The sequence below is a fragment of the Bos indicus x Bos taurus genome, chromosome X (genome assembly GCF_003369695.1).
Source record: "Bos indicus x Bos taurus breed Angus x Brahman F1 hybrid chromosome X, Bos_hybrid_MaternalHap_v2.0, whole genome shotgun sequence".
NCBI classification, from domain to species: domain Eukaryota; kingdom Metazoa; phylum Chordata; class Mammalia; order Artiodactyla; family Bovidae; genus Bos; species Bos indicus x Bos taurus.
The window spans coordinates 141,830,629-141,974,010 of record NC_040105.1 but is presented as its reverse complement, the minus strand read 5'-3'; the positions used below and the strand labels follow the sequence as shown (position 1 = coordinate 141,974,010).

At 42.7% G+C, this 143,382-nt stretch overlaps 7 protein-coding genes and 2 pseudogenes across 11 annotated transcripts in view; 3 read left to right on the top strand and 6 right to left on the bottom strand.

Annotated features, from left to right (window-relative positions):
* RPL39 (ribosomal protein L39) overlaps positions 1–2,112 on the bottom strand; it is a 3,552-nt gene extending 1,440 nt beyond the window's left edge. Inside the window, exons 1-2 of the mRNA XM_027534320.1 lie at positions 1,911–2,112; positions 234–337 (exon numbers count right to left, since the gene is read on the bottom strand). Coding sequence (XP_027390121.1) covers positions 234–337; positions 1,911–1,913 — 107 coding nt within the window. The 5' untranslated portion in view covers positions 1,914–2,112. The remainder of the gene's footprint in view (positions 1–233; positions 338–1,910) is intronic.
* Positions 2,113–5,460: 3,348 nt separating this feature from the next.
* LOC113886982 lies at positions 5,461–7,150 on the bottom strand (annotated as a pseudogene).
* An 8,875-nt stretch (positions 7,151–16,025) lies between these two features.
* UPF3B (UPF3B, regulator of nonsense mediated mRNA decay) lies at positions 16,026–32,481 on the bottom strand. Of its 4 annotated transcripts, none has more exons than XM_027533448.1 (11): positions 32,334–32,481; positions 30,856–30,962; positions 30,586–30,692; positions 26,845–26,943; positions 25,261–25,371; positions 23,764–23,807; positions 23,103–23,285; positions 22,679–22,717; positions 20,698–20,858; positions 20,065–20,359; positions 16,026–17,133 (listed from the first exon to the last, which is right to left on the bottom strand). In XM_027533448.1, exons 1-11 carry the CDS (start codon positions 32,406–32,408, stop codon positions 16,984–16,986), a joined length of 1,371 nt encoding a protein of 456 aa, XP_027389249.1. In that variant the 5' UTR covers positions 32,409–32,481; the 3' UTR covers positions 16,026–16,983. The 4 variants fall into 4 exon arrangements, with proteins under 4 accessions (XP_027389249.1, XP_027389247.1, XP_027389250.1 ...); XM_027533446.1 differs by having other exon boundaries at positions 32,116–32,354; XM_027533449.1 differs by lacking the exon at positions 32,334–32,481 and adding an exon at positions 32,211–32,296.
* A 29,016-nt stretch (positions 32,482–61,497) lies between these two features.
* On the top strand, positions 61,498–64,308 carry LOC113887686 (annotated as a pseudogene).
* A 2,776-nt stretch (positions 64,309–67,084) lies between these two features.
* Positions 67,085–68,466, bottom strand: RNF113A (ring finger protein 113A). The gene has a single exon (XM_027534277.1). It carries the CDS (start codon positions 68,168–68,170, stop codon positions 67,139–67,141), a length of 1,032 nt encoding a protein of 343 aa, XP_027390078.1. The 5' UTR covers positions 68,171–68,466; the 3' UTR covers positions 67,085–67,138.
* NDUFA1 (NADH:ubiquinone oxidoreductase subunit A1) lies at positions 68,425–71,644 on the top strand. 2 transcript variants are annotated; one of them, XM_027534279.1, is made up of 3 exons: positions 68,425–68,623; positions 70,106–70,195; positions 71,493–71,644. In XM_027534279.1, the coding sequence occupies exons 1-3, from the start codon at positions 68,522–68,524 to the stop codon at positions 71,511–71,513; spliced, it is 213 nt and encodes a 70-aa protein (XP_027390080.1). In that variant the 5' UTR covers positions 68,425–68,521; the 3' UTR covers positions 71,514–71,644. The 2 variants fall into 2 exon arrangements, with proteins under 2 accessions (XP_027390080.1, XP_027390079.1); XM_027534278.1 differs by lacking the exon at positions 68,425–68,623 and adding an exon at positions 68,661–68,818.
* Positions 71,645–80,738: 9,094 nt separating this feature from the next.
* On the top strand, positions 80,739–93,208 carry AKAP14 (A-kinase anchoring protein 14). Its single transcript, XM_027533569.1, has 6 exons — positions 80,739–80,869; positions 83,927–84,093; positions 84,178–84,269; positions 89,544–89,723; positions 92,182–92,234; positions 93,001–93,208. The coding sequence occupies exons 2-6, from the start codon at positions 83,937–83,939 to the stop codon at positions 93,128–93,130; spliced, it is 612 nt and encodes a 203-aa protein (XP_027389370.1). The 5' UTR covers positions 80,739–80,869; positions 83,927–83,936; the 3' UTR covers positions 93,131–93,208.
* On the bottom strand, positions 93,045–112,389 carry LOC113886907 (NF-kappa-B-activating protein). Its single transcript, XM_027533568.1, has 9 exons — positions 111,583–112,389; positions 108,905–108,985; positions 106,855–106,925; positions 106,409–106,549; positions 104,577–104,640; positions 103,074–103,183; positions 102,902–102,977; positions 101,692–101,841; positions 93,045–96,690 (listed from the first exon to the last, which is right to left on the bottom strand). The coding sequence occupies exons 1-9, from the start codon at positions 111,966–111,968 to the stop codon at positions 96,516–96,518; spliced, it is 1,254 nt and encodes a 417-aa protein (XP_027389369.1). The 5' UTR covers positions 111,969–112,389; the 3' UTR covers positions 93,045–96,515.
* A 30,106-nt stretch (positions 112,390–142,495) lies between these two features.
* Positions 142,496–143,382, bottom strand: part of LOC113887215 (rhox homeobox family member 1-like) — a 1,831-nt gene continuing 944 nt past the window's right edge. The window contains exon 3 of the mRNA XM_027534225.1: positions 142,496–142,859. Within this exon, the coding sequence (XP_027390026.1) occupies positions 142,784–142,859 (76 nt within the window). The 3' untranslated portion in view covers positions 142,496–142,783. The remainder of the gene's footprint in view (positions 142,860–143,382) is intronic.

The window sequence follows — 143,382 nt, the reverse complement described above, 5'->3', positions numbered from 1 at the left end:
CTCTGGTTCAGAGGGAAAGGAACCAGGGAATTTACAAATATTGGAGGAGTGTCTGCCCCTAAGCCCAGCTGTGGACTGGCTGCTGTTCAGAAACCCAGAACCACATTAAAAAAAAAAAAAAAGAATTGCAGAATGGTGGCACAAGATTAATAAAACTGCATGTAACTTTCAACTGTGCACCCAAAGTAATCCTAAATTTAACAAAACACATGGGTGGGGGAGTGTGTCCTTACCTGATTTTATTGCCAGTTTTCATTCGAATCCATTGAGGAATGGGACGATTCTGCTTTTGTTTCTTGGCCAGGAATCGCTTGATCCTGAAAGTCTTGTGAGAAGACTGGGAAGGAAATGCAATTAATTTAACAGAAATACCAGAACTTATTCAAAAATTAGGAACTCTCTAAATCCAACAAATACTCAAATGCTTAACACATGCCCAAAACCCTCTCAATGCTAAACCCATCACTGCCCCTTGCTTTGTTCCTCACTTCTCCGGAGGCAGATACAAGGCCAGGGTGTGTTCCAGTCTTCCCTGCTGTCACCCTAGGACTGAGAGGACCACAATCACTGAAGACTGGGACTAGAGCACATGGTTTTCACGAACAACTTGCAAGTCAACCAGCTTTAGTGCACTGTTTTGTACACCGGGTACTGGGAATCCCCTGGCGGGCCAGTGGTTAGGGAATCTGTGCTTACACCGCAAGGGGCCAGCTTCGATCCCCGGTCGGGAACTAAGATTCACGCAAGCCATGCGGTGCATTCAAAAAGAGAAAAAAACACCTTACACAAAGTCCCTAACATTTGGCAGATCTGTTCCAGCTCACCGACCATCTTGGTATTAAATCTAACTCTACTTAAAATGTCACTTTCCCAAGTTCCCGCTGTTTTTTGGCTTTCATAAAGAACTTGGGTCATCTAGTTAGTCGCTCAGTCGTGTCCGACTCTTTGCGACCCCATGGACTGCAGCCCACCAGGCTCCTCTGTCCATGAGATTTTCCAGGCAAGGATACTGGAGTGGGTTGCCATTTCCTTCTCTATTGGTCATCTAATCCAAACACTTCCCTCCCCGGTGTGCAGTAGAGTCCAGAGAAATGTCCTGAGTGCTGTTTGTCTGCCCGATGTGGCCCAACACACCCTTGCATAACAGGCGTTATTACAAAGGAAAAGACTACACTCCTCTCTCCCAGCTCATAGCAGCAACTGTAAATTTCTGTTAATAAAACTGTATAACACCAGATACCGATCCTCTCCACACCTAAAAGCATATACAGTTAAAATTTTCCAGGGTACTATCACAGGAAAAACCCAGTTTTTCCCACAGGAAAAATCCGCACGCAGCTAGCATTTTACGAAGAACGCCCGAATGACACACAGATTCACGCCGCATCACCCCTTGTCCCATGAGTTTAAACGGGGGTAACGTTCAAATTCCCGAACAAAGGGCTAAAAAGTCCTATAATCTCATCAAGTCGAAGGATTCTGGCCCCCAAGTTAATAAGTCTTCGAAAACCAGCAGTCCACATTCCCTTTTCGATGACCGAAACATCCCGCGTGTCACTGACAACATCCCGAAGTCGGGCCAGTTTCTGGGATGCCCCTTCGACTTCTTGCCCCAGAAACACAGTTCGCTCTGGGAAAAACGGGAATCCCCGCCCGCCTGAGTAGCGGCCTGGAACAGAGAGGGCCCTCTCGGACCTTGCGGGGCCGGCACAGCCCGCCCTTCCCTAGGTGCTAGCTCGCTCGCTTCCCGCCAGGCCCTCAGGCTGGAGCCGAAGCCAAACTCCCTTCTCCCCTGGAAAAGGCCTTAAAAAGTGTCCCGCACCTCGACGCAGCCCGCGGCGCCGGGGAGCTAGCAGAGATCTCAGGTCTCGGAAAGCCACCCCAGAACCGATGGCAACGGATGGACTTACCATGGTGAGGAAAGAACTCAACCGCACATAGGATGGCGGAGAAGAGAAAAGAGGAGGAAGTGAGCGGAAGGACGTGTTTAGAAGGCGCCGCCGGGGGCGGGGCTTGGGTAGGTCACGCTGTGCGCCAACCAACGCCCTCTGGCGGTTCCTCTCTGCCCACGCTCCCGTTAGACCGTGGGAAACGCTTGTTCCCACGCGCTTGTTCGTGCGAAATGGAATTTGCTTTGCTTCAGTTCCGTAACTGGGTTCCTCAGGAGCCTGTTAGTGTGCCAGGGGCACCTTGTGTCATGGGTGAGGCAGACGGTCCACGATAAATGCCAAGGGAGAAACCCTTCCGAAGGCGGGAGGAGCAAGGGGGCGGGGCTGTCTCCAAAGAGGGCGGGGGAGACGTCATGTTCCAGCGCAAGGGACTTCGGTCCTCGGCTAGGGAGGGAGCACGCGAAGGGGCGGGGGCGGGGGCGGGGGCGGGGGCGGGGAACGCCCAACCAGGGAGGGCCAGTGGGATTTTCACCCACACCTGCTTCTCTGCGGGACTACCCTGGTGGTTAAGTGGCAGAGAACACGCCTGCCAATACAGGAGATGAGGGTTGGATCCCTGCGTGGGGAAGATCCCTTGGAGAAGGAAATGACAAACCACTCCAGTATTCTTGCCTGGAAAATCCCATGGACAGCGGAGCCTGGCAGACTGCAGTCCCTGGGGTCGCACGGAGTCGTGTTAGCGACTAAACAACAGTTGTTTCTTGGCAGTCGCTTCTTTTTCTTCTCCCCATTTAAAAACAAAGACCTCTATCTTTTCAATCACTTCAAGCATTTTTACAGTAATAGATTTAGGTAAGGATTTTTAACAGCAGAAGTTTAGTTACTTTAATCCCACTTAGTGTTTAGGTTCTGGAGAAGGCAATGGCACCCCACTCCAGTACTCTTGCCTGGAGAATCCCATGGATGGAGGAGCCTGGTGGGCTGCATGCAGTCCATGGGGTCGCGAAGAGTCGGACACGACTGAGTGACTTCACTTTCACTTTTCACTTTCATGCATTGGAGAAGGAAATGGCAACCCACTCCAGTGTTCTTGCCTGGAGAATCCCAGGGTCGGGTTGAGCTGCCGTCTCTGGGGTCGCACAGAGTCGGACACGACTGAAGCGACTTAGCAGCAGCAGCAGCAGCAGCAGTGTTTAGGTTCAGACCCTCATACAAATTTACATTTGATTCAAGTGAGACCTCAGGCTTCTCACCTTAGATTTTTATTATTTATTTAAGAGCCAGTATTTTATTTTTGGTGGCCAGAAGGAGCAACAGATAAGCCTTTAATACATGAATTTTCATTCATCATCATAGCTACCATTTCCTCAGGTTTAGAGTGTGACTGACACTGTGCTAAGAGCTTATATAAATCATTCTTTTAATTCTTACAGCTTCATAGGGCACTTGTTCTGCCTGGTTTTCCTTCTACCTTGGATGCCACTCTTTCTGAGTTTCTTTTGCTGATTCTTCCTTATCTCACTTCCTTATCTCTCTCTCTATCTCTTTTTTTTAAACATTGTAGAGCCCTGAGGTTCAGATTTGGACTTCTTCTCTTTTCTATATACACTCTCTCCTTTGGTGACCTCACCAAATATCATGGCTTTAAATACTCTCTTGGACTTCTTCCTTGGAAGTCCAGTGGTAAAGACTCTGCACTTCCAATGCAGGGGGCATGGGTTCCATCCCTGGTCGGGGAACTGGGATCTCCCATGCTGCACAGTGCAGCCAAAAAATAAAAAGGAGTTGGTGGTTTCTGGTAGATCGTGGAGAGGAAGGCAGGAAGGAGAGACATTAAAGATGCAGGGAAACCCAGGTTTAATAGTGTGGGGGTCTCAGCGGACACAGTGGGCAGGCTGGAGAGCATCAGGACAACAGTTGTTTCCCAAGTTAGGAGGGAAAAAAGATGGATGAAGAAAAAATTTGTTTTTGTAAATTTAATTTTGTTTTTTAATCATGTAAGTATTTTCCATGGTTCCACTTACATTCTATATGGCCCTACATTTCCTCTCCTAGATGTTTCTCCAGCAGAAAGGTGAACAAATATGCATCAAGAAGTATGTACTGGGACTTCCCTGGTGGTCCAGTGGTTAAGACTCTGTGCTGCATGCAGGGGGCACAGGTCAATCCCTGGTCAGGGAACTAAGGTTCCACATGTCATAGGGTATGGCTTTAAAAAGTAAATATATATATTTATTTTTTTTATTTGAAAAAAGGCATGTACTAAATTGTTTATAGCAAAATTATTTCTAACAACCCCAAACAGGAAACTATCTATCTTCAACTGAACATGTAAAGTGTGGTATATTTACCAAGGGCTGTTGTACAGCAGCAGTTTTCAAAGTGTGATCCAGGGAACTCTGGGAGATCCTTAAGACCCCTTTCAAAGGGCCTGCAGGGTCAAAGTATTTTTATAATAATACAAAGAAGTCATCTGCTTCTTTTACTCTTGTCCTCTCACGGGTGTTCTGTGGGGTTTCAGAGACTCGGTTCGGTTCGGTTCAGTTCAGTTCAGTCGATAGAAATAATCCACATGAAGGCCCTTTGTGAAAGTGTTAGTCGCTCAGTCATGTCTGATTCTTTGCAACCCCATGGACTCTAGCCTGCCAGGCTCCTCTGTACATGGAATTGTCCAGACAAGAATACTAGAGTGGGCTGTCATTTCCTTCTCCAGGGGATCTTCCCCATCCGGGGATCAAACCTGGGTCTCCTGCATTGGCAGGCGGATTCTTTACCATCTGAGTCACCAGGGAAGCCCTAAAGGCCCTTTGGAGTCCTTAATAATTTTTTCTGGTTTTATTACTGGTAGTTTATTGAACATGTTTTTCTGCATCAAAAACGTATCTGCTAAAAGGAGAAACAGGTGTGTCTGAATTCAGATTTTCCTCAGACCTCTAAATCCACTCATCTAATTTTAAAGTAAATATAGTTCTTACACAAGACAATCCAAACTGATGCAAAATATTTATTCCAAGTTATTTTATGCAGTAGTTTTCCCCCTCAACTGACTTGTGATAACCACATCTTTTAAATCTGTAAATAATGTTATCAAAATAATCTTAATCTTTGAAATCTCACAAAAATTTATATTTTACAATCCACCCTGAATATCAAGGCTGCAAGAACAACACAATATTTCCTATATCCAAATATTTCATAGCTGTACCCAGAAAGGGAAAAAACCACATATGCTTGGTTAAGGGCTAACATGACCTGAGCAGCCAGAAGTAAAATAAAATATCCAAATTATTAGCATTAGTTTAATACAATTATAACTTCAGTAGTCACTTTGTCATTGACAGTGATTGCTTGAGCACAGGGGTGAGTTCCCCAAGGGCTGGTAGTAGAAGCTGTTGCTGCAAACCAGTGTCTCCTCCTCACTCAGGACTGCCAGCTCCCACCTGTGCATTGCACCATATATACTTTGTGTATGTGTGTGTGTTTTAAAAATTCTTCCCACCACACAAAGTTCTCTCTATTAAGCAGATAACAGGGAAGAACAACGACAAAAGCTAAACAAGCCAATTGCTCACTCTCTCTTTGGGATATGATTATTTCCCTTGTGCATGAAGTATTCAACAATAACATAGGAAAAGGAAAAGAACGATTTCTTCTGTATAACCCCTAAACACACAAGCTGAGTTTACTGGGTCAGATTTAACTGTGAGCATTTATATGCCTACTTTCAGGCATTGTCATCAGATGTCTCACTGCTACTTGTCTCCATGGCCAAGTCCTCAAACTCTGCTCTGCAAGTGCTTCTCGTAGGAGAGAATAGGTTGGAACTTCGACTCTGCAAGAAGCCATTCTTTCCAAAGCCATTTCTTCTCAGCTGCTCTGTCTTCATGTGGAACTCTCTGAGCTCATCCTCTGTGAAGGGAAGGCAATTCTCATCATTTTCAGGATACTCCTGCCATCCCATTGCTTTCAGTAACCTGTGCTCTGCTTCCAAAGAGTGAAAGAGGACCTTCCCTTCCTCTTCTACAGGGAGAGCAAGACCATTCTGATGACAGTCTTCCTCTCCATTTTCCTTTGGTTCAGGTGTGCTGTTGTCCTCTGAATCTTCCAACTTCTCACACTGTCTGCTCTCTGAGAAGTCTCCATTCTGGTCATCCTTCAGAGTCTTTGGGAACTCGCTCTTCCTGTCAGTAGTTCTGTGGGTCAACTTGGTCAGACGAGAGGAGCTGATCTCAGGGGAGTGGTGCTGGCGGGGCTGTCTTTGGGAGAGGCTAAAACTACACCAGCAGCCAGTACTACTGGTTTGGTAACAGAGATTGGACTGGTAAAAACAGACTCTCAGCTAGAGGAAAGGGATCCTGATTTGCATTCCATTCCGTTAGCTTTCCATGCACTGGCCTTGGATGGAGGTGGTACAGGCTTAGGAACCAGGTTCTTATAGACACTTGGAACCATGGTTGACGATTTGTTTCCATTTGCATGGTGAGATCCTGGTGAGGTGAATGCAGCAGAGAAGGCAGCAGCAGGATCTTCTCTGGAAAGTTTTTTGATGACTAGCATTTTGGAGGGCTGCATGGCTCTAGGTGGATTTTCCCACACTCCAGAAGGGGTCCCAATAGGTCTGCATGGCTGATTCTGTTTGCCAGCTTCTGGATTCAAAGAAGCAAAGTCTTCCTCTTCAAACTGCAACTTTTCTACCTTCTTTATTCTCTTCCCTAATATCTGCAGGATGGCTTTTCCTGAAAGGCACAGCCTTTCTGGGAGTGGAAGCTGCCATTCCAGTGGTGATGGTTTCCTGTGCCACCCCTACTATGCTGGCTCATGCCATCATAACCTCGTGAAGAGCCATGCCAACCAGATAGGTTCCCTATGATTCCAGCATATGCTCCCTTAGAGGCACCAGAGTCTACAGAATCATGGCGGAACAGGGAGGGCTGGTGCCAAGAACCTCCTGTCATTCAAAGAGATCCATTGTTGAAAAAGCCATCAGAGGAATTATGTCTACAACGGCTTACTCCAAATCTACCATCTCCTTGGGGTAGGTGCTCTCCATGTTTTTCGAAATTCAATGTAGGTGACTTAGCTGACTGTGGTGTTGAGAAATTTAGCCAAGCAGGAACAAAGTCATGCTGCACCATTTAGGTCCAGTGTCTCTTTTCAACAAGGTGAGGCATCCAACCTCATGACCAGGATCCCAGAGTATAACCTCTGTGGTCCTGCTTCCTGAAGTTCTTGAGTTGCCAGCTGGATTTTCATGAGATTCTGTTGTTAAAAGGGTACTTAATTTAGGTTGGCCACCAGAATGCCTTATGATGAAGCACAAAGAAGCCAGGCTCTTTGTGGATCAATCTCTCAGTCCCCTCAATTGCTCATCTTAAACTATCTAGTTCCTGACACGTTTCCCAAAGGGGAGGGGGAAAGGGAAGGGGAACATAAAAAGTATTTGTTACATTTAAAAAATGGGGGGAAGGGGAAAGAGCTATATCAATGTTCACCTCATTCAACTTCCTTGAGTGATGGCACTATGATGTTGCTTAAATAGATAATGCACGGACATTTGCACAGTAAATACAGATACTGTTCACAACAAGGTCATAGCTTAGAAAGACAGAATGACTTCTGTTTGGTCAAATAATGTCATTGAAGTGATAGATCAAAAATAAAACATTGAAGAGCTATAAAAGATTTTTTGAGTAGTCAACTCTAGTAGCAAAACATCTGCATTACAAAGCCCTTAATTTACAAATCTCATTATTCTTACACAGCTGTAAAAGTAGTCTGCAGGTATGAGTTTATATGTCTTATCCTTCAAAATCTAAGCTGTAAAAGTAGTCTGCAGGTATGAGTTTATGTCTTATCCTTCAAAATCTAAGGACGTAAGAAACCTTGTTAAAAAGAAAAAAGATAGGAACTTGATATGCTTTTCCCTCCAAGAATAGCAGCTTTAAAGGCAAATTTCTTTGTATAAAGCTCCCAAATGTTTTTTCTGTTTCTTTGGTCTTCACTATTTATAAATTTACAGCAAAATTAAAACAAGTAGAAAGGCAGGGTTTAAGAATAGTCATGGAGAAAGTTCCAAAGTGAGGTTTTCTTCTCTTCAGTTTTCTGTACTTCACTCTTTCTGTCCGTTCCCAAAGAGTAAATTGAATTAATGGAAGGTAATAAGAATCTTCTGCTGCAGTAGAGAAGTCACTTTGGATCCACTTTTATTGTTATTCAATCATTTAAAAGGCCACAGGAATCTATCATGAGCAGTGGAGGGGCTACATTTAGGGACGAGTCACGGCATCTGAGGGCTCGTCCCCAGCTTCCGGTTCTGGCAGAGGTGGAGAGCCCACAACCATAACAAAAGTCTTCCCACTTAATAATTTTTAACTGTAAAGGGGTCCTAAAGACTAAAATGTTTGTGAACCGCTCCTATAGAGCAATGAGAATAAACAAACTACAGCTACCCACAATGGCATGGATGGATCTCACAAACATCCACTAATGTGGAACAAAGGAAGCCAGACACAGAAACATGCTTACTATATGATTCCATTTATGTCAAAAAACCAAAACTGGGCAAGACTAATCTGTGCCTTTAAGAGTCAGCATAGTGGTTGTCCTTGTTGGGAGAGGAGACGCTGGACACATTCTATTTCATGATTTGGGTGCTAGTTCTATGGGTGTGTTCCCTTTGTGAAAATTCATCTAGCTGAACACTTTGGGTTTGTGTGCTTTTCTGTATGGGTGTTATATTTCAACATAAAGATACTTTTACATGGATCCAAAGATAAAATTATAGATGAAATGTAACTCGGTCCCCTGCATTGGACTCAAGGAGTCTTTTTTTTTTTTTAATATTTATTATTTGGGACTTCCCTGGTGGTTAAGCAGTTAAGAATCCACCTTCCCATGCAGGGGATGTGGGTTCACTCACTGCTTGGGGAACTAGGATCCCATATGGTGCAGAGCAGCTAAGCCCCGCATGCCCACGTGCCACAACTAAGACCCAATGCAGCCAAATGAATATTTTTAATATTTATTATTTTTATTTATTCATTTGGATGCACTGGGTCTTAGTTGACTAAGCACATGGATTCTTTTAGTTGCAGCATGCGAGATCTTAATTGTGGCATGTGGGATCTAGTTCCCGGATCAGGGATCGAAACCGAGTGCCCTGCATTGGGAGCACAGAGTCTTAGCCACTGGACCACCAGGGAAGTCCTTTTTTTCTTTCTTTATTGCCTAACTCCCTCCCTAGAATGTAAATTTCATGAGGTCATAGATTATGTATTTTGTTCACTGCTGTCTTCCCCGAGCCTAGCATAGTGCCTCACACATGGTAGGTGCTCACTAAATATTTGATGAATGAATGAATGACCTTGGTTTGGTGGTTTAGTTGCTAAGTCGTGTCTGACTCTTGCGATCCCATGGACTGTAGCCTGCAAGGCTCCTCTGTCCATGGGATTCTCCAGGCAAGAATACTGGAGTGGGTTGCCATCTCCTTCTCCCAGGGGATCTTCCTGACCCTGGAATTGAACCCAGGTCTCCTGCATTGCAGGCAGATTCTTTACCAATTGAGCTACAAGGGAAGCTTAATGAATGACTGCTGCTACTGCTTAGTTGCTTCAGTTGTGTCCGACTCTGTGTGACCCCATGGACTGCAGCCTACCAGGTTCCTCCGTCCATGGGATTTTCCAGGCAAGAGTACTGGAGTGGGTTGCCATTGCCTTCTCCTAATGAATGACTAAGTGAACTCAAATACCTCAGACAGACAAAATAGAAGGACAGGCCCCTCAGGGCAGTGGACAGTTTCAGTGTTTGGCCTGGATACTTCTTGTTTGAGGAACCCCTAAAGCACTTCTGCCTAGCCAAGAGGGTTTCTCAGAGTAGAGCTTCAAAAGGAGTGGAAACAAGGAGACCCACAGGGGCCGCTGCTGCAAGTCCCAGCACAACCATGCGCTCTTTCATTGCAGTGTCCCCCAGCCTCTCCCACCCATTCCTTGCAGACTTAACTCCTGGCTCACTGCTGCTCTCTCCAGCACTGTTCCTGTCATGATTTCGGGTGAATTCAGCATCCACTTGTAGCCTCTTGTTCCTTTGCCCTGCCTTCAACCTTACAACGATCCCACTCTCTGCTCTCCTTGCAGCTAACTTCCTGTAGCATCCCAGTACTGACGATGCTCCCACCTCACCAGGACCACTCAGCCATTGAACCTACACCCTTTCCCTATTCCCTCCACTGCCCCGCCATGCCTCCTCTTCCCTCCTTATTTCACTTAAATTGTATCAGCCACTCAGTTGTCCACACCCTGCCCTTTTTTGTACTTGCTTGGAGAAACTGTAACCCTGGTAAATCCAGTTCTCCACCTCCTTGACAGCCTGTGCCTCTGGCAGCTGAATGAGGCTGAAGAAGACCGACAGGCCTCCCTTGAGGTTCACAACCACTGACTTCCAGTGGGCTCTCAGTGCTGCCCTGCAGCTCTGCACTCCCCCAGTGTAGCCACCCTCTGGCTCTCTGAGAGTAGTGCTCTTCAAGATTCAGTGTGCACACAAGTCACCTGGGAAATTTGTTGGACATGGACGACAGGTTCTCTTTTTTTTTCCTTTTGGTTAAGCTGGGTCTTCGTTTCTGCACTTGGGCTTTGTCTAGTTGCAGTGAGCGGGGGCTACTCTCTGGTTGCAGTGTGCAGGCTTTTCATCACATGTCTTCTCTTGTTGCGGAGCACAGGCTCTAGGCATGCAGGCTTTGGTAGTTGTGGCACACAGGCTTAGTTGCTCCATTGCATATGGAATCTTCCCGGATCAGGAATTGAACCCATGTCCCCTGCATTGGCAGGCAGATTCTTATACACTGTACCACCAGGGAAGGCCAAGATGAGAGGTTCTGAGTCTGCATTTCTGACAGCTTCCCAGGTGACCCCTGGTCCCAGAAAGGGCCTTGATCAGGGGGCTGGCACACTGTTTCTGATAGCAAATATTTTAGGCTTTGCAGGTGACATACGATGTTTATTACAGCTAGTCAACTCTGCTGCTGTAGCTACTGTACATAAACTAATGGGTGAGATCAGGTTCGAATAAAATTTTAGTTACAGAGACTAAAATTTTAATTTCATAGAATTCTTTTATATCACAAAATATTATTCTCTGTATTTTTTTCCATTAGTTATAAATACAAACCAGTCAATCCTAAAGGAAATCAGTCCTGAATATTCATTGGAAGGACTGAGGCTGAAGCTGAAGCTCCATCACTTTGGCCACCTGATGCGAAGAGCCGACTTCATTGGGAAAGACCCTGATGCTTGGAAAGATTGAAGGCAGGAGAAGGAGATGACAGAGGATGAGATGGTTGGATGGCATCACCGACTCAATGGACATGCCTCTGAGCAAGCTCTGGGAGATGGTGAATGACAGGGATGTCTGGCATCCTGCAGTCCATGGGGTCACAAAGAACTGGACACGACTGAGTGACTGAAAAATAACAACATAAATACAAAAGCCATTCTTAGCTTGCAGGCTGTATACAAATAGGCAGTGACCAGGCTTGGTCCCCAGTTTGTCCACTGTTGGCCTGGATGACTGTCTCAGCCCTGCTTCTTCCCTTCTCACTCTCAGCGACAGCCTTCCTTCCTAATCATTGAGAAAACTTCAGCAATCACAGGAGAACTCCACAACTCACCTACCATATGCCAGCTACCAGCACTGTACTCCAAACCTCTCTACCTTTGTCCTGTTCCTACAATGGATCCTAACCCCTGTTACCTATTCAGAAATCTGCCTCTGGCTGTTTCTCCCTTTCTGTCCCTGCTTTTCCCTGGATTGTTCCCATCAATGCACAGATAAATACATGTTTGTTTCTCCCATCTTAAAAATCCACTCAAGACAAAAACCTGGTCTTTACCACAACTCCCTAACTACTTCTGTTTTCCTTCCTTTACAACAAAACTGTGAGATTTGTCTATATGTACTTTTCAATTACTCTCCCCATCCTTTTTTTTTTTTTTGAGCTATAGTTCATATACCATAAACATCACCATTTTAAAGTGTATAATTCAGTGGGTTTTAGCACATGCACAAGGGAGTACAACCATCCCCAGTATTTAAGCCCAGAACATTTTGATTACCCCGAGAAGAAACCTGTGCCCATTAGCAGTCACTCTCCAGTCCCCTTCTCCTCCCAGGCCTGGACAACCACGTTCTATTTTTATGGATTTGCATATTCTGGACATTTCATATAAATGGAATCATACCTTATGTGACCATTTGTGTCTGGCTTCTTTTACATAATGTAACTTTTCAGGGTTCTTTCATATTGTGATATGTGTCAGTACTTCTTTCCTATTATGGCTAAATAATATTCCACTGTGCGGCCATATCATTTTGTTTATCCATTTATCAGTTGATGGATAGTAGGGTTGCTTCTGTGTTTGGGGCTATTATGAACAGTGCTATAACACTGGTGTGCAATTATGTTTGAGTTGTTTAGTTGCTAAGTTGTCTCCAACTGTTTTTGCTACCCCGTGGAGTGTAGTCCTCCAGGTTCCTCTGTCCGTGGGATTTCCCAGGCAGGAATACTGGAGTGGGTTGCTATATTCCCAACCCAGGGATCAAACCGCATCTCCTGCATTGGCCAGAGGATTCTTTACCGCTGAGCCACCGGGGAAGCCAGTATGTTTGAGTACCTGTTTTCAGTTATTTTAGATATATATCTAGGAGTGGAATTGCTGGGTCATATGGTAACTGTTTAACCTTTTGAGTAACTAGTGGGGTTTTCCACAATGGCCGTATCATTTTACATTCCCTGTAACACTGCATAATAGTTCAAATTTTTCTACAACCTCCCAAATGCTTGTTATTTTCTATTAAAAAAATTATAGCCATCCTAGAGGGTACCCATCCTCTCAGGAGCCCAGTCCAATTAGGTTTTCACCTAGCACTCAAGCTGAAATTGTCCTGAGATTATCAGTGACCCCTGTGTTGTGAAATCCTCATTTCTCTGATCTGATGTGACCTGTCAACATTTGTCTTAGCTGACCTCTCCTTAGAATGCTTTATTTACTTGACTTCCAGGACAGCACATTTGGCTTGGTTTTCTTCCTATCTTACTGACTGCTCCTTCAGAATCCTTTTTTCTGGTTTTTCTTTATCTCATTTCCTTCTCTTTATTCAAAAGTCATCTTCTCATGGAAGTCTTTCAGCCCCCATCCACGACCATACTCCTTTCCCCCCGATTTATTTTTCCCCCTAAGTGCCTGTCACTTTCTAACCATAAGTAGTTTGCTTCTTTTCTCTCTCCACTTTAATGTAAGCTCCATGAAGGCAGGAAGTTTGTCTGTTTTGTTCACTGATGTAATTCTACAGTCTAGAACATGAATGGCATATGGTGTGCGCTCAGAAAATGGTGAATGACTAAATGGCTGCGTGAATGATGGCAGCCTGAACCTGGGCTACAGAGGGCTGGAGAGGGCAGAATGACTGAGTGGCTGTGGGGAGTGAGGATGGAGTCAGACCTGATCCTCAGTGCTGAGTGAGTAGGTGGTTAACATCCTTTGCAAAACCGGATGGGAGGAACCTGAGTTTACTTTGTGGCCAGAGATACTTGGGGTCTTTGGATGACGTCCAGGGGATGGATTAGTCAGGGCTGGAGATGTGGAGGAGAGTCTTAAAGTCTGGAAATGTGGATAATACATCAGGTACCACAGTAGCAATGAACTGTTATGTATTTATCCATGTCTCCATAGCAGGAGCTGAATCAGTATTTGGTAGATGAATAAATGAACTCTGTGAGATTTTGAAGGATGGCCGATCCTATATATTGTCAGTATATGCTTTCTAAGAATTCACCAAATGTCAGCTTATCTGTTCCCTGCTTCCTTTGTAAGGATATAAATGGTCATAATACATTTTCATGGTGTAGAGGACAGTCCCAGAGATAGTAAATTCTGGACTGCCCCATAAAAACATGTTAACACTGAGCTTCTATATACCCAGAAAAGGCCACAAAACTCTAATTAATCTCCTATGGAACTAAAGATAAGGTCAAGTTAGATCTTAATTTATAATCAGTTAAATGACTGCCTCAGGACTACTTTGTATATGCCTGCTGGGCAAGGGGATATAGTTCCTGATTTTGAAGGCATGAAAGCCTCATGAATGTATAGGCCACTCCTTTTTCACTGCCCTGTAGGTACCTATTATCACTACCTTCGCTCCTTGAACTTTTCCTGCCTATTTTCCCTTAGCATCACTTCTCTCCACCAGAGCAGCAAATTCTTCAAGGCTGTCAGCATTAGGAGGGCAGGGACCTTATTCACAACTATGGCCTTAGTGCCAACATACAGGAGGTGCTAGATGAATATTCAGATATCCAGTGTCTGAACTGTCTCCATCCTGTCTTTATTTTTAAAGAAATCAAACCTGTATCTGAAGAAGGCAAAAATGCAATCAGTTGCTTCACAGGAGGGAGGGCCCTCCTGTAGTCTCAGCAGTTAGTCTGGTTTAGGGATTTTCTTCAGCAACACTTGGCAGCCTAAGGGCAGATCCCCACTCCAGGCTGTCACCACAGTCCTTCTCACATGGTGCACTGTGCTCTGGTTATTTCTGGTTGTCTCTTGACACCACTGGCCGGCCAATGGTTCCTCAAGGACAAAGGCTTGAGTCTTTGAATTCCAGGGCTTAGTACACAGTCAGAGACTAGTCAATGTTTGTTGAAGTGAGTACATCAATGGATGGAAATTTAACAGGGGATAGGTAAGTATGGTTTAATGAGTTGGACTGGCAGGGCCAGCAGAACAGAAGAGTGAGGTAGTGACACAAAAACAGCCATGAGGGCTGGAAACAGGCCCCAGGCTGGGTACAGAGGCAAGTGATACCAACTCATGACTGATAGTTTGGGGTGATACTCCTGCAAAGGCCAACTCCTCTACTGGCAACAACCTCGGCTGTCAAGAGGCTCCCTTTTCACCTGCCTTCTCTGGAAACCTAATTGGTTCTCTCTTCCCCTGGGTATTCATCTCTTCTCATATCTTTCCTTTGGGCTTCTAAAAATGCTTTAGTATTTGTCATATTTAAAAAAAAAATCCTTCCCCAATACCCTTTATCTATCACCATTTTTTTTAGATTTCTCTGAAGAGCTGTCTATGCTGTTTCCGTTCTCAGGGCAGTCTGGCTTTCATTCCTTATCTTTCCAGGTCATCAGTGATTTTTAAGTCACTGAATTCCATGGCCTCTCTTCAGGCATCATACTTGACCTTCCAGCAGCATCTAACCCTGATGGCCACTCCCCTTTCCTTGTTCATTCTTTTCTCTTGGGTTAGGTAATACTGGTCTTCTAGTTTTTCACCGACTTTCTGGCTACTCCTTTTCCGTCTTTACAGATCCACTCCTTTACCTGTGTAGCATCCTTAAGAGTTCTTTAAGGCTGGGCTCTAGGTCTATTTCTGTTTTTTCCCTACTCTTTCCAAGTGATTAAATCCAGGCCCATGGCTTCAATGATCACCTAAAAATAGATGAATTCCAAACTGGTATCTACAGTGCAAATCTCTCCTCTGAGCTCCAAGACCCGTATGTCCATCTGCCCCCATCTCCACTTCCCACCTGCCACTCACCCCTCACTGTAACTGGTGAGGTTTCTGCCTCACCAATTCACACATGCTTCAATACTGCCAAATCTAGTGAACACTGCATGTTTCTTGTCTTCCTTAATCTCCTCTCCCTGTGGCATGGGACACTGCCAGACATTCTTCTCCTTGAAAATTCCTCTTCCTTTGTGTCAGCTGAGGACCATTCTCTTTCAATCACCTTCAATGTCTCTTCCTCTTTATCTGCCTTTTGGGATTCTGGTTTCTAAAAGCTGAGTAAACATAAAGCAGTGACTTATTAAGTAAAGGCACACTGGTGCCATAGTAGGAGAAGCTGGCAAGATGGAAATGAAGCAGCAGCTCAAGGATGTCGTCCAGACAAATTCTGGTTCTTATGGAACAAGAGTGATGAACCACGATTTGGTCTTCTTTGTGGGCAAAATAAAAGCATGGTGCTGGTGAAGGCAGAAACAATATCATTCATCCACTTTCAAAATTCCCAAAAGATTAAGTATCAAAAGTTTAATTTCTCAAAAGTAATAGCTATTTAGTAAAGTTAATAAACACACTTAGCTTCATACTTGAGTGATGTTGATATTTATTGACATCAATGCAAAACAAGCTAAGTTGCTATTTAACAGGAACAAATATTGGTGCAGTTTCCTTCCTGGAGAGGGTAGGCACTCAGCTCATGAGACCTAAAGTCAAACAAAGACTGGATTGTCAAGAATCAACTAAGGGTTAAACTTTACAAATACAAAAATTGCTAAAGGCAAAAGGAGATGTTTAAAAAAAATTTTTACACTAATCTCACGTAAGCAAACAAAGAACTAAACTGAAAGTGAAAGTTGCTGAGTTGTGTCCAACTCTTTGCAACCCCATGGACTACATAGTCCATGGAATTCTCCAGGCCAGAATACTGGAGTGGATAGCTGTTCCCAAAGTAATCCTAAAATTTTAGGACATAAGATATCGACATGACAAGACTATTTAAATTTCTGCGTAAGTGAAAATGTGTTATATCCTTCACTGTACTTTTATTACAATTACATGCTTCTTGCTTCTACACTACACAAAGTCAACAGTTATCACCAACAATGACTATAACTAGATCTGAAAGAGACTTCACAGTGACTCTGCTCCATTGAAATTTTAAGAAAATTCAATCCAGGATTAACAAAACCTTTTGATTTTAAAGCCAGTTCTTCTATCTTCTTCTCGTGTCATACCTAAATAAGTCCTCTCATATTTCTTGCCTGCAAACTGCAACATGTGTCCTCTCCCCCTCAGCTTTGTCTGACACTTTAAAATTGTAGGAACTGCATAAAAAATGAAAATTGTACTTCCAATCTGAACCTGCAATCGGGTTCCTGCTTTAACGCAAAACATACTCCTCTGCAGTGTACCCCACCAGCACAGCGACCCCCTTTCTCTCTCTCTCTATTCCTTTGCCCTGAAGGCACTTCTGGATTGCTTAATTCGTGCTCTTTGGCTGCCTAGACAGTCAGGACACCTGAGGCCATTTGGACCTATCACTCCTCGCTTCCTTCTTTTCTATGGCTAATACCACTTTCCTGCTTTTTTTCTACGGCTGAATCTCCAGACTTGGTGCTGTCATCAGTGGGACAGAGTCGATTTCGGCTTCGAGCTCCTGGCTGGTAAAGCTGCATCGCCGGACGATCCTAAAGTAAAATGAAATGCTCATGTTACAAAACTGCTACTAAGCATGTCCAGGGGATAAAATATACCAGTGACAGCCCACATGAGATCAAAATTTGAGGGCACAGTACATAACAATAAGTGTCGATGGTTATTTGGCTTCAAACTGCCTGCTTCCTTTCCCCTACCTACAAAGAAAAACAACTATTTCACAACTATTTATTTTTATAAATAAAAAACAACTATTTATAAGCAATAGTTATCAAGTATTATTTTATATGCCCAGAGTAAATTTTGATAAGTTTACTGCCTAATTTTCTTTACTATCTCAAGATGAACTGAATCAGCTTGAATAGTTTTTACTTAGAAACCGTGGTTGTTGTCGCTCTCTCCTCCCCATCAGTAAATGGATTTTAAAATGCACCATCTAAGAAAATTTTAGGAGTGAAAATAATAAAGAACACCAATTCTTAATAATGCAAAGTCCCTGAAGTTATGAGCTCAAACACTAGTAACTTAGCACAAATATGACTCTCTCTTAATTCAGATTTGACAAGGTGACAACCCAGCTTGAGACTCTCTAGGTAACACTTTAGATCTCAGGTTCCTAAATAGGCCTCAATATCATCACCAGGTACCTCTCAGTTCAAGTACTGTGTTTGGTTTATCACAATATGACCCTGAAAAACTTAAATGTATAGGCCTTTTCTAATTCAACAAAAGACAACATGAGCCTTCCCTGTCCTTTCTCCCTGACATATGAAAGAGCCTTAAAGCATTATTCTTAAGTGAGTAATTCCAGCAAAACATTTCACTGTTTTAACAAGATGAAACATTAAAACAGATGCAACTGCCACATAGTATTTAGAGAAATGGATGATGGGGCTCCCAGTGTGCAAAGATGGGACAAGTTAAACGTCAACAAGGGCAATAACTGATAACAACAAGTTGGAGTTCACCAAGTATTTCTAAATCCACAAGTTATACAATGTCATTAGGAGAAAGGCTGATAAAAAATTTTATAATATATGGATCAGGCTTACAATACCTGAGCTAATTGATCAGCTATTTTTCCAACTTTTTATCTCAAAAAATTTTAAATCTATAGAAATGTTGCCAAACTTGTACAATGAATACCTAATACCCTTCTCCTAGATTCACGATGATTAACATTTTGTCATATATGCCTTTTCTGTCTCTAGTGTGTATGCGGGCACACATATATAGATACATTATTATTTTTGCAGAACCACTGGAGAATAAGTGCAGACATCAAGACCCTTCATCACTAAACATTTCAGCTTGTGTATCCTCAGAGCAAGGACACCCTATCACATAACCATAATACCATTATTATTGATCATATGATTCTTCATTGGTAATATTTCAGCTTGTGTATCCTAAGAGCAAGAACATCTTATCACATAACCATAGTACCATTACTATTGGTCCATCTTAACATCACAATAAACGGATACCAAGACATTGTATGCTTCCTGATAACAATGCAGTAGGAACTGCACACCACCACCTATCAAGTATTCTTGCCAACAATTGAGTCTGAATATATTAAGGCCTCTAAATGAGGGGGCCACCCCCATCTTTCTGTGAAAAGTTTGACTGGCTCTCAGCCATGCTTATTCTTTTACATGCTATCTATGCCTACTTTCCTACAAAGCTTACTGGTTTTGACAGAAACCACATGGCCCACAAATTATTTTTGGGCCTAAAATATTTACCATCTGGCCCTTGAACGAAAAAAATTTTCTGACCCTGCTCTAGATATGACTACTGGTTTTCAAGGAAACATAGAAGGTAGAGGAACATGTTCAATGTTACCACAGGGATGTAATTAGCCACTCTGGACTATTAGACGCTCTATAGGGCAAACTGGTTTCTGCAACAAAGAAATGGTAGAAAACGAAAGGACGAAGAATTATTTAGATTAAAAGAGACTTAAGGGAACATTTCAAACAAATACAATTTGTGGACCTTGTTTAGAGCCTATACAAAAGATGTTAATGAAAAGAAGTGTTAATGAGCAATTGGGAAAATCTGTACACTGGGTAGACAGGATGCTAAGGAGTTATTGTCAGAAATTCTTCTTCTGTCTGGTGTGAAAATGCTATTAGGGTTATTTTATTAAGAAAAAGAATACTAGGGTTATTTTATTAAGAAAAAACCCTGGCAATCCAATGGTTAAGACTCCACACTCCCACTGTAGAGGGCATGGGTTTCATCCCTGGTTGGGGAACTAAGATCCCGTATCCCATATGCCTCACAGTGTGACCAAATTTTTTTTTTTTTTAAAGTCTTTACTCTTAATACTGACATATTTAAAGAAGAAATTATCTGTCTAGGTTTTGTTTGAAAATCATCCCATAGGAGCAAGATGGGGTAGAGTAGAAAGAAGATTGGCCATAAGGTGATAACTGCCAAAGCTGGGTGATAAGTACATCCTACTACTCCTCTGTTCTCTCTACTTTTGTGTATGTTTGAAAAGTACTGCTGCTGCTGCTGCTGCTAAATTGCTTCAGTAGTGTCCGACTCTGTGTAACCCCATAGACGGCAGCCCACGAGGCTCCCCCGTGCCTGGGATTCTCCAGGCAAGAACACTGGAGTGGGTTGCCATTTCCTCCTCCAATGCATGAAAGTGAAAAGTGAAAGTGAAGTCGCTCAGTCATATCCGACTCATAGTGACCCCATGGACTGCAGCCTACCAGGTTCCTCCATCCATGGGATTTTCCAGGCAAGAGTACTGGAGTGGGTTGCCATTGGCTTCTCCGTTGAAAAGTACACACAAACTTTAATAAAAAGGACCCCAACAAGACTGAAAAAAGGTACAGATAAAGTTCCCCTAAAATTCTGTTAACAATGAGTTAGCCCTCTCCTTTATACTTGCAGGAAAAGACAAAGAAAATCCTCATGAAAAGAAGTTTAATGAAATGTAGCACCTTGTTTCTTATGCGATCTCTCTTAACCACTTCTTCTTTCTTTTCAGTTTTTTCTGAGCTGCCTACTGGCTCTGTACTTTCAGGCTTCTTTCCTTTATCCCGAAGTGTTTCTTTCTCCTTCTTCATTTCTTCTTCCTTTCTCTTGAAAGCCTTCTCTTTCTCATAGCGCTCCTTCTGCCTGCGGCGCTCTTCTTCCTGCCGCTTCAGCCTCTCTCTCTCCCGCAGGATGCGCTCTTGGTCTCGATCATAATCCCGCTCCCTCTCCCTGTATTCTCTGCCACTCTCATCTTCAGGTCTGCACGAAAAACAAATCTGAGAATGCACCCTTGAAGCTCTTCTAATCACAAAGGCAGGAATACTCTGATCCTGCCTTGGCCACTACAATGAGGTTGAACTTTCGGAGCAGCATTAAAAAAAAAATACTAGTATTTTGAAAAGCAATTTGGGAAAAAACACCCAAAAGTCATTCAACCAGATTAAGATACTAAAATACTTGAAACCTGTCCTCCTCATCCCCATACCCCTCATAAAACCCAGTATCTTGATTCACGTACAAGTCCAGAATGCAGCAGTAAAACTAGCAGCCAGAAACAGGTCGAAAACAAATGTACCCAAGAGCCCTCGACTACCGACCTCTTAGGTTTTTCATCTTTAAATTCACCCTCAGAACGCTTGGGCAATGTACAACTTTGCCCACTGGCTCTTTCATCACTCAGATTCTCTTTGTCCAATTTCTTGAGTTTTTCTCTTTTGTCCAATTCTTTTTCATCTCCTTTTTCTGGCTTCTTGAGCAGCTTTAAAGAGAACAAACTTAGGTTTATTTTGAATGATGGGATTGTCTTCTGATTCTCGCAAAGAAAACAATATAGTAAATATTTTCAATTCAGGCTATTGAAGGCCCCGTCTCTGCAGTACTCAAACTTTCAGGTGAACAAATAGTGCACAAAGAGCAGTAATTTGCTAAAAGGGTGCTATTAATGTGAAAGTGTTATGCACTCCAGTGAAGTGGTTTAATCACTTTGTGGCAATAGGATCAAGACTCCTTTGGCTTTAAATGGGTCAACCTTTGAGTAGACCAACGCTTACTTTCAAGTATGCCTTCTGTAGCAAGCCAGCATGTCAGTATAACTTGATAGGAAAGTACGGTACAAATTAAAAATGCTAGCCAGGTCATTATTGCTGGACTATTTTTACAAAGTTATTAGAATAACAAATACCTTGTCACCAAAGGAGAGATCCATTGCAGGAATAATTTTGCCTTGAGTCTGAGAGTAGCTACATACTTATGATGGTACAATCATATTATCATTAGAGATGAAAAGCAAGAATTATTTGGCATTTGATTTAAAAATCCAAATATCTCATACAACAGAACTGTGAAGTTCCATCTCTACTGAACAGGAACTCTGTTCAATGTCATATGTATATATGACAGAATGCAATTCTAAAAAAAGTGGTTTATAAAGTTCAAATTGCTGACAAAGTTTCTTTCTCATGCTGCTTCTACAAATCTCTCTAGAATACACCCCCAAGTGTTGGATATTCAGAGAGATTTTTAGGAATTTCCAGTCTCAGAGTGAAGGCATCATACAGAGTTTCATCTCATTGTGAAGGCATCATACAAGCCAGAAGCTAAAGGCAAAGCAGCACGCATGAGACTTAAGCGTGAAGTGTTTCAGCACACAGCCAGCCACTGGAAACAGGGAGTCCAGAGTGCACACCATGAAGGCGCCAGTGCAAAGTGAGGGGGACATGTGCAGGTTTCATTGCAAGTGCTCTGATTTCTCTAGTGAACATCTTCGTCAGGAGCCAAGATGTTCATTACTCTAATAAGACTATTAACGAATGTCTCTAGCATAGCCAGCTTGACCTTCTGCCTTGCTGACAGAAATAGCAAGTCAGGTTGCTTGAAGCAGGGCGGACACAGAGATCGATAGAAGGAATTAAGATGAGAACCTCCCCACCCTGCCACCGCCAAGCCCCTTATCACCAATGAGTCCTGGAGAGCCTCGGGGCGCCCTAGCGACTTGACCAGCTGAATTCTGAGGAGGTAAAAGGAGACTTGGCCATCATCTCTCTGAGATTTTCTCTGCCATACTATGTACAAGAACTTCCCTGGGCAGTTCACTGGAGCACAGGCTGCCCGAGCCAGGCCCCTGGAAGGGAAGCAGCTAGGCTGGGGTCTTTCCACAGGTTTTCCTCTTCCTACATGCAGTGTGTTAATCAGAACCTGCTGCTCACAGATTCCCAGGTAGACCCAAGAAGGTAACATGGGGAATCATGTGAGGGGAGAAGATGTATATTCCGAATACTCCCACAAGGCAGCCAGGTATGAGAGGTGTATAAAGGAAGAGGAGAGAAAGAGCTCTTAAGGCATGGCTGTCCTCTCACTGCACATTGTTGAAGCTTCTGGGTATACAGCAGAGCATCAGGAAATCATCTGGGTTTCTTTCTAAATCAGGAATTTAAAAGGGTTCAGCTTTTAGGACTCAAGTCAGCCTGAGGGCGTTTTCTACAGGTACCACTACCACCGCCACCAAAAGGACTTATTAACTAAGACCTGTGTGTGTGTGACATGATACTAGGTGCTCTGTATCATGTACTTGGTCCTTACATTTTTCTGATTCACAGCTTGTAACAGAAACCTGTGTACCTGAAGACAGTGGAAAACAAACAGATGAGGCAACTTCATGTATCAAATATGAAGGAAAAGCTGAATAAAACCCATAATTCATGCCAGCCAGCCCTAAGCCCTTATATATGAAGAAGTGAGAGAATAATAATCCAAAATTGAACATTTTCAATGATTATAAATAACACTGCACTGAAGAAATCCCATGTAAACTACTTAATCTTTTAAATTATCTTAAATTAAGAGTAATACATGAATATTATAGCAAAGATTCACTCCCTCCCAAAAAAGACAAAAACAAAACTAAACCAGTTTACACCAATACAAGATGCATGCATATTTGAAGAAGTAGATAGAGTACATGCAATTTTCAGTAACATGCAGTCAGTTTAACTTATGTTCATACCTTAATCTTTGGTTCATCCTTTAATTTGTCCCTTTCTGGAACTCTGTCTATCTTCTTTAGCTTTTCTATATCTTTCCGTTTTCGTTTCTCTTCTTCTTTCCACTTTCTCCTCTCTTCTTCTCTTTGTCTTTTTCTTTCTATTTCTCGCCGCCTCCTTTCTTCTCTCTTTTCTTCTCTCATCCTCTGCAAAGAAACATCAACAGAGCCTTCAGACAAGATAATTATCACCGAAAACATAGTTCAGAAAGTACGGAACATAGTTCAGAAAGTACGGTGGGCACCCACTTAACTGTATCATCTTTCCTTCCCACTTTCCACTTCCTTAACCCCCTCCCGAGTCCATTCAGAATATGAGAGAGAAAAAGACCACAGCCTGCTCGTATCAGTCTCCCACTGCTGCCTTGCTACAGTATCCAAAGGCTTTCAGGAAATCAAGAGTGCCTCTGGAATAAGCTAAGGAACCCCTAGTTCTGCAGAATCTATGGTCCAACAACCAGAGTGAAGGAGCAGGCCAGACAGTGAGGCCAATGAGCCAAATATTTAAAGAACAGTGGTAGAGAAAGCAGCTCTCCCTACTGTATGATCCCAATGCTCTTAAATTTACAGAATGCGAACCAATGAAACAGAAGTATTGTGAGAACCAGAAAAACAAAAGGTTTACCTGCTTGTTTTTCAGGAAGCTCAAAAGTGGAGTTGTCTTTTTAGCTACACAAATGTAAACAGATTATTAATAATACTTAATTGAACCCTAGAAAGGAGTCCATTTTCTGACATTCCCTGCCAACCACCCGAGGTGGGAAAACTATACCCCTCAAACAGTAAGTTCACAACTATCTTATTGGAAAGAAGTTTTACAATAGTCTACTTAAATTCTGAAGGTTTAAAATATTAAAAGTTAAGAAATTTAAATTAAAACAATAAAACAATTTTTAAAAAGAGCAATTCCTGGTGTCAATGAAAATAAAGTGCAAAGGACATTCTCTTGTTTTACAGATGGGAGTATAAATCTGTTCACCCAGGAAGAAACTGGGATAAGGGGCTAAAAATATCTAATACTTTTGACCCCATAATTCCACTTCTGGGAATTTATTCTATGGAAACTATCAGAGGTAGGCTTATACTATGAAAGTGAAAGTCGCTCAGTCGTGTCTGACTCTTTGCAACCCCATGGACTATATAGTCCATGGAATTCTCCAGGCCAGAATACTGGAGAGGGTAGCCTTTCCCTTCTCCAGGGGATCTTCCCAACCCAGGGATCAACCCCAGGTCTCCTGCATTGCAGGTGGATTCTTTACCAGCTGAGCCGCCAGGGAAGTATCCATTAAAAAAACGAAGTTTTAAAAGAATATTTAATTCATTTTTCAGTATTCTGAACAATGCTATCTAATCTTATAGCTAGCTTTTTGAAAAGCATACTTCCTTTGGAGAAATTCCTAGGAGTGGAAATCCTGGGCAGGTTGGAGGCTATGCTCATGTTTAGAGCTGATACAGTAGTGACAACTTAATACCAAAACCAACATCCAAGCTAGAATTTCTCAAGAGGTTTCCAATTCTGCAGTAACCAATTTCATTTTTTTAATATCTTCAAGTCAAATTTTCTTTTTTACGAATATGAACTTATTAGTAGAAAACACCAACTAATCTTCAAAGACTCATTAACATCTTAAGGTCCCATATAGCTCTTCAAATTTTTATACTAACATTTGTGTGGCACTAAATAAGTCAGAGGGGGCTTCCCAGGTGGCTCTACTGGTAAAGAACCCGCCTGCCAATGCAAGAGATGTAAGAGACCTGGGTTCTATCCCTGGGTGGGGAAGATCCCCTGGAAGGCATGACAACCCACTCCAATATTCTTGCCTGGAGAATCCCATGGACAGAGGAGCCTGGCAGGCTATAGTCCATGTGGTCGCAAAGAGCTGGACACGACTGAAGTGACTCAGCACGCATGCAAATAAGTCAGAGAATATTTCCCATCTTATAGATGGATTCTTATAATCCCGTGAGTCAGCTATTATCTGTACTTTATAGTAGAACGAACAGAGTCTCAGAGAAGTTAGTGCCTTTCCTATGGTCACATAACTAGCAAATGACGGAAGTGGGAGTCTGACAGGTCTTCTGATGAAAAAACCATAACACTTAATTCCTTTTGCCCACTTACCTATTAGTTCTCTATTTTTTGCTTCTATTTCCTCTAGCAGTGTCTCTGGAGTAGATGTCATTTTCTCATTATCTGCAGCATAGCTCTCCAAAAATTTTCTATATTCTGGATCTAAATAATTATTTAAATAAATAGAAAATATAGCAGACTTTAAATAAAATAAGAAATATTATCCAGGATAGTTACTTATCAAAGAAGATAATTTTCTGCTTCATGGAAGATTGAAAATAAACCCAACTATACCCATAAGATAGACTATTTGGGGGCTTTATTGGTCACTTACTCTGAGAACTCCTATTAGATATACCGACAGAGTCAGGCAAAGTGAGACACCATGCATTGTAACACAACTTCCAGGGATGTTAAGTAGTTTGGTTTTAAAAACCACCACTCCTATTAATCCAGAGTCATACTTATGGGAGAACTGCAAGCTATAGCTATGGGACCCTCAGAGAGTATCATGTTGAGCATGTAAGCAGTTCCTGCATGGGTACACCTCACTTTAATGAAACTCAGAATATGAAAATTGGGTGTTCCAAACAGATAAATGAGGGGGGATGTCCTAGATGTGGCACTAGAGGTGATGGTAACATCTGGAAAGGGAAGCACATCTGAGTCATTATATTGTATGTGGAGAATGCACTGTGGAGCATGTTACCTGATCTAGTCTTCAACATCTGAATCTATGATATAGTCAATAAGCAGCTGTGTGTTGAGTCTTGCCTGTGTTTTCTTTATAAAATACACATTATAGTAATAAATAATAATGGAAACCAAACTAGGTGATTCTGAAATACCAATCTGATATAAAATATTGTGGCTAAGTCCTTAACCAACACAACCACATTACAGAGATCTCAAAACCTGGATCCAGTTTACCATAAATGGCAATTATTTGTTTTTTAGTTCCAGTATTTCAGTTCAATGTAATTACCACGTGTGCAGTTAACTGCATATTCAAAGCCTAGAAACAGGATTAGCTACTTCTGTTACTTTATGTTGTTACTCAAGTACAGAAATTTTTCCATCACAGTTCTCAATGATAACTCTTCCTCTTTATATAAATGGAAACCAAAAGTCAAATAAATAATCATAAGAATGGTAAGGGGCGTTAAGGAGTTGTACTTTGAAACACCTGACTTTTTCCATTGTCTTCTAATGAATATACCTAAGGTGATTTACTACTCAACAGTCAACAATATATTGTTTAATGGTGAAGGAATGAAAAGCCATTAGCCAATAACTAGAGGAAACCCATCTCCATTCTAACAAGCAAAGCTTTCATCAGTGAATTACATTTCTCAAGAACTTTATTTCATATGTTTTCTTAATTTAAAAGATTGGAATCCACTCAATTCCCACAAAGCTAATATATTCTTTTAAAAATCTATGGTCCTACTATATAGCACAGGGAACTCTATTCAGTATTTGGTAATAATCCATACGGGAAAAGAATCTGAAAAAGAATGGATATATGTATAACTGAATCACTTTAACACAACATTGTAAATCAATTATTAATCGAAGATTAAATTAAAAAAACACATGGCATTAGCACATTAAGTAACTAGAGCTATACTATACCATCATCGATAGTTCCAACTTTAGTATCTCTTTTCTTAGTCTTCTTTTTTGCAGCTTTTTGAAAAGGTGCAAATTCTACGATGGCAGGATATTCCTGACCTGTTTAGAAAAAACAGCACACTTGCTAAAAGAAAGAAAATGTCAAAAATGGATACAAGAGACTCAACCTCCTGCTCTCTAGGCTTCCTTTGATGACAGTGATCTGAATAGGGTCTCCCAAAAGGCATAAATCTCATTGGCACAACTAAAATCAACATGATACCAAAGCAGTCCCCAATTCATACTGAAAAAACAACAAAAATATATGGGAGGGAATTAAAATATTCATTTAAATTCAACCTTTAAACTCTAATATTGTGATATGTGGGGGAAAAAATCTACAAACTAATTTTCATTTAAAAAATACATCAAAGGGAATCCTTGGTGGTCCAGGGGTTAATACTTGGCACTTTCACTTCAGGGGTCCAGACTGGATTCCTGGTGGGGGAACTAAGATCCTGCAAACTGCATGGCACAGCCAGAAAGCAAACAAACAAAAAACAAACCAAGATCATGATACTGACTATACAGGGGTATAAATATGTCAAAAGTCACCAAATGCACATGTAAAATGGATGTATTTTAAATGAAAATTATACCTTAATTGATTTTCTTTACAAAACCAGAAATCTCTATAATAAGTAAGGCTAGAGATAGAAGGTAGGTTAGTGCTTATCTAGAGATGGGGTGTAACAACTAATGGGTACGTGGGGTGACGAATGTGTTCTAAAATTAGATTGTAGTGATAGCTGCACAACTTTGTGAATATACTAAAAAACACTGAACTGTAATTCTTTAAAAGGGTGAATTTTATGGCATGTGTATTATATCTCAGTAAAGCTGTTATTAAAAAATACAGCAGGAGACGCCAAAAGCACAGGCAACAAAAGTGAAAACCAGATAAACTGTGCTGCATCAAGAACTTCTGTGCATCCAGGGACACAATCAACAGAGTGAAAAGGAAGCCTACAGAACCGGAGAAAACATTTTCAAATCATATATCTGATAAGGGGTCAATATACAGAATATGTAAAGAACTGTAACTCAACAACAACAAAACCCCAAATAATCTGATTTTAAAATGTTCAAAGGACTTGAATAGGCATTTCTCCAGAGATGATATATAAATGGCCAATAAGCAAATGAAAAGATGCTGTGTGCTTAAGAATGTGAAGATTAAAATATTACCTCACTAATCATTAGGGGAATGCAAATCAAAACCACAATGCAATATCACCTTATACCTGTCAGAATGATTACTATTAAAGGGGGAAAAAACCCCAGAAAATCACAAGTGTTGGCCAGGACATGGAGAAATTAGAACCCTCAGGCATTATTGGTGGGAATATAAAATGGTGCAGCCACTATGGCAAACAGTATGGTGGTTCCTCAAAGAATTAAAAATAGAATTACCACATGACCCAGCAATTCCACTTTGGGGTATATATTCCAAAGAAGTGAAAGCAGAAACTTGAACAGATGTTTGTACATTTCCAGCAGCAGCATTCACAATAGCCAAATTCTCTCAAAGGATGAATGGATAAAGAAAATGAAGTATATACATACAGTGGAAAAGGAAATTCTGACACATGCTACAACATGGATTAACCTTGAGGACATTATGCTAATTGAAATAAGCCAGTCACTAAAAGTCAAATACTATTATTCCATTTATATGAGACACCTAGAATGGTCAACTTAATAAGAATAGTGGTTCACAGAGGCAGAATGTATTAACAGCTGTCAGAGGCTGGGGGGAGGGAGAAATGGGGAGTTGTTTAATGGGCAGACTTTCAGTCTTACAAGATGAAGAAGTTCTAGAGATTAGTTGCAGAACAATGTGAATGTAGTCAGCACTACTGAACTGCACACTTAAAAATGGTTAAGATGATAAATTTTATTTATGTGTATTTTACCACAATTTTTAATGTCAAAAAACAAAAAAAAGCAATGAGACAATGATACATACTATAACATGGATGAACCTTGAAAACATACTAAGTAAAAGAGGTAGTTACAAAAGGCCATATATTATATGATTTAGCTCATATGAAATTTTCAGAATAAGGAAATCCATAGTTAGTAGATTAGCCGTTGCCAGGGGCTGGGGGAGAGGAGAATGGGAGATGACTGCTAATGAATACAGGATTCTTTTTGAAGTGATGAAAACATTCTGGAATTACCCAGTGGTGATAGTTATAAAACTTTGTGAATATACTAAAAACCACTGAATTTTATGGTATGAGTTATATCTCAATAATAATTTTTTTAAAAACCTAAGTGATTACTGGAAAAATACATCAAATCCTTGCTATAGAATAATGTCATACAAGGTATAAAATACCATCTTTACACCTTCGGTGTGTAAACATAAGCCAGGATAAATTACTAGAACTGACCATTAGATATCACAAAGCAGTCACAGAGGAAACAAGATTTTAGAAATCCTAGTCGAGTGCAGAATCATATTACCTTAATAACTGATATACCTGAAAAGGAATAGATAAACCAGACTGAAGCAAAAGGAAATTGTGGAATATAGGCAAAAAAAAAAAAAATTAGAAGTGAGGCCAAACAATGGGGGATGCTGTTTATCTGACTAAGGAATTTGGACTTTTTTCCCCACAACTGCTGTCTTAAGTCACTATCTTCAAAAAGATTATTTTCATGGCAAAGTAAGACTAAATTATACAGAAAATGGAAAATTCTATAAGTTTAGAGAGAGTGCTTGTCTAAGCATTAGGTGATGAGCACATGTGAAAGTATTACTAAGTCTAACGTCCTCAGTCTAGATGAACAAGATATTAAAAAGCAATAAATTGACAAAATCCATCACTTGTTTAAATGTAAGGGATAAAGAGAGGAAAAAGTTAAACACAACTCAGATTTTCAAGAAATCACTTGCTTTCTACTGGAATAAACTTGTGGAGCAGAAAAGTAGCTGGTTTGGGGGGATTAATAAAAACTGGACAAACAAAGAAGCAGTTCTTCAACTTTTACTGGCATATTCCCTGACAAAGATTTCATTTTTTACCAACTCTGAAGTAATACTGAAAAATATAATCTAACAAAAACACACATCATTCAATATTGCAAAGCCAAAAGAAAAGTAGCAAACAGCTTGGACATTCTCTGGCTAAATGTTGCAAGCAACAGATAATAAAATGAGGGTTAATGCAGAAGTTTTTCTTCCCTATAAACTCCTGGATAGGAGGTAGGAAATCATCAAGCTCAATGGTTTAATTACATACAATTTAGAATGTTAAACAGTACTCCAACTGGCAACTATTGACATAAAGGATCTGAATTAAATAAGTATTGGTCCTTGAAGCAAGATGAGAAGTAAATATTTAAAACTTGTCATACAAGTTTAAAGAGTCACTTGTCAGTATCACTTAAAACTAGTAAATACTCAAGACAACAGATCACCTAAAACAGGGCAAAAGAACTGTCACAGGAGGAGAAAACAGTGGCATTTTCCTTTGGTTGACAAACTACAGAAATAATAGGTTAATACAAATACTTGTAAAAAGTCATTATCTATTTATAAGGCTGCCATAAGCTTATCAAATGCGTAAAACTCTAAATGTTGCTCATCTTAGCACTCAGGATTTTAGAAACACTATGAAGGCATCAAGAGAACAGGGATACATTGTCTTAAACATACAAATGACAAACTCCCCTTCAGTTAAAAGGACTCACCTTTATTGTCAAGGAATACATAACCATCAAAACGATCCCTGAACAAAATAATGTCCTCTTGGTTTTTAAAGTTGATGTATGCTCTTGCATACATATGAGGATACAAACTGCAGGGAGGAAAGCAATTATGTGAATGTGCTTGCAGGTGTCTGGCTGAATTACAAGTATGCATATATTAAAAAGGCTCAAAAATCAAACAGAAATCATGAGTAGGATTAAAAAAAAGAACGGAAGAAACCTTTTTTCATTTACCCCTCCCTCTTATTTTACCTAGTATCATTAGAAAAAAACTCAAAATAATCATGCTCAGGCATAGGCTGAAGATGCTCCTGAAGCTGCTCCTTGGTCAAAGTGGGCGGTAATCTCCGAATTACCACCTTAAGAAATGAATAAGGAAAATAAAATTAGTACAAATCAATTTTCTGTCATACCTGAACCACTGTCCCTGAAGAAAGCTGGCCTTTAAAAGATGAGATCATTTCTAAAAACCCAAGAGAATGTTCAGATCGCTCAGAATGATTAGTCAAACGTAACAGTAACATGGCACCCCACTCCAGTACTCTTGCCTGGAAAATCCCATGGACGGAGGAGCCTGGTGGGCTTCTGTCCATGGGGTCGCTAAAAGTCGGACACGACTGGGCGACTTCACTTTCACTTTTCACTTTTCTGCATTGGAGAAGGAAATGGCAACCCACTCCAGTGTTCTTGCCTGGAGAATCCCAGGGACGGGGGAGCCTGGTGGGCTGCCGTCTATGGGGTCGCACAGAGTCGGACACGACTGATGTGACTTAGCAGCAGCAGCAGCAACAGTAACACAGTTTGGTCAAACAGTAACATAAGTTTAAAAAAAAAAAAAAAACTCTCGGAAACGAGAATTGCCTGGAGCAAGGAAATCTTAGGTTCTGTTAACCCGAAGCCCCAGTTTACTAGGTTTTCGCCTCATTTTCTGTCACCCATTTTTCAGTAGTGGTAAGAAATTTGTAAACCATCCCTGGTCTTTTGTGGGTGCCAGGAATTCTTGATTGATAAAGTCCTTATTCAGTCAGCATAAAGAATTCAAAATTCTAAGAAATATCCCCAATTCCCTCATTGCTCCCCGAACAGAATGTACCCGATTTGGCCCAAGACCATTAATAGTCGCCACCCACCCATTCCCTCAACTAACCTCTGTTAATATTCCTATCACGTACTACTCCCGCTGGTGATAGTACCTTCCTGTTTAATATTCCCCCTCAATTCCTCATCCTTTTCGCTATCGCCGCTCCCCCCGCCCATCATCATCTCACGGCTCTGATCTAAACCCTTCTAGTCAGGGATTCCCCCCGCCCTTCCTCACTCCCATCCCGGGGCTCTGCCGGGAAGGGGACCCCCATTTTGGGAGAGTGGATGAGACAGGTTGATGCGATTTTCACTCAAGTGAAGAAACAGAGGAAGAGACTGGGAGAGGAAGAGGGCAGCCCCATTCCCAACCATCTTTCTCGGATGGTGGAACCGTCCCGCCCTCTCCTGGGCCAACAGCCGGCCAGACACCTTGCTCAACGCCTCTTTCTTCTCCTTGTTCCGATCCTGCTTATCTTCCCCTTTGGTGCTGTCTCCCGAAGCCCCACCGCCGCTGCCTGTAGCACCTGGGGGAGTCAAGAGGGTTACTCGCTTCTCCTTAGGCCTATGCTCCTTCTCCTCCTTCATGGCCACAGCTTCGCTCCTCACCGCGGTAGCTCGGCCTAAACGCCGCTACGCCGGGCACCTACCCCTCCCGGCCCGCTCGGGGCAAAGCTCCGCCCCCAACAAGCTCTCCTAGAGATAAGCCGACCCCAACGCTCCATTGGGCCCCTCCAGGATCTCGCGAGACTTCAGGGCATCCGGCTTCCTTCGCTGGAAAGGTTGTAACACCTGGTCTTAGCTTCCCTCCCGCGGAATCCCCGCATCGCCCAATCCCCTCGCGGCCCAGACTCCCGCGGGGCAGTTCATTAGCATATCCGCCATCTTGGTTAGGACGAGTATTTCACGGACTACAAATCCCGGCATCCAAAGCGGTTACCCTTTTCTGGCTGAGTTCTGGAGTCGTCTTATTTCAGGTTCCCTGTTTGTAAGTAAATGGAATCTTTAATCTTGAAAGGTTAATGTTTTTCAGATCAAAAGATACATTCTGCGGGCTTCGTTTTCCAGAGATTAAAACCGATGTTATCCAAAGTTTACCTCACTGAGGGAACGACTTGTATTTTCTATTATTGGTTGTAAAGTGAGCTTTCAGAACCTTTAGAATTTCTTTTCCTTATATTTTTTTAGGATTCACAGACATTTAATGCACAAAACACTGACATTTAAAGGAGCATTATGACCAAAATGTGTGAGATTTGTTTTCACCACTCTTTTTAAAAGTAATAGGAATATATCATGATACTGATGCCCTGTAGGTAGGAGAAAATAAAATCCAACTCACTTTAGATAGGATTGACCTCCTTCCCGCTTTTAAAAAGGCTAGTTATGCATTATTTATAATATCTCCAAACTGGAACAACCCAAATGTCTGTCAACCCACTAATGCATAAACAAAATGTGGCAATCCATAGAATGAAATACTACTTAATTAAAAATGAACCCATACATCCATCCACATTAATGAATCTCAAAATGATCATGCTGAGTGAAAGAAACAGAACACAAAGAGTACATGCTGTATGATCTCATTGATACAAAATTCCAGACAAGGTAAAACTAGTGAGAGAAAATTCTTAAAGAGATGGGAATGCCAGACCACCTGACCTGCCTCCTGAGGAATCTGTATGCAGGTCAGGAAGCAATAGTTAGAACTGGACATGGAACAACAGACTGGTTCCAAATCGGGAAAGGAATAGTCAAGGCTGTATATTGTCACCCTGCTTATTTAACTTATATGAAGAGTACATCATGAGAAACACTGGGCTGGATGAAGCACAAGCTGGAACAAGATTGCTGGCAGAAATATCAATAACCTCAGATATGCAGATGACACAACCCTTATGCCAGAAAGCAAAGAAAGAGCCTCTTGATTGATGAAAGTGAAAGAGGAGAGTGAAAAAGTTGGCTTAAAGCTCAACATTTAGAAAACTAAGATCATGGCATCTGGTCCCATTACTTCATGGCAAATAGATGGGGAAGCAATGGAAACAGTGACAGACTTTATTTTTGGGTGCTCCAAAATCACTGCAGATGGTGACTACAGCCATGAAATTAAAAGACACTTGCTCCTTGGAAGAAAAGCTATGACCAACCTAGACAGCATATTAAAAAGCAGAGACATTACTTTGCCCACAAAGGTCCATCTAGTCAAGGCTATGGTTTTTCCAGTAGTCATGTGTGGATGTGAGAGTTGGACTATACAGAAAGCTGAGCTCCGAAGAATTGATGCTTTTCAACTGTGGTGTTGGAGAAGACTCTTGAGAGTCCCTTGGACTGCAAGGAGATCCAACCAGTCCATCCTAAAGGAAATCAGTCCTGAATACTCATTGGAAGGACTGATGCTGAAGCTGAAACTCCAATACTTTGGCCACCTGATGTGAAGAACTGACTCACTGGAAAAGACCCTGATGCTGGGAAAGATTGAAGGTGGGAAGAGACGAGGATGACAGAGGATGAGATGGTTGGATGGCATTACCGACTCAATGGACATGAGTTTGAGTAAACTCTGGGAGTTGGTGATGGACAGGGAGGCCTGGTGTGCTGCAGTTCATGAGGTCGCACAGAGTGGGACACGGCTGACCAACTGAACTGAACTGAGTGAGAGAAGGGCTTCCCAGGTGGCGCTAGTGGTAAAGAACCCGCCTGCCAATGCAGGAGATGCAAGAGATGGGCTTCAGTCCCTGGGTTGGGAAGATCTCCTGGAGGAGGACATGGCAACCCACTCTAGTATTCTTGCCTGGAGAATTCCTTGTACAGAGGAGCCTGGCAGGCTACAGTCCATGGGGTTGCAGAGTCCTGACTCGACTGAAGCCATTTTATCATGCACACAAGCAGATCAGTGATAGCCAGGGGCAGGGTTGGAGAGAAGGGATGGACTGAAGAGGGGCTTCAGGAAACATTCTGGAATAATAAAAAATATACTTTTTATCATGATTGTGGTGGTGGTTTCGTTTGTGTAAACTCATTGAATTGTACACAAAATTGGCAAATGGTATTTTATGTGAATTATTTTTCAAAGATCAGCCCCTGAAATGAAAAGAAATGCAAAATTTGAAAAATATTGCTCTGCAAAAGTCTCAGAAGGCTCCTTAGGAGAACGGAATGGAAGACCCATGTGTCTCCCTCTCCAAACCCAAGAAAAATAAATCTTTTTCCATGGAGGAGCTAGTTAGTAGTGATCTTGAAGAGACAGCTGGCAGTGGAAGTCTTTTAAAGAGGAAGAACTCTTTCCCCAAAGAGGAACCAGTTAGTGACCCTGAGGAGTCAGGAAACAAGAGGGTCCCCAAGAAAAAGAGGAAATTCTCTTTCAAGGAGGAGCCACTCAACCGTGGACCTGAAGAGGCTGCTGTCAGCAAGAGCAGCAGCTCTAAGAAAAAGCTCCAAAAAGCTATTCCAGGAAAATTATTAATAGAATGGACATTTCCCTGGTGAGGAATAATTTGCAGACCCCTATATCCCAATAAAAAGGAAAAAAAAGGAGAAGTATTGCTCTAAGTGGTAGAGCATTTGTATTTCATCAAAGCTAAGATACTGTTGAATCTAAAACCATTATTTTATATACAAAAAAAAAGAAAAAAATTCTGCCAATTGAAATATGGCATACCATTAATTTTAAGATGCATCTTGGTTTCAGAGGTGTTAAAATGTGAAAAAAAAAAAAAAAGTCTTACGGAGAATGAACTTGTGGTTGGGGCAGGGGAAGAGTTAGGGAGTTTGGGATGAACATGTACCCACTGCTGTATTTTAAATGGATGGCCAACAGGCACCTACTGTGTAGCACAGGGAACTTGCTCAATGTTACGTGGCAGCCTGGATAGGAGGGAAGTTTGGGGGAGAGTGAGTGCTCTGTTGCTTCAGTTGTATCCGACCCTTTGCGACCCTATGGACTGTAGCCCACCAGGCTCCTCTGTCCATGGAGTTCTTCGGGCAAGAATACTGGAGTGGGTTGCCATTTCCTTCTTCAGGGGATCTTCCCAACTCAGGGATTGAACCCGCATCTCCTGTATTGGCAGGCGGGCTCTTTACCACCAGCACCACCTGGAAAGCCCCTGGGGGAGAGTGAATACATGTGTACGTACGGCCGGAGAGCTCTGCTGTGAGCCTGAAACTATAACAGTATTGTTAATCGGCTATACTCCCAATATAAAATAAAAAAGTTTTAAAATGTGAAAAAAGTCTTAGTATGAATTGAACATATTATATCTGTATTATGTGCCATTAAGGTAAAAAGAGGTAAAATGGGAGAGGAGGGCAAATGATAAGCCAGAGTGAGATACAGACACCCACAGCAGGCAGGAATCAAATTAAGGATGTAATAGAAACACAAAACAGAAAGCTGGCTCAGGGCCAAGGTTCCATTTTTTGCAGACATCTGGAATTTATTACCCAGATTCTGTACTTAAATTTTCTTACCTCTGTTGCCAAGCATATGTTTGAGTTCATAATTCCTGTTGCCATGACTGTTTTCCTTTATTTGAGATCTGTCACTCACTCTTGCCTCCAGTATCTGCCCACTCTTACAAGCCTAGCCAAGTATCTATCTGCCTCTGACCTCCTACTTAGCCCTGCATTTATATCTTGGTATATGCCTGTTTTGGGGCACTTGCTAGATTTAAACAACTCTATTTCAGTTGTCAGAGTTGGGTATTCCAGGGCTCGGTTTTTAGACCTCTTTTCTATCTGTGCTCACTCCTTTGTTACTATCATCTGTTCTTTTGGCTTTTCTCTCTTCACTGACAACTCCAAAATTTACACACCAGCCCATAGTTCTCCTGTGAATTCCAGACTCATGTATCTAACTGCCTACTTTGACATCTCCACTTAGATATCAAACACATTGAGATTCTCTGAACATGTCTGAAACTGAACACCTGATCTCTCCTAACATGGCCTGTATTAGTTTCTTATTGCTGCTGAAACAAATTACCACACATTCAGTGGGTTAAAATAACACAGTTTTATCATCTTACAGTTCTATATGTTAAAAGTCCAACAGGGATGTCATTTGACTAAAACTGAAATGATAGCACGACTGAGTTTTTTCCTGGAGGCTGTAGGAAAGAATCTAGTTCCTTGTCTTTTTCAGATTCTTCGGTTCAGTTCAGTTCAGTCGCTCAGTCGTGTCCGACTCTTTGTGACCCCATGAATCGCAGCACGCCAGGCCTCCCTGTCCATCACCAACTCCCGGAGTTCACTCAGACTCACGTCCATCGAGTCGGTGGTGCCATCCAGCCATCTCATCCTCTGTCGTCCCCTTCTCCTCCTGCCCCCAATGCCTCTCAGCATCAGAGTCTTTTCCAATGAGTCAACTCTTCACATGAGGTGGCCAAGATACTGGAGTTTCAGCTTTAGCATCATTCCTTCCAAAGAACACCCAGGGCTGATATCCTTCAGAATGGACTGGTTGGATCTCCTTGCAGTCCAAGGGACTCTCAAGAGTCTTCTCCAACACCACAGTTCCAAAGCATCAGTTCTTTGGTGCTCAGCTTTCTTCACAGTCCAACTCTCACATCCATACATGACCCCAGGAAAAACCATAGCCTTGACTAGACGGACCTTTGTTGGCAAAGTAATTGCTTCTGCTTATATTCCGCAGCTTGTGGCCCTTTCCTCCATCTTCAAAGCCAATAACATGGCATCTCTCTCTAACCCTGCTTCATCTATGTCTCTTTCACTCTCTCTTCTTCCCACTTCCACTTTTTTTTGGTTGTGCTGGGTCTTCATTGCTGTGCAGGCTTTTTTCTAGTTGCAGCGAGCAGGGGCTACTCTCTAGTTGTGGTGCGTGGGCTTCTCATTGTGGGGAGGCTTCTACTGTTGCAGAGCACAGGCTCTAGGGTGTGTGGGCTTCAGCAGTTTTGGTGCATGGGCTCAGTAGTTGCAGTTCCTGGGCTCTAGAGCACAGGCTCAATAGATTTGGTGCACAGGCTTGGTTGCCCCGTGGCATGTGGGATCTTCCTGGATCAGGGATCGAACCCATTTCTCCCACACTGGCAGGCAGATTCTTTACCACTGAGCCACCAGGGAAGCCCCCTCCTTCCCCTTTTAAGGACTCCTGTGACTTCGTTGTGCCCACCTGGATAATATAGGATACTCTCCCTATGTTAAAGTCAGCTGATTAGTAACCTTAATTCCCTTTGCCACATAATTTAACGTAGTCACAAGTTCGGGGGATTAGGGTGTAGACAATTTGAAGGGAGCATTGTTTTGTCTACCACACACTGTAAAGTTTCTTTTTAATTAAAATTTGAAAGTGTAGCACATGCACAGATAAGTGCACAAAAAATAAACATATAGCTTGATGTATTTTCACAGAGTGAATACGCTCGTGTAATCAGCACTGAGATCAAGAAGCAGAACAATGCCAACATTCCAGATGCTCTTTGTGTTCCTTCCCAGTCACTTCCCCCACCAAGACCATGGGTTAGTTTTGCTTAAACTAGTTTGCTTAAACTTTAGGTAAACTGAATCCCATAGTATGTATTCTTTTATGTTGAGCTTCTTTCTCTCGATTTTTATCATTAATTAATTAATTACTTTTGGTTGCACCACGTAGCTTTCAGGATCTCAGTTCCCTGATCAGGGATTGAACCCAGGCCACAGCAGTGAAAGCCCAGAATCCTAACCACTAGGCCACCAGGGAACTCCCTTTTTCAATTTTTATGACTATGAGATTCATTTATGTTGTCCTGTGTAGCTTTGAATTGTTCACTCTCATTGCTGTGTAATATTCCATTGAATGAATCTACCACAATTTATCCATTCCAATATTTGAGGTGCAACTCTGAACATTGTAGTACATGTTATTTGGTGATCATAGGTATGCATTTACATATCTATGGATACATATCTAGGAGTGGAATTGCTGGATCATAGAGTAAGCATACACTTCACTCTATTAGATACTGCCAAATAGTTTTCCAAGAGATTGTACCAGTTTACACTCTCACAATAGTGTGTGAGAGTCCAAGTTGCTTCACATCGTTCCCAACACTTGGTAGTGTCTGGTGGATGCATAGTGGTAGCTCATTGTAGTTTGGGGCTTCCCTGGGGCTCAGATGGTAAAGAACTCCCCTGCAGTGTGGGGGACCTGGGTTTGATCCCTGGGTGGGGAAGATCCCCTGGAGAAGGGAACAGCTACCCACTCCAGTATTCTTGCCTGGAGAATTCCATGGACAGAGGAGCCTAGTGGGCTACAGTCCATGGGGTCACAAGGAGTCAGACACAACTGAGCGACTAAGCACACATTGTAGCTTTACTTTGCATTTCTCTGATGATTAATTCAGTTGAACACCTTTTCATATATTTTTTTACTGTATGCCTTTTTAACCTTTTGGTTATTGCACCATGTCAATATATTATTTATTCTAAAGCAAAAGAAAAGAACATAACCATGGTGAAGAGGTGTTATGGCTCCTTTTCACCAGTTAAGGGAGAGCAAAAGAGAGACAGAAAGAACTCTCCCCAAAGTTCCTTACATCACTGATTCTCAGCATTTGGTTGAACGTTGCAAGATCCTTCTTCCAGCTTTCCAAGCGGGCAATATCATGGTAGGGACCCTACTGTAGAAAAGCAGAAGGAAATTTGTCTGTCTACACATAGAAGAGAAAAAGTCTTACTTCAAAATTCTTCCCTGGCCTTCACTGAGCAGGCAGCTTTTTTCAGTTGTATTTTCCCTTTTCTATTAACTCCTTTCACAGACAGCATGAGGAGTGGCAGGGGGGAAGGACCATAAAACCCTGCTCCATTTCATAAGGACTTAAGGTCTCATAATATTTTACTAAAGAACTTGTCTTTACCCATCTTATTTTAGGCATGTATTAGCTCCAGTAGCTTGTAAAACATGTTTTGGAGAATTTGGTGATGTCATAAATATGTCTATTGTAGAAAATAGTTCTGGCTCACAAATTGTATGTTATAAATCACTCAAGTCATGGCAGAGTGATAAACCACAAATAAATAACAGCTTCCAACAGGATTTATTCACAATGCCACATCTTGTTCTTGCATATACTTCTCCTTACCCCATTTAGTTTTATGTTTTCATTTAATCCTAATTCAGTGTTAACAGTATTTGGTTTTTTGTTGAGTTGCTCAGTCCTGTTCAACTCTTTGTGACCCCATGGACTGTAGCCTGCCAGGCTCTTCTGTCCACAGGATTTCCCAGACAAAAATACTGGAGTGGGTTGCCATTTCCTTCTCCAGGGGATCTTCTCAACCTAGGGATCGAACCTGCGTCTCCTGCATTGCAGGCAGATTTTTTACCACTGAGCTACGAGGAAAGCCCTGTTAACATTGACTATGTAAATGTTGTTCCTAGCTGAGACATATAACATACTTTTATTATTCTTCCTTTAGTATATGACATTTCCCCCCTGGAGTTATTAATTACTTTGCTTATTTTATTTTTCTGGCTACACCCTGCAGCTTGTAGGATCCTAGTTCCCTGACAAGGGATCAAACACACGCCCTCAGCAGTGAAAGAGAGGAGTCCCAACCACTGGACTGCCAGGAAATTCTTACTTTGGTTATTTATTTAGTTTGACTGATTTGTCTCCTTGTACTACTTGTTACTAATTTTTCTGCCAAACCCATCCAGAGATGTAAATTCATATTCCATAAGGTCAAACAAATCAGGTCATTTACTAGTTTTTTTTTTTTTTTCTATTTGGAGACATATTTCTTCCTGCCATCTACCATTCTACTCCTGTAAGGATCGATTGATCTTTAGACCTGCTACATAAATGTTTTCCTGGGACTTCACTTTGCCTTTCTTGGATTCCCCTGTCTATTGGATGTCATTCTGTGTTTGACTATTTGGGTTGTTTTCAATTTTGGCCTATTATGTACATTTTTGTAATGCTGTGTGCAGGCTTCTCATTGTGGTGGCTTCTGTTGGGGAACACGGGCTCTATGCACTCAGGCTTCAGTAGTTTCGGCTTGTGGGCTCAGGAGTTGCAGTTCACTGGCTCTAGAGCGTTGATTCAGTAGTTGTGGCTCACTGTCTTAGTTTTCACACAGCATGTGGGATCTTCCCAGGGGAAGGATTAAACCTGTGTACCCTGCATTGGCAGTCAGATTCTTAACCACTGGACCACCAGGGAAGCCCCTCTTCAGCACTTTGAAGATATTATTTTATCATCTTATTATTCTATCATCTCTGTTATTTATTTACTTTTTTGAGAAGCCTGTTATTCTGTAGTTATTCTGCTATTGTTACTGTGTGGGTAATCTATCTCTCTTATCTTTTAAGATTTTTTTCTGTGTTTTTGATGCTCTGCAGTTTTACTACAACATGTCAGATGTGGATCTGTTATTATTTATCTTGCCAAGTACGTGAGGTTGCTCCTTTAGCTTGAAGATTTACTTTCTTTCTAAAAATTTACTTAAAAGTTTCTAAAAATTTACTTTATTTCTTAAAAATTTCTCAATTGTTATTTCTTCAAATATTGTCTGTCTCTCATTCTCTCCTTCTTGACTCCCTATTAGATGTGTGTTGGAATGTCTCATTCCCCCTACCATCTAACCAGGTTTTCTTTTTACTGTTTTACTGTGTTAGGTTCCAGGTCCTTTATTCTGATCTGTATCCCAATTCAGTGACTTTTTTCCTTGGCTGTGTCTAGTGTATCCATTTATAAACTTTGTTCAAAGTTTAATGATTATTTTTTAGTTGTTATCAGTGCTACTGGCATGTAGTGGGTAGTAGACAGAGATCCAATTTCCCTTTGGATATTTTTCAAATCCATCTTTTTTAGTGCTTTAACATTTTTTTGTATTATGGTTCTTCAGTTCAGTCGCTCAGTCATGTCCAACTCTTTGCGACCCCATGAATTGCAGCTCGCCAGGCCTCCCTGTCCGTCACCAACTCCCGGAGTTCACTCAGACTCACGTCCATCGAGTCGGTGGTGGCATCCAGCCATCTCTTCCTCTGTCGTCCCCTTCTCCTCCTGCCCCCAATCCCTCCCAGCATCAGGGTCTTTTCCAATGAGTCAACTCTTCGCATGAGGTGGCTAAGATACTGGAGTTTCAGCTTTAGCATCAGTCCTTCCAAAGAATACCCAGGGCTGATCTCCTTCAGAATGGACTGGTTGGATCTCCTTGCAGTCCAAGGGACTCTCAAGAGTCTTCTCCAACACCACAGTTCCAAAGCATAAATTCTTCGGCGCTCAGCCTTCTTCACAGTCCAACTCTCACATCCATACATGACCGCTGGAAAAACCATAGCCTTGATTAGACGGACCTTTGTTGGCAAAGTAATGTCTCTGCTTTTGAATATGCTATCTAGGTTGGTCATAACTTTCCTTCCAAGGAGTAAGTGTCTTTTAATTTCATGGCTGCAGTCACCATCTGCAGTGATTTTGGAGCCCCAAAAAATAAAGTCTGACACTGTTTCCCCATCTATTTGCCATGAAGTAATGGGACCAGATGCCATGATCTTAGTTTTCTGAATGTTGAGCTTTAAGCCAACTTTTTCACTCTCTTCTTTCACTTACATCAAGAGGCTTTTTAGTTCCTCTTCACTTTCTGCCATTCTTATCCCTTCCTTTTCCCAAAAGCTCTTTTAGACTGCTCTATTATCCCTAATTATATAAGCAGGGTGACAGTATACAGCCTTGACATACTCCTTTTCCTATTTAGAACCAGACTGTTGTTTCATGTCCAGTACTAACTGTTGCTTCTTGACCTGCATACAGATTTCTCAGGAGGCAGGTCAGGTGGTCTGGTATTCTCATTTCTTGAAGAATTTTCCACAGTTTGTTGTGATCCACACAGGCAAAGGCTTTGGCATAGTCAATAAAGCAGAATAGATGGTTTTCTGGAACTCTCTTGCTTTTTCAATGATCCAACAGATGTTGGCTATTGGATCTCTGGTTCCTCTGTCTTTTCTAAATCCAGCTTGAACATCTGGAAGTTCACAGTTCACATACTGTTGAAGCCTGCCTTGGAGAATTTTGAGCATTTCTTTGCTAGCATGTGAGATGTGTGCAATTGTGTGGTAGTTTGAGCATTCTTTGCCATTGCCTTAGTGATTGGAATGAAAACTGACCTTCTTCAGTCCTGTGGCCACTGCTGAGTTTTCCAAATTTGCTGGCATATTGAGTGCAGCACTTTCACAGCATCATCTTTTAGGCTTTGAAATAGCTCAACTGGAATTCCATCACCTCCACTAGCTTTGTTCATAGTGATACTTCCTAAGGCCCTCTTGACTTCACATTCCACGATGTCTGGCTCTATCTAGGTGAGTGATTACACCATCTTGATTATCTGGGTCATGAAGATCTTTTTTGTACAGTTCTTCTGTGTATTCTTGCCACCTCTTCTTAATCTCTTCTTCTTCTGTTAGGTCCATACCATTTCTGTCATTTATTGCCCCCATCTTTTCATGAAAAGTTCCCTTGGTATCTCTAATTTTCTTTAAGAGATCTCTAGTCTTTCTCATTCTGTTGTTTTCCTCTATTTCTTTGCATTGATCATTGAGGAAGGCTTTCTTATCTCTCTTTGGTGTTCTTTGGAACTCTGCATTCAGATGGGTATATCTTTCCTTTTCTCCTTTGCCTTTTGCTTCTCTTCTTTTCATAGCTATTTGTAAGGCCTCCTCAGACAACCATTTTGCCTTTTTGCATTTCTTTTTCTTGGGGATGGTCTTGATCACTGCCTCCATCCATAGTTCTTCAGGCACTCGATCAGATCTAATCCCTTGAATCTATTTGTCACTTCCACTGTATAATCATAAGGGATTTTATTTAGGTCATACCTGAATGGTCTAGTGGTTCCAATGGGGAACTGGTTCCAAATTGGGAAAGGAGTCCGTCAAGGCTGTATATTACCACAATGATTATTTAACTTATATGCTGAGTACATCATGAGAAATGCTAGACTGGATGAAGCACAAGCTGGAATCAAGATTGCCGGCAGAAATATCAGTAACCTCAGATATGCAGATGACACCACCCTTATGGCATAAAGTGAAGAAGAGCTAAAGAGCCTCTTGATGAAAGTGAAAGAGGAAAGTGAAAAAGTTGGCTTAAAACTCAACATTCAGAAAACTAAGATCATGGCATCCGGTCCCATCACTTCATGGAAAATAGATGGGGAAGCAATGGAAACAGTGACAGACTTTATTTTGGGGGGCTCCAAAATCACTGCAGATGGTGACTACAGCCATGAAATTAAAAGATACTTGCTCCTTGGAAGAAAAGCTATGACCAACCTAGACAGCATATTAAAAAGCAGAGACATTACTTTGCCCACAAAGGTCCATCTAGTCAAGGCTATGGTTTTTCCAGTAGTCATGTGTGGATGTGAGAGTTGGACCATACAGAAAACTGAGCACTAAAGAATTAATGCTTTTCAACTGTGGTGTTGGAGAAGACTCTTGAGAGTCCCTTGGACTGCAAGGAGATCTAACCAGTCCATCCTAAAGGAAATCAGTCCTGAATACTCATTGGAAGGACTGATGCTGAAGCTGAAACTCCAATACTTTGGCCACCTGATGTGAAGAACTGATTCACTGGAAAAGACCCTGATGCTGGGAAAGATTGAAGGCAGGGGGAGAAGGGGACGACAGAGGATGAGATGGTTGGATGGCATCACCGACTCAATGGACATGGGTTTGAGTAAACTCTGGGAGTTGGTGATGGACAGGGAGGCCTGGTGTGCTGCAGTCCATGGGGTTGCAAAGAGTCAGACACGACTGACCGACTGAACTGAACTGATTATCCCTAGTTCCTCAGATGTAAATTATCCCATTTGTTGCCTCTTCTGACTCCTCCCTCAAGCAGAGGGAAGATTTCCTTATGTGGTCTATAATCTTAGCTATAAGCCCATATTCACTGGGCTTGCTCTCTGTAGAAGTCTCACGTGTCTGGGTATAAGAGTTTCCTTACAGATAAATGTTATGTTTGCCTTTACTGGGTCCCTTGATTTCTGCCAGTTCAGATCTGTTTTCCTGTCATTTTTGTTGTTACTATTGTTTGTTTCTCAGCTTGAGGGACCCTGCACTTTGCAGGTGTGAAGAATTTAAACTGTACTCCCAAGCACCTCTGGGCCTGATGCATCCTTGATGTTGAACCCCTTTTGCAATTGTTTGCTGCTGCTGCTGCTGCTAAGTCGCTTAAGTCGTGTCCAACTCTGTGCGACCCCATAGACTGCAGCCCACCAGGCTCCCCCGTCCCTGGGATTCTCCAGGCAAGAACACTGGAGTGGGTTGCCATTTCCTTCTCCAATGCATGAACATGAAAAGTGAAAGTGAAGTCGCTCAGTCATGCCTGACTCTTAGCGACCCCATGGACTGCAGCCTACCAGGCTCCTCCATCCATGGGATTTTCCAGGCAAGAATACTGGAGTGGGGTGCCATTGCCTTCTCTGTTGCAATTGTTTACCCTATGCAAACTACCTCAGGCCTCCTGGGATTCTGTTTTGCTCTTCTGCTTCAATCCGATCTTGTCTGCTTTTGGTCTTCCCAACTCAATTACTTAAGATTAAATGTAATACTTTTTAAAACAAGATAAAAGTCTATTTGTTTCTCCTATAAATGAAGTCAGAAAGCATGAAGTCCAAGGTGGGAATAGTGGCTTCATGTTCATTAGGGACACAGGCTTGTTCTCTATTGTTGCTCTACCATCCTTAGCATGAGGCTTCTGTTTCATGTCCAAAATAACTGCTTGAAAACAAACAATAAGTCCCCAAATAGCTGCTTGAGCTCCAGCCATTTCATCTGCATTCTGCCAAAAGGAAGGAGGAAGGTAAGAAGAACATGCCCTCCTCTTTTAAAGAACACATACCACTTTCACTTATATCGCAAGACTAGGACTTAGTAAGGGAGGTTGAGAAATGTTTTTACTAGGCAGACATCAGGGCTTCTTTTATTCAAGACAAAAGGATAGAAAGGATAATGGAGGATAATTAACAGTTTCTGTCACACCCATTAAATTGTAAACCACCCTAGAATTAGGATCCTGCTTTATACCCTTTATGAAATTCAGTGCTCAAGGAGCTCAAGAAAAATCTTTTAATAATGATGATTAATCCTTTTAGCAAACATTTATTCAGCACCTATATTTTAATTTTACCTTTTCTTCATTCAGCACCTACTCTATGCCAGGGACTGTGTTAGGCACTGGAGCTTAAAAAAATGGAATTAAGGTGGTCCAGTGGTGACTCTGCACTTCTAATGCAGGGGTCACAGATACGATCCCTGATCAGGGAGTTAAGATCCCACATGCTGTGTGGCATGGCCAAGAAAAAAGAAAAGAAATTAACACAGGAAACAAAGACTTTACCCAAGAAAGGTGTTTTAAGCAGGTATTTGAACCATTAACAAATGTCAGGCAGAGGAGGAGGCGGGAAGATATCACAGATGAAGGAAATAGTTTATGCAAATTATCCAAGGTATGAAACAGCATGTCATGTTAGGGAATGCAGGCTGGCTGGTATACCTAGACCTGTGGTTTCAACCAGGGGCTGTTTTTCTAGAAACAGGTGCTAACCTCTCTGCCACAGTGACTTAGTTTCCACTACTCCAAAATTAGGACCCCTGATCTGACAAGTTTGATTTCGTTTTATTATCATGAGATAATATTTATTAAATGCTAGCCACGCGTGTCTCTATAAATAGTAGCAGTTGTATGCTGCAGAGAAATAAAATAAGGCAAATTCTAAAAACTGTAATTTGGAACTGGGTTATACTTTAGAAAAGTATAAACCTTTTGTTAAGGCTGGGTGACCTTAGCAAAAGTCATTACAGTGGAGTGCTGAATTTGGGGGGTTCAGATGCAAGTAATAAAGCAGAACTGAAAATACTGTGTAAAGATGCAGAGATCTATAAGAATACAAATGCAGGTTTGCTTGTCTTTGAAGTTCAAAGAGAGGAAAATAACCTAACAGCAATTATGAAGGGAGTGGGGTGGGTTAATAAGGAAGAGGGGAGGACAAAGGCCTTTTTAAGTTTTGGGATATTTGAACTGTGTGAATGTATTGTCTATTCAGACAAAATTAATAATCATTTAGCCCTACATCTGTTGAAATTAACCTCAATTCTTCATATACTGACCCCTCCCCAGCCCTCCTTTCCCCAGGCTCAGGACTAACCTGATTCCCCAACACTTGAGGCTCTATTTTGTTTACTTGACCTGCCTGCCCTTGTCCATGGGGAAATCCAAGGTTCCTGTTCTATGTCCATCCCCCGCATTGCTCCATCTGATGTTAATTTGGTATAAGTCTCGTGTTTCTGGCTGATTGATCCTAAAACTGTAGTCCACCTTTGCTCTGACTACACCACTAGGGTCCTGGGGATTCCTGGGGACCCTAAGGTACTATAGGATGTCTGTCCCGTCTGTGTACCCAGGACCAGCTTTTACGAACTCTGACCATGTGCCAGGCACTATTATCTAGGTGCCTGAGATGTGGAGTCACCAACTTGTCCCCATCTGCCTAAGACCTTCCTGGTTCAAAAACTAAGTATCACATTCCAGGAACCCCCTCAGTCTTCATGTCTGCTAGCCTGTGTCCTCTCAGCTTCACTCCCCTCCCCAACCTCGGTGCAGGTGCTATCATGATGCCCTTTATAGAGATGGGAAAACCAAGAACCAGGATGTGCATTCGACCTCAGGAAACTCAGTGCAGGAACCCAGGCTGCCAACTATACCCAGCCAGGCTCACCAGTCTTTCTGCCAAAGCATAACCTAGGAAGGCCTGGACCTGCTTCCACCCCTGACCTGACTGAGAGGCAGGAGCCCCCAAACCCAGGTCCCTAACTGGCATCCAGGCTGTGAAGTTGTAGGAGGGGAACTTGGGCCAGAGTGGGGATCTGCAGAGCCAGGAGGGAGGTGCCTCCCAGCCCCCATTCCAGTAGGCGTGTCTGAGCAGACCCCAGTCCCCGATGTCAGTATGGGACTGCTACCCCCAGCTTTCAGTTATTCAGCTCCCTCTCTTCTGAGCCTTGGTAACTGGCCTGAGGATTGCCCCTATCTAGAGCTTCCCAGGGACTGGAATGGGTTCTGAGGGTGGCCAGGGACAGTGTCTGAGCTTCATGTCCTCAGGGACCTTCAGACCATCCTGAGGTGGGGGATTTGTGTCTCTTCTACAAAAGGTAAAACAGGCTCAGAGAGGCTAAGTAACTTGCCTATGGTCACACAGCCAGGGAGACCTTGGGTTTCAAACCTAGTTGTCCGTGTTTAGTCACTAAATCATGTCTGACTCTTTGCAACCCCATGGACTATAGCTAACCAGGCTCCTCTGTCCTTGGGGTTTCCCAGGGAAGAATACTGGAGTGGGTTGCCATTTCCTTCTCCAGGTGAATTTTTTTAACTTCTTTATTTTTTGGCTGCACCACACAGATTGTGAGATCTCAGTTCCCCCAACTAGGGATCTAACCCAGGCCAAGGCAGTGAAAGTGCCAAGTCCTAACCACTGGACCACCAGGGAATTTCCTGGAATGCTGAATTTATCAAGACAGGGTAGACGATGTTGCAATACAGACAACACCAGAAATTTCAGTGGTGTGAGACAAGACTGTCCCTTTCCCTAAGTCTGCATCAGGTCCAGAAAACTCATCAAAACAGCTGTCCCCCCTGGGGTGACTAAAAATTGATTATGCTTTGATATGTTAACTTCACCATCTCAACAGGAGGCTTCCAGGTTCACTTGGGCAGGGGAAGGGAGAAACTGGAGACTCACATAGAGGCTTTGTGCAGATATTGCTTCTGTTCACATTTCCTTGGTCAGATCTAGCCATGTGGCATTGTGTAATTCAGGGTATTTAGAAGTGTAGTCTCCTGTGCCCCAGAAGGAAGGGAAACAAGATATTGGTCCTCACTAATAATGTCCCTGAGAAATGGTAAGGCCAAAAGAAGGCTTTTTGGTGAGCTAAAGAGGAAATGGGAGGAAAGACTGAATTCTTATAGATGGCATGAGGAGCTCCATGGACCCATTCCCCAGTGAAACTGGTGGAGATTATTTAAAAAAAAAAAAAAAAAAAACAACCATTTACAGTCTCTGGAAATAATCCTAAGAGTATACACCAAATGAAGAAAATACCTGTCCAAGAAAATCTACTGGGACTTCCCTGGCCGTTCAGTGGTTAAAACTCCATGGTTCCACTTCAGGGGGCTCAGGTTTGATCTCTGGTTGGGAAACTTAAGTTCCCATGTGATGCAGCAAAAAGAAAGAAGGAAGGAAAGAAAGAAAGATCTACTAAGATTCTATAAGAACAGCAAGAGCCTATGGTATTTGAACCAAGGCTGCTCTCTTCCTCCCACTTCCCAGCTCAGTGAGATGGAAGCTCCATTCCAGACTGGTGTAGCCAAGAATACAGGGCTCCCTCTCTTTGTAGCTCCCATAGAGGGCTATCTTCCTCGGAAGGGCAAGACATTGCCATTTCTCATCCTGCCTCTGGCTACCTGTTGCTATGGCTAAGTACTGGGGTAATGTGGCTGAAAGGTCGGGGTCCCTTCTTTCACCCAGCTCCCTCTGGTGGGACAGAGGCTCTATCTTGAGCATGGTGGGGCCGAAAATACTGGGGCCCTGATCACCACTGCCCTGGCTGATATGGTGGTTCCATACTGTTAGAGGCAAGCTGAGAAGACCTGAGTCTATTGCCGCACCTCTACCTAGCACTCAAGTCCTAAAGTGTGGCGGTTGCACAGAAAGAAACAACCTCAGCCCTCAACCCCAGAGTCTTGGCTTGGAGCTTTTTCTTTGGGGGAGGTCACAAAACAGTTGGTAATCTCATCCCAAAGGAACTGAATTCATTAGCAACACGGGATGAGGAAATTTGAGCTTTAAGGGTATTCTCAAACACAGTGGCTGCTGCTGATGCTGCTAAGTCACTTCAGTCGTGTCCGATTCTGTGCAACCCCATAGACGGCAGCCCACCAGGCTCCCCTGTCCCTGGGACTCTCCAGGCAAGAACACTGGAGTGGGTTGTCATTTCCTTCGCCAATGCATGAAAGTGAAGAGTGAAAATGAAGTTGCTCAGTCATGCCTGACTCCTAGCAACCCCATGGACTGCAGCCCACCAGGCTCCTCCATCCATGGGATTTTCCAGGCAAGAGTACTGGAGTGGGAAACACAGTGGAGGTCATGGTAAAAGGAGGAGTTTGCTCTTTGGGAGGATTTAAGATTATTAGATTCAGTGGAGATATAAACTAAACTGTAGGCCAGCTCCTCTAAGAAGAGAACTGTGTAAGGAGCCCTCCTAGGTGCAGAACAAAGCTCAAACACTGACCTCAGGAACTGGTCCTCCAAAGGAGCTCTCGTTTGATTGGGGTGGACAGTAGAGCAGTTTATGCCTCAGGGTGCTGTAGAAGACAGTAGAACAACAATCTTGCAAATAAAGGAGTCTAACAGCTGGGTACTGTCAGGAAAAGAGACAGAGAAACCTGTCAAAACCACTGTCATCTTGGGAGACTACGGGTTCACCAAGGCCATACTCCTTGAGGACCAACATGAGAGGTGTACGCTGGGAGGGTACAGTGGGGCATGGATAGCAAGGAGAGGCTTCATTAATGATCCAGCCTCTCAGTAAGCAAATAACAATAAGAAGCCCAGAGTGGTGGCTGGGGAGCCTACACCCAGAGTCAGTATATTACCTAAAACACCCAGATTCCAATGAAAATATTAGGAGATATACAAAGAAACAGAAAAGTATTACCCACACATTTGGGGAGCAACAGGTAACAAAAACTATCTGTGAGAGTAACCAGGTGTCAGATTTTAAAAAAATATTTATTTATTTGACTGTGCCAGGTCCTAGCTGTAGCATGTGGGATCCAGTTCCCTGACCAGAGACCAAACCCAGGCCCCCTTGCATTGGGACCACAAAGTCTCAGCCACTGAACCACCAGGGAAGAACCAGGTATCAGATGTAACAGACTTCAAAGTATCCATTACAAATACATTCAAAGAACTAAAGAAAACCATGCTTAAAGAAATAAAAGTATGAGACGATGTTGTATGAAATAGAGAACTCCACAAGAATAAGTTATATATAAAAAAAGAATTGGAAATGCTGGAATGAAAGGTACAGTAACTTACATGAAAGACTTACTAGAGGGTCCTATATGAATTACCTTTGGCAGGCAAGTTCTTTACCACTAGTGCCACCTGTTGTCATTGTTCAGTCTCTCAGTCATGTCCAATTCTTTGTGACCCCGTGAACTGCAGCATGCCAAGCTTCCCTGTCCATCACTATCTCCCCAAGTTTGCTCTAATTCATGTCTGCTGAGTTGATGATGCCATCCAGCTATCTCATCCTCTGTTGCTCGCTTCTCCTCTTGCCCTCAGTCTTTCCCAGCATCAGGGTCTTTCCCAATGAGTTGGCTTTTCACATTAGGTGGCCAAAGTGAAGTCACTCAGTCATGTCTGACTCTTTACAACCCTATGGACTGTAGCCCACCAGGCTCCTCTGTCCATGGGATTTTCCAGGTAAGAATACTGGAGTGGGTTGCCATTTCCTTCTCCAGGGGATCTTCCCAACCCAGGGATCGAACTCAGGTCTTCCACATTGCAGGCAGACTCTTTACCATCTGAGCAACCAGGGAATCCCATCAGGTGGCCAAAGTAAGCCCTATATTACCTTGCTAGGACCGCCATAACAAAATACCACACACTGGGCAGCTTAAACAGCAGATACTTACTTTCTCACAGTTCCGGAGGCTAGAACTCCAAGATCAAAGCATCAGCATGTTTTATTTCTGAGGACTCTCTCCTTGGCTTGCAGATGGCTATCTTTCACTATGTTCTCACATGGTCATTCCTCTATGTACATGCACCCCTGATGTTTCTTTTTTTTTGGCTCTGCTTGTGTCTTCCTTGCTGTGCACGGGCTTTCTCTGGTTGTGGTAAGCGGGGGCCACTCTCTATTTATAGTATGCAAGCTTCTCATTGCAGTGGCTTCTCTCGTTGTGGAGCTTTAGAGTGCAGGCAGTAGTTGTAGCACTCAGGCTTAGTTGCCCTGAGGCATGTGGAATCTTCCAGAAGCAGGGATCAAACCCATGTCACTTCCACTGGCGGGCAGATTCTTAACCACTGGACCACCAGGGAAGGCCCCTGATTTCTTGTTGTATCCACATTTCTTCTTCTCATAAGGATATTGCTCAGTGGTAAGTAGACTTATTATGGTGATCATTTTGAAATGTATATAGATATGGAATCACTATGCTGTATACTAGCAGCTAACCTAATATTGTAGGTCAGTTAAACTTCAAACAAATTCACAGAAAAAGATAACAGATTTGTGGTTACCAGAGGTGGAGGTGGGAGGAGGGGGAGTTGAACGAAAGTAATCAAAAGGTACTGGAAAAAACACAATGTAAAAACCGTGAGTTAAATCTATTCTGACTCTTGCTGAGGACTGTAGCCCAGGAGACAGCCTCTCAGAAAACTCTGAGAAATAGTTTCGAAAAGGTAGGGGAAGAGCTAGTACATATAGTGCAGTCAAGATCTTGGTGAAAGTTCACTGCTCATGAGGATCAAGTATCTCAGTTAATGATTTAGTATGGGAAGATGCAAGAATAATGGGGTCATTGAAATTCTTCCTTAGATATGCATTTTAACTATCTAGGGGCCCATATATCTAAAACACACAATGTTTCATCCTAAATTCTTTGAGGGTGCCTTGTAGGTCAGTGACTGCAGTGGCCAATGACTTGATCCTTGTAGAACTGGAATGGCACTCCACATTGTCTGTTTACAGTACAAACTTCAAGTTATAAGAAATATAAATATAATTAACACTGCTGTACATTATATATGAAAGTTGTTACGAGAGTGAATCTGGTGGGTGGATGCGGGATTTACTCAGCTTGCAGCTACTCAAGACAAGCCTCCTATGTAACTTCCCTTGCTTATTAAAACTGCAACCTGAAAATATGGAGTGGTCTGCCTCTTTTATTGGTCTCTCCTTATGCTCCATGTAAGGGGGTCAATTTCAGATTTCACTCAGGGAACTCCTGAGGTTACAAACCAATAGTAGTTGTATAATAATTTTTTTTTTGGTGGGGGGGGGGCCTCCAAAATCACTGCAGATGGTGACTGCAGCCATGAAATTAAAAGACGCTTGCTCCTTGATAGAAAAGCTATGACCAATTAGACAGCATATTGAAAAGCAGAGACATTACTTTGCCAACAAAGGTCTGTCTAGTCAAAGCTATGGTTTCTCCTATAGTCATGTATGCATGTGAGAGTTGGACCATAAAGAAAGCTGAGCACCGAAGAATTGATGCTTTTGAACTGTGGTGCTGGAGAAGACTCTTGAGAGTCCCATGGACTGCAAGATCAAACCAGTCAATCCTAAAGGAAATCAGTCCTGAATATTCATTGGAAGGACTGACACTGAAGCTGAAACTCCAATACTTTGGCCACCTGATGCAAAGAACTGACTCATTGGAAAAGACCCTGATGCTGGGAAAGATTGAGGGCAGGAGGAGAAGGGGATGACAGAGGATGAGATGGCTGGATGGCATCACCGACTCGATGGACATGAGTTTGAGCAAGCTCTGGGAGTTGGTGATGGACAGTGAAGCCTGGCGCACTGCAGTCCATGGGGTTGCAAAGAGTCAGACACGACTGAGCAACTGAACTGAACTGAATTATTAAAAAACAGTATAAATGTGCATTTCTTCTCCCTTCTTCTCTCAACCAATTTATATATTAACTGTATAAAATAATATATCTGTACTGTATTGTTGGGTCTACAACAGAAATGATAAAAAGAAGGTTAATATAACAGAAGGTATAAATATATAATCGTTTTCATTTCTTAGGTCCTATAAAAGTCATAAAAGTATACAAATAATATAATAACACAGCAGTCCCCAGGGACCAGTTTCATGGAAGACAATTTTTCCATGGACCGGGGTGGTGGTAGGGGTGGTTTCAGGATGACTCAGACGCATTACATCTATTGTGCTTCTCTGAGAATCTAACGCTGTTGCTGATTTGACAGGAGGGGGAACAGCTGTAAATCCAGATGAGGCTATGCTTGTTCACCCACCACTCACCTCCTGCTGTGTGGCCTGGTTCCTAACAAGCCACAGAGTGCTATCAGTCTGTGGCCTGGGGGTTGGGGACCTCTGTAATGATGTATTGTTAGTTTGTAACATTTATAGATGTACTATGTATCATGAAAAGGGACAAAAGAGAAGAGAAGTATATAGGAATGTTTTACGTCTCACTGGAATTAAATCACTATAAATCTGAAGCTGATTCTGATGCACTAAGACATGAATGGTGGGCTTCCCCAGTGGTCCAGTGGTTGAGAATCTACCTGCCAATGCCGGGGTTTGATCCCCTGGTCCAGGAAGATCTCACATGCCCCAGAGCAACTAAGCCTATGCGTCACAACTACTGAGCCCACGTGCTGCAACTACTGAAGGCCGTGTGCCCTAGAGCCCGTGCTCTGCAATAAGAGAAACCACCGCAGTGAGAAGCCCGCACACCACAACAGAGTAGCCCCCTCTCACTACAACTAGAGAAAGTCTGAGTGCAGCAACAAAGACCCAGAATATCCAAAAAAAAACAAAACAAAACCGCTGGAAAAGTGTATTTTCCAACTAGACCTAAAGCAAGCATTAGGAAGGCAATAATAAAGACTAGAAGGAAAGTAATGAGAGACTAGAAAAACAACAGAGAAAAATCAATGAAACCAGAAGTTGGTTCTTTGAAAAGATCAATAAAATTGGCAAACTTTTAGCTAGATTGACTCAAAAATAACAAAACAGAAGAGGATTCAAATGACTAGAATCAGAAATCAATACGAAATTTCCTGACAGTCCAGTGGTTAGAACTTAGCATTTCACTGCCCAGCCTGGGTTTAACTTATATCCACAAGACATGCAGCATGGCCAAAAAAGAAAAAAACAAAGGAAATGAGGAGGGCACATTACTGCTGATCCTATACAGATAAAAAGGATTAGAAATGAACACCTTGAATAATTGTAAAAGAAATTAAAGATTAAAATGAATGGAAAACCATCCTATGTTCACTGAGTTTGATTAGAAGATTACTATTAATTAATATTGTTTATTTATTTATTTTTGGCCTTGCCAGCTTTCAGCTTTCAGGATCTTAGTTCCTGACGAGGGGTCAAGCCCAGACCCCATGCAGTGAACGCATGTAGTCCTAACCACAGGACCACCAGGGAATTCCCTATATTAGCTAACATTATTTAGATGGAAATAATCCCTAAATTGATTTACCGATTCAGTGAAATCTCTATTAAAATCCCAGCTGATTTATTTGTAGAAGTTGATGAGCTGACTCAAACATTCATAAAGAATTTTGGAGATCCAGAACATCCAAAACGATAGGGAGGTTCACACTTCTGATTTTAAAACTGTCTAGAAAATGACAGTAATCAAGACCTTGTGGTACTGGCATAAGAATAGACATATAGGTGGATAGAGTAGAACTGAGAGTCCAGAAACAAGCCCACTTGGCTACAGTCAACTGATTCACGTTAAAAGAGTGCCTGGAACATTCAATGGTTTTTCAACAAATGGTGCTAGACCACTGGAGAGCCACAGGCCGAAGAACGAAATCAGACCCTTATCTCATGCCGTACGCAAAAATTAAAATGGATCAAAAACCTAAATGAAAGAGCTAAAACTGTAAAACTCTTGAAAACATAAGGGTAAATTTCTATGACTTCAGATTTATCAGTGTATTTTCAGATGTGACACCAGAAGCATGAATAACAAGAAAAGTGGTTAAATTGTACTCCATCAAAATTAAAAGCTTTTGTGGTTCAAAGACTACCAAGAAGAAAGTAAAAAGACAACTCAGATTGGGAGAAAAATTTTGTACATTATATATCTGATATGGGCCAGAATATATAAAGAACTCTTACAACTGAACAACCCAGAGTCAAAAAACCCAATTAAAAAATCTGTAAAGGACTTGAATAGACAGTTCTCCAAAGATGACATACAATGGCTAACATGCACATGTAAAGATGCTCAGTCATTAGTCATTCAGTTCAGTTCAGTCGCTCAGTCGTGTCCGACTCTTTGCGACCCTATGAATTGTAGCCAGGCCTCCCTGTCCATCACCAACTTCCGGAGTTCACTCAAACTCATGTCCATTGAGTCGGTGATGCCATCCAGCCATCTCATCCTCTGTTGTCCCCTTCTCCTCCTGCCCCTAATCCCTCCCAGCATCAGAGTCTTTTCCAATGAGTCCACTCTTCACATGAGGTGGCCAAAGTATTGGAGTTTCAGCTTTAGCATCAGTCCTTCCAAAGAACATCCAGGACTGATCTCCTTTAGAATGGACTGGTTGGATCTCCTTGCAGTCCATGGGACTTTCAAGAGTCTTCTCCAACACCACAGTTCAAAAGCATCAATTCTTTGGTGCTCAGCTTTCTTCACAGTCCAACTCTCATATCCATACATGACCACTGGAAAAACCATAGCCTTGACTAGACAGACCTTTGTTGACAAAGTAATGTCTCTGCTTTTCAATATGCTATCTAGGTTGGTCATAACTTTCCTTCCAAGGAGTAAGTGTCTTTTAATTTCATGGCTGCAGTCACCATCTGCAGTGATTTTGGAGCCCAAAAAAATAGTCTGACACTGTTTCCCCATCTATTTCTCATGAAGTGATGGGACCAGATGCCATGATCTTAGTTTTCTGAATGTTAAGCTTTAAGCCAACTTTTTCAGTCTCCTCTTTCACTTTCATCAAGAGGCTCTGTAGTTCCTCTTCACTTTCTGCCATAAGGGTGGTGTCATCTGCATATCTGAGGTTATTGATATTTCTCCTGGCAATCTTAATTCCAGCTTGTGCTTCTTCCTGCCTAGCGTTTCTCATGATGTACTCTGCATAGAAGTTAAATAAGCAGGGTGACAATGTACAGCCTTGACGTACTCCTTTTCCTATTTGGAACCAGTCTGTTGTACCATGTCCAGTTCTAACTGTTGCTTCCTGACCTGCATACAGGTTTCTCAAAAGGCAGGTCAGGTGGTCTGGTATTCCCATTTCTTTCAGAATTTTCCACAGTTTATTGTGATCCACACAGGCAAAGGCTTTGGCATAGTCAATAAAACAGAAGTAGATGTTCTTCTGGAACTCTCTTGCTTTTTCGATGATCCAGCAGATGTTGGCAATTTGATCTCTGGTTCCTCTGCCTTTTCTAAAACCAGCTTGAACATCTGGAAGGTCACGGTTCATGTATTGCTGAAGCCTGGCTTGGAGAATTTTGAGCATTACTTTACTAGCATGTGAGATGAGTGCAATTGTGCGGTAGTTTGAACATTCTTTGGCATTGCCTTTCTTAGGCATTGGAATGAAAATTGAGCTTTTCCAGTCCTGTGGCCACTGCTGAGTTTTCCAAATTTGCTGGCATATTGAGTGCAGCACTTTCACAGCATCATCTTTCAGGATTTGGAATAGCTCAAGTGGAATTCTATCACCTCCACTAGCTTTGTTCATAGTGATGCTTTCTAAAGTCCACTTGACTTCACATTCCAGGATGTCTGGCTCTAGGTGAGTGATCACACCATCATGATTATCTTGGTCATGAAGATCTTTTTTGTAGAATTCTTCTGTGTATTCTTGCCACCTCTTAATATCTTCTGCTCCTGTTAGGTCCATACCATTTCTGTCCTTTATTGAGCCCATCTTTGCATGAAATGTTCCCTTGGTATCTCTAATTTTCTTGAAGCGATCTCTAGTCTTTCCCATTCTGTTGATTTCCTCTATTTCTTTGCACTGATCACTGAGGAAGGCTTTCTTATCTCTCCTTGCTATTCTTTGGAACTCTGCATTCAGATGCTTATCTCTTTCCTTTTCTCCTTTGCTTTTTGTGTCTCTTCTTTTCACAGTTATTTGTAAGGGCTCCACAGACAGCCATTTTGCTTTTTTGCATTTCTTTTCCATGGGGGTGGTCTTGATCCCTGTCTCCTGTACAATGTCATGAACCTCCTTCCATAGTTCATCATAGGCACTCTATCTATCAGATCTAGTCCCTTAAATCTATTTCTCACTTCCACTGTATAATCATTAAGAAAGCGAAAGTGAAGTCACTCAGTCGTGTCCGACTCTTGGCGACCCCATGGACTGTAGCCCACCAGGCTCCTCCGTCCATGGATTCTCCAGGCAAGAATACTGGAGTGGGTTGCCATTTCCTTCTCATTAGGAAAGTACAAATCCAAGCCATGATGAGATACTGCTTCACATCTACTAGGATTGCTATTAAGAAAAAGGGAAATAACAAGTGCCGGTGATGTGGAGAAATTGGAGCCCTCTTACACTGCTGGTAGGAATATATTGGGTTGGCCAAAAATTTGTTCAGACGTAGAGGGGTGGGAGGGAAGTTCAAGAGGGAGGGGACATATGTATACCTATGGCTGATTCATGTTGACGTATGGAAGAAACCAACACAATACTGTAAAGCAATTATCCTTCAATTAAAAATACGTAAATCAAAAAAAAAGTTTGTTCGGGTTTCCTAAATAAAATGCCTTAGCTGCTAAAAGAAGACAGTTTGCCAGTGCTTCAAAAAGTTAAAGATAGCATTACCATATGACCCAGCAATTCTACTCCTAGGTGAATGCTCAAAAGAATTAAAAAACAGGTACTCAAAGATATATACACTCATTTTTCAGAGCAGCACTATTTACAATTGCCAAAAGGTGGAAAATACAAAATATCCATCAATAGAAAGATGGATAATAAATTGTGGTATATACATACAATGGAATATTATTCTGCTTCAAAAAGGAAGTGCTGATACATACACATACTACAATGTGAATGAACCTTGAAAACATTGTATTAAGTGAAAGCCAGACACAAGACTATATACTGTATGATTCCTTTTACATGAAGTATCTAGAATAGCTAAGTCCACGGAAACAATGAAGATTGGTGGTTGCCAGAAGATGCTGAGAGGAGAGACTCGGGAGCATTTATTTAATGGGTATGAGGTTTTCTTCTGGGATGATGAAAATGTCTTGGAATTATACAGAGCTAGTAGTTTCATAGGGCTTCCCAGGTGATGCTAGTGGTAAAAAAAAACCTGCCTGCCAATGCAGGGGACATAGAGATGCCTGGGTCAGGAAGATCCCCTGGAGGAGGGCATGGCAACCCACTCCAGTATTCGTGCCTGGAGAATCCAGTATTCTTGCCTGGACAGCAGAGCCTGGCGGGCTATAGTCCATGAGGTCACAAAGAGTTGGACATGACTGAAGCGACTGAGTGCACACGCACAGTAGTTTTACAACATTGTGAATGCCACCAAACTGTTCACTTTAAACTGGTTAATTTCATGTTATGTGAATTTCACTTCAGTTAAAAAACAGTTTTTAAAAGGTTAAGCAGTTAACCATATAACAGCATTTCCACTCCTATATATCTCCCCAAGAGAAATGAAGATACACCTAGACACAGAAGTATGTGTCCATGAATGTATCATTACTCATAATAGCCAAAATGTGGAAACAATCTAAAGTCCATCAATTGATAAATGGATAAACAAAAGGTAGTATCTCCGTAAAATGGAGTATTACTCAGCCACATCAAGGAATGTATTGATATACTCGACAACATGGATGAATCCTGAGAACATGCTAAATGAAAGCAGGCAGACACAAAAGGCCACACATTGTATTGGGTTGGCCCAAAAGTTCAGTCCAGGCTTTCCATAAAAAACCCAAATGAACTTTTGGGCCAACCCAATATGATTCCACTGATATGAAATGTCCAGGAAAGGCAAATATATAGAGACAGAAAGATTGCTGGATGACTGGGGAGATGGAGAATGACTGCTAATGGGTATGCTTTTCTTTTTTATTATTAGCAAATTTTTTTTAATTTTAATTTTATTGGAACATAGGTGATTTACACTATTGTGTTAGTTTCAGATATAGGGTATGCTTTTCTTTTTGAAGTATTGAGAAAATGTTCTGAAATTATAGTGGGGATGGTTGCACAACCTTGTGAATATACTTGTGAATAAAAGCCACTCAAGGGCATATTTTAAAACGGTGAATTATATGATATGTAAGTTGTATCTCAGTAAAGCTGTTATAAGAAAATGAAAGATACTAAGTATACATTATTCTTTGCTTGGCGAGAGGGAAGGAGAGAGAAATAGCTAAAGAGGAAGATCAATGGAAAACGAGCAAGGGAGTGATTACCATAAAAATCAGCAGAGTGGTTACCTGTGTGTGCCATCTGGAGAATCCGGATACTTGAGGGGCTCCTTGAGCATTGTTATTTTTGTATTTCTTGACCTGGGTGGTGGTTATGCCAATGCTTCCTATGTAGCTACTTGTTATACTGCAAAGTTGTGTTTTATGTACTTTTCTGTATGTGCCTCTCTTCATCTCACTAAATGGTACCACTTTCCACCCAGTTACTCAAGTCAAAAATCTTGGAGTCACCTTGACTCTTCTCTTTATCTTACACCTCATATCTAACCTGCCAAGACACCTTGTCAGTTTTACCTTCAGACTACATCTAGAATCTGACCCCTTCTCATCTCCACCTGGTTTGGGGCACTTACCATCTCTTACCTGGACAATAGCAGTAGCCTTCTGATCTCTCCGCTTCATCCCTTGACCTGCCTACCCTGGAGTATTTTCTACATAGCAACCAGTTTCTTTTTTCTCCTTTGACTTGAAGGTATTTCTTAATGAAATATTAATCACATACAATGAAATGCACATACATGTACATTCCAATGAGTTTGACAAATGTAGACACTAGTGTAACATACACCCCAGTTAAGATATAAAACATTTCCACTACTCCCCATAAGTTCCAGAAGGATCCTCTCTAAAGCCAGTGTCAGATCATGTGAGTCCTCTGCTTAAAACCTCCCAGTGACCCTCCTTGTCACTGACAATAAAACCTCAAGTTCTTGCAATGGCTCATAAAGCTGTACACAGTCTGCCCTCACCCCCCATTACTTCTCTTATCTCATCTTAGAGTTCTTTCCTCTTCCTTGAGTTCATTCTGTATGGGCTCCCCAAAACAGATCATTAAATTTCTTCCTCACTGTTCTCAGGACAAATTGGGCACTTTCCTGCCTCAGGGCTTTTGTACTGAGTGTCCTCTATCTGGAATGCTGTTCTCCCAGATTATCTGCTTCATTTAGGTCTCTGCTCAAATGTCACCTTATCAGAAAGAGATCCTCCCTGACCACCCTATATACAATAACATGCCCCCTCCCTGCTGCCCACTGCTCTCTCATCCCCTTACCTTGCTCCAGTGTTCTTTATAGCACTTAGCTCCATTTATTATATATTATGCACGTGCGATTCTGCTATGCTCTCTCATGTAAGTTCTAGAGTGTGGGGATTCGAGTGCCTTTGCTTTGGCTGTATCTGCAGTGCATACCACCTGACTTGGTGGCTCAGAGGGTAAAGCGTCTGCCTGCAATGCGGGAGACCTGGGTTGGGAAGATCCCCTGGGAGAAGGAAATGGCAACCCACTCCAGTACTCTTGCTTGGAAAATTCCGTGGATGGAGGAGCCTGGTAGGCTACAGTCCAGGGGTCGCAAAGAGTCGGACACGACTGAGCGACTTTCCTTTCCTTTCCAGCGCATAACTCAATGCCTGGCATATAGTGGGTGCTCAAAAGTATTTATTAGGCCAGCGGGAGCCCCGGAGGTCGGCGGTGCAGCCGAGGGGCCAGCGCAGACCGCGGGCGGCCAGGGCGTTGGTCCTGGGCCGCGCCTTTCTCCCTGCTCGACCTCTCCGGAGCCGGGGGCGGGCCGCGCGAAGGTGACTTAGGGACCTTGCGGTGTCACCCTGGATCGCGCCTCCCGGCTGGGCTGGCAAAAAGGCAGAAGGACAGACCGAGCGCATTCGTGCGGGAGCCTCTAGCAGCCCCGGTGGCGCGAGCCGCACCGGGCGGAGTGCGCCGCCAGGGAGAGCCCCGGCCCCAGCCCAGGGAAGGAATTTGAAATTGGAACAGGAACAAGAAAAAAACCAAAATTTTATCAGAAGCGCTGGCGACTCTAGCCACTGAACATCACGAATTAGAGCAGTCTCTGGTCAAAGGCTCCCCGCCTCTGAGAATCTCTAGAGAGGGCGAGTTCTGTCCCTGAGCAGACTGGAAGCAGTGACTGACCACGCACTCCTTGAAAGAGGAAGCAAAGCACCCGAGCAGTAGACAGCACAGAATGTCGGAAGGCAAGGACTCTGGTGGTGGAGACGCATTCTTCAAAGGCATCAAAAAACACAGAACAAGCCTGCCCTCCCCTATGTTTTCCAGAAATGACTTCAGTATCTGGAGCAGCCTCAGAAAATGTATCTGAACGGAACTCTCCAAGATCACCATGCCAGTTATATTTAATGAGGCTTTGAGCTTCCTCCAGCGACTCACTGAATTTATGGAGCATGAGTACCTCATCCACAAGGCCAGTTCGTTTGCAGATCCTGTGGAAAGGATGCAGTGGGGAGCTACCTTTGCTGTCTCTGCTGTTGCTTCTCAGTGGGAATGCACTGGAAAGCCTTTCAACCCACTTCTGGGAGAGACTTATGAATTAGTTCGAGATGACCTTGGTTTCAGACTCATCTCTGAGCAGGTCAGCCATCACCCACCCATTAGTGCATTTCATGCTGAAGGATTAAACAATGATTTCATCTTTCATGGCTCAATCTATCCCAAACTGAAGTTCTGGGGGAAAAGCATAGAAGCAAAACCCAAAGGAACCATAACACTGGAGCTTCTTGAACACAATGAAGCATATACGTGGACAAATCCTACCTGCTGTGTGCACTACATCATTGTGGGAAAGCTCTGGATCGAGCAGTATGGGAATGTGGAGATCACAAACCACAAGACTGCGGACAAATGCATGTTGAATTTTAAGCCATGTGGCCTTTTTGGTAAAGAATTACACATAGTTGAAGGCTACATTCAAGATAAAAGCAAAAAGAAGCTCTGTGCTCTCTACGGGAAGTGGACAGAATGTTTATACAGTGTTGACCTGGCCACATTTGATGCTTACCAAAAAAATGATAAGAAAAATACTGAAGAGAAGAACAGCAAACAGGTGAGTGCTTCTGAGGAGTCGTATGAAATGCCAGTGCCAGAATTCCAGAGCATGTTTGTCATCCTCAGGAGCGTTCTCCTGTGGCAAATAGCCCCGCAGCCTCCGAATTCGGCCCAGATGTATAATTTTACTAGCTTTGCAATGGTTTTGAATGAAGTAGACAAGGAGATGGAGAGCACGCTTCCTAAGACAGACTGCAGGCTGTGACCTGACGTCAGAGCCATGGAGAACGGGGAAATGGATCAAGCCAGTGAAGAAAAAAAGCGACTCGAGGAGAAACAAAGAGTGGCACGCAAGAACAGGTCCAAGTCAGAGGACTGGAAGACGAGGTGGTTCCATCAAGGCCCTAATCCCTACAGCGGAGCCCAGGACTGGCTTTATTCTGGCAGCTACTGGGACAGAAACTACTTCAATTTGCCTGACATTTACTAAAATGTAGACAAATTGGGGTGTTTTGGCTCATCCACAGATAAGTTTTAAATCTATATTTTCTTCCTTAGTTTCTCCTTATCTTTTTTCAAAGGGAAAAACCGTCTCATGATAACTTGCACTTCACCCAACAATAGTGGGGCATAGGGTGATACTGGTGATGGAAGTCTTAAGAAAAATGGGTAATTCTGCTATCCAGTCATGCTTCTTTGGAATACTATTTTATACAGAGGTATGGGAAACTGCTGGCAAATATGCTTTTGATGTTTGCTGTTGCCATATTTACTGAAAGTTTATACTTAAATGTAACTTTAGCTTTATGGAATTATATAGTAACCCAAATCAAGTTTTTTGAATATTTTTATGCTGTCATGCTTGAATGTTTTAGATTTAACTTTGTAATGGTTAGAATTCTCCTATATGAGGTTTATATGCTCAAATATAGAGAAGGTTTTATGTCATTTTTGTAAAGACTACATTGAAAAGATGGCTTTTCTTCACACTAATCCTATCAATTTTACTCCTTCCCATTCCTAAAAAGAAAAAAAAAATGCCTGAATGTTTGGAAGAGACAGTCCTGATTTGAAAATTCTAAACTGGAAAAAGTATTTCATTTGCTTATTTTAGTACTCTGAACTTACTTGTACAGTTTTCTATAATTAATGTCATTAGAATTAAAAAGTGAATAAAACCTAGCAATTCACAAAAATACCATAGAAATAGAGGTTTTAGGCACCATCATTACATAATGACAAACCTTTTTAAATGCTTCAACTTCCATTGACAAATGCCACCAGAGAAACTCAGTTGTATCCATGTATTATAAATATCAAACTATATACAAGGAGGTCTTGTGCATTTCAGGTTTGCAAGGCACCTGTGTACTTAAGATATGTATGGAGACCTACTGTACAGTAGCTTTGCTCCTTTAATTGGGGTACATTAATCTTTTGGTATTTATCTACCCAATCCCAGACTGAGATTTTGCTCCTATGGGCCTTAGGTAACCTCCAGCAAGTTATTTCAATGGCTGTCTTGAAGTTAAGAAGTTATAATGAAATAATCTACCTGATGCTAATAAAGGCTTTAGAAGGGTAAAAAAAAAATAAAAAATAAAAAACTATTAAATGAATGTCTGCAGTCCCCAGGCTAGTCCAGTCTGCCATGATATCATGTGGACTGGTGCACCAGCCTCCAGACTGATCTGTCTTGTGTCCAGATTCTACAGTCCATTCCCCACACTGAAGAATTATCTTTTTAAAATTCAAATCTGATCAGCTCACTTTCTTTCTTAAAACCTTTTGATGGCATCCCGTTGCCTTTCTGATAAAGTCCAGAGTCCTTAACATGACAGCAAGGTGGCTGTTCTTTGGCCCTGACTACCTGGCCACCTTTTTCCTCCAGCATCCTGGACTGCTTGGAGTTCTTAGCTGAAGCCAGTCTCTCACTTCAGGTCCTTGGTATATACTGACCCTCTGACTTGGATACTCTTCCTAATCCCCATTTACAGGTCTCCAGTTGAGGGTCATCTCCTAGGGGAGCCTCCTCTGAACTCTCAGACTAGGTTAGCGCCTTTAGGGTCCAGCTGCAACTCATCTCAGCTGGCATGCTCTTTATCTCCCCATATTTATTTATTTATTTTTGGCCATGCCACAAGGCTTGCGGGATCTCAGTTCCCTGACCATGAATTGAACCCAGGCCATGGCAGTGGAAGCCCAGAGTCCTAACCACTAGGCCACCAGGGAACCACCCCCGTATTTAATTTTTTTCTAATTTGTAAGAAGAACTATTTAGTTTTCACCTATGAAGTTGCACCATTTAATTAGAGTAATAAAAATAGTTCTTTTAAAAATTTTAATCATAAACTTTGTAAACATGAAAAATACCTTGAGCATACCACGATTTTTGCTACTCATTGTCCTGTTTCTTTCCATAACACTTGTTAGAACACTGTTTCCTTTGCCTTCCACCTCAGTGTGTGTGTTAAGACTCTCTGTGACCCTATGGACTCTAGCCCGCCAGGCTCCTCTTTCCAAGGGATTCTCCAGGCAAGAATACAGGAGTGGGTTGCCATGCCTCCTCCAGAGGATCTTCCTGACTCAGGGATGGAACCTACATCATTTTACATCTTCTGCATTGGCAGGCAGTTTCTTTACCACTATGCTATGCTAAGTCACTTCAGTCGTGTCCGACTCTGTGTGACCCTAAAGACAGCAGCCCACCAGGCTCCCCCGTCCCTGGGATTCTCCAGGCAAGAACACTGGAGTGGGTTGCCATTTCCTTCTCCAATGCATGAAAGTGAAAAGGGAAAGTGAAGTCGCTCAGTCATGTCCGACTCCTAGCGACCCCATGGACTGCAGCCTACCAGGCTCCTCCATCCATGGGATTTTCTAGGCAAGAGTACTGGAGTGGGTGCCATTGCCTTCTCCGTCTTTACCACTAGCGCCACCTAAGTTTCTCTTTCTTCAATTGTCTCTACAACTTTTTCTTTCCTGTTCTCCTGGTTTTTTTTTTTTTTGTCTCATCCCTTAAATGCTGTTTTCTGTGTCATACTTTCTTAAGCCTTCTTCCCGCTAGGCTTCTCATGTATCCCCACTGTACTTAATACATTCTGTTAAGAATATATGACATTGTATGAAATGACTTTGATTCTGAATTCTCTCAAGGGCTGGAATTGGCTTAATCCTGAGAGGTCAGCCCAGTGCACTTTGTTTTTGTACTCATCAAACCTGCACTGTGTGATGTCCAGCTCCATGAGGTCAGGGGCTATGTCTATCTTCTTTGCTAATATCCCGTATGCTAGGCACAGTGCCTGACAAGGGTGGCTCCTCAAAGAATATCTTTAAATAGATTAATGTATATGAATATAAAAACTCTAACCCACAATTTATTCTTACATCTTTCCCCTGGGGGTCAGCCCAAATTCTAGTCAGATCAATAAAAATTTACTAGTTATTTGTCCTAACTGGCCTCCCTGCCTTCCATCTTGCTGCAGTCTGATAGCCTGTAACCATAGTTACATTAAAAAAAAAAAAAGTTTGATTGTGTTCCCCTCCCCAAATCTCTTTACCTACAGAATATAGTCAAAGCTCCTCGGCTTGGGTTCAAGGCTTTGGCCCCAATCTCCTTTTTCAGACCTCTCTGAGTTTATTTATTAAGTGCTTATTATATGCCAAGCACTGGCCTGGTCACTGAAGAATTCACAGGCTAGTTGGGAAAACAGGTTCATAGATTAATAGGGCATGATCAGCTCTATGAAAACACAGTTTCAGACACCAGATTATAAAATATTAGGCTTTTGCCTTCTGCAGGTTCACAAGTTCAGTCCAGAACTGCATAGGGTCACTACCAGCTACATTTCAAATGTTCAACAGCCACATGAAGCTAGTGGCTATCATATTGGACCCTGGAGCACAGACCATTTCAATCATCCATGGAAGGAGTTACCTATGCTTCAAGGAGAGCAAGGAGCAGTGCCCATACACAGGTTGCAGGGCTAGCTAGCAGTCCCCAATCCTAATTCTCCCACTCTTACTGCTCCCCCAACCCCTAACACACACACCTTGGCTGGGGTGTATTTTGAAGTACTACAGGCTCCCAAAAGATCATGCGTGAAAATACTTTCGTAAATTATTAAGTGATGCATAATTGTGATATAATAAATAGGCTCAGTTCTTGTTTTTATCACAGCTTTGGTCACTTCAAGCAAATTCTAGCTCTTTTGTTGAATCCCCCAAATGTATGTAAAAGGGTTATGAAAAGTAACTGTTACACACAGGCAGCATTTATGCCAGGTAAAACTCCAGATTTTACCTACCTCGATGCTTTTGCAAGCCATCCATCCAGGACCCCACTTCACCACCCACCTTTTCTTCTCATTCACTTTCCCTAGAAAGGAAGGACGAGAGTTAAAATTTCCAAAACAAAACGTTTATTTTGAGATTTGAGAATAATGGGAAAATTTAAGTAATGGGAACTGGATCCTCATCGGGGTCTTCTGGGAAACCTGAAGCACCACCTCCTTCTGCAGCTCGGTGCTTCTCCAGTTTAGCAATCAATTCTTTCGCTGGATTGAAGACGCCATTGGTCTGCTGATCACAGACATAGCAGCGCGGGGTGGTGCGGAAATGCTGCAGCGCGCAGCTCTCGCAGAAATAATGCCTGCACTTGGTGACAACTGGGTTTTGGAAGGTCTGGCGACAGATGAAACACTTGAATGGTATTTCCTCCTCATCGCTTCCCACTTCATAGTTTTCGTCCTCATAGACACCATAGCGACCCTCATCAAGCTCGCGTTCGATCTGCCACCCGTGCTTGTAATCTGAACGGTCATGGAGGAATTTGCAGCTGTCTCCGAAGCCGCAAAAGCCAGTCTCCTTGTAGTCCTTACAAATGTCGGGCTGGTAATCCCAGCGCACGGTGGCACGCAGATGCTCGGGAGCTCGGATGGGGCCCTTCCTCACCATTCCGGAGGAAGCATTGCCCATAGAGGTATCCTTGGGTTTCATGAATTTTTGATAATTATTGATTCCCCGATAGATCTTGTCATCTTCCTTGCCCCTCAGCTCCTCCTGGATCTTCTGGCTGCGCTCAAAGATGGCTTGTGCGTCACGCTCCTTCTCTGTGTCTAGCTCGTAGACAGCAGTCGCCCCCATATCTTCTGGCCCCACGGGTTTCGCCGAGCGAGTGGACTTATAGACCACGCCGAGACTCTCGGATTTGTTCTCCTCCTCCTCCTCGCTACTCAGGTCGCCGTAAGCCACCTTCTGTTTACCACTGCCACGGGTCTTCTGTATCATCGGATTGTGGACCGCTCGCTTCTTTTCCGGGCGAACCACAGTGTTCCCTTCGTCACTGCTGCTGCTGCTGTCTCCGGACTCCTGGTTGCAGATCGGGCGCTTTCTGCGGCCTGCAGCCACCTTTCGCCCAGGCTTTTTGAAAAGAAAGGTGCACACCTGGTCTGTCGTCTTTCCTGGGGAAAGTTGCTCGGCCATTTTTAGAGTCTTGAGGTCCGAAACGGCGATGATCTGCTGGCTGGCGCGGGGCTGGCTGGCGTTACTGCACGTCGGGCGCACGACTGCAAGTTGATGCAAAATCTGCTGCAGAAAGAGGACTGCGGGAGCAGGGAGTGTGCGAGAGCGCAGAGGATTGCGGGAGCAAGGAATGTGCGAGAGCGCGGGCGCGCGCCCCTCTTGAGTCCTGCCGCGCCCCGTCGCTTCCTCTGGAGGCTTACGTGACTCCTACCCCGCTCGCGCGCAGCCGCGGAGCTTACCCGGAAGAGATCGAAGCCGGGTCACCTTTAAGGGACCTGGAAGGGAGTGTTTGGCCTCCGGAACGGCGTCGCGATGTGGTTCGAGGTTCTTCCCGGGATCGCCGTTATGGGCGTGTGCTTGTTCATCCCGGGAATGGCCACCGCGCGCATCCACAGGTTCAGTAACGGCGGCAAGGTAAGACGGCTTCTCCGGCCCGGCGGCTGATTCCATCGCTGTCGTTACGTAATGGATGGTGGCGTCGGGAGGCCCTTAGGACCCGGAGGCTCTCTCCGAGATGGTAATACTGAGATCCGTCCTTGCCAGTCTTTTTTATTGCCTAAAAGCGGAGAGTTGCGGAACGAAACCCGTCCGGAACCATATTCCACTTTAGTAAGGATTTAGTAAGGTTGCTGGGTGAAGCCAGGGCGGGAGGGTGGAGCAGAGACTGGGGGCTGGAAAGGTAGGAGATTAAAAGAGGTTAAGTCCGGACTCCTAGGCAGAGGAGAAAGAACATTGAAAGTATTAGTCGCTCAGTCGTACCCGACTCTGCAATCCCATGGACTGTAGCCCGCCAGGTTCCACTGTCCATAGAATTCTCCAGGCAAGAATACTGGAGTGGGTTATCATACCCTTCTCCAGGGGATCTTCCCGACCTAGGGATCGAACCGGGGTCTCCTACATTGCAGGCAGATTGTTTACCGTCTGAACCACCAGGAAAGCCCTACCTAGGCAGAGGAGAGAGGCGTCAATTAGTCTTGCCTCCACCCCAAGTCTCTTTTCTGGCTGGATTTTGATTTTAATTTTTCGCATCCATATCTCGGTAGCTTCTCGTTTTTCACTTTTTCCTAGCCTTGATTTAATTAGTTTGTTTTGTTTTGTTGGCCCTGACGCGCTGTTTGCAAAATCTCCTTTCCTCGATCAGGGATTGAACCCGGGCAACTGGCTGTGAAAGCGCCAGGTCCTAATCACTGGACGGCCAGGGAATTCCCCTTAATTAGGTTTTTACCTTGACTTTTTTTTTTTTACCCCCCACTTTCTCTTGCAAGTCTTTAGGAATTTAGCTCAAGCTCCTGTTTTTCACTTTAGGATTGTGATTTTCTTCTCTAACTAGTTCTTTAATCAAGTCAAGTGAAGTCGCTCAGTCGTGTCCGACTCTTTGCGACCCCATGGACTGTAGCCTGCCAGGCTCCTCTGTCCATGGGATTTCCAGGCAAGAATACTGGAGTGGGTTGCCATTTCCTTCTCCAGGGTATCTTCCCAACCCAGGGATCGAACCCGGGTCTCCTGTAGGCAGATGCTTTTACCGTCTGAGCCACCAGGGAAGTCATAAATTATTAATGTATTTGGTTTCTGGCTTTGTGATTGTCTTTCACTTGTGACCTACCGCTGTTCTTTCATCTCAGTGTCCCCAAAAGGAACAAGTAGTCATGACTTTAAAAAAAAAAGAGGAAAGAAAAAAATGATGCTGGTTAAAACAGAAAGTGTAAGAAATCATGGTTACCGTCTTAATTCTAAAGTTTAGTGGTCCGATTTTATTTAAGATTCTATCTTAATTTGGTTTTTATATGAGTGATGATTCCATTTTTCTGGAACGTCACTTATTAATTAAAGTTCTAATATCTCTCTATTGGCTCACTCACCTTCATAAACTGCAATAATGATTTCCTTTCATTGTAGGAAAAAAGGGTTGCCCATTATCCATATCAGTGGTATTTGATGGAAAGAGATAGGCGCGTCTCTGGAGTAAACCGTTCCTATGTGTCAAAGGTAAGATGGCTCTGATGCTAGCTCACCTGTCAGGGTTGAGGTGCATTCTGGTTAATGTTTTCCAAAGGGCTTACAGCAGACTGGGAAAATGCAAATTAAAGTAGCACAGTGCCTTTTACATACTTAATGATCATCTTATTCTCTGCATTGTCTGCCTATATCCTTTCTTGTTCTGTTGTCTTTTTTCTTTTTGATTTATAAAGGTTCTTATTATACATTACAGATGTTAATCTTTTGTCTCTTTTATATGTGGCAAATACTTTTCTGTCTGCTGTCTTTTTTACTTTATCCTGGCTTTCATCAGATATATTTTTAATCTGGATGTTTTGTTTATCATAGTTTACATTGATACAAAGGACTTTTGTATCCAAGATTCTAAAAAATATTTCTACAGTTTCTCCAAATACAATTAACAGTTCTTTCCCCTTTTTCACAGTTAGTACTCTGACCTGTCTACGGGTCATTTGGGGGTATAATGTGAAGCAAGGGTTTAACTTTAGTTCTTTTCCAAGAAACAGCCAGTTACAAGAATTATCTTATAGAACAGTCCATTTTTTTGTTTGTTTCAGATACCACTCTAGTAAACTAAATTTCCATATACACATGGGCCTGTTTCACTAATGTACTCTTCTGTACTCCATTGGTTTGCCAATTCATGCACCAGTATATTAAAGAATTACTATAATTTATATTTGAATCACGAAATGACTTTTTGTGGGTCAAAAATGGTCAGACAGTAGCATTTTCATATGGTTCGGCCTAATAGTATGTTCTTATATGTTGTAGAAGTTTGCCCTCATTCTTTAAAAAGATTATTCCTACAACAGAAACAGAATACGTGGACTGTGTTATTTTAACAACCTGGAAGAAATGTCATCACTGATGACACTTTTACTCTATAGTTTCTGAAGCATTTGGTTGTGAACTGAGTGTGATAGAATGGTCTTCTGAACAGTGTCATCCTTACAGGGCACAAGTTCTGCGAGGGGGCGGGGGAGGGTGGTCCCTGAACTTGAATTCTGACTCTACTACTTCCTGACTGACTTAAGCAAGGGATTAACCTGGCTGAGCCTCCGTTGTTTGTTTTTTTTTTTGTAACTTTTTTCATTTGTAAAAAAGTAGAATAAGGCTAATTATCTCTTCCTGATGTTGGCTGTTGTTTTATAAAACAGTTTTAAGTGATATGTTTGCTACTGTCAGAAAATGAAAACTAGGAATCATTACAGGTTCTAGGAGTCATTGCACATCTTTGAGAAGAACAGAATTCTCTCATTTTCCTTTTTAAACTGTTTTTCAGGGTTTGGAGAACATTGATTAAGGAAACGTTGTCCTGGTTGATGAAGAACAACCCAGTCATGCTCTTCTATCCCTGCTAGTAGATTATGCAGCATATTGTGTAGCATGCATTGTATTTTGTAGTGTGTAATAAAAATAAAAAATAAAATCAGAGGTTTTCTTTACTTTTTAAAATAGTACGACACAAGATCAGGACGTCTACCCGATGTAGCGTTATCACTTAAAAAAAAACTAGAAGGCAACTGAGGCTTGTAAAATTACAGCTGTAATGTACACCAAGCACCAATAACTGCCCAGCACACGATGTGTCACAAAGGTAGTTCCTACTCTTGTAGTAGATATTAAAATATTGGAAAACAGTGTTTCTTCAGAGATTGCTAGAAGGATACAGAAAAAGTAGTACTTTTTTTTCCTCGTTCCTTTTCTGAGTGAATCCCTATATGCTTAAAATTCCAGACTGCACCTTCATCGTCCGTGCATCCTGTATCCACATACAGTAGTCACTTAAGTGTTGATTCTTATTTTAGCTTATTATGTAGAGCAGCAACAATGATTATGTTTATTAAAATGAATGTATTTGAAATAAAGAATTGCATGTCCAGTGCTAAAGGTAACCAGATAATATTAAGATCTGAAAAGGTGTAACTACTGTGAAGAAGGTGATAATCCATGTGTATAGATCAACACCCCAGGTGACCACGGAACCTCTAGGTGAGAAAATTAAGTTACCTTTCTTCTCCATCTTTTATCCCGGCCTTCCCCAGATGGTAAAGAATCCACCTGCCAATGCAGGAGATGCAGGTTCGATCACTGGGTTGGGAAGATCCCATGGAGAAGGGAATGGCAACCCACCCCAATATTCTTGCCTAGGAAACCCCATGGACAGAGGGGCCTGGTGGGCTATAGTTTGTGGGGTCGCAAAGGAGTCAGACATGACTGAGCAACTAACAACAACAACAGGTTTTTTTTTTTTTATCCAGTTTAACATTTGATCTACTGATGGATTTAAACACACCTGCACCATATGGCTTCTGTTGACCTCATCTTACAGGATAGGCCTTACAGAGGACCGAGGTGGCAGTCACACCCAGAGGAATACTCTGTATCGTGCCACCTTAAAGGAAAGCTGTGGTCATGATTACAAATTTAATACAACCTCTGGTCTTTATGTAATGCTATTACACAGGGCTCATTTTATGATTGTTATGAGAACTATCTGGAAAGGAAGAGAGAGAGCAGGTAGTACAGAGAGGAATACAGGAGACTTAACAACATTACTAAATCTGTCACTAAATGTGTTGATTTTTAGGTCTGTTCTCTGTCCATGGGCCTCTAGGTGGGGCCCATCCAGTAGCAGATTCATCCTTAGATAACTGTCAGGGCTTGCAGCAAGGAGCTGCAAAGTGACAGAAATCAGTTGGTCAGGTTCAGCATTAGCATCTGAATTCTTCAACTCCCTTTTTGGTAGCACTTGCTATGAAACTTAGCTTTATTTTTATACTCTACTGCCAGGGAGTGAACCAGATTAAAACACTTTGAAGCCAGAAGACTATAGTGATGCTTTGCAGCCCATGTTTCTCTTGATTTTTTGAAAGTGCAGTTAGCCGGAAGGGTTTTCTTACAGCAGCTCTGACAGGTGTGGTCTGGCTACTGACCTCAGATTCACTACTCACCTGCTTTTAAGGCCAGTTGAAAGGACGCTTGAGAAATGATGCCATTCATTTGGTTTTATTACCTTTTTGATTGAAGTATAGTTGATGTACAATATATAAGTTTCATGTACACAACAAAGTCACAATTTTTAAAGGTTATACTCCATTTATAGTTATAAAATATGGGCTATGTTCCTTGTCCTGTACAAGGCATCCTTGTAGCTGATTTTATACATATGGTTTTATTCTTTAGTTTTTAAAATAGATACCATACATAGCTCAAAAATCCGACAATATAAGTTATTCAGTGAAAAGACTGTTCAAGTTCCCTGCCCATCACCTACCCCACTGTCACACTACCCTGATGGGTTTCTATGCATGGAGAAAAATAAACACATGTTCTTCTGTCTTCTGTGATGGTAACACTTGACACATATTTTACCTCTGTCACTTGTTTGGAAGAATGGTTCTTGTTTGAAATTATATTTACCAGGCTGCCATCATTATTTCTAGGGTCAAATGAAATCATCACTAGGAAAAGACTTTGAAAAATGTTAGAGGAAGCCATACACTTTCAGAAGGGAGAGGAAGAGGATGGCCCTACCCTTTGTTTGGGAAACACTTTTAAGTGAAATATTTATGGGAAAAAAAGACAGTCTAGAATCAGCAATTCTAACTTACAAGGACCCTTAGACATTTAGTCCAAATTCTGATTCTTCAGATGAGGAAACCGGTTCAAGGATGGGGAGCAGTCACCTGGCTAGCTAGTAGCAGACCTAGGGACTGGAATCCTGGTGTCTTGACTCCCAACCTCCTGTGCTTTTAGTCTTTGTGGCTCACTTCAGTAAACCCTTCCTTTTATCTGGGCTTCCCTGATAGCTCAGTTGGTAAAGAGTCCACCTGCAGTGCAGGAGGAGACCCGGGATTGATTCCTGGGTCGGGAAGATCCCCTGGAGACCGGAAAGGCTATCCACTCCAGTATTCTGGCCTGAAGAATTCCATGGACTATACAGTCCATGGGATCGCAAAGAGTCGGACTCGACTGAGCGACTTTCACTTTCTTTTCGCTAAACCCTGCTGAGTGAATGCCACACCAGGCACTATGCCCCAGATATGAACAAGACACAGCCCCGCCCTTCCGGAGCTCAGTCAGTGGGACTGCAAGGCCATTACAGGACGGGGTGCTGAGTACTGTGACAGGTCTGCAGAAGGTGCTGCGAGCGCAGAGTAGGGGCCTGACCCTGTCTTCGGATGGGGGGAAGGGAAACGGCTTCAGGTAAGTTCCAGGTGATGCCCACAGCAAGCCAAGCCTTGAAGGTTGGAGAGCATTTAGGAGATAAGCAACTGAGGTGAGAAAAGAAGCATGAGTGCGGGCACATCACACTAGCATGGCTGAGTGGGCAAGTGCCACAAGTCGTGCAGAACTAGAGCCCAGAGGGGCGTGGCAGGAAGGAGAGGAAAGAGAGACTGCAGAGGCTGATCTGTCTTCCGCGGGTGTTGGACTTCCTCCCGGGCAGCTGGGAGCTCTGCGGGCGGCAGGCAGGAGAGTGAGGTGAGGACCCGCCTCCGTCTGCGGGGCTGCTCTACGGAGCACCAACTGACTGCAAGCCGTGGTTCTCAGCCAGGGCGTTTTTGTTCCTAGGGACACGTGAGGTGCTACTGCCATCTAGTGGATAGAGGCCGGCAACGCTCCTCAATAGCCTCAGCGCAGGGGCTGCCCCTCCCGGGGTAATTTTAGGAAGTCCATGATGACATCAACACTGCTGAGATTGAGAAACCCTGAAAACAGCCAGGTCTCCATCAAGTAACATGGCTTCTTCCTCCTGTTCCTTGTCCTTTTTTCATTCAAGTTCAGATCCCAGATTCTCCCTTGTGTGTGCGTGCTAAGTTGCTCCAGTCGTGTCCCACTCTGTGCAACCCCATGGGCTGTAACCCGCCAGGCTCCTCTGTCCATGGGATTCTCCAGGCAAGAATACTGGAGTGGATTGCTATGCCATGCTCCAGGGGATCTTCCCCTCCCATGGATTGAACCTGAGTCTCTTTACGTCTCTTGCATTGGCAGGTGGGTTCTTTACCACTAGCGCCACTTGAGAAGCCCCGGTTCTCCCTTCGCTCATCTCTAAACCTGAACTTTATCCCATCCTCAGAGGCTTTTGTTTTCCCACAGGTGTATCCCAACTCGCCACATGTGACGCATCTGAGGTCGAGAAGGGCAAAGAACAAACCGTTTCTTTCCCGAAGGGCTGTGAAGACTGTGAACACTGAGGGTACCAGCACATCAGGAGGCTCTGCCCCCTATCAGCTGTGTGACCTCAGGCAAGTCACTTCACTACCCTGAGCCTCAGATCTCCCATCTTTTAAGGGAGGATAGTCGGCGCTCTGCACACATCCCTGGGTATCTCTGTCCTGACATCTGTCAGGACGTCGTGTCTGTGGAGTAGTTTGTAACTGGATGGCATTGTGCCTGTGGAAGCTGTCTAGTCTGCCCCCAGCTGCCCCAAAGGCACCCAAATGTGGTGTCGGGAGGACCCTGAGACCCAGGGCGTAACCAGGTGTAGGCAGTGCAGCAGTCTTGGCTTCTCTCTTGGAACCTGTGATTACAGCCTGGGGGTTCACAGAACATTGCAGCAAAGATGGCACTAACCTTGATAAGGACACGAATTGCTCTGAAGTTGTGTTCTGAAAGAGAGAAAGATGCAATTTGCTGCCACTGTGCGAACCCAGGTCCTGGTTTACCCCTCCAGGTAGACGCTGCCTGCTCTGTTCCAGGGGAAGGTGGTGACTGGATGGGACTGAGGCTTGTCGTCCTCAGCAGGAAACTTCAGGATGGGGGGGAGAGACTTAAACATCACTTGGTTTTCAAGATTTCACATCACCCTGATGCTTTTGTGACCCAGAACTCAAAATTATTCTATTACACTTTTGTACTTTCACACTTTTTTGACACACAAGACATGTGAAACGACTATAGAGGTTTTTCTTTTCCAAGTGTGTTGATGCAGATTTTGCGTGTCTAAAGACATTGACTTCCCTGGCGGCTCAGCTGGTAAAGCATTCGCTTGCAATGTGGGAGACCTAGGTTCAATCCCTGGGTTGAGAAGATCCCTTGGAGAAGGGAACAGCTACCCACTCCAGTATTCTGGTCTGGAGAATTCCATGGACTGTATAGTCCATGGGGCCGCAAAGAGTTGGTCATGATTGAGTGACTTTCACTTTCAAAGACACTAGCATTCAAGTTCTTGATTTGAGTCTCTGTGTGCTTGTATAATGCTGCCTTCCTCCCCCCACCACATCCACATACTCCTGACCAAACAGCTCACCTCTGAGGTTCGCATACTCGGGAATGCTCTTTTTGGGATATGCTCTTCTTATGCTTCCCAGATGAAGCTGGAGTAGAGTCTGAGCTGGGGAGGAGAATGTTCTTAGGACCTTCACAGTTTGATGCATGGTTGAGAAAAGACAAGATGAGGACATTTCTGGAAAGAATCAATCCAAGGCTATGTTTGCATAATCTTTCATCGTTAAAGGTTTCTTTGGTATATTTGCGTGTCCTCTGTGTCTGATGCTGTTGGCCACTCCCAAAGTCTCTTTGGCAATAAAGAGCCAAATCACCAGTTTGGGGATTTCCACAAATCTTCACTGAGGACTAAAGACCTAATTGTTCTTTTCAGGGCATCATTGAGAAAATGGCCTAGCAGATCTGACTTGTGTTAACCCATGTAAATGCTGCTTTATTTGTTTGCAGGCATTTTGTTTCATCTGTTGTTTTGTTTCGTAGCAGGTGTCTTCCTCAATTCCAGAAAACGTGGAGAAATCAATTATTAAATGGGCTAGAGGGTGGTTGAGAAATATAATTTACAAACAAGTATGCAATTTCTTTTTTAACTTTATTTTTGGCTGCAATGGGTCTTCGTTGTAGCAAGCGGGGACTACTCTCTAGCTGAAGTGCACAAGGTTTCATTGCAGCGGCTTCTCTTGTTGTAGAGCATAGGCTCTGGCGCACATGGGCTTCAGTAGTTGCAGCATGCAGACTCAATAGTTGTGGCTTGCAGGCTTAGTTGCTCCGTAGCCTGTGGAATCTTCCTGGACCAGGAATCAAACCCATGTCCCCTGCATCAGCAGGGGGATTCTTATCCATTGCACCACCAGGTAAATCCAACAAGTATGCAATTTCAGTTATGACATCAAAAACTGTAATGCCAAAGGCAGTAGGAGAAAAGGGAAGACAATGGAAACACTGAGTGTCACTTGCCCCCAAGAAAACAAGAAGCTTTCCTGTGTGTTTAAGATTTTCTTTGGCATACCTGCCTGTCCCTCTGTGTGCCACCTACCACATGGCTGAGGAATGTCTGTTTCACTTAGCAGACAGACTGTTTTCCTTTTAGGCTTAATACTCTTTGTTTCTAGAGGCCAGAAAACAGTGCAGGCCCCCAGAAGCCCACTCCCATCTCTTAACTTTAAGATCCTAGTCTGTGGGTCAAGCTGGATCAAGTCTCTAGGGCAACTCTCGAGTTTTCATCCAGTGTCTGTTATGGGCGGCCCAACGTGGGGATGACCATCTAGGCATCCCCATCAAAAGGCCAGCCATCTGGGAACAGTTCTGCCATAGTACTTGTGTACTGAGCAGGAAGCTATTCGATGAGGCACTCCCGCAATATCAGACCTGCATGCTCAAGGACTGCTGGGAGGTCTGTGACATCACAGCTCTCAGTGATCTGCCCACCTGGGACTGACAGGCACAGTACTCAGGGTGTGTGGCCTTTATGGATGGAGAACAGGCCTCCGTTTAGGAAAGGCCCTGGGCTCCTATCACCTCCTCTCCCTTCCTGGGGCAGTCTGGTCAGGCCTTTTACGGTGGAAGTGAAGTCAGTCAGCCACACTTGCTGAGAAGCTGCCCAAACCCATGGTGCCTTGCTACATTTGACTCACTTCTTCTTTTTTCAGGTAAGCACAGTTTATCCTCCCAACTAGACTGTAGGTGCACTGAGGGTGGGAAACTTGTTTCAGCTTCACTTCACTTCAGGGTTTGCAGCACTCAGAAGAGCCGTGCTAGCTGACTGGGATCACTTGCCAGGGCATCGTCAGCATATAGCATGAGCTTCATCTCTGAGAACAGGCTTGTGGGGCATAGGCTGGGGTTGGGGGAGTAAGAAGATAAACAAGGGAAGGGGATGACAGGCTTAGCATGAAGGTACCAGGAGAGGTGAGGGCAGGAGCTGAGAGGGAACGAACATGACTGAAGGGCTACACTGAGGCCGTCTGATCGCGGGTTGGAAAAGAATTTCCAGACACAGGCCATTTCAGAAGGGAGTGAGTTTTTATTAAGAACAAAGAGCAGAGATAATGTGGGCACTGTGAATGCAGTGGGATGACCTCCTGACAGAGGAGGGAAAGCTGACAGTTTTCATGAGTGAATAGCCAATTTTTATAGCCTCAAGACAAAGAAAATTCCTGCTGGAAGGCTGGCGTTAGGTGATGGGTTGGGGCGCTATGGGGTGTTTAGCGGAGTGGGCACCTTGGCTTAATTGGGAGTCAGGAACTTATTAGTGATGATCAGGGGGGCTTTTGGCAACCATTACAAAGGGGCTCAGTCGGCTTGGGAGGTGTCCTTGGTTCTGGGCTTCGATTCTGTGGCCTTGGGCAAGGCCTCGCACCTGTGGCCTGGGACAAGCCTCAACAGGTTACAGGTGGGAAGGAAGAAAAGCCGAGGCCCAGGGTGTGGCTGTCCTTTCTCCTGCGCTGATGTCATCTGCCCCTGCTGGACCCCCTGCCCGCTTCTGCCCCCCTCCCCAACTTGTTCCTCCCCTAACTGTCCTCAAGTCAGAAAGAAGCTGACAGCGACCAAAGCAACACCCCCCGACAGAGCACCGCATCCTGGGTACCAATCCACCCCACTTTCCACACGCGGGGCAAGCGAGGCCCCGCCCCTTCTCCCTCCCCTGGCTGGAGCAAGGGACGAAGCCTGGGAGACTGCGCGTTTCTGACCCCGTGTGACCCCGTGTCCAAGGTCCCCCGCAAGCAGACCGAGCACACTCACCAGGCTGCCCGCAGGGTCTAGAAGGGCCCCCAGGCGGGGCCGCGGGGCATGTCTTTGCACACACGCTCCATGTTCTCGAAGGCGCAGGCTGGCGCACGGTTGGAGCAGGTGCTGCACCGCCCTCCCCCACCCCGGGCCCGGCCCCAGCTCCAGTGCAAGAGCTTGGGGACCGGGGTGTGTGAGAGGGGAGCTGCCAGAGGCTTATTTCCTACTCTTTCTTCTCCTGCCCCACCTGCTTCTCTCCCATCTGCGCCCCCACTTACAAACCGCCCCCTCCCCTCAACACTCTTGTGCGGCGCCTCCTGGGGAGGAAGCATCCGAGGAGGGCGGAGGGCATGGTTTGGAGGACCCTGTCCTCACTGCTGATGAGGGTTCAAAAGGTCTCTCAATCTGTTAGGCCCAGAGGCCAGAGTTTGTCGCTTCAGTGAGGGGCTTGGCTGGGGGTAGAAGGTGACGTTCTGGCCACCCACTTGAAGCTTTTGCCTCAAAGAGGAGCCTTTCTAATCAGCTGGGAAATCTTTCCTGGCTCCCCCTCGAGAACATTTTTACCTTCTAAGAGCGTCTCATCGGTGGATTGCACGTCTCTCTCCTCTGGGCAGTTAAGAATCCCACTGCCCACCCTGGGCCTGGCACCAATGGCCCCAGGGCTTCTTAGGTCTTGCCGCATACAGGCGGCTGGAGCTCTGTCCTTTTGGAGTGCAGGTGCCACCTGGCCCAGTGTTTCCATTTCCCCCTCTTTCTCCCAGGGAACCCAGGAGAAGGGCAGGGCTGTGGATCAGGGCCTGCTGAGGCACTAGAAGGTTCATGGCAGTTGGTCCGATGGGCCGTATGGGAGTCAGATCAACAAACAGAACCCAGGCCACTCCTCATCATCCAGCGTTTTCACAGCTCATGAACCTCTGTGCTCCCCAATGCCAGTGTCCACACAAGCCCTCCTCCTGCCTTGGCTCTGATGTACCAAGCACTGTTCTCAGCCTTTTCTGTAAAACTGTGATTTGATCCTCATTAAGAATCCTATTCCACAGGCACTGTCATCCCCATTTTATAGACAAACTAAGAAATGTTAATTAAATTGTTCCTGGGTATGTGCTGATAACCATTACAATATAAGCTGGTCCTGGATTCATAAAAGACATCTTTGAAAACAATCAGGCACACAAGGGAGATCCTAACCTCAGAAGTTGGGAATAAATAAGTAAAAGCTCAGTCAATGAAGGTGGACAGCTCTGGGTTTGAGTTTTAGCCAACTTATGTAATACACTCTGTGCCCCTGCTCAACTCTAATGAAAACACCAACACCTACTTCTTGGGGCTATTGTGATGTATCACTTCCCAGTGACTGGCACACAATAAGGACTCCCAGTATATACCAGCTGCGAGGCTCACTACTCCTGGCACAGCCCTGCAATCCCACCTGCTGGGGGGAAGCTAGCTTGGACAGGACAGCCTAGTCCTGATCCATAGGTCAGATTGCTGCTGTGACTGGACTAGCCCCCTCTCTCAACAACAGAAGAAGTCAATCATTTGGGCTTTGGTTCCTATTGGCTGAAATTGGTGTTGCCCTGGTAGCACATGTAAACATTCCAGCCGGGAAGCCTGGGGAAAAGCTGCCCAGCGACTCTTTCTGAGGCTTCCTGGGCCGCTGCCATTTCATACGAGGATCCAGGATCCAAGGATCCGGTCACTCAGGTATTGAGGGTTAGGAAGGGTGGGAGGGCTCTGCAAAAGGGGCCTGCCCTTGTTTTCCCCATTTGTCACTCACACCTCAAACTTGACCCCAAGCCTTCATAGCCATTCTGGCTTCTGGCCTCTCATTAGGAAGGGGAGGGAGAGAAAGGGCTAGAAGAGGGCGGTGGGAGGGAGGCTTTGGGTCTGTGGTCCACAGGCATGTGAGGATAAGATGGGAACTGCCTCCTGAGCCCTGCTCCCCACTGGAGCACAGGGTTCCTGGGGTCCTTCTATAGACAAGGCCCCTGCTAATTTGGTGGGTTTGAAGGGCACAGATTTGGCTTCCAGTAAATTCATCAAGAGGCAATTTAGTGAAAGTCAAGTCACCAAATGACCAGGTAGCCAAATGGGCTGTTTTCTGAGGGATCACATTGCTGGATGGGCTTTATGACAAACTGCTTTGGCCAAATTGGCATAGGCCTCAGGGTGGGAGAGCCAGTTCTCGAGGGCTAAGGGCCTCCAGACACCCTTACCCCGACCCTTCAGTCCCTCCTCACTCTGGGATGGGCTGCCTGGGAAGATTCCGTTTTCCCCCAAAGGATGACCCTGTCCACCCCTCCACTGCACCCAGGGGAGCTGGGTTGCCTAGTACAGCACCCACCACAGTCTGGGACCAGTGATGACATCCAGAAAGGGAACAAAGGATGACCTTCTTGAAAGAGGCTAACAGTGATGAGGTCATCACTCATTGTGAAGCGTGGAGGGGAGGGAGGAGGGCAGGGTGGAGAAGAGGCAGGCTGTGGAGCTGGATGGCCTGGGGTGAGGTTGGCTTCCTGGTTCACGTGAGTCCTTTTTATGATTCAGGGCCCCAGTGGGGAAACTGCTGGCATACAGAAAGTCGGAGAGAAGGGTTAAGTCAAGGGGATATTTACAAAGCTATTGGCAAAGGGTAGGGAAAGGAGGGTGGGATGGCTCCTCGGGGCTGGTAATAGTGGGGCCATGACATTGAGGGGAGAGGATGGTTACCCTCACCAGCCTGAGAAGTGAGCAAGCTGCCCTGGGACTGGTGGCCACCTCCTCCATGCAGCCAGTCAGGGGTGACCCGGGAGGCAGAGAGCCCCGGGGAATACCTGCCTGGAGCTCACTTTCCTTCTTTCAGCCTGATCTCCCCATTGTGTGGCACCGCCTGGCAGCCAGAGGGCATGGACAGCCCACTGTTACAGTCCTGGCAGTTCAGTGTTCCCGGCTGGAGAGCAGGGGAGGTGGGGACAGTGGGCCTAGAAGGCATAAGATTTTATTTATTTATAGAGAAATAAATAGCTCCCTTAGGAGCGAGAGAGCCACTTTCAGGCAGCACTGGCCAAGCAGGGATTGCCTGCAGGGGGTTTATAACTATGCTAGAAGTGAGTACACCTCAGTGAGGAGACTTCAGCATAGCAGGGAAAGAAAGACTCCAAGACTCAAGGGAAAAAGATGGAAAATGTGCAAAGACTTCTAGCTCTGTGATGAACCCTTCACAGTCATGATAACTAATTTCCACAATCTGGATAAGTGTTAAACACACTTGGGAAATTTTAATTATCTCTTACAAACATCTTAGGCTTCCCTGGTGGCTCAGATGGTGAAGAATCTGCCTACAATGTAGGAGACGTGGCTTTGATCCTTGGGTCGGGGAGATCCCATGGAGAAGGGAATGGCAACCCACTCCAGTATTCTTGCCTGGAGAATTCCATGGACAGAGGAGCCTGGCGGGCTACAGTCCATGGGGTCGCAAACAGTCAGACACGACCGAGTGACTAACACACACAAACATCTCACTAAAATAGGAGCTGCTGCTGCTGCTGCTAAGTCACTTCAGTTGTGTCTGACTCTGTGCGACCCCATAGATGGCAGCCCACCAGGCTACCCCGTCCCTGGGATTCTCCAGGCAAGAACACTGGAGTGGGTTGCCATTTCCCTCTCCAATGCATGAAAGTGAAAAGTGAAAGTGAAGTCACTCAGTCGTGTCTGACTCTTAGCGACCCTATGGCAGACAAATATTTTCTTAACAAATTTCAAGCTCTGAGCCAGCATCATACTTACTGATGCCACACCAAAAAGCACACCCCTTGAAGCCTGAAGCAAAAGAAGCCACTGTCTCGTTTCCCTTCCATTTTTCTGGAAGTGTTACCCAAAGCTAACACTTATATATTGCAGGGAAAGAGATGGCAAAAGAAAAGGTAGTTTCTGACAGATAATTGCATATCTGTAAAATCCAAGAGGAAAAAAACTGAAAAGCAAACTCCTCCTCTACTGTACTGCCTCGAATCCTTTTAATTCACTTTATCTTCAAAGAGCCACATGCCCTCAGTAGCCTAAAGCGGGGTTTGAAGTTGTTGTTGTTGTTTTATAATTTTATTTATTTTTGGCTGTGCTGGGTCTTCGTTGCTGCACAGGCTTTCTCTAGTTGCTGCAAGTGGGGGCTCTTCTTTGTTGCAGAGCACGGGCTTCTCATTGTGGTGGCTTCTCTTGTTGCAGAGCACCCGCTCTAGGGCCTTTGGTAGTTGCAGCACATGGGCTCAGTAGTTGCGGCTCCTGGGCTCTAGAGCACAGGCTCAATAGTTGTGGCACAGGAGCTTAGTTGCTCCGTGGCATGTTGGATCTTCCCAGATCAGGGATCGAACCTACATCTCTTGCATTAGCAGGTGGATTCTTTACCACTGAGCCACCAGGGAAACCTGGGGGTTGAAGTTCTAATAAAGACTCAACTAGAAATCAGTACTGTTAGAACTATAAGGAAGTTAGGAATCAGTTGGCTACACCTTCCTTGACTTAAGTCTTCATGGTTATGAGAATCAGAAAATCCTTGGTTTTCAGGAATAGGGGATCTCAGCATCCAGGCACAGAAGGTAAACTGAGAGACCCCTCCTACTCTAACACCTAATACCCTCTCTAGAGGCAACAACCGTTTCCTGTGTCTTGTGATTCTTCAAGAGATAGTCTGTACTTAAGATGAGTTTATACAGGCATGCACGCACACACACACACACACACACGCACACACACACACAAAGTAACTTCTTGAGTTTCTTTTTCCAGTGAAAAGAAAATGAATGTGACCAAAAATGTCAAATTTGAGAAGGAAGCAAATGAGGATAAAGGTTCTACAAGCCAGGCGATGGCTACAGAAGATCCTCAAGACATAACAAAAATAGCTCTAACTTTAGCCAAAGATGCCATCACTGCTGCTGTCAAATCTGCAGAAGGTAGTAAACCTGTCTGGGTGCCTGTGGTCTCATTAGGTAATGCTTCACTAGGAAGTAACTAATACATTCATACTTTGTTTGCAGAAGCTGAAAACCCCGTCAAAAATATCGATTGGATCACCCATGGTGAGTTCACAGAAGAAAAGGGCCGTCAACAAGTTGAGGAGTTTGTTTTGGTAAGTTCTTTGGCCACTCCAGCTTTGCACACAAGGGAGAAGAATGACACAAAGGCTCCTGTTTGATGAAAAGTTGGAAGTCCTGCTAGAAAGCCTAAGTGATGATACCACAGGCGACTTGAATAAATAAAAACTGTCTCATCTGGATTTCCAAATCAAGATGGGATAGTCTTTGAAGGTGAACAGCACAATCGTATTCCCAGTGTTTGTATTGTCTTCACTGTACACTTCCCTAAGAAAATCAGATATTCTCAGCTAAGCAATTTTCCCATGCCACTGCCCTAAATGGGGGCCTAATGGCCTAAGAAGGAATTATTGTTTAGTTGTTAAGTTGTGTCTGACTTGTGCGACCCTGTGGACTGTAGCCCACCAGGTTCCTCTGCCCACAGGATTTCCCAGGCAAGATTATGGGAGTGGGTTGCCATTCCCTTCTCCAGGGGATCTTCCCAAACCAGGGATCGAACCTGCATCTCCTGCATTGGCAGGCAGATTCTTTACCACTGAGCCACTGGGGAAGCCCTTCTAAGGAGGGAGATGCCTCTCTAAAAACAGGGGTTCTGTAGTCCCAGCTCTAGAGTTCTCACGTTAACAGAGGGGATGTAGAGAGATCACAAGGCGTTTTGCCTTAGCTCTGGAATGTGTTCACTGTACAGTCAGATGCACACGCTCCTAACTCCTTTTCTTTTTCCTCCTGGTCTTGGCTCTGACCTATTTGTGGGGCTTATCCTGGCAGCTCTTGGGAGAAGGCCCTGGGTTGCTTTGCGTACTGGCGGGGTGGAGGAAGAAGACTGGTCTGAAACCCCCACTTGCTCTATTTCCTTGGAAGAGAAACCAGTTGAAACTGGTGGAGGCAAACTTCTGGAGCCTGGAAGAAGTGTCCAGCTGTGTCTGTTCCTCTGGTCAGTCCATCCAAGCCTTCTGGCCTAAGGGCACTTTCCCAGCCCCAGGGAGGCCCCAGTCAAGTGGGAAAGAGGAAAGGTCAGGGGTTCGGGACTCCACACCCTCCATTTGTGATCCAGTCATGTTGTTGCCATTGCAAGGGGACCAGGAACACAATGAAGACAAATGGTGCGAAGTTCTGGTTCCCCTTGGGCCTTCCCACTCGGAGAACATCTCCCACTTGGGTTTGGGCCAAAGGTTCTGCCTGCTGCACCCAGGGCTTATGAATCAGACTGAATGGAACAGAGAACAAGCAGGAGAACGTGCCTCTGGAGATCCTACTGGTCCCGAGTAAAAGGCTAAAAGTCAGTCCTGCCTGGGCTGCAGGGCCCCATGTGATCCGAGTCTCCATCCCCGCCTCCTCCCAACTGACTGCTCAGACCCCATCACCTACCACCTTCTCCCTGGTCACCTTTCTCACTCAAGTTGTACTTGCAGTTCAACTGCCAGGCATGCTCCCACCTCAGGGTCTCTGCACTTGCTGTTCCCTCTCCCCTGAGATCTACTCTCATGGGTCATGTTTTCCCTCTCTTCAGGTTTTTGTTAAGATGCCTTATGCTCAGAGGCCTTTCCCCGCCACCTGATTTAAAATTGCACCCATTACTCCTCTGCCTTATTTCTTTCCCATCAGAACTCAGCTCTATCTAGGATATTAGATTTTATTTACCCTATTGCCTTTTATCCGCCATCAGAACACATGGTCCATGAAGGCAGAGATTTTTGTTCACTGTCATGTCCCCAGGCCTTAGAAAGGTCAGGTACATAGTAGTGAAAGTGAAAGCCGCTCAGTCATGTCCGACTCTTTGCGACCCCATGGATTGTATAGTCCATGGAATTCTCCAGGCCAGAATACTGGAGTGGGTAGCTGTTCCCTTCTTCAGGAGATCTTCCCAACCCAGGGATCGAACCCAGGTCTCCTTCATTGCAAGCAGATGCTTTGCCAGCTGAGTCACCAGGGTATATAAATATGTGTTGAATATATGAACAGATTTATTCTCTGTGCCATTATTTCTTCACAGATGAAAAGCTAAGTCAAAGTATTTGTCTTACTCATTGGTAGGACTGTTGTGAGGACAGAGACAAATTAGAAAGTAGAAGGTGATGGAAAAGCTAGAAGCTCTATGTAACTCCTGACATAAAACCACCATTTCCAGTCCTGCTAATGCAGCAAGCTCTAGAAGTAAAGTCTACCATCTAAGTGCCAGGCATTTCTAATGGAGCACTTTCTCAAGCTTACTGAAGATTTCTTAGAGTTCACCACACACCAGGGGATGGCAAATTAGGAGTTATTACCATTTACTGAGCGAGCACTGCAATGTGCCAAGCACCGCTAAGCACTTCACATGCATTATCTCATTTAATCCTCACAACAAACCTGGGTATAGGTACCTCAGTGTACCCATTTTACAGATGATGAATCCTGAGGGTCAGAGAGCTTGGGCGATCTGTCCAAAGTCTTTCTGATTAATCAGCAAAATGAAGTTTTGACTGTAAGTCTATCTGATATACTTTTCTCACCATAATAGGAAGAGTCCTTTTTGATGCCAAAAATAATACAGTTTACTATCAATGGAAAATGCAAATTCAAAAGATTTTAAGGTATTACAATGTGAATAAGAATGATTCAATCTGGTATCAGAAGGCTTGTGTGTTTGTGGGGAGGGAACAGGTACACTTATACACTACCAGTGGGCATAACTGGTTTATTTTCTTCAGCAATGCAATGTGGTAACAAGAACACACAAAACAGTTCTTTAAAAAAATTGTTTTTAATTTATTTTTATCTTTTGGTGCACTTCACGGCATGTGGGATCTTAGTCCTCTGACCAGGGGTTGAACCCATGCCTCCAGTGCTGGCAGCATGGAGTCTTAACCACTGGACCACCAAGAAGTCCCAAAAATACACAAAGAAGTTCTTTATACAAGAAAACCTGGAAAACCCTTCATGCCTATCACACACTTACAATATTTTCATAATAAAATTAAGATATCATTATTAAAAAAAAAAACTCAGTGAGCTTTTTGCTCACTGACACAAAGTAGACAATGAAAACCCCCTTCTAACCACACAAAATCCAGTTCTACTCCCTCAGATGTCACTTACCAGGGATAACAGTTTTGTGCATATACTTCCAGGTGCATGTTGATTTTGAGTCTAATAGTATGTAATTGTCTAAGCCATCCATGGCAGAATAGCACAATGAAATACTCTTTTCCTGGAAGTGAGTATATAAAGCAACGTTATGTAAAAATGACAAAACATGGGATAACACACACTCACAGCATAGAGATAAAAATGGGAAGATTGGCTTGATGGAGACAGCTGAATTTACTGTGTCTAAACCCGCTTTAGAATATCCTAGAGCTGAGACATCTGATGGGGTGGAGAGAGCACTGAGCTGGCTGCCTGGGAGCCTGGGTCCCAGTCCCAGCTGTTTTGTTTGTCCTTTGCTATTTCTAGGTGCCAGGATCCTTATATGCAAAGCGAGGGGCTCTATTAGATCATCTTTAGGGACCACTCCAATGCTATAGAGCCTGTGACTGTGTGACAGATTATTTTTAAAAAAATCTTGGCTGTGCTGAGAGGCATGTAGGATCTTAGTCCCTGACCAGGGATTGGACCCATACCCCCTGCATTGGAAGTACAGTCTTAACCACTGGACCATCAGAGACCATCTGTGACATTAAACATTAGGCCTAAAAAAGTGTATCAAGTATAACACAGAAAGGTTGAAAATAAAAGGCATGCTCCAATGGTCCTCATAGGGTTGACTGTTGACTCCTTAATTCAAAGGAATAATGATCTATGTAAGAACACACAGACCTGATCTCAAGAAATTTAGAGTCTGATGTTCCTCTCTGGCCAACTCTAACAGCCAGTTGGGTATAAGTTTGAAATAAAATCAGCTGAGGCAGAAGGCCAGCCTATAGTTTTTCTTTTTATTATTGTCTGCCCTGGGTCTTTGTTGCAGCATGCAGGTTCTTTGTGTGGCATGCAGTCGCACAGGCTTTAGGTTCCTTGCAGCATGTGGCATCTTAGTTCCCCAATCAAGGATCAAACCCACGTCCCTTGCATTGGGAGATGGATTCTTAACCACTGGACCACCAGGGAAGTCCCAATATTTATTTTTTTAAAGGCGGCCTGAAGTTTTTTACCATCTCCTCCCAAACTCTCTTCTGATAGATATCACTGGGATTGTTAGAAAATCCTACTCCTGTCCTTCTGTGGACCTTCATCTTAATTTAGGATCTTTTCCAATTTGGAAGCTTTCTGTGCCCCAACAGCCAGAGCAAGGGGATTTCGTTGAACTTGATGAATATCTCCGGCTTTCAAGGCCTGGTACTAAGGCTCAAGGGTGCAACGTGACTTGTGTGGACCTGAGGTGTTATTAAGGTGTGTGCTTTGGAGGGGGAAACTTCTCCAAGCCATCTGGATGATCCTGACCTATTCCTTTTCTAACCTTATTTTACTTACCACTTAGGGCTGCAATGAAGTGAGTCTGGTTTTCCCAAACAGGTGATGAGATCAGCCTCATCACTTTCCTTTTATTTTTTAAAAAGTCTTTATTGAATTTATTACAATATTGTTTATGTCTTATGTTTTGGGCCACGAGGCACGTAGGATCTTAGCTCCCCGACCAAGGATCGAACCTGCATTCCCCTGCATTGGAAGGTTAAGTCTTAACCCACTGGACCACCAGGGAAGTCCCAGCCTCATTACTTCCTAGTCACACATTTAGGTCTCCTGGAGTGAGCAGAACACATGTCCTAAGCACTTTCTAATTTGCCAATTAACCAAACTCGCCTTCCAAGTAAGGGTCCGGAAGGAAGTCACTGTGGACATGCATGCAGTGTGTATGTACACACACCCGAGTGTGAGCCCCTGTGCTCCAAAGTCCAATCTCAAGCAATGTCTGCAATACTAGCTTATTTCCCATTTTAGCTCCACCTTTTCTCTCCTCTACCCTTGGAGATAAGTGAGAGTTGACTGTAGTTTGAACCCCGGTCTAAAAGTTTAGAAATGGATTCCACAAGTGGGGCTATAATCCCTACTGTTGTGTGCTACCTTCATCGCAGCGGTCCCCAACATGCAGGCTACAGACCGGAAGGTACCTCCAGTCAGATCAGTGGCAGCATTAGATTAGAAATAAAAGTGCCCAATAAATGTAACGCACTTGAATCAGCCCCAAACCATCCCCACCCCCCTGGCCGTGGAAAAACTGTCTTTCACGAAACTGGTCCCTAGTGCCAAAAAGGGTGGGGTGCGCTGAGAGGACTTGAACAGAAGTCTGCTTTTCTTCCTCTGTGTGCTTTTTCTTTTCCCCTGTGAAATAGAATTGGGAGTATCAAGGCCGCTGGGAGCACTACACAGAGTTTTTAAGGAAGGAAGATGTGCTTCACAGCTTCTACTACATCTACTGTGTACGGTGGAGCATCCCAACTGCTCGGAGACCCATAGCCCAAATCACTGCCAGTGTGTACTTCACCATCAAGGTCAACAAAAACAAACCTCTGGTAAGCGCTTCCTTGGCTGCCCTGTTCCCTTCAGTGAGACTTCAATGAGAACAGACTTCGCATGTCAAGGCCATTGATGGCCCCTTCCTTGTGAAACTGAACAGTCATATTTCTGTCTTCAATCTGGTGGAGCCCAGCTGTAGCACTTGCCATCACTGATCACACCCTCCTCTGTGAAATGTTTCATTTGGCTTCTAGAACAACAACATTCTCTCCTGGTTTTCCTCTTGCCTCACTGACCACAGTTTACTCTACTGGTCCTCTGCTCTCTTTCTCTCACTGACCTCTTCATGTTTGCATGTCCTGAAACTCAGCCTTTGGGTATCTTCTCTAGCCTCTTTTCTTGTACAGTCTTATCCAGTCTCCTGGCTTTAAATGCTACCTCTAGCTTATTTTTTAAAAACATTGATTTTTTTCTACACTGGGTCTTTGTTGCTATGTGTGAGCTTTCTCTAGTTGTGGTGAGTAGGGGCTACTCTTCATTGTGGTGTGCAGGCTTCTCCTTGCGGAGCACAGGCCTAGGGTGCATGGGCTTAGTTGCTCTGCAGTATGTGTAATATTCCCGGACCAGGGATCGAACCTGTGCCCCCTGCATTGGCAGGAGGATTCTCAACCACTACACCACCAGGGAAGCCTCACCTCTAGCTTGATTCCCAAATTTCTGTCTCCAGACCAGACTTCTGTCCCTTGGATATTTAAACATCTCCCTTACTGTATCCAAAGCTGAACTTCTGATTTTCCTTTCAAAGTCTGACCTATGCCTTCCTCATCTCAGCTGATGGCCAAAATCCTTGTCATCTTCCTTGACTCTTCTTTTTCAGTCACATCCATTAGGAAATCCTATTGGCCCTACCTTCAAAGTAGGTGCTCAATCCAAGCCTCTCTTCCCACTGCACCTCTACCACCTTGGGCCAAGACACCATCATCCCTCACCGAAGTTATTTCAATAGCCTTCTAGCCAGTCTAGCCAGTCTGCTTCCACCTTTACCCACATCCTGTCTCTTTTCAGCTAGCCAGAGGGAGTCTTGGAAAAATGAAATTATGTCACACCTCGAATGTTCCAACATGCTTCTCCAACTTCAAAATGCATGTGAATTACTCAGGGATCTTGTTAAAAGGAAGATTCAGATTCAGCAGGTCTGAGCTTCTGCATTACTAAGAAGCTCCCAGGAGCTGCTGATGCTGCAGATCCACAGACGACACCCTGAGTAGTGAGGGCCTACAGCCCTTGTGTGATCTGGTCCCTTGTTATTTCTGCTTTCCTATTACCCCTGCCCCTTCACTTACTCTGGTCCAGCCACTCTGATCTTGCTACTCCTCAAATAAGCCAGGTAGAGTCCCACCTCAGGGCTTCCGTACTTGCTGTTCCTTCTGACTGAAACCCTCCTTCCCTCCCTAATACTTTACCATCTTCCGATCGTCTATGTAATTTCTTACCTTGTTATAGTCTGCAACCCCACCAGAATGTAAGCTCCACGAAGGCAGGGATTTTGGTGCTGCTGTAAAACAAGACCTGGCAAATAGCTGCCACTGAGTATTTGAAGGAATGACTGCTTGTCACCACTAGGTTGACTGTGAATATGAAATATGCTGACAGCTGCTGTGAAAGGAGTCCAAATGACACCCATGAGTCCAGGGTTAGGATCCTTAGAACCAGGGTGGTACTAACCATGTCTGGAATACAGGAGACATAAAAGTGTTACTTCCCCTTTGCCTTCATCCTTTCACAAGCTATTTGAGGCTCTCCTGACTCTAAGGATGACCACACCATAGTCAGCCAACCATGTCCTATATTTATCCTATCCTAGTACAAACTTACCTATTTGGAGAGTCTGGAACCTGGAGTGATCTAAAGAGGTAGACTACAAGGAGTTCTCATTTCTCCTGGTCATACAGTCTACCATCAGCTATCTTGCTAACTGGCAAGCTCTAAGATTGGAAAGGGAGACTGCTGGAGGTACATGAGACCATGAAGAGAGAAGACCTGGGGCTGAGCAAGAGCCTGGCTCAGAATTCCAAGTATAATTTTGGAGGGGACACTGGATGGGGGGTCACTGAGACAGAATTATAACTGTAAAAGACATTTTAAAATGTCTTTGAACCGTGTTCATCTATATGGTTTCATTCTTAGGCTGTCCCTACAAGGTAAGTTGGTTCTGTTGACTGAGTAAACTGGACCACGTAAAGAAGGCACATGACTTCCTCATGCTCCTAGTAATGAGAGCACAGCCTCCCCTGACTTGTTTTCAGTTTTGTGGAGACTCTTAAAGTATTTATTGCCTAAAAGATCTTTTGGGGGAACACAGGTTTGAAGTGACAACTACCACCCACAGATCTCCAATTCACAGGGAAGATGAATTCTAGAAATTAAAGAGTATACTTGTGGATACATATAGCAATGTAAAGAATCATGAGTTGGTATGACTGGTCTTGGCTGACAGTTGTCTTTTTCTCTTAGGACACACCCATTGATGTCTCTTATGTCTTTGAGGGCCATTCATTAGTTCACAGGTAAAGAAAATTTAGAGATTTTAAAAGGGTAGTAGGACAAGGTCATCACACTCCAAGAAGCCAGCAGGCCTGTTTTGTTGTTGCTGTTGTTTAGTTGCTACATCGTGTCTCACTCTTTTGTAACCCCATGGAGTGTACCCCATGGAGTGTAGCCCTCCAGACCCCTCTGTCCTTGGGATTTCCTAGGCAAGAATACTGGGAAATCTTTCTCCAGGGATCTTCCCAACCCAGGGATTGAACCTGAGTCTCCTGCATTTCAGGCAGATTCTTTACCACTGAGCTACCTTGGGAAGCCCTCAGCGACAGATAATTTATGTAATGGTCACTTTTCTTCTTTGGACCACCTACTCCATTAAGATGGGCTGAAAGTAAGAATCTGCTTTTGTTCTAGAAAATGGATTTTATCTGTAATGTCTTGCTTTTCAGTGACTAACAACTTGAGGTTAGTTGCTGGAGTAAGGTGCGGCCAAAGGAGGTCCCGTCTATCGTTTCAATGGGAAACTTCACAATCACATGGAACTCACTCATAAATAATATTCAATAATTCCTTTTCTTTGTACAGCAGCTCTCTTACAGAATCTTTACATATAAACTCACCCTTTTATTGACTGGGCCTAAGGAATGGAGACAATCTTTGCCTCCACCCCCAAAAGGCATTTTGCTCACTAGGAATGTAACAGAGTAAACAGGGAATCAATGGATCCCTGGCTCAGTGTTTTGTTTCCCTTTAAAAGCTTTTGTTGTGTTTGTTTTTCCTCCTCTGCAGACCAGGAGAAATTCGCTTTCGAGAAAAATGGCTAAGGGACATTATTGAGGCCAAATATGTTTTAATGAATCCAAATATCTTCCAATTCAACAGTATTGGAATCTTCCAGAATATTTTAGGAGATTTCTAATCAGAGCATATTAAAAATATGATACTGTACATCAAACCACAGAATATTTATTGAATAATAAATTTGTGGCATACAATCTAGCTGCATTGTTTTTCTTTGCATTCATTTTCCAGTTGGCAACTTCCACTACATTAGCAGAGTAACCACTAAGTTGTCTTCTATTTTCTAAAAGGTTTTTCCCGTCACTGTCTGTATCGCTCAGAGTCTTTCAGATACAAAAGCTGAGTTTAGGGAGTAGATAAAATTCACCTGTCAGACCAAACTGAGATTGGTCCTTGGCTCTTTGTTCCCCCATTTGAGCCTGAGTCTCCAACCTGAACATACCTCTTTCATGGGCACAACCGGGGAACAGAAAAATGGCAACAGTTCTACAGCTCATAATATAACCAGTCTGAAGGGTTTGCCTACTCACAGTTGTCTTTATTTAATGCAAGTTAAGCCTCATTGTTAAACAATACATTCTGAAATTCTGCAACTGGACATGCTGCCTGCCACAAGACAGCGTCACAACTGTGATGGCACCAGGGTGGCTTGAGGGTTGGCTTGATGAAACAGGGAAGGTTCAATCACCACCCTTACTATTTATGGCCTTCTTCCATTCTCACACCAGATCATTTCTTCCTACCATGTCTGTGAAGCTGTCTTGCCTGGCTGTAATATCTTAAACATCAAAGACAAAATTATGAGTGATTACTTATAGGTATATCAGAATACGTATTTAGGTAGACAAGCACTGGAAAGGAACACAGAATACTAAAGACAATTGATGGGGTAAAACTGTGGGTAATTTTTCTTTCTTCTTCTTCAACTGTTACATTTGTGAAATAAATTGAAAAGGAGGGAAAATCTTATCAGAGCAACAGGTGAGGAGGTGGGAGAACTAGGTAAGTCTCCTTGGAGAACAAAAAAATATATTTCAATTACAACAGCCCTCCCATTTGACTTATGGCTCAAGTGACTAAAACACAGTTTGAAGCAGTAACTCTAATGGGCTGAAAATAAAACACTCTTAGCCATTTTATTCTTCCCTCCTCTTTCCCAAAGAATATGCTACCGAAGCTATTCTTTGGCAGATCTTTCCTGAAAAAATCTTAATGAAAGATATGATAAAATTCTGAAATAAATTAATATATTTTCTTTCACTTACTCAATAAGCATTTATTGAGTATCTACTCTGTGGAGGATACAGGAGAATCCAATGGACATCCATAATATTCACATATCACAAAATTGTTACATTTAGGGGGAAGGATGGGGGTAAGGGTTAGGGAGTTTGGAATTGACACATATATGCTGCTATATTTAATAATGGATAACCAACAAGGACTACTGTACAGCACAGGGAACTCTGCTCAACGTTATGTGGCGGGCTGGATGGGAGGGGAATTTGGGAAAGAATGAATACATGTTTATGTATGGCTGAGCCCCTTTGCTGTCCACCTGAAACTATCATGACATTGTTAATCAGCTATAGTCCAATACAAAATAAGAAGTTTTTAACAACTGTTGCATTTAAACTACCTTGCCTACTGAATGAAAATCAGAGAACAACCCCATTCAGTCTCTAGGAACTAGTAACAAAAACTAATGTTCTTAGAGAACAAAATTTTAAAAAAATGTGGCCCCCTTTTGCACAGTTTGTGGCATCTCAGTTCCCTGACAAGGGACTGCACTTGGGCCTTTAGCAGTGAAAGCACAGAGTCCTCACCACTGGACTATCGGGGAATTCCTGAGAATAAAATTTTTAAATGGGAAATAAAAATTATGTTTTATTACACAGGGAAATGGACAGATTATGACTCACAAATTTGGGACCTAGTTTCAACTTTTGCAAAGAACAGATGTATTAGGCTAGGCAACAATGATGATAGATCACAATCACTTCAAATTCAGGCATCATAAATGTTGCCACGTGCCAACTGGCTGTTTAGTTCATTAATTGTGGGTTAAAGGTAGACATTTTCCTAGAATGTATGTTAAGTAGTAAACTTTTTATCTATACTTTAATAAAGTATATCAAGTATACTTTCACTGTTTTGTTTTAAAACTTAAAAAAAAAACCTTTCAACTATTATAATACTGGAGTGGGTTGCCATTCCCTTCTCCAGAAGATCTTCTTGATCCAGGGATCGAACCCAGGTCTTCTGCATTGCAGGCAGACTCTTTACCATCTGAGTCATCTGGGAAGTTAGCTTATAAGGAGAGAGGGTCTTTTGTAACAGCAGAGTCTGAAATTCCCCATCATTCAGATAATTTATACTTATCTTAGGCACATAATAATGCAGTTCAAAACAACCTTAACAAAAACAGCCAAAACTTCTATTATCCCCTTCCCACTTCCCTCCTATGTCTTAACAACTAAACTTGAACAAAAGGAGGGAAGAAAAAGATCATGATCTCACAGTCCCAGAATTTTTCATTTTTCCCAAAGTCAAAAGTCAATAGTAGCCAAAAAAAGTGATAAAGTGAGAAGTTAACCTGAATGACAGATGTAAAAAAGAAACTGAAAAGTTTAAGCATGTTTAAAATGAAATGAAGTACAGACTTTAAAAATTTTTAATATCACATTATCTTCATCCTTATGACATAATGAAGTTAAAGCAATGATTCATTATATTTTTCCTTATTAAACTCAAGATTATTATTGATTCCTATTCATTTACAATGTTCAAATAATGATCTAAACACAGTTCAGATGGAAATAATGTACTTACATTTACACAATAGACTTCCCAATATTTATATTTGAAAGAGCCATTCTTAAGTAACCTGTTAGGAATTTTAAACTTAATGTTCACATTTTCAATTCAGTAAGTCTATGGGTTAGACTTTGCTGTTTGGTCTGTTGGTTGGTTTGGGGGTGGAGGTAGGGACTAAAATCAAAATACATTATTTCCAGAGCAGACAGCATATTGTAATAAACAAGTCAATCTTCCAATTCTAGATTTGCTTTTTTTCAGCCATGCCTTCTTTCTGTTAACAAAAGTGGCCTCCTGTATCAACACAGAGGAATGATTAACTTCCACAAGTTCATTTGGGGTGGGCATCATGTAGAACTCGTGGCAGCACTGTCCCATAATGTTAAGAGTTCAGTTCCTCATTTCACCAGCACTCTCTCTCAATGCCTCCTCCCCCAACACAGTAGAATTTCACTCATAATTTGGATTTTTAAACCAGAAAGTTGTTTTGGTTAATCCAAAATAACCCAAAGAGCTTGCTAAAGTTATATCAATACGCAGCTTTTTTATAGGACTGAAAGAATTAAATAGAAGGCACAGTAGCACTGTAAAGCTTTATCAGATCATAATCTTTTTGTGTGTGTATATATGGAACCCAAACTTTCTTTTTTGTTGTTAAAAACGTCTGATGAACAATCAGAAAATCCTTATTTGTCCTCTTTCCCTTTAGTTTTTCTGTATACCATCTCCCGAAAACTGGCCAGGATCTTGTTTTCTCTCTTTCGTCTCTCTTCTTGGTTAAAGGATGCAAGGGCTCTCTTCTCATCAGCACTATAGATCTGGTTCTCTTTTCGCAGACGCACAGCTTCCATTCGGCGATGCCTGGAGATAATTGTATTTTTGGCTTAATTTCTCAGTAGTTATTCTCATAGTGCTTCCTCACTAATCCTTTCCTAATACAGAGTGGTCAATTTAAAATGCTGACAAATAGAAACTTTCTCTAATGGGTTAGATTTTCCAAGGATCATTCATTTTATCTGCTGACATGTCCTTTGATTAATTTCTAGTAAGTAAATAATGATCTCTGAGGTTCTGTCAATAGAGTGAGTTATTAATTTCAAATTCTAAGGGCATAAGTCTAGTTCTGATGTTTCCAGTAAGAAAAGCAAACAGGCAAATTATTAAACTTCCTAAGTGGTAATGCAGACTTGATAGTAGGACAGATAAGATTTAAGTTGTCATCTAGCTGGTAGAACTTCAGAGTTCTAATTTATCCTATAATCAAAAGAACTAGGTTTAAATCTACAACTGAATCTTTCGATGTTTTGTGGGTGGATTTAACTTCCTTAGAATCCAGTAGCAGTTCACAGAAAAGAAAGAAGGGATTTTAGCCCAAGGGCCAAATCAGGAAAGCATAGGCTCTGAGGCAGAGGGAAACTCTTAGATCATCTTTAAAAGGTCTGCTTATTTAGAAGGAAAACTTCACGAAAACCTGCTGCTTTTATGTGTATGTACGCAAACCTACACAATCAATTACAGATGAAGCTTGAACTATGCCTAGAAAAACAGAGCAAACTGAGTAAGGTGAAGAGGGGAGACTCATTTCAGGTTAGTGTGAAGGTGGGGGAGTGGCAGGTCAAGGAGTCAAGGAGATGACACTGTATTTAGGTTGCTCAGGGTATAGTGAGTAGAGGAAGTGATCTGGAACAGAAAGTGCTATATGAATAACGCTGTAGTAAACATCCATATACACATCTCCTGGTACATGGGAAAGTCTTTCCTCTTGGGTACACAGGTATGGAATTGCTGGGTCATAAACTATGTGAATGCTCAACTTTCCAAGACAACATCAGACTGTTTTCCAGAATGGTTGTTACCAGTGTATACCACCACTAGCAATACTTAAGAGATCCTATAGACTCACATCCTATCAAATGCTTGCAGTTGTTAGAACTTTGAACTTCTATTGAATGGGTGTAAAACCATATGTCCATAAGTTGATTTCCATTTCCAATGATTATGAACATCTTTTTCAGTTTAGTTCAGTTCAGTTGCTCAGTCATGTCAGACTCTTTGTGACCCCATGGACTGCAGCATGCCAGGCCTCCTATGCATCACCAACTGCCAGAGTCTACCCAAACCCGTGTCCACTGAGTTCGTAATGCCATCCAATCATCTCATCCTCTGTCGTCCCCTTCTCCTCCTGCCCTCAATCTTTCCCAGCATCAGGATCTTCTCAAATGAGTTAGCTCTTTGCATCAGGTGGCCAAAGTATTTGAGTTTCAGCTTCAACATCAGTCCTTCCAATGAACACCCAGGACTGATCTCCTTTAGGATGGACTGGTTGGATCTCCTTGCAGTCCAAGGGACTCTTAACAGTCTTCTCTAACACCATAGTCCAAAAGCATCAATTCTTCTGTGCTCAGCTGTCTTTATAGTTCAACTCTCACATCCATACATAACTACTGGAAAAACCATAGCCCTGACTAGATGGGCCTTTGTTGACAAAATAATGTCTCTGCTTTTCAATATACTGTCTAGGTTGGTCATAACTTTCCTTCCAAGGAGTAAGCATCTTTTAATTTCATGGCTGCAATCACCATCTGCAGTGATTTTGGAGCCCCAAAAAATAAAGTCAGCCGCTGTTTCCCCATCTATTTCCCAGGGAGTGATGAGACCAGATGCCATGATCTTAGTTTTCTGAATGTTGAGCTTTAAGCCAACTTTTTCACTCTCTTCTTTCACTTTCATCAAGAGGTTCTTTAGTTCTTCTTCACTTTCTGCCATAAGGGTGGTGTCATCTGCATCTCTGAGGTTATTGATATTTCTCCTGGCAATCTTGATTCCAGCTTGTGCTTCCTCCAGCCCAGCATTTCTCATGATGTACTCTGCATAGAAGTTAAATAAGCAGGGTGACAATATACAGCCTTGACGTACTCCTTTTCCTATTTGGAACCAGTCTGTTGTTTCATGTCCAGTTCTAACTGTTGCTTCCTGATCTGCATACAGATTTCTCAGGAGGCAGGTCAGGTGGTCTGGTATTCCCATCTCCTTCAGAATTTTCCACAGTTTATTGTGATCCACACAGGCAAAGGCTTTGGCATAGTTAATAAAGCAGAAATAGATGTTTTTCTGGAACTCTCTTGCTTTTTCGATGATCCAGAGGATGTTGGCAATTTGATCTCTGGTTCCTCTGCCTTTTCTAAAACCAGCTTGAACATCTGGAAGTTCTTAGTTCACGTATTGCTGAGCCCTGGCTTGGAGAATTTCGAGCATTTCTTTACTAGTGTGTGAGATGAGTGTAACTGTGTGGTAGTTTGAGCATTCTTTGGCATTGCCTTTCCTTGGGATTGGAATGAAAACTGACCTTTTCCAGTCCTGTGGCCACTGCTGAGTTTTCCAAATTTGCTGGCATATTGAGTGCAGCACGTTCACAGCATCATCTTTTAGGATTTGAAATGGCTCAACTGGAATTCCATCACCTCCACTAGCTTTCTTCGTAGTGATGCTTCCTAAGGCCCACTTGATTCACATTCCAGGATATCTGGCTCTAGGTGAGTGATCAGACCATCGTGATAATCTGGGTTGTGAAGATCTTTTTTGTACAGTTCTTCTGTGTATTCTTGCCACCTGTTCTTAATATCTTCTGCTTCTGTTAGGTCCATACCATTTCTGTCCTTTATGGAGCCCATCTTCGCATGAAATGTTCCCTTGGTATGTCTAATTTTCTGGAAGAGATCTCTAGTCTTTCCCATCCTATTGTTTCCCTCTATTTCTTTGCACTGATCACTGAGGAAGGCTTTCTTATCTCTCCTTGCTATTCTTTGAAACTCTGCATTCAAATGGGTATATCTTTCCTTTTCTCCTTTGCCTTTTGCTTCTCTTCTTTTCATAGCTATTTGTAAGGCCTCCTCAGACAGCCATTTTGCTTTTTTGCATTTCTTTTTCTTGGGGATGGTCTTGATTCCTTTCTCCTGTACAATGTCACAAACCTCTATCCATAGTTCATCAGGCACTCTGTCTATCAGATCTAGTTCCTTAAGTCTATTTCTCACTTCCACTGTATAGTCATAAGGGATTTAATTTAGGTCATACCTGAATGGTCTAGTGGTTTTCCCTACTTTCTTCAATTTAAGTCTGAATTTGGCAATAAGGAGTTCATGATCTGAACAAGATCATGAACATCTTTTTATGTGTAGCCATATATTTTTTTATTCTGACAAATGCCTGTTTGTGTAATTTTCTCACTTTCCTTTTGTTTACAGAAATTCTTTAAATACTCTCTGTACTGACTCTTTATCAGTTGTGTGTATTACAAGATCTTATCCCAGCTTGGAACTTGTCTTTTCACTTATTTTAAGATGTTCTGATGAACAAAAGTTGTTGCTTTTATCTCAGGTAAAGTTATCAATATATTATTGTGTGGTTGGTGCATTTTTTGGTCTTCTTTAAGAAATACTTCCCCACCCCAAGATCTAATAGATATCTGTTCATATTCTATACTAAGAGTAATGAAGTTGTTTTTGACATTTAAGTCCATAATCTACCTGCACTGACTTTTAAATATAGTGATAAAGGGTTCTACTTTCATTTTTCTCCATACAGGTGACCACTTTCTTCCTGCTCCATTTACTGCCTAGTTCCTTCTTTCCCCACTGATTGGAGAAAGCAGCTCTTTCATGTAATGAAGTTCCATACATGAATTAACTCTACCAGGCTCTCTATTTTATTCCACTGAACAGTTCATTTGTTTCCCCACTCTTTGTGAAGTGCTGCAAGCTTCATAATAAACCCTCATATCAGTAGGAAAAATCACCTTCCTGCTCTTCTTCAGAAATGAGATGGCTACTGTTGGCCCTTTAGTCTAACATTTTAATTTTGCAAGAACTGATAACTCTACAGTATTGCCTTCCTATTCATGAACATGGTATCTCTCCATTTATTTAGGTCTTCTTAAATGTCTCAGTGTTTTATAGTTTTTCCTATAAAGATCTTAGACTTCTTTTGTTAAGATTTACTCCTAAGTCCTTCATATTCTCTGATGATACTGTTATAAATGTTTTCCTTTCATTTAATTATATTTTCTAGTTGTTTGTTGCTGGTACACAGAAATGCAATTGATTTTTGTGTATTAACTTTATATCTAACCATTTGTTAAACATTCCTGTTATTTATAATTCATCTGAGGATTTCTTAGGATTTTCTATCACTCACAAAAAGTGACAGTATTATATCCTTTGTTCCAATTTTTGTGCCTCTCATTTCTTTTTCTTGTCTTATTGGTTCTTAGATATAATGTTTTCAAATGTCAGTCCTCAGAATTCCAAGATTCTGAAGATGCTTCAGGGGTCCTGCAAATATTTGCCCACTTTTAAAAGTTTATGAAGTTTTAAAATTCAGCTTGATCTTGGTATTGAAACCCTATTAGTTCACTCTCCTTGTTCTTCCTGGTATTTTGCTTTTTCTTCCCCATTTTATATTCCTTTTCTCACACTGAAACTGACCTCTGTCATATCTTTTTTCACTCTTCATTCTCAGTATCCAGAGGACTAGAGAGTCCATGTTCTCCACAGAGAACTACAGGCAAACTCAGAAACTTTTACTGTCTTATGAAAATGCTTTTTTAACTACCAGAATGCCACATTGCTCATGCGGCACTGATAAGTAACCAAATTTAACTATCTCCTCCAGAAAATAAACTATCTGTATCAAACTATGAATGAGAAAACAACACTGGAAAGACTAATTCTTTGACGCTGGAGATACAACTGAGTTGCATACCTACCTGGAATTTTAGACAACTATATTTATACCAATAAAACCAATAAAAAACCAACATTTATACTCTACTTTTCGTTAGAAATGGGCACTTAATGAACATACCTGCTACCACTCATTACATAACCTGAACATTCAAATGATGCAATTTCTTCACTTGTCAAGCCAATTTCACCTCTTCGTGGGATACGTTTTCCAGCTTTTACATATTCAGCCATAGCTGCACCTTCACCGGGTAACAGAGCATGGCCATAGCTACAAAGTAATATAGAATTAAGAAAGGGTTCATTATAAAAGAAAGCACAAAAATCATTTCTCTCAGAAAACAGTAGGAATAACAGTTACTGGGCAGCATGCTGGGAAGCCTAATGTAAACTACCTTAATTTAATTAGGGAACACTGCACTGTGACCTATATTACTAACCCAGAAATGCAGAGATACTTTGGAAGAATAAAAGGACTGATGTTAGTGAGCATATATTCATGGTTTACAATTATGGATCAATTTTCCCTACAGCTGTTGTCTTTATTGCTTCTGCCTCCAGTGAATTCCTTTTCCCTTTAAATACAAAGCAGAGAAATAATATATCTCAAATTAACATATTTTTAAAACTTATGGCCAATAATAATGCTATACAGTAACAGTTCTCTATTAACTTTCATTCAAGGGGACTTTGAAAACTGCCATCCTGGGACTTCCCTGGTGGTCCAGTAGCTAAGACTCCATGTTCCCAGTGCAGGGGGCCTGGGTTTGATCCCTGGTCAGGGAACTAAACCCCAAATCCCACAACTAAGACCTAGTACACTTGAAGAAAAAAATTTTAAAACAAAAAACAAAAACTACCACCCCTTCATTCAATTCACTAAATTCTTCATATCTATTAAACTCAAAGCTTGTAATATGCAGTAAAAATAATCTCTGTTCTTGTGGAATTTATACATTAATAAGGATATAACACTAATACAATGTAGAATATATATTACAATGCACAAAAGAAAATGCTGTGAGTACTGAAGAATTAAAGAGGGGTAGGAATCACACCTACCTGTAGAGGGAAGGTATTGGGAATCAGCACATGCCCCTCCTTTTGAAAAGGGCTTTGAGAAATGTTAAGGATTTTAACAGGAAGGAATTGGGGTTAACGAAGAAACCAGGACTGGGAAAAGAAGGGAAGCCATGTTGGAGGAAGAAGGTGAAAGTGCACAGAAACTTTGGGTCTAAATAAGGGAGTAGTGAAAGATATACTTGGAAGAGTAAGTTAGGACCATACTTTTGGGAAGGCACTTCAGAGATTATAAACATGCTCCTACTTACTTTAGAGGTTTATCATCTTGAGAGGCAAGTGTTTTGGGAGCCTCTGGGCCAATCAAATCTGAGGGCTCTTCAGGCTCTGCAGGAAAGATATTCAGAAACATATTCACATTTTGACTAATCAGTTAATTCAGTGTTTTATCTGTTCTGAAGTCACTCTATCAGAAGAACCTACTTGATCGATCCTTCCAGGGATTCTCCAGAAACTCTTCTTGGGACTCTTTAGAACTTGAGTCACTGGAATCTTTTCTGCTCTTCTTAGACTTCTTTTTCTTATATTTCTTCCTGCATTGATTATAATTTGATATAAATTGATTTAATATTCCCAGGTTAAAGGGCATCTTACTTTTTCAAGGCAGCGAAAGACTGATTGAAATGATTTGGATGCTCAGCTTATTCAAATGTGTTAGAGAAGAATTTGTATTAAAAAATTTAACTTATTTATTTCACCATAAGCTGGCTCAGACAGTAAAGAATCTGCCTGCAATGCAGGAGACCCAGGTTCGATTCCTGGGTTGGGACGATCCCCTGGAGAAGGGAATGGCAACCCAATCCAGTAGACTTGCCTGGAGAATTCCATGGACAGAGGAGCCTGGTGAGCTACAGTCCATGTGGTCGCAAAGAGTCAGATAAGACTGAGCAAAAAACACTTTCACTTTCAAGGGAACAATAAAACATAGTTCTCATGTTGTACAAAGATAGCAGAAATAAAGCAGTTTAAGAAAACAGCTCTTATCAATTTGAACATCAGTAATTTTCAGTATAATGGATTAAAAAACATCATATATGTTTGAATCCTTGGGCTCATGATGATAAAAACCTCAAAAAACCTCAACTCATTATTTTGAAAACTCATAAAACAAGTAAGCAATTATTCCACCCTTCCTAAACTTCAGGGTAACCAAATAGTTAATGAGGGTAGGCTTCTCATATAGAATTATTTTACCTAATAAATGAAGAATCATTTTGCAATCCCTAATGAAGTAAGGGACCTCAACAAAGACTATTGATACAGGTTAATATGACAAAAAGAGATGCCCAGATATTATCTGCCTCCTGCTGGAAGTACACAGTACTACTTATGAAGTATTCCTACCAAAAACTCAAATCTGAACCTTATGAAGTGTCTAGACCTAACTATCTATCAATCTACAGGAAATATAAAGGACAGAAAGCATGTTAAAAGGATACCGTAAGAATACAACCAGCAAAATCCACACTGTAGGAAACTCTCCAGGGCAAATGATATTGTTTCCTCTACAACTAAACTGCAGGAACAAAAAGGGAAGGGAAAGCTATCTATTTAAAAAGATGGAAAAGACCTACCAACCAATCACAATTCATGTACATTGTTTAGATTCTAATTTGAGGAAACTATTTGAAAAACTGCTGAGACCTGAATGAAGAATTATTATTAAATATTTTATGTGGATTAATAGTACTGTACTTTTTTTTTTTTTTTTAAGAATGCCTATCTTTTAGAGAAACTTGCAGTTTTATGGATGAAATGATATCTGGGACTGGTTTCAAAGTAACAGTGGGGGTGGACAGCAGAGACTGTCAATAAGTTGATAATTGTTCAAGCTGAGTGATAGTTAATAGAAGTCCATTATACTATTTTATACAATTGTACATATTTTTAAAATTTTCCATAATAAAAATTAAAGAAAAAACTGACGATCTGTGTTTCTTCTTCTTTTCCTTTTTCTTGGCTTTCTTTGCTCTCCTTTTTGTATCTTCATCTGCAAATTAAAGCATATTATAATTAAAAAATTTTTAACTCTAAAACCTTAATACTTCTGAGTAGATAAATACCTTATAACTCTTCTATTTGTTGTTACAGAGGATTTAATTCATTCAAACATTTATTCTTAGGAAATGTGCAAGGAATGAGGGACATAGAAATTAAAGTTGCACTAAGCATTTGGTTCTATAGGGTATTATTATTAACTTGATTGCATGAGATAATAGTATTGTGATTAGATAGGAAAATGTCCTTATTGTTTAAAGATGTACACAAAGATATTTAGGGTGGCAGTGTGATATTTTAATTTACCTTGAATATCTCAACAACAAAAAAATCCATATTTGAAGCAAACATGTCAAAATGCTAACAGATGGTACACCTGAGTGACGAGCACTGTATATGGCATTAATGACACTACTCCCTTCACTTTTCTGGATGTTTGAGTGTCTTCATGATGTTTGTGTTTGGGGGGATGATTTCCAGGAGCTCAGTCTAGTGGAGGAGACAGAGGAAAGGGGGTCAGTAGAATCCGAGTGACAGGGAAGTGGGGGGCGGTGTTCTGGGCGCACAGAGGAGTCTCACCATCAGGCTGGTTTGGAGAGGGTGGGTGAGGAATGGTTGACCGTGAACAGGTGACTCTTAAGCTAGTTCTTTCTAAAGTCAGCTTTATTACAAAAGTAATACACGTCCATCCATGCAGTGAGTAGGCCAAGCCACATGCAAGGAGAGACTGGCACTGTAGGCAGCCAGATTCTGTACTACATGGCAGAGTCAGGAGAAAGGACGTGCAATATGTGGAGATGAAAGTCACTCTCAGGCCACACAGGACGCTGCAGGAGAGTGACAGAGTACCTGTGATGAGAAATCCACAGAAATGTGTCCTCAGAGGAGGCACCCTCTGTCAATCACCAGCCATGGGAGGGCACCAAAAGACGGCTTTGTTGTGATGCAGCCCCACAGGAAGTGTCTTCTAGAAATCAACTGCTGGCCTGAAGGGTCCCCTATGTTATGCCTCTGAAAATCACACAAAGCTGACTGCTGAGTGTGAGAATCTCACAAAAGAGATGCTCCACTGGGATGATGCAGCCCCCTATGGCCTGGTTTGGCACCACATGTCTCAAAGACTGACCCCAACTTGGTTCGGTGCCACACGCCTTGTGCAGCTACACACAACCACTCTGGAGTCACACCGCTTAGCTCCGAATCCCAACTGTGTGACCTTGGGTATGAGCAGACTTATAATCTGCTCGGGTCCTCTGTCTCCCCAACTCTAAGATGTGTCTGACAGTGACTGTGTGGATTAAACAGCAATAATGCCTATCAGGCACTTAGCAGGGTGCCCGACACAAAGTCAGTGCATGTTCAAAACTCTGGGTTATTATTATTTTAAAGAACCTTTTTCTAGCAAAAGCTTTGGACTTCCTTGGCGGTCCAGTGGTTAAGAATCTGCCTGCCAATGCAGGGGGAAAAGGTTCAATCCCTGGTCCGGGAAAATCCCACGTGCTAGGGAACACAACTAAGTCCATGCGCCACAACCACTGAGCCTGCACACTCTAGAGCCTGAGCCCCACAACAAGAGAAGCCGCTGCAATGAGAAGCGTGTGCATCGCAATGAACAATAGCCTCCACTTGCCACAACTAGAGAAAGCCCCCATGGAGGAACGAAGATCCAGCACAGCCAAAAATAAATAAAAGTAAAATAAACTTTAAGAAGTAAAACTAGTTTTGAAGCAAGGCGGGCAGAATGATATTGGCTTTCTTACCACTGGAGTCTGTGTCAGAATCAGAGTCGCTGTCACTATCATCAGAATACTTCTTGTGTTTTCTTTTAGATGATTTTTTCTTCCTCCTTTTCTTGGATCTTTCTTTTGAATGACTAGACTTCTTCTTCTTCTTCTTTTCTTCTACATAAAAAACAAATAAAATTACTTCTAAAGAAGTACTTCTTTTTAAATTTTTTTAAAACCTTCTTTTGTACTGGGGTATAGCCAACTGACAACGCTGTGATAGTTTCAGGTGACAGAGAAGGGACTCAGCCATACATATACAAGCATCAGAAGTATTTCTGAGTATCGATTTTATCGTATTTGAAATACTGAAAAGGAAATGATGACAGGCAATTTGAGTAAAAGTAAAGTCTAATGTTCAACTATTTATAAATGTATTTTAAAAAATTTCTCAATAAAAAAGCTCTCAATTAAAAAAATACCTTCTGAAGTAGAAGCTGAACTGGTGCTTTTCTTTGGCTCTTCATCCTCTACTGGTGTATGTTCATCAGAGCTGAATTTAAAGAAAATGGTAATAAGAATCAGAAGAGTGTTAAAGGCAACCTACTGAATGTTGTTGTTCAGTCACTCAGTTGTGTCTGACTCTTTGCAACTGGGGACTGCAGCATGGACTGAATGAGAGACACCATTTGCAAATCATATCCGAGAAGAGATTAATATTAAAAAAAGAAAAACCCAAAACCCCCAAAATAATGTGATTTTACAAATAGGCAGAGGATCTGAATAGACATTTTTTTCAAAGAAGACACACAGATGGCCAATAGGTAATGAAGAGATGTTCAACATCATTAATCATTGGGGAAATGCAAATCAAAACCACAATGAGATATCACTTCACACTTGTTTGGATGAATACTATCAAAAAGACAAAAGATAACAACTGTTGCTGAGGATATGGAAAAGAGGTAACACTTACACTCTGTTAGTGAGAATATAAAATGGTACAGCTATTATAGATTCCAGAATGGAGGTTCTTCAAGAAATTAAAAATTGAACTTCGTATCACCTAACAATCTCATTTCTGGATATGTATCTGACGGAACTGAAATCAATATCTCAAAGAGATATCTGGACTCTCATGCTCACTGCAGCATTACTTACAATAGCCAAAATGTTAAAACAACCAAATATCCATGAATGTATGAATGGATAAAGGAACTATGAGAAACACACACGCATACCCCACAGCAGAATATTATTTATCTTTAAAAAAGAATGAAGCTTGCCATTTTCAACAACATGGACAGCCTGTGAGGGCATTTGCTAAATGAAATGTCAAACAGAGAAAGATAACACATGATCTCACTTATATGTGAAATCTAAAAAATGAAAAACCACCACACCACAGATACAGAGAACAGAGTGATGGCTGCCAGAGCGCAGAAGGTGGGGGCAGGGCATGGGTAAAACACATGGTGGGGATCCAGAAGTACAAACTTCCAGTTATAAAAGAAGTAAGCCATGGGGATGTGATGCACAGCACGGCGACTGCAGTTCATAATGCTGTATTGCATATCTGACAGTTGGTAAGAAAGTAAATCTTAGAAGTTCCCATCACAAGAAAAAACTTTTTATAACTATACATGGTGATGGATGCTAACTAGACTTACTATGGTGATCATTTTGCAATATATACAAATATTGAATCATCATGTTATAACATGCCTGAAACTAATATTGTATGTCAAATATATCTCAAAAAATTATAGGGGGTGGGAAAAAATAACAATTTTTTAAGAAGAAAAAAGAACTTTCAGATAATAATGCTTTATCACCCTGTCGCAAATTACAGGTTTACCTGTCAAGCACCTTGTCTCAACTCTAAAGAAAACACAGAAATAGAGCAAAGGGTAGATGCAACTTCTGAATGGCACCAAAGAGAAAAGCCGCAGTCCATAGGGTCGCAAAGAGTTGGACATGACTGAACAACAACACAGAGGAAAAAAAAAAATAAGGAAAAGGAAAAAGCATTAGGCCTTTAATAATACTGAATACAGGAAACTAAACAGACTCAGTATATTCATTTTTAAAAACTTTTTGTAATGTTAATGTCTGACATTTAATCAGTTACTGGATTGAGAAAAAATAATTCAAAATAATATAAATGTGTTTGTTTCAACACTGAACCCTTTTATGAATAAGAAATTAGCATCCCATGAATTACAATTTAAAGAGAACAATTAGCATGCTAAAATCCACCAGGAGCATGTTTTAATCCTAAGGTATGTTTAATGTTTTTAAAACTCAAGGCACAGAATAGCATAAATCACAAGAAAGAGGGAAAAAAAGAGCTATAGTTAAGGTTCTTCACTTAACAAAAATTTTGACCATAGACTCTGGATTTAAACAAATGTTGCATTTAAAAAAAAATATATATATATTTAAATTTTATTTTTATTAATTGAAGGATAATTGCTTTACAATATTGTGTTGGTTTCTGCCATATAAAAGATGCATTTTTTAATCACTTACTCTGGTTCTGGATTCTTTGGAGAAAGTCCCCACACTTCAGGAGCTCCCAATTCTCCAATCCTCTCTCTCTCACTTAGTCTCCTAGAAGAGATAGGCAGGTAAACTGTTTCCTAAATGTATTATAAGATTCAAAGGGGTCTACTTAAGTCCTGTTTTCCCTCTACATTTTAAACTTTAAACTAATAATAACTTGGTTTAAACTCAAGAACTTCCCTGCCAGTCCAGTGGTTAAGACACTGTGCTACCACTGCAGGTGATACAGATTTGATCCCAGGTTCAGGTACTAAGATCCTGCATGCCACAAGAGGTGGACAAATTTTTTTTTTAAAGTAAACTCAACATTAGGATCTAACTCAATATTAGGATCTAATGTTCTGATGTATCTGATGTTCTACCAAATAGTACAAACTACAGACAGCCCGATAGGCCTGGCCAAGATTCAGCCTGGGAGGCTGTCCAGTGTGTCATTTCCAGTACATGCATCACACAGCTCCCAACTGCTCATTTCATCTTCTGCAATATGTGACAAAAATGGTCTTACATTTGGAAATAACTTCATTTGTTTATGTATCCTTATGAAAGTAAAGAGAATTCTCTACTTCTGACAAGGTCAAACCTTCGTTTTCAAAAAGTCAGGAATTAATGAAGAAAATAAAAATGAAGCATTAGAAGTAGAAAATAAAGGGACCTCTGAAAGTAAAAGAAAAGTTTTGACAAAACTTTACTTAATGAGATATAGTGTTTGTTTTCTGTTTTTCCCCTAATTATTTTTTTCAAAAAGGAGTAAATTCTCTATCCTTGGAAGACAAAATTATTTTATGTTTGTGATTTCTTCTCTTAATTTTTGATATTCCTTATAAACACACAAACAATACACAACAAAAACTAAGGTTTACTTCTTTAAACGTCAGCTGCTGTGACTCCACTTGTTTAAAAAAAGAACCTTACTGAAGAAATAAAATCCTTTTTGATTTTTTAAAACAAATGATTTTTTTCTTCCTTATTCAGGGGAAAAGGTACAATTGTGCAGAGTTAGACTCAGGTTTCCTACTTGAAGTAACACAAAATCTAATAGAGGACATACTTATAGCTAAACTTTGAATACATACATACAGGATGAAGAATGCTTGACAGGCTAAAAAGACCAAACAGTAAAGTTCTTATCCCTCCTGCCACCCAACTTCGTGGATACTTTAAAATTATTTATCCTCTAAATGTACAAATGCAAATTTCATCCAAGGAATTCTGACATCTATTGGTGAGGAATGTCTAGTATGGAAACTGGATGCTTTTTGATGGACACAGCCTGGGGGTAACTTTCTGGAAATTTTAATTTGGAGAAGTCAGTCTCCAATCTATCTTAGGACTGTTTTTACTGTTTCTGTTCCCATGCACAAAATACTAACAGCTAACACTTAAGGGCAATTTATTGTGTTCCAGGCACTAAATCATTACATCTCTAAAAAGCTTTTGTACTAATTTTTCCCTTTTACATGGTGAAGAAATCAAACTAAGAGAGGTTAAGTAACTTGCCCAAGGTCACACAAGTATTAAGTAACAAAGGAGGGCTTCAGACTCAGGCAGTCTGATTCTGGAGCCTGTCCTCTTAATTACTAGACTTTAGTGCTTCCCACTTTTGGAAGAAAAAGATTCAAGCTATCTCCCAATTGTTGAAACCTTAACCTGCCCCTCAATGCCTGCTACACTTTTTAATTTCTTGTACTTTTAAACACATACAGTATGATCAGTACAGTGTCTGACACACAATTTAACACTCAATAAGCATTAGATATTAAGAATTACAAAGCACATAACTGCTATAAATGAAGTGTAACCTTTAAAAATAGTGAATCACTATATTATTGTACACCAGTTACTTAAAAACACTGTATATCTACTATACTTCGATTTTTTTAAGTAAAAAAATTAAAGCTTACAAAACAGTAATTATAATTCTTTTCCTTTCTCCTTATTCATTTTCCTCTCCAATACTCACTGTCATTAAACGAGATCTGATGTCAATCTGACCTCATTTTTCATGGTCAAGATTGAGACCGCTTAAGATCTTTCTCAATGTAGTCCAATCTTATAGTTTAGCAGATCATTTTTTCCTACATTTAGTCAAACATCTTGTTTCAGAGGTTCTCCTCCCCTCCAATTTAAACCTTGTATCTCAACCTTTCCCAAGTCACTACAAAACAACTCCACTCACTTATCCTATTGTCTCAAACCTGTTTGATCATTCAACAAGCAATGGCTGCGCACCTACAAAGTGCTCCGCACTGTAAATTTTGTGATCAATAATCTGGGCTCTTCCAAGGGCTCAGTCTACTGGGGAATGAAAACGTGATCACTAATGACAACGACACAACCAAGTAAATGCTGTAATTCCCGCAGGTCCGAGGCTCTTGACCATGCCCGCAACAAGCCAGGAGGCTGGAAGGGGTAGCGGGAAGGAGACCAAGGCATTAGATGAAGGGGCCGAAGGATGAGCGAAAAACCTAACGATGGAAAGGGATGAATAAGGCGTCATCGTGGGTGGACTGAAGGAAGGGATGAAAACGCGCGCCAAGTCAGGGAGAGAGAGCGAAATGCGAATAGTCGGGTGCGGAATGAACGATAAATCGGACTCTAAAGGCTGGTGGGCTTGCGAAAGAAAGTGCGTTCGTCTCACTCACTTCTGCCGCAAGCTCTCCTCCCTCTCCTTGTCCAGGAGGCTAGGCCACGGCTTGTCGCTCCCGTAGGGGCGTGAGTAGCCGCCATAATAGGCGGACGAGGAGGCAGAAGCGAAAGGGGCGCCGCGCGGTGCGGAGGGCCGCTCTCGAGAGCGTGACCGCGAGCGCGAACGGTAGGACTGGTTTCGGGAGCCTTGGCTGGGGCCACTCAGCTGATGGCTGAGGCCATTCCGGTCCCCGGACCGAGAGCAAGAGCGCGAGCGCGAGCGGCGGCCGCGCGGGGAGCGAGAGGATTTGCTAGGCTTAGGGCTCTTCGAAGAACTGCGACGCTTCCCCCCGGAGCTCGAGGCCTCCCACTCCGGGCTGCGGGAGCCAGACACCGGAGCCATCGCTATTGCTGGGTCCCTGAATCCGTGGGTGAAGGGGGCGCTCGCGCGAGCCCGGAAAAATTCTCCGTTGCCTTGGCTCCCAGGACCGGCAGGCTTATCACCGCCAGAACCCGAGGAAACCTTGGAAACAGTTCCGGGTACGTCGGCAAATTCCTTCCCCAGACCTAGGCGGTCCTACTGACTCAGGGACGGGATGTGTGTACTCTTGTAAGGAAGCCGGTGGGGCAACAAGGTTCCCTCATCCTTCGGGTTCCGAATGAGGCTGCTCAATTCTAAGCTCTACATGAGACTGTACTTTTTTCATCGTTGACTTGAAAGACTTAAAGGGAAGGACGACAGACCACAGGATACGTGTCACTAAACAACTGTATGAACAATAAGTACTGTGTAACTAAGTAAGTAAATAAACAATTGTATGTCTATGTATGTATGCATGTAAGTATAAGTTCCCAGGCGGCGCTAATAGTAAAGAATCCACCTGTCAGTGCAGGAGACATAAGAGACGTGGGTTCCATCCCTGGGTCAGGAAGATCCCCTGGAGGAGGGCATGGCAACCCACACCAGTATTCTTGCCTGGAGAATGCCATGGACAGAGGAACCTGGTGTGCTACAGCCCATAGTGTCACAAAAAGTCGGAAACGACTGAAGTGACTTAGAAGGCACAAACACACAGGTTTTTTTTTTTTTTTTCCAGTTCCAAGCAAATTAAAGGGGATTTATCTAAATTGACAAAACGTTGTCCACTGTAAAAGGGACTGGCAAACCACTTCAGTATTCTTGCCTTTAGGACCACATGAACAGCATGATAAGGCAAAAAGATAGGAGGACACTGAAAGATGAACTCCCCAGGTCAGTAGGTGCACAATATGCTACTAGAGATCAGTGGAGAAATAACTCCAGAAAGAATGAAGAGACAGAGCCAAAGCAAAAACAGCACCCAGTTGTGGATGTGACTGGTGATGGAAGTAAAGTCAGATGCTGTAAAGAACAATATTGCATAGGAACCTGGAATGTTAGGTCCATGAATCAAGGTGATAGAGTCCACATGGGGGTCTTACTGATAAGATGGCTCGTTATGTTGACCTTGCAAGCAAATAATAAATCACAGTGATCCTTGAGACTGACCAAATTGCCCAAATGGCATCCTGTTATCACACTGGTACCTATCTTCACAAAGCTGCGAGACCACCAGATTCCAGACCTCTGGCTACATGACCATCCCTTCAGAGAATTTTTCATTGGTGGGGCATAAGAAAGACTCCATCAGAAAGGGAGGACTCTGGTTCTCCTTAAGGGCCAGTCACCCTCTCTTTTCCCTCTAATAAAATTTCCCTTTTCTTGCCTGACTGCCTGGCTTGCTCTCTTTTTCTCTGCACTCACCTTACATTCTGGTGCTGAAACCCTGGAGGGAAGATCCAACGCAACTGGGTGGACTCCTCTCATGAGCCCACCTCCGGTGGTCCCCTCCCTCAGACCTTGCTGAGAAACTGAGGCAAGCTCAGGAAGGGGACTTTCCACTTGCCTTGCTGGACTGACATCCACACACTGGGCCACATTTCATCCGTCGGTTACAAGGGTGAGTGAAATCCCATTCTCTTGGATCCTGTGTCTCTCGCCTCATTTCCAAGTCCTAGCTCTAGGCGGGAGGATCCCCACAGCCCTCGGGCCCTTGGCCTTGTGCCCCGTCTGACTTTGAAATAGGGGACACCCATTTCAAAACAGACTATTATTACTCTCTGAGAAAGTCCTGAGTACGGGGACACCTTTTCTCTGGGACCTTTCTCCTCGCTTTCTCTCGCCCTTGTCTAACCTCCCTATTCAGCCGCAATGGGAAATTCTCAATCCCAGCCCTCAAAATCTACTCCTCTAGGATGCCTTCTCCGAAACCTAAAAGCTTTGGGCTTCCAAGAGGAGATCAGACCAAAAAGACTTATTTACTATTCTAACACTGTCTGGCCACAATACAGACTTGATAACAGGTCCCAGTGGCCAGAAAATGGAACTCTTGATTATAATACTCTATGGGACATCAATAACTTCTGCCTCCGCAAAGGCAAGTGGTTAGAAATCCCTTATGTTCAGGTTTTCTTAGCTCTCCACTCTTGATCCTCTCTCTGTGAATCCTGTTATACTTCTCAAATACTCTTGGCCCACTGTGGGCCACATCCTCCTAATACAATGTCTTCTGATCCCTGTTCAGACTTTTCTTCTTCTTCCTTCAACCCTTCCGACCACAGCCCACCCCATAGCACTCCCAATCCCCTTTGCAGCAGCTCCAGATCCAGTTCCACAACCTCCACCTTACGTCCCCTCCTCCCTCCCTCCTTCTCGAGTGCAGGCCTCCACCACAGCAGCTCCCAATCCCCCTCCCCAGCTTGTGCCTGAGATAAGCTCTGAGACCTCAGCCCCAACCTCTACCCTGAAGGTCCCAAGGCTTTACCCCAACCTCCCTAGATCCCCTCCCGTACTGGTCCCGAACAACTTTAAAACAGGAAACTTCACCACAGGACCCCGCTCCTTCCCCTGATCCATTGCTCCCTTTAGGGGAAGTAGCTAGGGCAGAAGGCATTGTTGGGTTCATGTCCCATTCTCCCTCACTGATCTATCTCAGATTGAAAAGTATCTTGGCTCCTTCTCCTCAGACCCTGATAATTATCTAAAAGAATTCAAGTATCTTACCCAGTCTTATGACTTAACTTGGTATGATATTTACATCATACTTTCCTCCACTCTTCTCCCAGAAGAGAAGGAACGAGTATGGCAAGTCTCTCAGGCGCATGCTGATGAGATACACAGGACAGACGACACTAACCCTGTAGGGGCAACGGCTGTCCCCTGAGATGATCCCAACTGGGATTATCAGGCAGGGAGACCTGGACAAGCAGCCCGTAATCATATGATTACTTGCCTCATTGTGGGTCTTCAAGAGGCAAGGCATAAAGCCATCAACTTTGATAAGCTCCAGGAAAGAACTCCAAGACTAGATGAAAACCCAGCACAATTTCTAGCCAGGTTAAAGGAAGTGCTACACAAATATACAAAATTAGACCCCACTTCGGCAGAGGGCACCATTGTCCTTAGCACCCATTTAATCTCCCAGTCATCCCCAGATATCCTAAAGAAACTGAAAAAGGTAGAAGAAGGCCCTGAAATCCCTCAACGAGACCTTTTAAATTTAACCTTTAAGATTTTCAATGACCAGGAAGAACAGGCAAAACTAGAGAAGGCCCAATGAGATCAGGCCAAATACCACATTTTAGCCATTGCCCTACATGGCTCCAAGCCTCCATCAACCAACAAAGAAAGGAAGCCACCTGGGCCCTGCATCAAATGCAGCAAAGAAGGCCACTGGGCCTGCCTATGCCTAAAGCCAAGGCCCCCTCCAGGTCCATATCCCAGCTGTGGCATAAAGGAACATTGGGAGGTCGACTGCCCAAATCCCCCTCCAGGGACCTGGACATCCCCTCCTGGTCCTGAGCAGGAGTCCTCCGACCCAGCTCTGCCCAGCCTCCTCGAACTTGCCACTGAAGACTGAAGTTGCCCAGGGCTCCAGGCCCTGACTGTCATTACCTCTACGGAGCCCAGGGTAACTTACTGTGGCAGGTAAGCCAATCTCCTTTCTCATTGACACAGGGGCCACTTACACTGCTATGCCTGCCTAATCTGGAAAAACCAAGATCTCTCAGGTCTCTGTTATGGGGGTTGATGGTTTAATATCTACACTATGAATAACCGAGCCTCTACCTTGCACACTTCAAGATACCCCATTATCCCTTTCTTTTCTCATACTCCCAAAATGCCCCACTCCTATTCTTGGGAGAGACCTTCTCTCAAAATTCAAAGCCTCTATTACTATCCCAAGTCCACCCTCTGATCTAGCCTGGCTACTGCTTCTTAACCCCCCCCTCCTCTTCCCCCACCCCATTGCCCTCCTCGTCCATACACACCATAGTTTGGGATACAGACAACTCATCTGTTGCCTCTCACCATGGTCCAATTCATATCCATCTCAAAGACCACTCTAAATTCCCCAATCAACCACAATACCCCATCTCCGAAAAACATCAACAAGGGTTAAAGCCTATCGTCACTAAACTCCTACATCAGGGCCTCTTGCACCCAACTCACTCGCCCTATAACACCCCTATCCTATGTGTCAAAAAGCCAAATGGCTCCTATTGCCTGGTCTAGGACCTGAGACTTATCATTGCGGCTGTTATCCCCATACACCCAGTAGTTCCAAATCCCTATACTCTTCTCTCTCTCATTCCCTCTTACACTACCCACTTCACTGTTTTAGACCTCAAAGATGCCTTCTTTACTATTCCTTTACACCCAGACTCTCAAGACCTCTTTGCCTTCACCTGGACTGATCCAGACAATCATCGCTCCCAACAGCTGACATGGACAGTCCTCCCACAGGCTTTCGTGATAGCCCTCATTTCTTTGGCTAAGCTCGAGCATCAGACCTAATCTCTCTTGACCTTACTCCAAGTACTGTCCTCCAATATGTGGATGATCTCCTCCTTTGTAGTCCTTTGCTTACATATTCTCAACAACACACTGTACAATTCCTTAATTTTCTACCTGATCGAGGCTATCGAGTATCTCCCATCAAGGTTCAGCTCTCTCTTCCTAGAGTCAGCTATCTCGGAGTCCTTTTAACACCAACAAAAAGATATATTACTACCAATAGAAAGTCCCTTATATCCACCCTACCACTCCCTACATCAGAAACAGAGATCCAGTCCTTCTTGGGGTTAGCTAGATATCTACGCCTCTGGATTCCTAATTTGGCCCTCTTGGCACAACCCCTATATCAAGCTGAGGAGATCTTTCAGAACCCCTAGAGGTAAAATCAAATATATGTTCAGGCTTTAACAACCTTAAGCAAGCCATTCTCTCAGCTCCAGCTCTAACAGTTCCTGACCTTTCTCGCCCCTTTATACTCTACACTACTGAGAGAAACAAAATTGCCCTAGGAGTTTTGGGACAAAATCAGGGCCCTCCTTTACCCGTGTTGCTCATCTGTCAAAGCAATTAGATACCACAATTCAAGGATGGCCAGCCTGCCTACATGCTCTGGCAGCAGCTGCACTCCTTGCTCAGGAAAGTACAAAACTTACTTTTGGAGCACCCACTGTCATTCGTTCACCAGATGACTTTAAGGACTCACTTTCTCACAAATCCATGGCCCTTCTATCTCCTTCAGGCATTCAACTAATTCATGTCACCCTTCTCGAATCTCCTGAGTTTTTCTTTGAACGCTGTCCTACTCTAAACCCTGCCACACTTATCCCTAATTCTTCTGAGCCCCCTATTCATACTTGCAAAGAGGCATTAGAAGACCTGATGCCCCATTTTCCCCACATTTCCTCAACCCCTTTAAATAACCCTGACTTTACTTGGTATATTGATGGCAGCTCCTCTATGACATCAAAAGGAAAAAAAAGTAGCTGGATATGCAATTGTCTCTGACACCGAAATTATTGAATTCCAACCTCTCCCTTGAGGAACCCCTTCCCGAAAGGCAGAACTTATTGCACTAACTAGACCCCTTACACTTTGCACATCATATACTCACATGCTGCCATTTGGAGGGAACGAGGGCTCCTATCTACTAAAGGTTGTCCCATAACTAATGCCCTGCTTATACTCCAACTTTTAAAAGCAGCTAACATGCCAAGTGAAGTAGGCATCATACATTGCCGAGGTCACCAGGTGGCCTGAGGCTCCATTTCACAGGGCAACAATGCCGCAGACAGAGAAGCAAAACAAGCCTCACTCCGATCACCAGCTCAACAACTTATAGTAATCCCCAACATAAAGCCCCTTTACCTCCCTGAAGTAAAAACAATTATTACAAGATTGTTACAAGAGGGAGCACAACCACAAGGAGACTGGTTACAAAAAACAGGGCCACCATGTCCTTCCCCAATCTCAGGCCACAGAGATTCTTCATCAGGCCCTGCACGTAGGCACTAAACCTCTTTATCACCTCTTAAAACCTCTTATCACCTTCTTTCACTCCTACAGCAAATCACTCACTCTTGCTTTATCTGCTCTTCAGTCTCACCACAGAGAGCCTTAAAGCCTATTCCCTCATTCCCAACAAATGAGGCTCGAGGTCATATCCCAGGAGAGGACTGGCAAATTGACTTTATTCACATGCCTCCAACACGAAAAATAAAACTCATACTCACTCTAGTAAACACATTTTTAGGGTGGATCAAGGCTTTTCCTATGAGATCAAAAACTGCCTCAGAGGTTAACACAGTTTCTCATACGAGAAATCATCCCTCACTTGGGCCTCCCACTCTCCAATCCAATAATGGGCCAGCTTTAATCTCCCAAATCACTCAACACGTAGCCCAATCCCTTGGCATAACCTGGAAATTACATATTCCTTACAGAACCCAATCAACGGGAAAAGTAGAAAAGGCAAATTCTATTCTCAAAATGGACCTAAGCAAACGCTAGAACTACAAAGGCCATGGACTGAACTCCTTCCCATGGCTTTGGCTCATATTAGGGCTACGCTGCATGGACTCCCTTTTCTCTTAGGTCAGTTCCCTACTGCCAGCCCCTTGCTGGAGATTATCTTCCCATTCTTAACCTTATTAGACACCTCATGAGAGAACAGGCAGATCGCTCTCTCTTAAAGCCTCATCGAACGAATTCAGCTGACTTAACACTCATACACAGGGACCTCAGTCAGTCAGTCAGTTCAGTCGCTCAGTCATGTCTGACTCTTTGCGACCCCATGAACCGCAGCACGCCAGGCCTCCCTGTCCATCACCAACTCCCGGAGTTTACCCAAACTCATGTCCATTGAGTTGGTGATGCCATCCAATCATCTCATCCTTTGTCATCCCCTTCTCCTCTGCCCTCAGTCTTTCCCAGCATCAGGGTCTTTTCCAATGAGTCAGCTCTTTGCATCAGGTGGCCAAAGTATTGGAGTTTCAGCTTCAACATCAGTCCTTCCAATGAACACCCAGGACTGATCTCCCTTAGGATGGACTGGTTGGATCTCCTTGCAGTCCAAGGGACTCTCAAGAGTCTTCTCCAACACCACAGTTCAAAAGCATCAATTCTTCAGCACTCAGCTTTCTTTATAGTCCAACTCTCACATCCATACATGACTACTGGAAAAACCATAGCTTTGACTAGACGGACCTTTGTTGACAAAGTAATGTCTCTGCTTTTTAATATGCTGTCTAGGTTTGTCACAACTTTCCTTCCAAGAAATAAGCATCTTTTAATTTCATGGCTGCAGTCACAATCTGCAGTAATTTTGGGGCCCAAGAAAATAAAGTCTCTCACTGTTTCCACTGTTTCTCCATCTATTTGCCATGAAGTGATGGGACCAGATGCCTTGATCTTAGTTTTCTGGATATTGAGTTTTAAACTAGATTTTGCACTCTCCTCTTTCACTTTCATCAAGAGGCTCTTTAGTTCTTCCTCATTTTCTGCTATAAGGGTGGTGTCATCTACATATCCGAGGTTACTGATATTTCTCCTGGCAATCTTGATTCCAGCTTGTGCTTCTTCCAGCCCAGCGTTTCTCATGATGTACTCTGCATAGAAGTTAAATAAGCAGGGTGACAATATACAGCCTTGATGTACTCCTTTTCCTATTTGGAACCAGTCTGTTGTTCCATGTCCAGCTCCAACTGTTGCTTCCTGACCTGCATACAGCTTTCTCAAGAGGCAGGTCAGGTGGTCTGGTGTTCCTAGCTCTCTCAGAATTTTCCACAGGTTATTGTGATCCATACAGTCAAAAGTTTTTGCATAGTCAGTAAAGCAGAAATAGATGTTTTTCTGGAACTCTCTTGCTTTTTCAATGATCCAGCGGATGTTGGCAATTTGATCTCTGGTTCCTCTGCCTTTTCTAAAACCAGCTTGAACATCTGGAAGTTCACAGTTCACGAACTGCTGAAGCCTGGCTTGGAGAATTTTGAGCATTACTTTACTAGTGTGTGAGATGAGTGCAATTGTGCGGTAGTTTGAGCATTCTTTGGCATTGCCTTTCTTTAGGATTGGAATGAAAACTGACCTTTTCCAGTCCTGTGGCCACTGCTGAGTTTTCCAAATTTGCTGGCATATTGAGTGCAGCACTTTCACAGCATCATCTTTCAGGATTTGAAATAGCTCAGCGGGAATTTCATCACCGCCACTAGCTTTGTTCGTAGTGATGCTTTCTAAGGCCCACTTGACTTCACATTACAGGATATCTGGCTCTAGGTGAGTGATCAGACCATCATGATAATCTGGGTTGTGAAGATCTTTTTTGTATAGTTCTTCTGTGTATTCTTGTCACCTCTTCTTAATATCTTCTGCTTCTGTTAGGTCCATACCATTTCTGTCTTTTATTGAGCCCATCTTTTCATGAAAAGCTCTCTTGGTATCTCTAATTTTCTTGAAGAGATCTCTATTCTTTCCTATTCTATTGTTTTCTTCTATTTCTTTGCACTGATCACCGAGGAAGGCTTTTTTATCTCTCCTTGGTATTCTTTGGAACTCTGCATTCAAATGGGTTATATCTTTCCTTTTCTCCTTTGCTTTTTGCTTCCCTTCTTTTCACAACTATTTATAAGGCCTCCTCAGACAGCCATTTTGCTTTTTTGTATTTTTTTTCCCTTGGGGATGGTCTTGATCCCTGTCTCCTTTACAATGTCATGACCCTCCGTCCATAGTTCATCAGATACTCTGTGTATCAGGTAAGGGAAACCCAAGTAAGACGGTAGGCGCTGAGAGAGGGCATCAGAGGGCAGACAGACTGAAACCACAATCACAGACAACTAGCTAATCTGATCACACAGACTACAGCTTGTCTTACTTAGTGAAACTAACCATGCCATGTGGGGCCACCCAAGACGGGCGGGTCATGGTGGAGAGGTCTGACAGAATATGGTCCACTGGACAAGGGAATGGCAAACCACTTTTGATTCTTGCCTTGAGAACCCCATGAACAGTATGAAAAGGCAGAAAGATAGAACACTGAAAGATGAACTCCCCAGGTTGGTAGGTGCCCAATATGCTACTGGAGATCAGTGGAGAAATAACTCCAGAAAGAATGAAGGGATGGAGCCAAAGCAAAAACAACACCCAGTTGTGGATGTGACTCATCATAGAAGCAAATTCTGATGGTGTAATGAGCAATATTGCATAGGAACCTGGAATGTTAGGTCCATGAATCAAGGCAAGTTGGAAGTTGTCAAACAGGAGATGGCAAGAGTGAACGTCAATATTCTAGGAATCAGCGAACTAAGATAGACTGGAATGGGTAAATTTAACTCAGAAGATGACCATTCTATCTACTACTGTGGGCAGGAATCCCTTAGAAGAAATGGAGTAGCCATCCTAGTGAACAAAAGAGTCCAAAATGCAGTACTTGGATGCAATCTCAAAAACGACAGAATGATCTCTGTTCATTTCAAAGGGAAACCATTCAACATTACGGTAATCCAAGTCTATGCTCCGACCAGTAATGCTGAAGAAGCTGAAGTTAAATGGTTCTATGAAGACCTATAAGACCTTTTAGAACTAACACCCTCAAAAAATGTCCTTTTCATTATAGGGGACTGGAATGCAAAAGTAGGAAGTCAAGCGATACCTAAAGTAACAGGCAAATTTGGCCTTGGAGTACAAAATGAAGCAGGGCAAAGGCTAATAAAGTTTTGCCAAGAGAATACACTGGTGATAGCAAACACCCTTTTCCAACAACACAAGAGAAGACTCTACACATGGACATCACCAGTTGGTCAACACTGAAATCAGATTGATTATATTCTTTGCAGCCAAAGATGGAGAAGCTCTATATAGTCGGCAAAAACAAGACCGGGAGCTGACTGTGGCTCAGATCATGGACTCCTATTGCCAAATTCAGACTGAAATTGAAGAAAGTGGGCAAAACCACTAGACCATTCAGATAATGGTGACCTTCTTCAAAAGATCCCGTGCATGTAGTGCTACACTCAGTGCCCCCAACCCTGCAGCAGGCCACCATTGACCCATGCCTCCTCTGGAGACTCCTGGACACAAACAGGCAAGTCTGGGTCACTCTTGTGAGGTCACTGCTCCTTTATCCTGGGTCCTGGTGCACAAGGTTCTGTTTGTGCCCTCCAAGAGTCTATTTCCCAGTCCTGTGTAAGTTTTGGCAGCTCTATGGTGGGGTTAATGGCGACCTCCTCCAAGAGGACTTATGCTATACCCAAGTCTGCTGTACACAGAGCCCCTGTCCCTGTGGCAGAAAAACAAATATCGATAAGTAAAACAAAAATAGATGTATTGGTTACTAATTGAACTGGGATTTCCCTTACTTACCTTATTCACAATAGGACTTTACTCTGTGTCTCCCCCTGAGTGGACTATTATTCTAAAGCTTTCCCTCTGTTTTACCTACTTCTCCATAGTTCTTGTTTTTTTGGACGTGGCCCTCCTCTACTGTGATCAGCCTAGATGAATTCATTATCCACTTGCCTTCACGTAGTAACACAAGCCCTTACGTTTCCTGGAAACACCACTGTTACTGATCTCCCCTTATTCCTTGACTTTATAACTGATCTTTGGCTCCAGGGAGATTTCACATCTACCCAGATTGATTTCTACACCTGGATTCTTATTTTTATCATTTTCTCTCCTTAGACATGAGACACCACATCATGATTTGACTCTTACTCCCTCTTCTTTTACAGTCCAAACTTCACATTAATACCCTATCTATAACTCACCCTGCCCCAAACCTTGCCTGCTGCTGCTTCTGCTGCTAAGTTGCTTCAGTCGTGTCTGACTCTTCGACCCCATAGACAGCAGCCCACCAGGCTCCTCCGTCCCTGGGATTCTCCAGGCAAGAATACTGGAGTGGGTTGCCATTTCCTTCTCCAATGCATGCATGCATGCTAAGTTGCTTCAGTCGTATCTGACTCTAGGCGACCCTATGGATAGCAGCCCACCAGGCTCCTCTGTCCACAGGATTCTCTAGGCAAGAATACCGGAGTGGGTTGCCATTTCCTTCTCCAAACCTTGTCTACCTATTTATAACTTTAAATCTGACCCATCATTTACTCAGTACATCAAACCCAACCCTGGCCAGTCCAATGAAGTAACACGTTTCATATCAAAGGCATTGCTTTTAATACGAAGAATTGATACTTTGGACTGTGGTGTTGAAGAAGACTCTTGAGAGTCCGTTGGACTGCAAGGAGATAAAACCAGTCAATCCTAAAGGAAATCAGTCCTGAATATTCATTGGAAGGACTGATGCTGAAGCTGAAACTCCAATACTTTGGCCACCTGATGTGAAGAATGGACTCATTGGAAAAGACCCTGTTGCTAGGAAAGATTGAAGGTGGGAGAAGAAGGGGATGACAGAAGACGAGATGGTTGGATGGCATCACCAACTCGATGGACATGAGTTTGAGCAAGGTCTGGGAGTTGGTGATGGACAGGGACACCTGGCATGCTGCAGTCCATGGGGTCACAAAGAGTCAGACATGACTGAGCAACTGAACTGAACTGGATTTGGAAGTACCACACAATTTTGATTATAGTAGATTTATAGTGAGTCTTGAAGTTGGATAGTGTCAGTCTTCTGGCTTTGTTTTTCTTCAGTATTAATTTGACCATTCTGGGTCTTCTGCCTTTACATATAAATTTTAGGATCAGTTTGTCAATTTCTCCAGGGTAACTTGCTGGAATTGTGATTGGGATTGTGTTCAATCTATAGATCAAGTTGGGAAGAACTTACTTCTTAACATTATCAAGTCTTCCTATCCATAAACATAGAATATCTCTTCATTTATTCAGCTCTACTTTTGACTTCTTACATCAGAGTTTTATAGTTTTCCGCATATAGATATTGAGATACTGCATATATTTTCTTAGGTTTATACACAAGTATCTCAGTTTTGAGGTGCTAATATAAATGGTGTGTAGGTTTTGTTTTTAAGGTTAAGCTTTTAAAAAAATATATATTTATTTTTATTTATTTGTCTTTGATGGGTCTCAGACATGGCATGCAGAATCTTTAGTTGCTGCATTTGGGATCTAGTTCCCTGACCAGGGATTGAACCCAGGCCCCCTGCATTGGGAGCTCAGAGTCTTAGCCATGAGACTATGAGTGAAGTCCCATACCTTTTAAATTGTCTACAGTTCTTGAATATTCTTTTCTGTTTGTTTTTTTTTAACTCTTTTTTCTCTTTGCTTATCATTTTGGGATATTTCCATTATCATATTGGGATGTTTCTATTGTTTTATATTTTACCTCACTGATTTTTACCTGCCTCATCCAGTCTTTTGATAAACCCATCAAAGATATTTTTCATTTCTGTCACAGTGTTTTTGATTTCTAGCTTTTTCTTTTGATTCTTTCTTAGAGTTTTTATCTCCAGCTTACATTGCTCATCTGTTCTTGTATCTTGTCCACTTTTTTCATTACAACCCTTAGTATATTAATCATAGTTATTTTAAGTTCTAGATTCAATAATTACAAAAATCTCTGCCATAATTTAGTCTGGCTCTGATGCCTGCTTTCTCTCTTTTGAATGTTTCTTTTTATTTTTAGCATGCCTTGTAAATTTTTGTTGAAAGCCAGTCAATGTATTGGATAAAAGAACTGAAGTAGATATATTTTTCTTGTGAGGTTTGTTTGTGTGTGTTTATTTGGCTAGGAATTAGGCTGTGTTTACTGTTAGTGGTAGGTGTCAGAGGCTAAAAATTCCACTAGTATCCTTATTCATCTCCCCTGTCATCTTTGCATTTCCTTAGAGGCTTCTTCTTTTTTTTTTTTTTAAATTATTTATTTACTATTTGGCTGTGGTGGGATCTTTGATGGATCATGGGGGATCTTTTTATTGTGGTGCTTGGGCTCAATAGTTGTGGCACTCAGGCTTAGCTGCCTTGAGACATGGGGGATCTTAGTTCCCTGACCAGGGATCAAACTTGCATCCCCTGCATTGCAAGGTGGATTCTTAACCACTGGACCACTGGGGAAGTCCCTAGAGGCTTCTTCTTAAACAGAGTCAGAGCTTGCAGTTCTTTCAGCTGTAATCCACTTTTATTATACAGGAGCACTATTGATGTGGTGGTAAGCTTGGGGGCAGGGGAAGCAGTCTGTAGTCCTATGATTGAATCTCAGCCTTTTAGTGAGCCTGTATCCCTGAACTGTGACCTTTACAAGTGCTTCTCAACTTTCACACCCTTCCCTTTAGCAGAGACAAGAAGGCTAGAAGGAGGTTGAATTGGGTATTTCCCTGCCTCCTGGTCAGCTCAGCTCTAGCAAAACCCAAGGATCTAACAGAAGCAGAAGTGATTAAGAAGAGGTGGCAAGAATGCGAAGAAGAACTAGTCAAAAAAGATGTTAATGACTCAGATAAACCACAATGGTGTGGTCATTCTCGTAGAGCCAGACATCCTGAAATGTGAAGTCAAGTATGCTTTAGGAAGCATTACTACAAACAGGGCTAGGTGATGGAATTCCAGCTGAGCTATTTCAAATCCTAAAAGTCAATGCTATTAAAGTGCTTCACTCAATCTTTCAGCTCAAAATCCATCCTACAAGCTAGGCTTCAGCAGTGTATGAACCAAGAACTTCCAGATGTACAAGCTGAATTTAGAAAAGGCAGAAAAATGAGAGATCAAATTGACAACATTCACTGGATCATAGAAACAGCAAGGAGAGTAGAAAAACATCTACTTCTGCTTCCCTGGTGGCTCAGATGGTAAAGAGTCTGCCTGCAGTGTGGGAGACCTGGCTTCAATTCCTGGGTCAGGAAGATCCCCTGGAGAAGGAAATGGCAAACTACTCCAGTATTCTTGCCTGGAAAATCCCATGGATGGAGGATCCTGGCAGTCTTCAGCCCATGGTGTCCCAAAGAGTTGGACATGACTGAGTGACTTCACTTTCACTGCTTCAGTGATCACACTAAAGCCTTTAACTGGGTGGATCATAACAAACTGTGGAAAATTCTTATAGATGGAAATACCAGACCACCTTACTTATCTCCTGAGAAACCTGTATGCAGGTCAAGAAGCAACAGTTAGAATTGGACATGGAACACCTGACTGGTTCAAAATTATGAAAGGAGTATGTCAAGGCTGTATATTGTCACTGTGCTTATTTAACTTATACGCAGAGTACATCATGTGAAATGCTGGCCTGGCTGAATCACAAACTGGAATCAAGGTCGCTGGGAGAAATATCAACAACCTTAGATATGCAGGGGCTTCCCTGGTGGCTCAGACAGTAAAGAATTTGCCTGGAGTGTGGAAGACCTGGATTTGATCCCTGGTTTAGGAAGATTCCCTGGAGGAAGGCATGGCAACCCACTCCGGTATTCTTACCTGGACAATCTCCATGGACAGAGGAGCCTGGTGGGCTACAGTCCTTGTGGTCGCAAAGAGTTGGACACAACTGAGGGACTACGCACAGATATGCAGATGACACCACTCTAATGGCAGAAAGTGAAGAGGAACTAAAGAGCCTCTTGATGAGGGTGAAAAGAGGCTCAAAGAGGAGAGTGGAAAAGCTGGCTTAAAACACAACATTCAAAAAACTAAGATCGTGGCATCTGGTCCCACCACTTCATGGCAAATAGATGGGGAAACAATGGAAGCAGTGACACACTTTATTTTCTTTGGCTCCAAAATTACTGCAGATGGTCACTACAGCCATGAAAGATGCTTGCTCCTTGAACGGAAAGCTATGACAAACCTAGACAGCATATTAAAAAGCAAAGACATCACTTTGCCAACAAAGGTCTGTATAGTCTCAAAACTATGGTTTTTACAGTAGTCATGTACAGATGTGAGAGTTGGACCATAAAGAAGTCTGAACACCGAAGAATTGATGCTTTTGAATTGTGGTGCTGGAGAAGACTCTTGAGAGTCCCTTGGACTGCAAGGAGATCAAACCAGTAAATTGTAAAGAAGATCAGTCCTGAATATTCATTGGAAGGACTGATACTGAAGCTGAGACTCCAATACTTTGGCCTCATGATGCGAAGAACTGACTCACTGGAAAAGACCCTGAAGCTGGGAAAGACTGAAGGCAGGAGGAGAAGGGGAGGACAGAAGATGAGACGGTTGGATGGCATCACTGACTCGATGGACATGAGTTTGAGCAAGGTCTAGGAGTTGGTCATGGACAGGGAAGCCTGGCATGCTGCAGTCTATGGGGTGGCAAAGAGTCAAACACGACTGAGTGACTGAATGGAACTGAGGCAGTGGAGAAAAAAAGAAAAAAGAGCTCTGGGGACTTCCCTGGTGGTCCAGTGGCTAAGACTCCTCACTCCCAATGCAGGGTGCCTCAGGTTCAACCCCTGTTTGGGGCACTAGAGTCCACATGCCACAACTAAAGATTCCTTCATGCCGCAACTAAGATCAAAGATCCTGCATGCCACAACCAAGACCTGAGGCAGCCAAATAAATAAATTAAAATAAAAAGAGCTGTGTTGCTTGACCTTGTGGTGAGGGCTGTGGAAGCAGATGTAAGGAACTCACGTGCACATGAACCTCCGTCCTGTTTCTCTTTTCTCTTACAAAACCCAGCTGGCCAGAGCCATCTTCTTGTACCCTTCTGATTGCTATCCAGAGGCAGTGCCGAGGTGCCAGCCTGCCTCAATACTCAGCTCCCTAACCCAGATCAGTAGCTCTGGGCCCAGCTGTTGACATAGATTTCTTTTTCCTCTGGAGCTTCCTTTTCCACTTACAATGAAAACACACCCTTTGTTTCATCCTTTGTGTCTTTTGTTCAAGGGAGAGGTGGACAGAGACTTGCTTTTCTTTGGGTCTTACCTATCTCATCTTTCCCCCTAGATCAAGATTCTTGGACCTGAAATAGGAGGACCTTATGCTAAAGAACCTGCAGTTCTCATAACAGCTCTAATTTTGTCTGGGGCCTGTGCTTCAAACAGTCTAGGCATATCAGTTATGTATCCATGTCTGAATGCCACCATGTCAATGTCTGGTGTCCCTTGATTTTGAAAGCGAGAGTATATGTAAGAGGTGTGTTTTGTATGTCTAGAGTCTAAAGTATTGGTATGTTGGGGCTTCCCTGGTGGCTCAGTGGTAAAGAATCTGCCTGCCAATGCAGGGGACATGAAGATCCCACATGCCATGTGCCACAACTATTGAGCCTGTGCTCTAGAGCCCAAGAGTCTCAGGCCTTAGAGCCTGTGCAGAGAAGCCCGTGCATTGCAACTAGAGAGTAGCCCCCACTCCTCGCAACTAGAGAAAGCCCTGCACGGCAGTGAAGACCCAGCACAGCCCAAAATAAATTTATAAATTAATTTTTAAAATAATAAAAGATTGGCATGTAAATATTAGACATTTACCTGCAGACCTACCGTTTGTGTGGTGATGGTGTGGGGTGGGTATGTGGATACAGCTCATTGCAGTTGAAAATTATATTTATACCATCACACCTAATTTCCCTGCCCCATAGCTTCATGCTGATGTCTGAGAAGGAGCAAGTGTGACATTGATCAAGGCAAACCATAAATTATCAATTTCAAAATGAATATTAATTTCCTAGTGATAATTTCGGGGCACTGGCTCAGTGGTAAAGAATCCACCTGCCAAGGCAGGAGACTCAGGTTTGATCCCTGGATTGGGAAGATCCCCCTGGAGAAGGGAAATGGCAACCCACTCCAGTATTCCTGTCTGGGAAACCACGGGACAGAGGAAGGAGCCTGGGGGCTACAGTCCATGGGGTTGCAAAAGAGCCAGACACAACTTAGCGACTAAACAACAACAACAACGACAGTTTCCATGCTGTTATATTAATATTACTTTCCTAAAAAAGCTAATTCAGTGTAAGCTCAGGGCTGGCTCTTGGTCATGCATCATGCTGGTGGTTGGCAGACTTGGCTTTGCAAGGAGATTGCGAGAAATGAGGGCTGTTGTAGTGGAAGCACACTTGGGCTTTTGTGCTGCTGTTGCTGCTGCTGCTGCTGCTAAGTCACTTCAGTCATGTCCGACTCTGTGTGACCCCATAGACGGCAGCCCACCAGGTGCCGTCCTTGGGATTCTCCAGGCAAGAACACTGGAGTGGGTTGCCATTTCCTTCTCCAATGCGTGAAAGCGAAAGTGAAAGTGAAGTCGCTCAGTCGTGTCTGACCCTCAGCGACCCCATGGACTGCAGTCTTCCGTGAGGAGGGTACAAATCGCATCCTTCTCAGGACCTGAAACTGTGGACACCAGGAGGCCAAATGCCTCTGCAGGGGAGGTTGATTACTTTTCCTAGAGGTAAAATGACTTAGTGATCAGGCTTTGGTGGGAGCTTTGAATCTGAATGGGCAGTGGTCATACTGGATGATACAAGGCCCAGCAGACAGCATGGCCACCGAGAGGCTGGCCTTCTCTGGGATGAACTCTGTGCTTTCTTGGGCTGGCCACTCCACTGCTCTGGGCCTGTGTCCCAAATCTGTAAATTGAAGGGTGTGAACTGCTGACCCTTGCAGTGTGGAGACCACCAGGGTTTCTTCCTTTAAGCTGGGTACAGAAAACAAAGGCACTTTGCTTGGAAGAGCCACAGGATCCAATGGGACTGGTTCTCTGTGATTGATTATTACTGAAGGGCTCTGGCAATATTTGTCTCATTTGTCAAATGAAGATATCTTTTTGTTTCAAATGTCTTATTTTATATTGGAGTATAGTTGATTAACAATGTTGTGATAGTTTCAGGTGGACAGCAAAATGAATCGGTTATACCTGAAATGAAGAAATCTCGCGTGAGGGTTACACAAAGGAAAATGAGAATACGCCTGCTGAGAAAAACGACCTGGCTGATACAGGGCAACTAAGCCTGTGCACCACAACTACTGAAGCCCATGAGCTCTAGACCCTGTGCTCCCCAACAAGAGGAGCCGCCACAGTGAGAAGCCTGCACACCACAGCTAGAGAGTAGCCCCCCCTTGACACAACTAGAGCAAAGCTCACAAAGCAAAGAAGACCCAGCAGGGCCAAATCAATACAATTATTAAAAAATTTCTCTTAAAAACAACCTGGCTTTCATTCATGTTGATGTATGACAGAAATCAAACCAATACTGTAAAACAATAATCAATCAATTAAAAATAAATAAATATTAACAAAGAAAAAGAAAACAACCTGGCTGAGGCAAGGATTCCCTCTCATTGGAACACCCTAGTGCTTTGGTTTAACAAAAGGAAGTGTAAGGAAAGTCTCCAATGAATCCCAAAGTGAAAGTAATGTCAGGCAGCATTCTTAGGATGAAGGTTATGTAATGAGGGTTATGTTGTCATAGTAACTGACTCCTGAGGTGTCCGCTCAAGGTTTTCAAAACCCCAGTCCATGTCGTGGGCTACACGAAGTCAAATGAGACCAACTGGGCTTACCAGTCAGGAAATCCAGTGAAGAACTCTATTTTAGCTCCACTTGCAAGACTGCAACATTTCCTAGAGGGATCACGTCAGCACCAAATGATTGCCTGGTAAAACAGTGCTTCCTGTATGTGCTCAGTTGTTGTTCAGTCGTGTCTGACTCTTTGTGACCCCATGGACTGGAGCCTGCCAGGCTCCTCTGTCCATGGGATTCTCCAGGCCAGAATACTGGAATGGGTTGCTATTTCCTTCTCCAGGGCATCTTCCTGACCCAGAGATTGAACCAGCATCTCCTGCGTTGGCAGGCGGATTCTCTACCACTGAGCCACCTGGGAAGCCAGGATGCTGGGGGAGGATACAACCCTTAATCTGTTCTTTGCTGGTGTGTCACTCAGTTTGGTTTAGAACAGTTTATGTGCTCAGAGCTGCCCAATTATAAGCCCAACAGCCTGATCAGAACTCAGGTAAGTATACTTCTATTCTTAAAAAAAATAACACCTCAGAACAAACTCCATTCCCCTTCTTTGTATACATTTAAGGTAACTCTTTATTTAAAAATTCACTTTTCACAGCTGTCTCGAAAGAGACGTATTATTGGATGTGAAACAACCTTAGAACCTTTAGAAAGCAAGATATAAAGTTTTTTAAAGTAATTATTAGATTATTGGAAGATGCTGAAACTACTCCTGTCTTTCTGAGATTGTTTATAACTTTTCAGCCAAAAGTAACCTCAAGAAGGACCAGCGATCTTGAGTAAATCTACTTGATGGTAGACAGTGAAGTGACTTAGCAGCAGCAGCAGCAGTGTTAAAGACCAGAGAGGGCAATGGCAACCCACTCCAGTACTCTTGCCTGGCAATTCGGAGGAGCCTGGTGGGCTGCAGTCCATGGGGTTGCTAGGAGTTGGACACGACTGAGTGACTTCACTTTCACTTTTCACTTTCATGCGTTGGAGAAGGAAATGGCAACCCACTCCAGTGTTCTTGCCTGGAGAATCCCAGGGACGGGGGAGCCTGGTGGGCTGCCGTCTATGGGGTCACACAGAGTCGGACACGACTGAGCGACTTCACTTTCATTTTCATGCATTGGAGAAGGAAATAGCAACCCACTCCAGTGTTCTTGCCTGGAGAATCCGGGGGACGGGGGAGCCTGGTGGGCTGCCATCTATGGGGTCGCACAGAGTCGGACACGACTGAAGTGATTTAGCAGCAGCAGCAGCAGCAGCAGCAGCAGCAGCAGTGTTAAAGACTGTTTTTACAAATCAGTGTTAATTTCCTTATATTAAAAGAATTAATTTATTTACCTTTGTGGTATTTGAAGTACACATTAAGAGAAATGCTTTTTTGTAGGACTCATTTTAAAAGACCTGTCCATTTTAGACCTTAGACTGAGGGGAAATTACTCTCTGTAGCGATGTTTTGGATATTTCCTCTGCTTCATCTCGCCATCCTGCCTTAATTCTTCTGGAACCAAGAAGAAGTAGAGATGCATTACAAATAGTATATTTGTCTTTTTAAAACCTGTCAGTTATGGAGAAGGGTATCGGCTATTCTTCCAGGTAGTCTGAGTCTTTGCAAGTGTGTCAGACCAGGTATGTGTATTAACTGCAGGATCTGTGCTGAATACTGTCTGACTTCCAGTCTCTGTATGGCAAAGCCACCTGCTCAGCTGTCAACAAAGACTAGCAGGGTTCAGAATTCAGTCTGATAGTGTCCGGTGGCTTTTGTTTGTACAAGATGCTGTAGTTGTATTTTTGAAGTTTGAGGAATCTGATGTTTAAAATGAAGGTCAGCGGTCAATACTCAGAAATGAGAAATTCTGTTTGCAAAAACATCTGGTGAGGATGGCAACGTGCACACACTGGGGCCCAGTTGTTCTTCTCTCCCAACAGAGGCTGGGCCTCAGGGTGCACTCCCCTCCTCTCTGTGCAGAAGGCCCACATCACACACAACCACGGTGCTGATGTCTGACACACAGCCACAAGTGCAAAGGGAGAGAAGAGAGAAGGGAAAGTAGCAGAAGCACAGCCTAAAGCACATGCTTTCCCCCCCAAAACAGAGCCTCTCTTTCCACTGGGAGCATCCAAGCTGTGAAACTGGTCTAGGATGAAGCCTTGTGAGAGGAAATTCCAATGTAATCAAGGCACTTTATCTCAGCAATCACTTCACAGTAGGACCTCAGTGTTCACAATTAAACACATTTAACAGAAACCACCTTAAAGAATTGATGCTTTTGAACTGTCGTGTTGGAGAAGACTCTTGAGAGTCCCTTGGACTGCAAGGAGATCAAACCAGTCAATCCTAAAGGAAATAAGTCCTGAGGATGAGATGGTTGTATGGCAACACTGACTCGATAGACATGAGTTTGAGCAAGCTCTGAGAGCTGGTGATGGACAGGGAAGCCTGGCGTGCTGCAGTCCATGGGGTCGCAAAGAGTCAGACATGACTGAGCGACTAAACTGAACTGAACTGAACAGTAAAGAAGCCTTGCACTGCTCCGAGCCAAGGCTGTACTGAGAACTTAATGCTTTTTAAAAAGTGGGCCTGAGGATGCTACTCGGGAAGCTGCTCTTCTTCCTTTGCACAGCACTAAACCAAAATAATCCATTTTGGTGTTGAATTAGCAGGAATCAAGGTTCTCTCAAGGAAGATAATACATTTGAAGGTGTGATTGCTTTTGAGGAAGGTGCAATATGCCTCACTGTCCTTATGGGGTCTCCTCTGCGTTGCCTTTGAAGCAGCAGAACCATTCCCCCATCTTCTCCCCAGAGAGGACAGTGAACAAATTTGGAGCATTTGGGATGAATGCTCGGCTGCCACCTTCCCATGAATCCCTGTAGTGTAGCCTCTTAGGAAGCTTCCCTTGTGTCCAGCATTGGGCTGAATGTTTAAATTACCATGGGTGGGACTCTACCCTGCCTGGAAATACACTGTTCTCTCACTGGGGACTCATCCCACCCCATCTTGCATGTGCATGCAATACCAAAGGGTGAGGGTGAGGATGGGATAATGGAAGGTGGAGGGGAAAAAAAAGTATAAGTCAGTATAAACATACCTTGGGTACTTGGAAAACTTTTATCATGCACACAAGCCCACTGCCAATGACTGGGGAATGGCACCTCCTGATAGGAGGCCTCCTTGCCATTCTGTGTGAATGACATTCCCTTAGAAATTCCCATCTGTTCACACTTAACCCCATTTGACACACAAAAACAAAGATGCTGAGAATTCACCTCTTTATTGAAAAATAAAAAAATGTGCCCTACTTTAAAAGGGGGGCACTGACTTTTTGCATTTATTCAACTCATTTAACAGGCATTTGGTGAAGTGCTCTTGGTACTGTGCTGTGCATAATGGGAACCTGGCAGAAAAATACTTCAGAAAAACTGTCATAGAGACCATATCTTAGTCATAAGGGACTACAGCATGGTCGCAGGTGACAGGGGATGATTCTGGGCCAACTTCGGCCTGTTCAGAGGGACACAAGGGCAGAGGAGGCATGGATGGCACAGGCCGCCTGCATGACAGTGGCTCCAGAAGAACCCTTCTCCAATCGGGCTCCAGAACAAGGATGGAATTACAGGGCCCATCCGAGATTATGCCCACAGAGGGCCTGAGGGGGGAGTCATATTTCTGAACATTAACGCCCTCTGACATCTCCTCCCCTTGACCCTCATATTCTTAAACCAAACCTTCAATTAGAGAGGAAAATAGGGATTGGTTTACTATATTGAGCAATTTATGTCATAGTAACCACTCCCCCACACACAACATGTCACTGTTTTTTTTCTTCTTTTATAATTGAGTTTTTATTGGTTGTTTTGAGGATCACGACAGAGACATTTCAGTTAGTACACAATTCTTCACATACGTACCCGAAATTGAAAAAATCATGTAATTGTGATTCTTAACAGTTATTCCAGTGATTTTCCAGCTTAAAATTTGGAGCAAATTTTCCTTAACAGGATATCAAGTACCAATTATCTTCAAATATTGATATTCTGTTATATCATACGTCCCACTGATTCACAATTTAATATCATATACACTACATACTCAAACTGTCAATCGTTCACAGCACATTAACCAAGTTACTAGGAAACCTGAACTACCACAACCAAAGATATTATAGAGAGCACAAAATTCTGACCAGGAGAGCCAAGATCAAGGAGTAGTTTGCTGTAGGAAATAATTCTACCAAAACAATATGGGAAGAGAAGTAATTTAAAGTTTTCAAGATATTAAATGCACAACTGACTCCAAATTGCCATTTAGTATGCTTTTGTATTATAAGATATAAAAGCTACCCCCATGTATGGAATGTTAAGCTGACACCCAAGACAATCAAAGCCTCCCATATCCAATATCCCACTATTTTCTGGTTGTACCAAAAAATAAACAATGAGCAAATGTCATGTATGGATGTGAGAGTTGGACTATAAAGAAAGCTGAGCACAAAAGAATTGATGCTTTTGAACTGTGGTGTTGGAGAAGACTCTCGAGAGTCCCTTGGACTGCAGGGAGATCCAACCAGTCCATCCTAAAGGAGATCAGTCCTGGGTGTTCATTGATAGGACTGATTTTGAAGCTGAAACTCCAATACTTTGGCCACCTGATGCAAAGAGCTGACTCATTTGAAAAGACCCTGATGCTGGGAAAGATTGAGGGCAGGATGAGAAGGGGATGACAGAGGATGAGATGGTTGGATGACATCACTGACTCGATGGCATGGGTTTGGGTGGACTCTGAGAGTTCGTGCTGGACAGAGAGGCCTGGCATGCTGCGGTTCATGGGGTCGCAAAGAGTCAGACACGACTGAGCGACTGAACTGAACTGAACTGACTGAAATGATTTCACCTCTTTAAAAAAAAGCATTTACACTTAAAAAATGGGATGAGGTGGGATTTCCTCCTTTTTAAAAAAGTTTCAGAGCTACTAAAAAACTTGCATTTACAAAATAGTTGATAAAAATATTCCTCTGGATTGTACAAGAAGGGACCACCAACCGGACTGGGTGTGCCGCATTAATCAGACTTGGCTTCTTTTTCTGCTTCATCAGAGGTTGGGCTCTCCTCAATTTTAGTCTCCATTTTCTGCAGGTAAGTCTTCTTTAGTCTCTCGGTTGGCCACTTCTACCCTTTGCTCCTCTTTTCCCTTTTGTTTGCATTTTTTTGTCTGAAGATTTATCCTTTCCCGCAGCCTTATTTGGCTTCCGTTTTTGCAGGAGCCGGTTTAGCTGACAACCTCGCCGATCTGCCCCCTCTGCAGAGCTGACCTACCTCTTGGGCATCGTGGTGGCGGGGCAGGTGAGAGCTGGGAGCCTGAGGGCTGCGGCGTGCCAAGAGCCTTCACGAGGCCGAGTAGCCTGACTGCTGCCATTCTTCCCGCTGCCCACTAGGAGAAGCTGTTTCTTTTTCTTTTTTTTTTTTGAAAAGCTGTTTCTTTATTGATAAAATATCTTAGGAAAGTTTCCACCACAGCCCCGTTCCCTTCAGTTTACCCTTGGTGAGTGTTAAGTGTCAAGCTTCCCGATAACCAGATGTCTTTTGGCTTCCACTTTTGCTTCCATTTTTGCCTTCCACTTTTTCCTCCCACTCTCAACACTCGTTAGTGGTTTTTCCAGCTCTTAGGTGCTAGTCCAGCTGATGGATCACACGCAGTCCTTTCTGTTAATGCTGTGTCTGGTACAGGATGGAGAAATGTATCTTGACAGTGGATCCTCAGTGGTCCAACATGCAGAGCAGGTAAAACATTGAGGACATGCTTAGTAGAGTTAAGTCACATACTTCATTTGGGCTTTTTTAAAATAGAATTGAAATCAGGTATTTCCCCCAAACATTCTAGATAGAGGATGCCCTTTCCCACAAATTTTACTAAATATAGATAAATATGGTTAGCAAAACTATTCTCTCACTAGCAATTTCATTAATGCCTCAGCTTCCTGAAGTATAAGTGGGAATATTGACAACAATTTCCTCGTAGATTTTGTTTTCAATTAAATGAAGCAGACCATCTAAAACACTGAGGACATTGCTTAGCAGTCTAAGTAACATACTTAATTTTGATTTTTTTTTCAGAAGAATGAGTTGAAATCGAGATTATTCCCCAATAATCAGGACCTACAATGAACTTTCCCACAAAGTTTCCTAAGTGTAGATCTGTACACTCCCCTAAAAGCATCTCTTTCACTTTCTAGTAACTTCATTCATACCTCTGGGCCTCAGTTTCCTCATCTATAAAATGGGAACGTTGATTCCACCTTCTGTGTAGTTTTTCTTTTTAATTAAATGCAGGCAAGCAGGTAAAACAAGACAGACTTTGCTTGGTAGATCTAAGTATCATATCTAATTTTTTTTTTTTTCTAATAGATGGAGTTGACATTAAGCTTTTTTCACCAACAATCTACAGACAGTGCCATTTCTGCAAATTCTACTGTGTCCATAAATACTCTCACCATAAAGCATCTCTTTCACTTATTAGTAACTTCCTTAATGCCTCTGTGCCTCAGTTTACTCATCTATAAAATGGGAGTGCTCTTTTTCTTTTAATTAAATGAAACAGAGCATATGACACATCCAGAATGTCACTTAGTAGATCTAAGTAAAATACTTCATTTCTTTTTTTAGAAGAGAGAGTTGAAATTGAGTGTTTTTCTCCAACAATCTAGATAGACAATGCCCCTTTCCACAAAGTTTATTGAGTGTAGATAAATAAACTCTCAAAGACATCATCCGTTTCACTTCTTGTAACTTCATTACTGCCCCTGTGCCTCGGTTTCCTCATCTGTAAAATGGAAATATTGACAACACCTTCCTTGCAGATTTTCTTTTGAATTACATGAAGCCTAATATGTAAAACACTCACCATTGCTTAGGAGATCTAACTAACATACATAATATTGTTTATTTTTCCTTTAAGAGTGTTAAAATCTTTATTTTTACCCCACAGCCTTGTAGATTTTCTTGGACCTTACTGATTCTTATTTTTCATTAAATGAAACAGAGCATGTAAAATACGCAGAATATGCTTAGTAGAGTTAAGTAACATACTTAATGTTTTAAGAGAATTGAAATTGAGTTTTTTTCCCCCAAAAATCTAACAGACAATGCCCTTATCAACAAAGTGTAATAAGTATAGATAAATAGGCTCACCGATACACCATCTTTCACCTAATTACTTTCTTAAAGCCTCTGTGCTTCAGTTTCCTCATATATAAAATGGGAATGTTGATAACACTTTACTTGTAGATTTTCTTTATGATTAAATGGAGAGGAGCGTGCAAAACAACCAGGACATTGCTTAGAAGATCTAAACAACTCACTTATTTTTTTTTTAATACAGAGAATTGAAATTGGATTTTTTCCCCAACACTCTAGCCAGACAATGCCCTTTCCCACACAGTTTACTAAATAGATAAACACGCCCAACAAAAAGCATGTATTTCCCTAACTAGTAACGACAGTAATGTCTCTGTGTCTCAGTTTCCTCATCTATCAAATGGGAATGTTGATAACACCTTCCTCGTGCATTTTGTTTGTAATTAAATGAAGCAGAGCATGTAAAACACTGAGGGCATGCTTAGTAGAGTTAAGTAACATACTTCATTTGGGCTTTTTTTATAATAGAATTGAAATCAAGTTTTTCCCCCCAAAATTCTAGATAGACGATGCCCTTTCCCACAAAGTTTACTAAATATAGATAAATATGCTTAGCAAAACCATTCTCTCACTTACTAGCAATTTCATTAATGTCTCAGCTTCCTGAAGTATAAATGGGAATATTGACAACAATTTCAGCGTAGATTTTGTTTTCAATTAAATGAAGCAGACCGTTTAAAACACTGAGGACATTGCTTAGGAGTCTAAGAAACATACTTAATTTTTTTTTTTTTTTCAGAAGAATGAGTTGAAATCGAGATTTTTCCCCAATAATCTGGACCGACAATGCACTTTCCCACAAAGTTTCCTAAGCGTAGATCTGTACACTCCCCAAAAAGCATCTCTTTCACTTTCTAGTAACTTCATTAATACCTCTGGGCCTCAGTTTCCTCATCTATAAAATGGGAACGTTGATTCCACCTTCTGTGTAGTTTTTCTTTTTAATTAAATGCAGGCAAGCAGGTAAAACAAGACAGACTTTGCTTGGTAGATCTAAGTATCATACCTAATTTTGTTTTTTTCCTAATAGATGGAGTTGACATTGAGCTTTTTTCACCAAAAATCTACAAGGCTGTGGGTTAAAAATAAAGATTTTAACACTCTTAAAAGAAAAAAAAAAACAATATTATGTATGTTAGTTAGATCTCCTAAGCAATGGTGGGTGTTTTACATGTTAAGCTTCATTTAATTCAGAAAAAAATTTACGAGGAAGGTGTTGTCAATATTCCCATTTTACAGATGAGGAAACTGAGGCACAGGGCAGTAATGAAGTTACAAGAAGTGAAACGGATGATGTCTTTGAGAGTGTATTTATCTACACTCAATCAACTTTGTGGAAAAGGGCATTGTCTATCTAGACTCTTGGAGAAAAACACAATTTCAACTCTCTCTTCTAAAAAAAAGAAATGAAGTATTTTACTTAGATCTACTAAGTAACATCCTGGATGTGTCATATGCTCTGTTTCATTTAATTAAAAAAAAAAAAAGAGCACTCCGATTTTATAGATGAGTAAACTGAGACACAGAGGCATTAAGGAAGTTACTCATAAGTGAAAGAGATGCTCTAGGCTTCCCTGGTGGCTCAGAGGATAATGCATCTGCCTGCAATTCAGGAGACCTGGGTTCGATTCCTGGGTTGTGAAGATCCCCTGGAGAAGGAAATGGCAACCCACTCCAGTATTCTTGCCTGGAGAATCCCACGGACAGAGGAGCCTAGTGGGCTACAGTCCATGGGGTCGCAAAGATTCGGACACGACTGAGTGACTTCACTCACTCACTCACTCATGGTGAGTGTATTTATGGACACAGTAAAATTTGCAGACACGGCACTGTCTGTAGATTGTTGGTGAAAAAAGCTCAATGTCAACTCCATCTATTAGAAAAAAAACAAAATTAGGTATGATACTTAGATCTACCAAGCAAAGTCTGTCTTGTTTTACCTGCTTGCCTGCATTTAATTAAAAAGAAAAACTACACAGAAGGTGGAATCAACGTTCCCATTTTATAGATGAGGAAACTGAGGCCCAGAGGTATTAATGAAGTTACTAGAAAGTGAAAGAGATGCTTTTTGGGGAGTGTACAGATCTACGCTTAGGAAACTTTGTGGGAAAGTGCATTGTCGGTCCAGATTATTGGGGAAAAGTCTGGATTTCAACTCATTCTTCAAAAAAAAAAAAAAAAAAAACCAAAATTAAGTATGTTACTTAGACTGCTAAGCAATGTCCTTGTTGTTTTAGACGGTCTGCTTCATTTAATTGAAAACAAAATCTATGAGGAAATTGTTGTCAATATTCCCATTTATACTTCAGGAAGCTGAGGCATTAATCAGGGATAGAGTCACCCTTGGTGTGGGGGAAGCTGAGCATATTACAAGTTCCTTTTACTTGTAAAAGAATGAAACTGGAACACTTTCTAAAACCATACACGAAAATAAACTCACAATGGATTAAATATCTAAGTGTAAGACCAGAAACTATAAAACTCCTATGCCTGGGCATAGGCAAAACAGTCTCTGACATAAATCACAGCAGGATCCTCTATGACCCACCTTCCAGAGTAATGGAAATAAAAGCAAAAATAAACAAATGGGACCAAATTAAACTTAAAAGCTTTTGCACAATGAAGGAAACTATAAGCAAGGTGACAAGACAGCCTTCAGAATGGGAGAAAATAATAGCAAACGAAACAACTGACAAAGAATTAATCTCAAAAATATACAAGCAGCTCCTGCAGCTCAATTCCAGAAAAATAAATAACCCAATCAAAAAATGGGCCAAAGAACTAAAAAGACATTTCTCCAAAGAAGACATATAGATGGCTAACAAACACATGAGAAGATGCTCAACATCACTCATTATCAGAGAAATGCAAATCAAAACCACTATGAGGTACCATTTCACGCCAGCCAGTCAGAATGGCTGCTATCCAAAAGTCTACAAGCAAAAAATGCTGGAGAGGGTGTGGAGAAAAAAGAATACTCCTACACTGTTGGTGGGAATGAAAAGTAGTATAGCCACTATGGAGAACAGGGTGGAAATTCCTTAAAAAACTGGAAATAGAACTGCCATATGACTCAGCAATCCCACTGCTGGGCATACACACTGAGGAAACCAGAAGGGAAAGAGACACGTGTACCCCAATGTTCATTGCAGCACTGTTTATAATAGCCAGGACATGGAAGCAACCTAGATGTCCACAGCAGATGAATGGATAAGAAAGCTGTGGTACATATACACAATGGAGTATTACTCAGCCATTAAAAAGAATACATTTGAATCAGTTCTAATGAGGTGGATGAAACTGGAGCCTATTATACAGAGTGAAGTAAGTCAGAAAGAAAAACATGAATTCAGTATACTAACGCATATATATGGAATTTAGAAAGATGGTAACGATGACCCTATATGCGAGACAGCAAAAGAGACACAGATGTAAAGAACAGTCTTTTGGACTCTGTGGGAGAAGGAGAGGGTGGGATGATTTGAGAGGGTAGCATTGAAACGTGTATACTATCATATGTGAAGTGGATCGCTGGTCCAGATTTGATGCGTGAGATAGGGTGCTCAGGGCTGGTGCACTGGGAGGACCCTGGGGGATGGGATGGGAAGGGAGGTGGAAGGGGGGTTCTGGATGTGAAACACATGTATGCCCGTGACTGATTCGTGTTGATGTATGGCAAAAACCACTACAATATTGTAAAGTAATTAGCCTCCAATTACAATTTTTTTTAAAAAAGGAAAAAAAATTAAAAAAAAAAGTTCCTTCCGTCTGAAGGAGATATTCAGTATGAGCAAGTTGGATTTTTAAACAGGTTTCCCTCAAGACAAGGCAGGCCTGATTATGGAGGGCCCAGGGGGCTTGTGGCTTGTCTTACTGGCACATAAGAATTGCTGACACCCTGGACACTGCCTTGATATTTCAGCCTACAGAGGTGAGGAAAATTTAGCTTACCTGGGTCCAAGTTCACTGTAAGTCACCACCACCAGTCCAGCAGCCTGTATCCATCACTGCACTCACATAGGCACCATGAAGCAAAGCTAATAAACTCATTTGGGATTTTTGGATAAATACTCTCTTAATACAGCCTATGGTTTTCTACAGTCTCAAATGGTAATCTCGTGACCTACAAATCAGTCATCGCTGCCTGAGCAAACAAAAAGTATTTCATGTGAACAGAGGTAAAGAATCTGGCCTGAACTGAATGCTTCCCCCTCCCCAAAAAAGATTCCACAAAACCCACCTCTTTAAAACAATACCATCAAAAATATATCTTTTGATGTTAGAAAGTCCTCAAGAGGATATTCACTCATAAAGTTCAATTTGAGCCCCATCCACCAGGTGTATGGTTTGACTGTATGCAATTCTCTTAAACTCTTCACTCCTAGCTCAGTGCCACTTTATTCAAAATTGTTTCAATTTTTAGACAAATTTCCAGTTTGTACATCTTGCTCCTACCCTCCACCTTAATGTCGCTATTTTAGCAATGATTTCAGGCTGACAGCATAGCATACCAAACATTAAGTGGTAGGGCTAGGACTTCCCTGGTGCTCCAGTGGCTAAGACTCCCCACTCCCAATGCTGGGACCTGGCTTCAATCCCTGGTTAGGGAACTAGATCCCACATACCCCCAGCTAAGACCTGGTGCAACCAAGTAAGTATTTTTTAAAAAGATGTAGGGCTGTCGCTTTCTACACTGCTTTACTGAAGACTAAAAACAATGGCAGGAGTGCCCTGCACTTGGACTTTTAAGCTGTCTCCCCATATCAGTCTCAGCCTAACTAAACAGACACTTACTCACAGAGTGTATATGAAGTACTCCCTAACTCCAGTGCCTGAATATTTATAAATTCACTCATTTAGCTAAGAACTTTTTGGTATTTTAAGTAATAGAGTTGAACCCTCTCATAACCTAGATCCTTAATGCATTAATGTGCACTTCCCAGATCAGACCCAGCCCCAACATGACTCCACAAAGTGCTCAATAAAGGATACCAGGAATAAAAGGATAAATAATAAAAGGATATCAGTTCAATAAAGAAAATTGAATTTTATTATGTTTAATTTTTCACAGGAAATAGGAACAACAGTGATTTCCTTTTCTTGCTCTTTTAGGAAATCACAAAATTACTTCTGATAATTGGCAATTTCCATAAACTGGTGTTTACTTATCCCATTTCCACTTGCCAAAGCCCCCAAAGATCAAAACTAATTTGCTAAACATGGAAAAGGCATCAAAAAAAGAGAAAACAAACAAACTTTAGAATGTCTAGGACGAAAGTGTCCAAGACTTGAAGCAGGTTTTATAATTCCTGCCCTCACAAATTGTTGTTTTCAGGCTTGCTGAACTGCACTTTGATTTCGCTCCCATCGATTGGAATCACAAGCTCCTTCCTAGGGGGAGAAAATGGCAAATATTCAGTATTTGGAGTTGTGGACAGAATTAGATAAACGATGTACATTTTATGTTTGTTTTAAAATGTGTATTCTCCCAAACGCCCAGGGAACATACTTTTGTAATACCCAGTTCCAGGCTCTCTTTAGGGAGAATTTTCCTTTGTGCGCAAAATTTATGGGAGCGCTGAAAAACTCAGTATTCAATATTAAGCGTTTTTAATGCACTATTTAAGAATCAAGATTAAATGCACAGAGACTTCCCTGGTGGTCCAGTGGCTAAGACATCTCGCTCCCCAGGCAGGGGGCGCAGTTCAATCCCTGGTCAGGGAGCTAGATCCCAGGTGCAACCAAATAAATATTTAAAGACTAAACGCGCAAAATTGCACGACCACCAAATTATCTAAAATTTTAAATAAAGGCAAGATTCAATCCTGTACTTGCACAACCGGGTCTCACTCGCCTCCCACTGACCTAAACCCCGATCCAATGAAACGTTATTCACCGAAACCTACGTTTCCGG

Bases quoted from the DNA above. Each gene is read 5' to 3' on its own strand.
- UPF3B (XM_027533446.1), bottom strand. From the start codon at position 32,271: ATGAAGGAGGAGAAGGAGCATAGGCCTAAGGAGAAGCGAGTAACCCTC. The intron at 30,963-32,115 runs GTGTCTGGCCGG...TCATTTCTTAAG, and splicing joins AGAAAGAGGCGTTGAGCAAG to GTGGTAATTCGGAGATTACC. The intron at 17,134-20,064 runs GTGCTACATTTC...ATTTTACTTTAG, and splicing joins GAGATCGCATAAGAAACAAG to GATCGTCCGGCGATGCAGCT.
- NDUFA1 (XM_027534278.1), top strand. From the start codon at position 68,675: ATGGATGGTGGCGTCGGGAGGCCCTTAGGACCCGGAGGCTCTCTCCGA. The intron at 68,819-70,105 runs GTAAGGATTTAG...CTTTCATTGTAG, and splicing joins CGGAACCATATTCCACTTTA to GAAAAAAGGGTTGCCCATTA. The intron at 70,196-71,492 runs GTAAGATGGCTC...ACTGTTTTTCAG, and splicing joins ACCGTTCCTATGTGTCAAAG to GGTTTGGAGAACATTGATTA.
- RNF113A (XM_027534277.1), bottom strand. From the start codon at position 68,170: ATGGCCGAGCAACTTTCCCCAGGAAAGACGACAGACCAGGTGTGCACC.
- LOC113886907 (XM_027533568.1), bottom strand. From the start codon at position 111,968: ATGGCTCCGGTGTCTGGCTCCCGCAGCCCGGAGTGGGAGGCCTCGAGC. The intron at 104,641-106,408 runs GTAAGAAAGCCA...TTTAATTTGCAG, and splicing joins TTCTGACACAGACTCCAGTG to ATGAAGATACAAAAAGGAGA. The intron at 103,184-104,576 runs GTCAGTTTTTTC...TAATCAATGCAG, and splicing joins AAGAAGAAGAAACACAGATC to GAAGAAATATAAGAAAAAGA.
- AKAP14 (XM_027533569.1), top strand. From the start codon at position 83,937: ATGAATGTGACCAAAAATGTCAAATTTGAGAAGGAAGCAAATGAGGAT. The intron at 84,094-84,177 runs GTAGTAAACCTG...CTTTGTTTGCAG, and splicing joins TGCTGTCAAATCTGCAGAAG to AAGCTGAAAACCCCGTCAAA. The intron at 92,235-93,000 runs GTAAAGAAAATT...CCTCCTCTGCAG, and splicing joins GGCCATTCATTAGTTCACAG to ACCAGGAGAAATTCGCTTTC.